The sequence below is a fragment of the Nicotiana tomentosiformis genome, chromosome 7, assembly GCF_000390325.3.
Source record: "Nicotiana tomentosiformis chromosome 7, ASM39032v3, whole genome shotgun sequence".
In the NCBI taxonomy this organism is placed as follows: Eukaryota; Viridiplantae; Streptophyta; class Magnoliopsida; order Solanales; family Solanaceae; genus Nicotiana; species Nicotiana tomentosiformis.
In genome coordinates, this window is record NC_090818.1 from 39,847,765 (window position 1) to 39,968,961 (window position 121,197).

The 121,197-nt window shown below is 37.4% G+C and overlaps 6 protein-coding genes across 8 annotated transcripts; 2 read left to right on the plus strand and 4 right to left on the minus strand.

The window, feature by feature from the left end:
• Positions 1-31,728: 31,728 nt before the first annotated feature.
• On the minus strand, positions 31,729-34,332 carry LOC104117790 (basic leucine zipper 61-like). Its single transcript, XM_009628898.4, has 4 exons — positions 33,621-34,332; positions 33,157-33,247; positions 32,916-33,042; positions 31,729-32,356 (listed from the first exon to the last, which is right to left on the minus strand). The coding sequence occupies exons 1-4, from the start codon at positions 34,154-34,156 to the stop codon at positions 32,196-32,198; spliced, it is 915 nt and encodes a 304-aa protein (XP_009627193.1). The 5' UTR covers positions 34,157-34,332; the 3' UTR covers positions 31,729-32,195.
• Positions 34,333-46,921: 12,589 nt separating this feature from the next.
• Positions 46,922-57,702, minus strand: LOC104110903 (probable E3 ubiquitin-protein ligase ZFP1). 3 transcript variants are annotated; one of them, XM_009620480.4, is made up of 8 exons: positions 57,566-57,702; positions 57,230-57,320; positions 54,994-55,231; positions 49,221-50,075; positions 48,364-48,746; positions 48,146-48,244; positions 47,839-48,006; positions 46,922-47,349 (listed from the first exon to the last, which is right to left on the minus strand). In XM_009620480.4, exons 4-8 carry the CDS (start codon positions 50,044-50,046, stop codon positions 47,203-47,205), a joined length of 1,623 nt encoding a protein of 540 aa, XP_009618775.1. In that variant the 5' UTR covers positions 50,047-50,075; positions 54,994-55,231; positions 57,230-57,320; positions 57,566-57,702; the 3' UTR covers positions 46,922-47,202. The 3 variants fall into 3 exon arrangements, with proteins under 3 accessions (XP_009618775.1, XP_009618759.1, XP_009618768.1); XM_009620464.4 differs by lacking the exon at positions 54,994-55,231; XM_009620473.4 differs by lacking the exon at positions 54,994-55,231 and having other exon boundaries at positions 49,221-50,094.
• Positions 57,703-79,985: 22,283 nt separating this feature from the next.
• LOC138895511 (uncharacterized) lies at positions 79,986-80,348 on the plus strand. The gene has a single exon (XM_070180203.1). The coding sequence runs from the start codon at positions 79,986-79,988 to the stop codon at positions 80,346-80,348; it is 363 nt and encodes a 120-aa protein (XP_070036304.1).
• Positions 80,349-94,359: 14,011 nt separating this feature from the next.
• LOC104110895 (uncharacterized) lies at positions 94,360-97,004 on the plus strand. Its single transcript, XM_009620456.4, has one exon. The coding sequence runs from the start codon at positions 94,602-94,604 to the stop codon at positions 96,819-96,821; it is 2,220 nt and encodes a 739-aa protein (XP_009618751.1). The 5' UTR covers positions 94,360-94,601; the 3' UTR covers positions 96,822-97,004.
• A 5,216-nt stretch (positions 97,005-102,220) lies between these two features.
• LOC138895512 (uncharacterized) lies at positions 102,221-102,943 on the minus strand. Its single transcript, XM_070180204.1, has one exon. The coding sequence runs from the start codon at positions 102,941-102,943 to the stop codon at positions 102,221-102,223; it is 723 nt and encodes a 240-aa protein (XP_070036305.1).
• An 883-nt stretch (positions 102,944-103,826) lies between these two features.
• LOC138895513 (secreted RxLR effector protein 161-like) lies at positions 103,827-104,144 on the minus strand. The gene has a single exon (XM_070180205.1). The coding sequence runs from the start codon at positions 104,142-104,144 to the stop codon at positions 103,827-103,829; it is 318 nt and encodes a 105-aa protein (XP_070036306.1).
• Between the last annotated feature and the right edge of the window lie 17,053 nt (positions 104,145-121,197).

Consider the following 121,197-nt stretch of genomic DNA (forward strand, 5'->3'; position numbering starts at 1 on the left):
ATTGATATATATATATATATATATACTGTGAATTGTATATATATATATATATATATATGAATATATTGTGAATTGTCAGATAAAGATATTAAAGGATGAAAATCTCATATGCTTGATTTTCTGTTTAAATTAATTAATTGTTAAAAGAAATTATTCTTCCTCCCGAATTTATCTTATAATAAATATACTCTCCTTCCGGAGGTACATAAGAAAATGTCCTCCTTTCTTGTGGAGCGGGCCGAACGCCTCGGCAGGATAGATGCATCTATGGATCGCGTCGCACGTCCCTCGACAGTGTACACGATACTTTGGATCGGGCCGTACGTCCTCAGCAAAAATCGTGCTTAATAATAATAATTACACGATACTTTAACAGTTATTTAAAGCTTGCGAAGCTAATTGATAAATTGGAGAATCCTTGAAATTTAATGAATTATTATTCCTGCTTGTTAAGGAATTAATTTGTTATTCTTGTAAATGAGATTAATTGATAAATTGGAAATTATTTGAATTTAAGGAATTTAATTAATATATTGAGAATTGTTGCATTTGAAGGAATATGATTATTTCCGATGGTTAAATAAATTATTGTAAATTCTGTGAATCATGCTGATTTAGATATTCTAGTTGTATTTCAGTTATTATTATTGACCCATAGTGAGTGTCAAGGTCGGCCAACTCGTTTCTACCACTTCGAGATTAGGCTTGATACTTACTGGGTACACGTGGTTTAGTGAGGGACCTATCGTCTTACACCCACGTTATCCAGGGGCATAGTGGTGAGCTGCCTTTCTGAGCCATTCTGCAGCTACTAGTGTCTCTCCTTGTATTTTTCATTCTGTCTATTTTAATTTCAGACAGTATTTGAGGTTTTGTATAATCTACTAGATGCTCATACACTTGTGACACCAGGTCTTGGCACACACATTGGTAGAATTTGGTATTTTTATTATTTTCTTGGTTTTAAATTTTGTCAATATATGCTTAATTTATTAAGTTGGCTTGCCTAGCTGTAGTGTTGAGCGCCATCACGACCTATAGGTGAAATTGGGTCTTGACAGTTAAGCTGTGAGAATGATAATAATCTCACAAGTATCCAACTTCTTTTTCATCCTCCTTGGCTTATGGCATAGATTTCTTGTGCTAGTTACTGTTGAGAGCATAATGCAACTTCATGTATTTTGAAACCCATATCATATTCAGGGTGCTAGAATATTCTCATTTCGAGTTAAACTGATTTTTCCTACATTCCAAGAGACGACCGGTGTCACGTAGTTGGCTATTTATCTTTGAGGCCTACTATTGCCAAACAAGGCACATATGGAATGAAACAATTATTGATGTCCTTCCTTTCATGACTCATAGTCTTCCGAGAATAACTGGCGCTAATGTCTTTATCCTCCCGACCATGCCTCCTATATGTCACATGTCTAAAATGACTCATTTCTTTTAAATATCAGAATCATGAACATGGTCCCTACATTATCAAAGCCTACTATACAACTCTATGCCTCATTTGTCGAATCAATGATGTCATCATAATAATTAACCATGTCACCATTATCGATAGTAACCTTCATGTATCTTAGGATATAACCTCCTGAAATGACCTTCTCGGCACATTGATGGATTCTTGAAACATTCCAACCTAATCTCTGACCTCGTTGTTCCTATTTATAGTAACCTGTGAGGGTTGACGGTTCAAACATGTCAAAGAAGAAGAATTATCCCGTGATCAAATATATCAGATAGGAAGTTTTATGGTCATATTCAAGCTAGCACACCTTAGAGTAATTGTTGGAGGTCCCCAAAAGTTTAGTTTGGGTGTTCGGCATATGGATTACGAGTTGAAGAAAGTGAACGGGTTATTCCCAAGATTTTCTCTATGAATATATTGGGTGAATTGTTAAGGAAGGTAAAGTATGTGTAGTCACATTAGGCCATACGAAATCTTGAACAGAATAGGCCAAATTATGAATATAATATTTCCTATTATTGTCCTCCGTGTACCCGGTGTTTCATGTGTCTATGTCTAAGGAGGTGGTTGTAAATCCTCTGTCTATCATTCCGGTGAAAGCTAGTGAAGGTCAAGTTAATGGATAATTAGATTATGAGGGGTATTTATTTACTATCCTTGTTAGATAAGTCCGAAAGTTGAGATTGCCTCTGTCGTGTATTATGGCGAAGTCTTTGAGTCGAAGCGGCCACCTCAATGTCCGAAATTGTTAAGGGAATAAAATGTTGTCACTTGAGTTCATAGCCAAATGATTGTGGATCAAAAGGTACTTTCTTTTTGTTACGATTTAAATAAGTGCAGCTCATATTCAGGTGTCACTTTTGATAATATAATGCCTACAATGTTGAGATTAGTGCTGTTGATATATATATAGATTGTGATGCTTTGTCGAGTTATGGATGGGTTGTTAGGAGTGGTTTTGGTGATTCTCTGGCAGGTGAATAAGCCCGGTTACAGGGGAAACTTTGCCGAATTTGTTTTGGAAATTTATGAAGTTAGTAAAATTGGGAACTATTGGTGTAGGGATGAGGATTTAGGTCACATTGGGTGTCTATGGCGGATTCTAACCCTCATTCGAGGACGAATGATCTTAAGCGGGGGAGAATGTAAGGCCACGTAAAAATTTTGTAATAATTTAATATTTTAAAGTGCGACAACGGTATTCGGAAATAACTTATTCGGGTATCAAAGGAGACCTATGGGGTGGAACCACACTATTTGGACATCAAAAGTGTTTCAACGACATCATTTCTGTGAGTATAAGTGGTATCACATTAGGCAAATGAGTTCCAAATTCAGTTTTTATTGAATCATTAGATCCGTATTGAAATTATGGATCCATAGCAAAAAGAATCGTCAAATTAGGACATCGTATGAGAGAGTTATGCCCATTCCCGTGTCGGAAAAATAATTTCCCGTCGCAAGCGCCCAGGGCAGCACGGGGCGCTATCCCTGGTGCTGGGATTTCTTTCAGATACTGGAACCAGAGCCACAGGCAGCGCCTCACGCCACCTGTGGCCCCCGAAACACTATATACTCATTTCGGGGTTCATTTTACCCCATTTCTCTTGGCCGTATTTTGGGGTTTTCCTCCACTCTCTCAAGACCTCCAACTTCCCCCAACTTTAAGGTGAGTAATACCTACTAATTTGGTCTTTCATTCCATCAATTCCACTCTAGAACTAACTTAATCCGAGATGAGATCCTTAGATCTTCAAGAAATTTCTTCAAGAACTCAAAAGAGGGTTTTTCAAGATTCCTTCCAAAAGGTAATTCTACACCCTTAGACTTATATGTATGGATATATTATGGGAATATGGGTATGAATTAAGTATTGAAACTTATGGTATGGTGATAGGAAGCTATAAGTTCCCAATTTAAATACATAAACATTGTAGAGATTGAAAGGTGATTATGTGATGAAATTTTATTGGTTGGGTGTGGATGGATGGTCATGTATGTGATGTTGGAAGTTATGAATTGTTTAAGAATGATTGTGGGATAAATTGTTGGTAAATGGTAGTAGTTGGATGAACTAATTCTATGGGTAAGAGATGTAGAGATTCGTGCCTACTAGGTATTTGATAAAATGTCTAAATGGCTTAAACTATGGAATTTGTTACTAATATTGGTTCCATTGGATGTTGTTATTGTAGATAGAAGTTGCTTAGTGTAGTGGATCATTGTAGTATCATTAAGGGACGAATTTGAGGTATGTTAGCTAAACTTTCTCTCTTAGAATCAAATTTCATAATGTTCTCGTAAGTTCAAATATGGTTAGCTCAAGATTTCTAATTTCTATATCCCAGGTTATCTCCTATAAACTTGGCTATTCCGAATGAGACTTATGTCGAAAGATATATGTTCAAAGTATGGTTTGCGTATTTAAATGTTATGACTTTGAGTCGTGTTTTAAATAAAAACTAGTATACCAATTGAGTGTGAAAAACTCAATGTGCTTAAGACTCTAAATTTCCCATATGTGTACCTAAAGTCTTGATTGAAAATATCTTGATGTTGATAATCTATAAAGATGCTTGAAATGAAATAAGTGAATTGGGGATATAAAGTGTGGCCAACGTGCCAAGAATTTAAGTTATGATTGTGGCTAGTAGTGCAAATGAAATGAGAGGATGCGATAAAGAATATGAAATGAGCCTCGACTCAACTCTTTAAAATTGATTTCAAAAATAGAATTGCCTAAAAGTTCTTGTACATAATTCATGCCCATAAGTGGCTATTTTAACTAATGCTTTGCTTTATAAATATATCCAGTGTGACTCGAGTTCTCACATACTCAGGCGTTGAAATTATATATTGTCATTTATGGGAAAGAGTATTGCAAGAATAAATGATGTATTGATTGTGTATGATTTTGATGTGTGTTTCTATTGCTGGTAGGTATACCCCATTCTTTGGGAAGAAACCTTTTGTGTTTAAAGTTTCCAGTACTAATGAATTTGAGGCATATGATTGTTGAATTATTCTATATGTTGATATTTGATGGTGATCCTTGGAATTGAAAGGGGTGAAAGTGTGGAATATAAAATACGGCAATCGTGCCAGGAATAAAGAATCTTGTGAATGGAAAAATGAGCCAAGGAAATATTGTCGTTATGAATGACTGGAAATACTAATGAGAAATTATACAATGTGAAAGATGTTGAGGTGAGTACAATTGTAGTTATGTTAAATCTGTGTGCAAATCAAATAAAATAAATATTTTTGAGAGCATCATTAGCAAAACCGAGGAAGGGTAGGTCATAAGGCCCACACCTGAAACTACACGTGCCGGTGTAGGGGTAGATGGTGATTATTTCCCTTATTTGGGATGAAATTATGACATTATTTCCCTTAATTGGGATAAAATTGGTAATAATTGTGGATTGGAAAAGTCAACCCACACGACATATGTGGGAAGACGGCGTAGCTGATCGGGTGGAGATAGGACTCCATGTTGTGCACATGGTGGTACTACTCTTGGTAACAACTTTCTTTCGCATCACCTGTCAAACCACATTGTCTGTGGGGAGATAGCCTAGCCGATCGGGCGTGATCGGAATCCGTGCTAACAAAGACGTTGGTATATCGGTGCTAATGATCTCCCAACCAAAAATTGTATATGAAGTTTTTATTTTGAAAATTATTATGTTTTAAATGGACATTTGGATATTGTTGATTGTGACTTGCCGTTTCTATGTGTTGTCTTTTCTTACATGGTCATGCTATTTTGAAAGAGGACTTTTAGCATTACATACTAGTACTATTCGACAGTACTAACGTCCCTTTTGCCGGGGCGCTGCATCTTTAATGCATGCAGGTGGTTCTACAGCTGGTGGCATTTATCAGTGATAGCAGTACACTCTTTTCAGCTGATTTGGTGATCCCACTTAATTTCGGGGTCATGTATCTTTTGTTTCTCATGTACTATGTTTTGAAGTATAGCCGGGGCCTTGTTGCCGACATTTTCATATTACTCTTCTATTATAATTAAAGGCTCAGTAAACAGGTTTTAGGGTGGTGTTTAATGTGGGGAATTGAACTAGAAATGTTGGTATTTGGCAAACACATTTTTATTATATCTATAAACTTATAATACTTTGGAAATTATGAATGAAATTGCTAATGGATATGAAACGGGAGTTGTTAATAAAATATTTTAAATGTTTGATTAATGGAGTACATCTCCTCCTTATTCATGGATGAGTTTGGGTAGAAGAGAATCTAACAGGCTTGCTCGGCCGGGTTCACTCGGTTGAGCATCGGTCGCGCTCCTCGTGTTTTGGGGCGTGACACCTATTTATTCCGATAGCCAGCAGCGATTCACATAGCTCGCAACCCAGTCTTACATGAACGCACCAAACATGTGGAACTGGATTGTCGCTTTGTTCGTCAATGTCGCACCCCTTGTTTTCTTGCAAAATCGGGTTTTGACATGTGACAACTCTTTTAAATGAGGTATTAAAAGAGGAGAGTCACCAACTAATTATTTTTAAGGTGCGTTAGGGCGCCTATTTGCAAATAACTCTATTTTAACTAGTCAACACCACCAAAGATCGGTTAAGAGCTCAAGTTACTTCAAAGAAAAGGTGTTAGGCACTCCTCGAGGTCCACAACTATGGATCCCGGCCGAACTTAAATTATATGGATTAGTCTATATGATCAAGTAAGCAAATGGAGTACAAAATCTAGGAATTTTATTACAAAGAGATCTTGAATATGGAGGTGCAACTATTTTTCCATTCTAATAGAAAAGAAAGAAAAAATAAATGGGGGGGGGGGGGGGGATCCTAAGATTTTTAGCCTAAAAGATCAACCCGTGCAACATAAATAATATTTCATAACTCCATTGAGATAGGGTGTTACTCATATTATCCAGCGGGCACAGACTATCATCTCCTGCAACCCGATTACTATGTTAAAGTTGTTTACCTAAGAGCGCTCTAATTCAATTCCAAGTCCTGCCCTATGCGTACACTGCCCGTCCCATACCTATGGTCCAGGAGGATTTGGACCTCTATTTAGGTAGTTCTAGACCTTATATAGGCTGCTCAAAAATGCAAAACTAGGCGACAAACAAAACACATATTGGACTTCACATATAGGCAGTTAAGGTTCAAGTTAGCCTCCACACTTAAGCAACAAATGCACGTGAAATAGGTTTTCATGTTAGGCCGTTTCAGAATTATGACCCTTAAGCACTATAGACATGATTTCTATGTGACTATGCATTAAAACATACAAGAGGTTTCAAAGTCTAGGCGCTGCTTATCTCCAAATTATACGATTGTTGCATGTTGATTAATGAAATTGTAGATTTCCGGTTATTAAGCTTGTTGTGTCTAGGTGACTCGTGCAGTAAGGAATAATGAAAGGACCATTGGGGAGATCCCAGAAGTGCATAATAAACCATATTGAGAGGTGCATTATTGACTCTTATTAACACGAAATAGTATTGTCCTATAGACAAGATCTCTAATGTTTAGCACTTGGAGCTGATTTTATCATTACACTCAACCCTATAGACATATTTTCTAGGTGAACAGTGCGATGCAGTAACGAATGAGATGATTAAACTCCTATAGGCATGGTTTCTAGTGAACAGTACGAGATAATAGCAAATGAGGTGATCAAAATCCTATAGGCATGATTTCTAATGAATATGCTGAAATGAATTGAAATCAATGACAATTATTCCTATAGGCAAGTTTTCTAGTAGCACGTAACAGTAGGCATAATTGTAGCACTTTGAATTCATGTTTGCTAGTAGACCGTGTGTGTGTGTGTGTTTTCCCTAATGGCATGATTTCTATAGTGCACATAGTGATGGAATAGCATATATATAACAAGAAAATCATTGAGTCCTATAGGCATATTATCTACCCATTTGGTATGAAAATATTAGAAATCTACCCATTCCCCACTTCACTAACATCCCAATCGTTTATACAAAGTTATTGCATGCCCATTAATGAGTAAGATACAAATGTTATACAAATAATGACAATAGGCCCACAACAGGTCCAAAATGAAATACCCAGCACTGTCTGGGCCTTCAGCAATTCTCATACAGCATACCTAGACCTCTAACAAGGAGCCGTATTCATCAACACAACCCCAGAATCCATAGAGGAGCCCAAAGTCAATTCATATAACCATATTGCCAAGCATTGCATCATTTAAACCAAACGACTTAGATGTACAACAGATAATAGGAAGAAAGGGGTTGAATGGGGGTAGTTTAAGTTTCTGGGAATGACTAAGGACCCAAATCCTAGTGTGTCAGAGTTCACAAGGGCCTCAAATGGACCCCGAGCAGTGCTCACACTAGGAGGTCAATAGTAAAACCTAGGTAGCCTTGGCTTTCAGCCGGCTAAGAATAAGAAGTTCAGAATAGCATAAATAGCAAATGAGGAGAATGGACAATGACTGAGGGACAGAACTGGGGGTACACTTATAACCTAAAGTAGACATATCAAAGTTCAGCATACAGAGAAACTCATCAAGAAGACCAGTAAGTTCAACAAGATTTCCATACATAGCAAAGTATCACATAGGCAACCACATTTTGAAAGAGTTGGGGAAGAAATAGGTTTGCATGGGTATAAAGAGATTATCATGTACAAATGCATGATACTAAACCAGTTGAGACCTAAAAGGTCCAAATTAAGCTAAGTATGCATCCTATTATCATAATATAGACATATTAACTCTCATCATGAAACAGGACTGCATTGAGACATGATAGGGAACACACATTATGATAAAACCACATGTGGGAAGGATCAGGGGAGAAACAAGTTTGCAGTCACAGATGCACAATACAAACAAGTTAAAACCTAAGAGATTATACTAGACATACATCCTAGTGTCATGCTAATTAGTATTTAGACATGATGGGGGATGCACATTGTGACAAGCCAAATAATCACTGAAAGAACAGGATATCAGATGAACCATAGACATGATGGGGAACATATTAGCACAGAAGCAAGATTATAGAGAATGGTCTTAATACAAATTGAAACAGATTGCACATGCAAGACCAATATTGCAGAGATTCAGAGCAATATGAGATAGCAAGTTCATACCAAATAGCACATGTAGGGATTCTAGGATTGACACAATAGACTAATTAACTAAAGAAGATATAAGTTATGCCATAAAACAAACGGTTCAAACATGGCAGGGAAAACAAGTTGAGGTAATTGTTAAGATCTCAGTCAATCACTAATGGGGTATGGGGATCATGCCGAGTGACACAATAGCAGGGGAACATGTCATAATTAACAAAGGAAGTTCTAGCACAAGTGTGAAGCATTCATTATAAAGATTAAAGACAAAGCAAATAAGCATGCTTTGGGGAACATTCAGGCACCAATACACTAGATAAACGAACTTAAGAGGGTCAGATTATCCAAGTTAGACTTGGGCAATCTCAGAACTAGCAGCATTAGGAGGAAATTAAATGCTAAAGATACTTAGAACAAAGTAGAATTAACAGAATCGTGCACAAAAGTAATCCAGAAAACATATTAAGCCATGGATTTCAGAGGTGAGAACACATGTAAATCAAAGACATATAGGGATGAAATTGCAAAAGTCAAATGGCTTACCAGTTAACGGACAACAATTAAGAACAAAAGATCCACAAGAACCTAGAAACCTTGATGCGTCAAAGTTCCCAAGAGCTTCGAAAGAACCCCGGGCAATGCTCGCACCAAGAGAAAGTTCAAACAGTAGACTCTCAGTGGCCTTGGCTTTCAACCGGCTAACACAAAATACAGAACAAGATAATGAAAGAATTAATAGAGCAAAGCTTCAAATTTTAGTGAGATTATATCGATTAGGTCCTCTTTCAAAGGGGAATGGGGAGGGGTTTATATAGTGACAAAAATCGAACAAGTAAACAAGGAAAACTGCAAAATCAAACATAAATAAGGAAGTATTAACATGCAGAATCAATAAAAAATGGATTAGGGAAAAAATAGGTAAACCCTTGTTGACAGAAATCAAAGATTGACCGAATATATTGGCTAATCGGACCCATATAGCCATGGTCTTGATGTATATGGATTAGATATTATCTAGATTCAAACGGTTGAAGTGAATAGGCAGAATCGGAGAGATGGTACTCGCCATGTTTAGGCAAGTACTAAGTAATATCATGGAGAAACACCCAGTCGCGGGGAAACACTAGTATGGTAAGTGAATGATGGGAGAATCCCATTATCGACGGGATTAGGGAAAGATTTGGAGAAGGCAGTGATTAGGGTTTTCTGGTGAGAGGAGGAGCATTTGAGGGTGGCTGGGTAGAGACAATGGGTCTCTAGGATTAGGGGGTCGTATTTAAGAGAATGGGTTAGTTTATTATGGGTCATTGATCATTTGAGATCAACGGCTAAGATGAAATAATGAGGTTGGGCGGGTCATTTAAACGGGTTACCAGATGGGTTATTTAAAAAAAGGTGGTTTGGTTTTGGGCTTGGGGTAATTGGGCTAATTCTGGTCCGAAAATTGGTTAAAATTGGGCTATTATTTAAATACACAAAAATTATCAAAATAATTTATAACAAATGCTTGATAAATAAATAAAAATATTATTTATGCACTAAAATGATTAAAAATAATAACTTTGTATTATAAAAATATAAAATGCTAGTTTGACACAACTAATATAAATAAAGAGCATTTCTGTACAGATATAGGCTATTACTGCAAAATTACGCAAATAGCTTAAAACTATTAATGTAATTACATAAAATGAAGTAAAATATTTGAAACATGTATTATAGGTGCAAAATAATAACTTTAAGTAGCTAAGTCATCATAAAATAATTTAAAGGAGTAATTAATAAATATTCAAGCAATTTAAATACAGAAAAATCAATTTTAAAGCTCTATAAATTATAGGAAATTATATAAAAAAGGTTGTATAGATTTGTAAACTAAATAATGATGTAAAAATGATGTTTTAAAGTATATATATATTTTTGAAAAAATATGAGGGCGAAATTGGGTATCAACAGCTGCCCCTCTTTACTCGGGAATGATGAAAGAGTTGTCGGGTAAAGAAATTGATGACCAATTTTGGCCGAATTAAATGAGGGATGATGTGATTTGGAAAAAATGGGGACCGAACCCTGGTTCCTGAGTTGCCTACATATCCCTGGTGTTACGAGAATCAGGTCGTGTGTAGTTCTGGATCCAACGGTGAACGAAACCGATGGAGTTGTTATAGGAATGGTCGTATGTTTCGGAAAGGGTTCCTTTGGGTAGGATAGTATCGTATGAATTTATTCGAAGTCATGAATGCGAATTTGAAACGTTATGGATGTATCACTGAGAAAATATCTGAACGGTCATAGAGTAAAGGCGGGTAATTGATGGTGGTCGGTTATGTTTGAAATAATTGCAGGATGTGAACATTGAACGGAAACCGTAGCGAAGATTGCTCCCGCTAGGAGAACGGTTACTTCATGGATTACCTTCAAAACTTAAAACACGATGTATGCAAGTATATATGGATTATTGCGAGAATTTAAACATGATGCAGATTTCTTTCGGACTATGAGGGTTGTCTTTGGACTGTGAGGATGGTGTACTTAGACCATGACGTCCTGGTCCATGAATCATGTGATAAGGGATTCGCAGGCCTTGAAATGATGTCCTCGGTCCATGAGAATGTTGATTCCGAACCATTGCACCTTTGAATAATAATGTGCACTTTTAAGAGATCCTTGGGCAATGGAATGGTGTCTTCCGGCTATGAGGATGATGCCTTTAGACCATGACGTCTTTGGAAAAAATGACGATATTTCATCAAATAAAATGCAAAATATGATGTTTGGCCGTATGCGAAGATGAGATAAGACAAGGCTTAGTCTTGGGTAAGATGAGGGCAATGCTTAGCCCTAGATGAGTAGAGGATAATGCTAGGTCTTAGATAAAGTAATGGAGATAGCATTTAATCACGAGGAAAAGGCAGTGCTTAGCCTTGTGGAATTAGGGAGGCAATGCTTAGCCTCATGCAGGAAGAGGAGACAATGCTTAGTCTCATGCAAGTATGGGAAGCGGTGCTTAGCTTCATGAAAGAAAGGCAGTGCTTAGCCTTATGCAATTAAGGAGTCAGGGCTTAGCCTCATGCAAATAGGGAGGCAGTGCTTAGCCTCATGCAAATAGGAGACGATGCTTAGTCTCATGCAAAGAAAGGCAGTGCTTAGCCTTATGCAATTAAGGAGGCAATGCTTAGCCTCATGCAAATAGGAGACAATGCTTAGTCTTATGCGAAAAAGGCAATGCTTAGCCTTATGAAGTTAAGGAGGCAATGCTTAGCCTCATGCAAATAGGAGACACTGCTTAGTCTCATGCAAAGAATGACAGTACTTAGCCTTATACAGTTAAGGAGGCAATGCTTAGCCTTATGCAAATAGGAGACAATGCTTAGTCTCATGCAAAAAAAGCAATGCTTAGCCTTATGCAGTTAAAGAGGCAATGCTTAGCCTCATGCAAATAGGAGACACTGCTTAGTCTCATGCAAGGAAAGGCAATGCTTAGCCTTATGTAATTAGAGAGGCAACGCTTAGCCTCATGTAAATAAGAGACAATGCTTAGTCTCATGCAGGGAAAGGCAGTGTTTAGCCTTATGCAACAAAAACGATGTGTGACAGTGAGAAAGTAAAGTATTTCTTAGCTGGAAGTGTTTGTGTTTGGTAACTTGTCGTCATGAAGGTAGTGATTCGATGTATCTGTGGGTATTGTTGTCTTATCGTGCCTTCATCCAAAGAAACATTGTGAGTTTTGTGGGAGAAGGTTGGTTTGCGTTTTTGTCTTCTGTTTTGCCTTTGCTCCTATCTTGAGGTCCTGTTTGAGTTACCCTGGGTAGCATCTGGTTGTCATAGAAATAAAGTTTTCGAAAAATATGCATGCATTTGATAAATATAGTTATTTGAAATGTAGTAGTATGCGATTTCAAATAATTTAGATGAACCGGTGATTGTGACATGTTTTAGAGACATTGCGACCTTCTTGCTTTAGAATTTTGAGGGTTCCCCTCAAAATTCTGCCCCAGTTTAAATGCAATACTTCGGATGTTCCGTGTATAACGATGTCGGCTGAACTTGCTTTAGAATTTTGAGGGTCCTCAAAATTCTGCCCCAGTTTTTTTATCATGGCAAAATGAAGATTTTATTAAGATGTGACAGAACCCATAGGGCTGCCTACGTATCCCCTCTTAAATGGGAATCAGGTCAAGCGTAGTTCAATCACATCAGATGAAGAAATGTAAACAATCCTAAACATAGTATCTCTTGACTGCATCTGAGTTGATAGGTTTTTGCCAAATTTCTCCGTCCATTTCTGCAAGTATAAGTGCCCCTTCTGTTAGTACTCAATGAACCATGTAGGACCCTTGCCAATTGGGTGAAAATTTTCCTTTGGCTTCATCTTGATGCGGGAAGATCCTCTTTAGCACCAACTGCCCCAGTGTGAATTATCTAGGCTTGACCCTTTTGTTGAAAGCTCTGGCTATTCTGTTTTGGTAGAGTTGACCGTGACATACTGTACTCATTATTTTTCCATCAATGAAGGCCAGTTGCTCATATCGGCTCTGTACCTATTCTGCATCGCTAAGCTCGGCTTCTTATATTATTCTCAGAGAAGGGATTTCTACTTCGACAGGGATAACTGCCTCAGTACTATAAACCAACAAATAAAGAGTTGCCCCAGTTGATGTGTGAACCGTGGTACGATATCCGAGCAAAGCAAACGGTAGCTTCTCGTGCCATTGTTTGTAATTATCTACCATATTCCTCAATATCTTCTTGATGTTCTTATTGGCGGCTTATACAACTCCATTCATTTGCGGCCTGTATGCTATGGAATTCTTATGCTTGATCTTGAAGGTTTCACACATGGATCTCATCAAATCACTATTAAGGTTGGCGGCGTTGTCTGTGATGATTGATTCCGACACCCCAAACCGACAAACAATACGGTCCCTAACAAAATCTCTGACGACCTTCTTAGTTACAGCCTTATAAGATGCAGCTTTAACCCATTTTGTGAAATAGTCTATGGTCACTATAATGAACATGTGCCCATTTGAAGCGGCGGGTTCGATTGGACCGATGACATCCATCCCCCAAGCGGAGAAAGGCCAAGGTGCACTTGTTGCATTGAGTTCATTGGGTGGCACTTGTATCATATCAGCATATACTTGGCATTGATGACACATTTGGGCATACCTGATGCAGTCTGTTTCCATAGTCATCCAAAAATATCCTGCTCTTAATATCTTCTTAGCTAAGACAAAGCCATTTATGTGCAGTCCGCAAGTTCTAGCATGTATCTCTTTGAGTAATTTGGATGCTTTCTTGGCATCGACACACCGTAATAATCCCAGATCTGGAGTCCTTCTATATAGAATTCCTCCGCTTTGGAAGAAGTGGTTGGATAATCTTCGAAGTGTGCGTTTCTGAGTATGATTTGCGTGCTCCGGGTACTCTCCTTTTGCCAAATATTCTTTGATGTCGTGGAACCATGGATTTCCATCCATTTTCTCTTCAACATGGGCACAATAATCTGGCTGATTATGAATATCTACTGGGATAGGATCAATGAAATTCTTGTCTGGGTGTTGTATCATGGAAGATAAAGCGACCAATGCATCTGCGAACTCATTCTTGATTCTCGGAACATGTTTGAACTCTATTTTTGTGAATCTCTTCATCAACTCTTGTACACAGTACATATATGGTAATATCTTAGCGTTCTTCGTGGCCCATTTTCCTAGAACCTGATGTACCAGAAGGTCTGAATCTCCAATTACCAGAAATTCTTGAACGTTCATGTCGATGGCTAACCTGAGTCCTAAGATACAGTCCTCGTATTCTGTCGTGTTGTTAGTACATGGAAACTAGAGTTTTGTGGATACTGGATAGTGTTGACCCATTTCTGACACTAAGACTACTCCAATACCCACTCCTTTGAAATTCGCAGCCCCATCGAAGAACATTCTCCAACCAACATAGGCTTCGGTGATATCTTCTCCTACGAAAGGTACCTCTTCGTCGGGAAAATACTTTTTCAGTGGTTCGTACTCTCCGTCTACAAGATTTTCTGCCAGATGATCCGCCAATGCTTACCCTTTGACTGCCTTCTGAGTTACATAGATGATGTCAAACTCACTCAGTAGTATCTGCCATTTTGCTAACTTTCCCGTAGGCATGGGTTTCTGGAAGATGTATTTTAGCGGATCCATCCTTGATATGAGATATATGGTGGGCACAAAAGTAGTGCCTCAACTTTTGAGCTATCCATGTCAAAGTGCATCAGGTGCACTCCAGCAAAGAGTACCGTGCTTCATAGGGTGTGAATATTTTACTCAGATAATATATGGCCTGCTCCTTTCTTCCTGTCTCATCATGTTGTCCCAAGACACAACCGAAAGCCCCATCTAGTACAGATAAATAGAGTAGCAAAGGTCTCCCAGGTTCTGGTGGGACCAGAACAGGTGGTTTGGATAAATATTCCTTGATCTTGTCAAAGGTTTTCTGGCACTCTTCGGTCCAACTTGTTGCAGCATCTTTCTTCAACATTTTGAAAATCGGTTCACAGATCACAGTTGATTGTGCTACGAAACGGCTGATGTAATTGAGACGCCCTAAGAAACTCATCACATCTTTCTTGTTCTTCGGAGGTGGCAAATCTTGGATAGCCTTGACCTTTGACGGGTCTAGCTCAATTCCTCGACGGCTGACGATCAACCCTAGTAGTTTTCTAGCAGGGACTCCCAAGGCACACTTTGCGGGGTTCAGTTTCAGGTTGTACCTTCGAAGTCGATCAAAAACTCTCCTCAAATCCGCTATGTGATCTGTACCCTTTTTAGATTTGATGATGACGTCGTCCATGTACACCTCTATCTCCTTGTGTATCATGTCATGGAAAATGGCTGTCATGGCCCTCATATAAGTGGCTCCAATATTTTTTAGGCTAAACGACATCATTTTGTAACAATATACTCCCCATGGTGTAATAAAGGCTATCTTTTCGGCATCCTCTTCATCCATCCATATCTGATGATATCCCGCGAAGCAATCCACAAAGGATTGAAGTTCATGCTTGGCACAGTTATCAATCAGTATGTGTATATTAGGCAAAGGGAAATCATCTTTGGAACTTGCTCTGTTTAAATCCCGATAGTCGACACACACTCTGACCTTCCCATCTTTCCTTGGAACCGGCACAATGTTAGCCAACCAGGTCGGATATTCAACCACTCTGAGAACCTTGGCTTTGATTTGCTTGGTGACTTCCTCTTTTATTTTCAAACTCATATTTGGCTTAAACTTTCTGAGTTTCTGCTTTACCGGTGGACACATATGGTCGGTAGGTAGTTTATGAGCCACTATGGACGTGCTCAAACCGGTCATATCATTGTAGGACCATGGAAAAATATCCTCATACTCTTTCAAAAACTGTATGTATTCTTCCTTCTCTAACGGCGATAGATGAATGCTTACACGTATTTCCTTGACTATTTCTGAGTCTCCCAAATTAACTGTTTCAGTCTCATCCAAATTGGACTTAGGCTTATTTTCAAAATTTTCCACTTCTCTGACAATTTCCTCTGGTATTACATCCTCTTCCAGATCCTCTGAATCACTATCCTTACGTTGCGTTGTTTCATTATATGTCATAGTCCCAGGTTCGTCGGGATAGGTAATAATAATGCTGTAGAGAAAAAATGTAAATAATAATAATAAATACTAAAAATAACAATGCATTAGATAAATATTGAAAATGTCAAACAAGTACGGCTCGATGACTCGAGCAATTATTTCAAACAAAATATGCTTAAAACAAAATATTGAAAATGTCTTAGATGCTCATAAAATTGCTTTCAAAAATAAATGATCCTAATTGCCAGGCTACCCAGGAACTCGACGGGCCCTTGATGGTGCAGCAGTCCAGTTCTTGAGAACAGCTCCCTTCTCCACGGTTTGAATAATAAGGTCTTCCTCCTCCTCCTCCTCCTCCTCCTCCTCAACTATCACACTACAATCCATGTCTTCATCATCCAGAAACAAATTCCTTATGCCAACTAAAACTTCATCTTCTTCGGACCCCCACATCATGTCAGCTTGATGAAATGACAGGTGCAAATGTGGTATTGGCTGTTCTAGAGGGTAATAAGGACCACGCCATAGTGGCGACCAATTCTGACACTCTTGCCAGGTGTATTCATACCCGAGCCAAAATGTTGTGCCATGACACTTTAGCTGTATCGGTTTGGTGATCCCCTGGAGATTCTTTCCAAGACCCTTGCCGGGTTCATACCCTGTCCATGACAGTATGCTTTCTATCTTACTGCTCCACCATTTGTCTTTCTCAATTGCGTTGATGCGCTCGATGCGATGGTATGTTTCTCCACCCAACTTCCTTCTATTCTCGACGACCGGAATAGTCTGATTGGTATAAATGGGATTACTTCTGTCTCCATGGATGATCATGTCATGACCCAAAATCTAACCATGGTCGTGATGGCGTCTCTCGTATTACAAGGCAAGCCTACTTTCCAAAATATTACTACTAAACCGATTATAAGAATTTAATAAAATATTTCAATATTTAAATTTTTCATAAACTAAATCAACTCTAAATATAATATAGCAAAATACGAAAACAAGCCCCAAACATCAGAGTGTCACTAAGTCATGAGCGTCTAAAACTATAAACTAAGATATATAAACTGTCTAACTGTCCAAAAGAAGAAATGACAAAAGGAGTAACAAGGTCCTGCAGACGCTAGCAGCTACCTTCCAATCTCCACATATAGCCGGCCTGAACTCAACGATCGTCGCGTGCTAACTCACCTGGATCTGCACATAAAGTGCAGGGTGTAATATGAGTACAACTGACTCAGTAGTAACAGAAATAACTAAGGAACTGAGCAATAGTGACGAGCTAAGTAAAACAGTCCAATTATTTATTTTCACAATTTAAAAATAAACAAAAATAAACAGGTAAATTCCATAACTCAGTAAAAGCCACAAAGACGTTTAACAGATAAATGCAGCAACAACACAAATAAATACAACCTTACAGCAGTGTCACTCCATCACTCATCACTCACACTCAGCACTCAACACTCTGCGCTCACTAGGGGTGTGTACAGACTCTGTAGGGGCTCCCAAAGCCCAAGTGCTAAGCACATATAACTCACGTGCCATCATATCAATACCTAGATCTGCACGGTCAACTCACGTGCTACGTGGACAACTCACGTGCTATGGTATCAATACCTGGACCCGCACGGTCAACTCACGTGCTACGCAGACAACTCATGCGCTATGGTATTAATATCCTCACAACCAGGCCCTCGGCCTCACTCAATCATGTACCTCACTAGCCTCACCATCATCAACAAATAAGGGAACACAACCCACATCAAGTATCACAGCATATTAGCAAATAATAGAGACAGAGATAAACATGTACAATAATTTCTATGACTGAGTACAAATAATATGAGCATGAATAAAGCCTAAGCACGATCTCTAACACGAAGGCACACAAGTTCAACAAGTAACTACGTAAACACAGATGATGGCCATGAGGCCTCACGGGACGGACCAAGTCTCAATCCCTCGAGGTATACACCCACACGCTCGTCACCTAGCATGGGTATCACCTCCAAACAGTCACACGATATCAAATTCTCCGGGTTTATACCCTCAAGGTCAGAGTTAAAACTGTTACTTACCTTAACAGCGTAACATCCTACTCCGGGATGCCCACGTCTCTGGACTCGGTCTCCAAAAGCTCCAAATCTAACCATAATCAGATTAATACCATCAACATAGGCTAACGAATCGAATTCCATAATAAAAACTACAAAATATGCCAAAATTCCGAAACTGGCCAAAATCCGGCCCCCGGGCCCACATCTCAAAATTAGTTAAAAATAAAAGAATAATAAACCTCGTCCTCTCCCGAGTCTAACCATATAAAACTCATCAAAATTGGACTCCGTTTAGTCCCTCAAATCCTCACTTAAACTCTCCAAAATTCAAACCATAACTCCCCCAATTTCACTTTGAAATCATCAATCAAATCCCAAAAACGAAGATGGATTCATGAAATATAACCAAAACTGAGTAGAGAACACTTACCCCAATCCTTATGGTGAAAATCGCCCCCAAAATCGCCCAAATCCGAGCTCCCCAACTCAAAATATGACCGAATGAACAAACCCTCGTTTTATATATTTTTTGCCACCTATTCTGCCTCGTTTCTCGTGCCAAATGATCCAGAAACTCGCTTTTTATGCCTCCAATGGATTTCTTGTGAAATTTTAGTCAAGTTAGGCTTTTGAATCACTCAACCTTATAATGAAAGAGATATGTAGGTTTTAATATTTGCAAATCGTGCAAATTTTTAAATACACCATCAGTGGCAATTTCATAATTAATCTGAAACATCTGGCAACCTAATTCTTAGTAAAATGACCATAAAATCCTCATACGGTGTCCAAATTCAACGATTCTTTTTGCTACGTGTCCGTAATTACGATACGGATCTAATGCTTCAATGAAAAAACGTCGAAACATAAGAAAAACGAGCGCAACGCAACCCAAACCTATCCGAAACTCACCCGAGGCCCTCGGTACCTCAACCAATAATTACAACAAGTCATATATCACTACCCAAACTTAGTCGAACCTTCGGAACACCCAAAACAACACCAAAACACGAAATCAACCTCGGATTCAAGCCTAAGAACTTCTAAACTTCCAACTTTCGCCAATTCAAGCCTAATTCTACCACGGACCTCCAAATTATATTCCGGACACACTCCTAATTCTAAAATAACCCAACGAAGCTAATCGAATCATAAAAATCCACATCCGAATTCGTTTACTCAAAAGTCAACTTTCGGTTGACTTTTCTAACTTAACTTTCTAACTAAGAGACTAAGTGTTCATTTCACTCCAAAACTACTCCGGACCCAAATCTACCAACTCGATACAACTCAACACCGCTAAACAACACATAAAGAAACAGGAATGGGGAAACAAGGCTATAACTCTCGGAATGACGGCCGGGTCGTTACAGATCACTTCCTGATGGTTCCACTCAAACTTCACGGCGTGATATAAAGTAGAAGCTATGGCCCTATCGGCATTTATCCAAGGTCGTCCCAACAATAGGTTGTAGGTAGCAGATATGTCCAACACTTGAAACTCAACATCAAACCAAGTTGGTCTCCCCAATTGTGGCCCTTTGAGACCCATCAAATGCTTTCACATTCATACTTCCTGCTCATATCTCGGGCAGGCCTTTACTGAATCTTTTTAGAGTAGTTAGTGGACATATGTTGAGACTCGAACCCCCATCTATCAGGACTCTAGCAATGAATTTGTCCTCAAACTCTACTATGATATGCAGTGCCCTGTTGTGACTTAGTCCTTTTGGTGGCAGCTCGTCTTCATAAAAAGTGATCTTGTAGCATTCCAACACTTGCCCTACCATGTTGTCCATTTCTCCATTGGTGACGTTATTGGGTACATAGGCTTCATTCAACACCTTCATCAGAGCATTCCTATGTGCCTCGGAGTTTTGCAACAGTGATAAAATGGATATTTGAGCTGGGGTTTAGTTCAGATGATCAACCACATAATATTCTCTTGCTTGCACCTTTCTCCAAAGGTCATCCAGGCCAGTCTCAATGATAGGCGGCTTAGATGCAGCTTCTTTGCTCGTTCCTCCCAAATGCTTGAGTGTATAGACTCTACCGGTTCTGGTCATGCCTTGCGCTGCACCTGTTTCTTCCATTTTTGCTTTTCCTTTCCTTCTTTATTCTGCAACATAATCCCATGGTATAGCATTAGACTTATAAGATGGTGTAGGTGCTACCATCACGGTGAAGGGTGTTGTTACTTCACCCTCAAACGGAGTTGGTTCGGCTACCTCAACTTCAATTGGTGCATGAGTTTGTACCACGATAGGTGTGAGAGTGACTGGAGATGTTTTAGGATTATCCCCTTCTCGAATAAGTCCAATTGACCCTTCCGAGTTCCATTCTTCATCGGTTTCTATCACGTTTACCCCTTCACCTCTGTGATCCGGTAGAGGATTGTTACGGATATTGGGTGCAGCCTTTTTTGCCTGTATGACTTTGGTGTCAATTAATGTCTGAATGTTATCCTTCAAAGTATGACACTCATCATTAGTATGACCTTTCATGCCTGAGTGATAGGCATATGTCTTATTCGGGTTAATCCACTGGGAAGAGTTTTCCATAGCAACAACGGGAATGGGAGTGACATAACCAGCAGCCTTTAGCCTCTCGTATAGTTGGTCTATGGGTTCAGCTATTGGAGTGTATTGTCTAAGTGGTCTGTGGTAGAAATTTGGTCTTGGTTTTTGGTAATTTTGGTGGGCTGGTGGTGAGTGGTAGTATGTTGGTTGGGTGTTATGGGTATGGTAAGTGGAGGCAGGTTGTTAGTATCTGAGAGGTGAAGGCTGATATATGGGTGGAGGTATTTGATATGTGAGAGGAGACTTCGAACCTTGGGCTACCATTACTGCACCAACTTCTTTCTTCTTAGAGATACCTCCCGAATGCAAAGCTTTATTTGTGGCCTGGAGTGCTTCGAAATTCGTCACCATTACATTTTTGATCCCTTCTTCTATTCTCTCTCCCAGCTTGATGATGTCAGAAAACTTATGGTTTTCAATAACCATCAACCTTTCATAGTATTGCGGGTCTTGAGCTCTAACGAAGAACTTATTCATCTGTTCTTCTTCAAGTGTCGGCCTTACTTTTGCGGCTTCAGACTTCCACCGAGTAGCATACTCGCAGAAGGTTTTCATTGATTTCTTCTTGAGATTTTGAATGTAGAAAATGTTTGGTGCATTTTCTGTGTTGAAATTGAATCGATCCATGAAATCCGACGCCATGCTAACCCAATTAACCCACTTCTTTGGGTTCTTACTAATGTACCAAGACAAGGCGTCTCCGGTGAAGCTCCTCATGAACAGCTTCATACGGATTCGTTCATCCTTGCCAACCCCTACAAGTTTGTCACAATATGTTCTCAAATGCACCTTTGGATCACCAGTTCCGTCGAACATTTTGAAATTAGGAGGTTTGTAACCCTCTGGCAGTTCTACATCTGGTTGAATACACAAATCCTCATAATTCAAACCCTCAATGCCTTTGCCACCTTCGACACTTTGAACTCTGCCAGTAAGCTTCTTGAGTTCTTCTGCCATGTTCTTAATGAGCAGGTCCTTCTCGGTGGATTCGGTTATATATAGGGTTTGTTGTGGGGTATGGGGTAAAGTTTCCACATATATGGGATTGCTTTGATAGACTCCGGGAATCTGGGCGTAATGGTGGTCATTGTTTGAGTTTTGTAGGTTAGGAATATGTTGTGGTACATTCTGAGGGGTGTGGTATGTGGTTGTTTGTGGGTATTGAGTTGGATGGTGATAGTGTTGTTGAGGAGTAGGTACCGGTGGAGGGTTGTGGTTCTGAGGAGGTGTGGTTTATTGATATGGTGCGGGAGGATTCGGTGGTGGGTTTTGATTCTGCTTGTTTTGGGGAGGTGTCGGGTTTTGGACGTTTGTGTTTTGTTGGTTGATATCGGGGACGTTTAAGTTCCCCTTGTAGCTCTAATATTTTTTGTTCCAGACGTAGGACCAATTCATTTTGTGCTGGAGTACTCTGACCGTCCGAAGTTTCAACGTTCTCTGCATTGTCCTTTCTGATACCGCTTAAATCGTCCATTTTTCCTTTCCCTTTTGTTTGATCACTTGGTGGAGGACCTCTGGATCTAGTATGATATGTGGATAATGCCAGTATGCATGAACCAACCTTGGAGAATGGGAATAATCAAAAAGAAAGAAAAACAAAAGGTAACCAAGTCAGTAAGGGATATTGAAAGAATGCTTGCAATATTGAACATGCTCTGCAAAATCATGTAACAGAATCGCGTCCTAATTTGGGGGACTTCATTGTGCCTGAGGTAGGCCTAAGCGACATATAGACTTGGAGAAAATTCATGCCAATAATTATGTCATTTCATTAATGCGAAAATGAATCAAATCCTTACTAAAACGACAATAATAAGAAAGTTACTAATGGCATTTGCCTTATTACATTCGAAATCTAAAACTAAGCTAAAAAGTAGTAAAGAACATCATTTCCTAATCTACTTGGTCCGAGAAGGACCTTCCCCGTGCTTGTCTCTCTTGACTCCATCAATCAGATTTCCCAGGTCGTGCACATCCAACAACATGTAAGCCTTTGCTAGATGCCCCCCTTCATTGCCATCCGTGTTCTGACAATCTGAAATCCTCTTTCTAATCTTTCCCTCAAGCTCCATCAACCCTTGTTCCAAATATTCTAATCTTTCTGTTGATTTAGTGGCGGTTTCCCTTCATTCATTGATTGCTTCCATATCCACTTTGTGTTGTTCTAAATGTCTAGATTCATACTCGAAAACCCTTTTGTGCAGCATCCTATACTTGACTTGTGCGTCAGCAGCATCTATAACCCTATTTTCAGATTAATTCCTGGCTTGACATCCCCCGCTATATCATTTACCAACCATGATGGGTAGAAGTACACATGGCTGACATGATACATGTCTGGCTCGATGGTATCTTTCTCCACAATGACCTTTTGATTCCACATATGTTGTGCCTCGAACTTGAACGGAATGATGTTCCCTTTAAAATTTGCTTTGTATTGGACCATGTTGGAAACTCGAGGTATAACTTGTTTTCTTCCCGCTTGCCTCATTACCCTTATAGGAATATAAGGATAGATCCCTCTTAACCCGATCAATACTAGATGAGTAGTTTCTCTTGATCTGATGATGAACTCACTGCTAGGGAACCATTCAAGCATCCAATGCATCTTTTCGTCAGTCGAATTTCTGAAGAAACGCACCCAGCTCACAGCACTTCCACGTTATGCAAACCTATCTAGGATAAATGTCATTCTCTTTGGATGATGGTAGGTTATGTAGTCATTCAATGGTCATCGCAGAAGCTCTTAGCGATATTCACCTCTCTGGAAATGCTCTAATAACCAAACCTGCAACAACAAATTACAGCCCTCGAAGTGTCCATACCCCTGCTTGCATCGATCTAAAGCGCGATACATTTCAGCCAAGATAATGGGGATGATAGTGTAAGTTTGTCCCCCGATTCCTTACATTAGAGTCTTAGAGACCATGGCTAAGCGAGTGTGGATCTTCCCCCTTTCATCGAAAATATCAGCGAGCCCAAGAAACAGACAATGAACACAAAAACTCGGCGGTGCGTCCAACCTAAGGAAGTGATGGAAAGTTCATCATGATGAAGGCGATATGACTTGCTATGCCCATAAATTTCGTAAAGGAATTCAAATGGGATATATGACTTCTTCAAACAAAGCAACTCATCATTTTTCTTGAAACCCAGCATTTTCAGAAAACCGCGAGGCGTGAGATTCTCTGGCACTAATAACCCTGGGCTATCCCACAGTAGCTTAACGAAACCTCCTATTTCCTCTAAGAGAGGAGTCGTTTCTATGTTACTGAAGCGGAAGACAACTCTTTTCTCATCCCAAAACATAGTGGCGGACTCAATCAATGCCCTATTTGGCTGAATGTCCAATAACGAGGGTAAATTACAAAGGACCTTTTTCACATGATTCTTGTCACTAGGTGAAAGGTTCTTCCACCAATCAAGCAGCAAAGGTGGGATGTTTTGAACCATGCCGAACCTGGGGACTTCGTGCTTCATTTTCTGCAAACAAATAGAGTTAGCCCTTTCCCCCTCCAGATTTGACTATTTACACACTAATGATCAATATACTGACCTATTTTCTCCAAGTAATGCACATAATGTGACGGTGTCCATTGGGATTGTGGAAATCCCGTCGGACTTTGGACAAAGCATATCTTAGCGGGCTATCACGTAAGCAATGTTCTAACCCGTACTAGGTTTAACATGATGCATGTACATTTAATGTTGGAGTGAGGTTTCTAGAATGGCCTAGACTGGTACTCCCAAGTGGACAACTTGAGAGGGAAAGGCACGGGACCATTGACTGTACCAATGATCGACTAGTCTACCTCAAATAAGCCTTTTCGATTTAAAAGGGTAATTTTGGAAGAGCGCGGACACTCATCAAGCGCCGCTATGTTGATAATTGGCACGAGTGGAGTATGATGTGGAGCATGCTTTATGCAGAGATAATAACACATTTCCAAGTATTTGCATGATAAATATGTAAAAAAACGGTAAATACAGTATTAAGGTAAAACATGAAAAACATAAAAGAAAGACAAAGGAAGGAGTTAGTTCGTGGAATATATGCGAGAATGTAATAAAGCAAACAAGGGAGTAGGGACGGGAGAGACATGATGTAGCAATCTTTAAACAAATGAAGAGCAGTTTAGAGCAAATAAAGGTGAATAGGAAAGGGATATGCATGTTATAACCAATTTAAACAAAGGAAGGTGGAGCAGGGAAGGGATGTGCATATTACAACGAATTAAAATAAATAAAAGAAAAACGGGAGAGGTATGTGCATGTAGTAGCAAATAAAAACGAAAAAGGGAAGCGCGTTTATATCAAAGAAGACTAATCCATATAAGCCAAATTCGCTATGGTAAGAGCCTAAGTGTAAGTCCCCAGCAGAGTCGCCATGCTGTCACGCCCCTTTTTTTCTCGCGAAATCGGGTTTCGACATGTGACAACTCTTTTAAAGGAGGTATTAAAATAGGAGAGTCGTCACCTAACGTTTTTAAGGTGCGTTAGGGCACCTATTTGTAAATAACTCTGTTTTAACTAGTCAACGCCACCAAAGATCGGGTAAGGGCTCAAGTTACCTCAAAGAGAAGGTGTTAGGCACTCCTCGAGGTCCACAACTGTGGGTCCCGGCCGAACTTAAATTATATGGATTAGTCTATGTGATCAAGTAAGCAAAGAGAGTACAAAATCTAGGAATTTTATTACAAAGAGATCTTGAATAGGGAGGTGCAGCTATTTTTCCATTCTAATAGAAAAGAAAGAAAAAAAGGGGGAGGGGTCCTAAGTTTTTTAGCCTAAAGAATCACCCCGTGCAACATAAATAATATTTCGTAACTCCCTTGAGATAGGGTGTTACTCATATTATCCAGCGGGCATAGACTATCATCTCCTGCTACCCGATTACTATGTTAAAGTTGTTTATCTAAGAGCGCTCTAATTCAATTCCAAGTCCTGCCCTATGCGTACACTGCCCGTCCCATACCTATGGTCCAGGAGGATTTTGACCTCTATTTAGGTAGTTCTAGACCTTATATAGGCTGCTCAAAAATGCAAAACTAGGCAACAAACAAAACACATATTGGACTTCACATATAGGCAGTTAAGGTTCAAGTTAGCCTCCACACTTAAGCAACAAATGCACGTGAAATAGGTTTTCATGTTAGGCCGTTTCAGAATTAAGACCCTTAAGCCCTATAGACATGATTTCTATGTGACTATGCATTAAAACATACAAGAGGTTTCAAAGTCTAGGCATTGCTTATCTCCAAATTATACGATTGTTGCATGCTGATTAATGAAATTGTAGATTTTCGGTTATTAAGCATGTTGTGTCTAGGTGACTCGTGCAGTAAGAAATAATGAAAGGACCATTGGGGAGATCCCAGAAGTGCATAATAAACCATATTGAGAGGTGCATCATTGACTCTTATTAACATGAAACAGTGTTGTCCTATAGACAAGATCTCTAATGTTTAGCACTTGGGGCTGATTTTATCATTACACTCAACCCTATAGACATGTTTTCTAGGTGAACAGTGCGATGCAGTAACGAATAAGATGATTAAACTCCTATAGGCATGGTTTCTAGTGAACAGTACGAGATAATAGCAAATGAGGTGATCAAAATCCTATAGGCATGATTTCTAATGAATATGATGAAATGAATTGAAATCAATGACATTTATTCCTATAGGCAGGTTTTCTAGTAGCACGTAACAGTAGGCATAATTGTAGCACTTTAAATTCATGTTTTCTAGCAGACTGTGTGTGTGTTTCCCCTAATAGCATGATTTCTATAGTGCACATAGTGATGGAATAGCATATATATAACAAGTAAATCATTGAGTCCTATAGGCATATTATCTACCCATTTGGTATGCAAATATTAGAAATCTACCCATTCCCCACTTCACTAACATACCAATCATTTATACAAAGTTATTACATGCCCATTAATGAGTAAGATACAAATGTTATACAAATAATGACAATAGGCCCACAATAGGTCCAAAATGAAATACCCAGCACTGTCTGGGCCTTCAGCAATTCTCACACAGCATACCCAGACCTCTAACAAGGAGCTGTATTCATCAACACAACCCCAGAATCCATAGAGGAACCCAAAGTCAATTCATTTAACCATATTGCCAAGCATTGCATCATTTAAACCAAATGACTTAGATGTACAGCAGATAATAGGAAAAAAGGGGTTGAATGGGGGTAGTTTAAGTTTCAGGGAATGACTAAGGACCCAAATCCTAGTGTGTCAGAGTTCACAAGGGCCTCAAATAGACCTCGAGCAGTACTCACACTAGGAGGTCAGCAGTAAAATCTAGGTAGCCTTGGCTTTCAACCGGTTAAGAATAAGAAGTTCAGAATAGCATAAGTAGCAAATGAGGAGAATGAACAATGGTTGAGGGATAGAACTGGGGGTACACTTATAACCTAAAGTATACATAGCCAAGTTGAGCATACAGAGCAACTCATCAAGAAGGCCAGTAGGTTCATCAGGATTTCCAATATAGCAAAGTATCACATAGACAACCACATTTTGAAAGAGTTGGGGAAGAAACAGGTTTGCATGGGTATACAGAGATTATCATGTATTGATGCATGATACTAAACCAGTTGAGACCTAAAAGGTCCAAATTAAGCTAAGTATGCATCCTAGTATCATAAGATAGACAACAACATGTGGGAAGGATCAGGGGAGAAACAAGTTTGCAGTCATAGATGCACAATACAAACAAGTTAAAACCTAAGAGATTATGCTAGACATACATCCTAGTGTCATGATAATTAGTATTTAGACATGATGGGGGATGCACATTGTGACAAGCCAAATAATCACTGAAAGAACAGGATATCAGATGAACCATAGACATGCTGGGGAACATATTAGCACATAAGCAAGATCATAGAGAATGGTCTTAATACAAATTGAAATACATTGCACATGCAAGACAAATATTGCAGAGATTCAGAGCAGTGTGAGATAGAAAATTTATACCAAATAGCACATATAGGGATTCTGGGATTGATACAATAGACTAATTAACTAAAGAAGATCTAAGTTATGTCATAAAACAAAACTGTTCAAACAGGGCAGGGAAAACAAGTTGAGGTAACAGTTAAGATCTCAATCAATCACTAATGGGGTATGGGGATCATGCTGAGTGACACAATAGCAGGGGAACATGTCATAATTAACACAGAAAGTTCTAGCACAAGTGTAAAGTTTTCATTATAGAGATTAAGGACAAAGCAAATAAGCATGTTTTAGGAAACATTCAGGCACCAATACACTAGCTAAACAAACTTAAGAGGGTAAGATTATCCAAGATAGACTTAGACAATCTCACAACTAGCAGCATTAGGAGGAAGTTAAATGCTAAAGAGACTTGGAACAAAGTAGAATTAACGGAATCGTGCACAAAAGTAATCCAGAAAACATATTAAGCCACAGATTTCAGAGGTGAGAACACATGTAAATCAAAGACACATAGGGATAAAATTGCAAAAGTCAAGTGGCTTACTAGTTAACGTATAACAATAAAGAACAAAAGATTCACAAGAACCCAGAAACCTCGACGCGTCAAAGTTTCCAAGAGCTTCGAAAGAACCCCGGGCAATGCTCGCACCAAGAGAAAGTTCGAACAGTAGGCTCTCAGTGGCCTTGGCTTTCAGCTGGCCAACAAAAAACACAGAACAAGATAATGAAGGAATTAACAGAGCAAAGCTTCAAATTTTAGTGAGATTATATCGATTAAGTCCTTTTTCAAATAGGAATAGGGAGGGGTTTATATAGTGACAAAAATCGAACAAGTAAACAAGAAAAACTGCAAAATCAAACATAAATAAGGAAGTATTAACATGTAGAATCAATAAAAATCGGATTAGGAAAAAAATAGGTAAACCCTAGTTGACAGAAATCAAAGATTGGTCGGAAATCTTGGCTAATCGGACCCATATAGCCATGGTCTTGATGTATATGGACTAGATATTGTCCATATTCAAACGTTTGAAGTGAATGAGCAGTGACAAAGTTCGAACAGTAGACTCTCAGTGGCCTTGGCTTTCAGCCGGCCAACACAAAATATAGAACAAGATAATGAAGGAATTATCAGAGCAAAGCTTCAAATTTTAGTGAGATTATATCGATTAAGTCCTTTTTCAAATGGGAATAGGGAGGGGTTTATATAGTGACAAAAATCGAACAAGTAAACAAGGAAAACTGCAAAATCAAACATAAATAAGGAAGTATTAACATGCAGAATCAATAAAAATCGGATTAGGAAAAAAATAGGTAAACCCTAGTTGACAGAAATCAAAGATTGGCCGGAAATCTTGGCTAATTGAACCCATATAGCCATGGTCTTGATGTATATGGACTAGATATTGTCCAGATTCAAACGTTTGAAGTGAATGAGCAGTGACAAAGTTCGAACAGTAGACTCTCAGTGGCCTTGGCTTTTAGCCGGCCAACACAAAACACAGAACAAGATAATGAAGGAATTAACAGAGCAAAGCTTCAAATTTTAGTGAGATTATATCGATTAAGTCCTTTTTCAAATGGGAATAGGGAGGGGTTTATATAATGACAAAAATCGAACAAGTAAACAAGAAAAACTGCAAAATCAAACATAAATAAGGAAGTATTAACATGCAGAATCAATAAAAATTGGATTAGGAAAAAAAATAGGTAAACCCTAGTTGATAGAAATCAAAGATTGGCCGGAAATCTTGGCTAATCGGACCCATATAGCCATGGTCTTGATGTATATGGACTAGATATTGTCCAGATTCAAACGTTTGAAGTGAATGGGCAGAATCGGAGAGATGGTACTTGCCATGTTTAGGCAAGTACTAAGTAATACCATGGAGAAACACCCAGTAGCGGGGAAATACTCGTATGGTAAGTGAATGATTGGAGAATCCCATTATCGACGGGATTAGGGAAAGATTTGGAGAAGGCGGTGATTAGGGTTTTCCTGTGGGAGGAGGAGCGTTTGATGGCTGCTGGGTAGAGACAATGGGTCTCTAGGATTAAGGGATCGGATTTAAGAGAAGGGGTTAGTTTATTAGGGGTCCTTGATCATTTGAGATCAACGGCCAGGATGAAAGAATGGGGTTGGGCGGGTCATTTAAACAGGTTACCGTCCGGATTATTTTTAAAAAGGTGGTTTGGTTTTAGGCTTGGGGTAATTGGGCTAATTCTGGTCCGAAAATTGGTTAAAATTGGGCTATTATTTAAATACCCAAAATTTATCAAAACAAATTATAAAAAATGCTTGATAAATAAATAAAAATATTATTTATGCACTAAAATAATTAAAAATAATAACTTTATATTATAAAAATATAAAATGCTATTTTGACACAACTAATATAAATAAAGAGTATTTTTGTACAGATATAGGCTATTACTGTAAAATTACGCAAATAGCTTTAAAATATTAATGTAATTACATAAAATGAAGTAAAATATTTGAAACATGTATTATAGGTACAAATATAATAACTTTAAGTAGTTAAGTCATCATAAAATAATTTCAAGGAATAATTAATAAATATTCAAGCAATTTAAATACAAAAAAATTAATTTTAAAGCTCTAAATAGGAAATTATAGAAAAATAGTCGTATAGATTTGTAAACTAAATAATGATGTAAAAATGATGTTTTTAAAGTATATATATATTTTTTAAAAATATGAGGGCAAAATTGGGTATCAATAGTCAACAATTTCTCTCTGGTTTGATCTCTCTTTCTTTAGTTTACAATTTCTTTAGTCAACAATTTCTCTCTGGTTTGGCAACCATCGGATTGCCAACTCGCTGATTTGTTTACCAAACCCTTATCTGGGAGTTCTCATTGCCGTATTTTATGCAACCATCGGATTGCCAACTCGCTGATTTGTTTACCAAACCCTTATCTGGGAGATGCAAGCTGGGGGTTCATTCTCTCTCCTCCGCCTTGAGGGAGATGTTGAACCCCCATATTAATTCAAAGGATGATGAAGAAGGTAAGCATACAAGAGAGAAGAAGAAGAAGTGTAGGGTTTCAGAGTTTTCCAAAGAGAGGTTCGAGTTTATGTCTGAAGCAATCTTGTTGAGATACTAATTTTAATTTATGTAAGTGCTACGTGTCAAGATCATGAGCACTGATGCAAATTTCTTAAGATCAGATCCGGCACGTTGATTTGAGGAGAGAAGGCTAAATCCTAGCCATTCATTTAGCAGCTCTTATTTCAGATGAGGAAAGAGAACTAGAAGCTTCCACACGTGAATAACACATGCACACACATTGTAAAGAATAATTTCTTATAGTAGTTACACAATTAGCCAATAGAAAAGAGTACAAGTGTATAGGAATATTTATTTACATTCTTTTGTATCTACATCATAGACTTGTATAAAAGGAGGAGAGTATTGTGAATAAAATTACAAGGAGAAAATTTCCACAATTTCAGTCTTTTCTTTCATAAGCTTATAACGTTTCTTAAATTTATCTTTTTATATAGTTAATAAAAGCGATTAACTTGATTTTTTTTTCATTGAGCTTGATACGTTTAAAAAGAAAAATTAAGTCTACCGAAATATATTAGTCGCTTTTCAATTATATACTCCATTATACTTTATACCTCTTGCCTTAACTTATCATTTCACTGGTTACGCTCTCTGTTTATAGGTCCAATTATTTGTCGTAGTAGTGGTCTCAGTGTCTCTGATATATAAAAAATAAATCAACATAAAGGAATATTTAATCCACAAAAGTGCATAAACATCTGCAACAATTCTTCATTCAATTTTTCCTTTTATTCTCTTTCCTCATTTGTCCTTACATTCCTTAAGAACAAATAAGAAGGTATACAAGTTATCATACCAGAACTCAGGAATTTAACAATGTTAAAATTCATCAAACAATTGAATTACTACCCCTTACAAATTACAATGTTAAAAATCCAAACCATATGGCACCATCCATAGGCAGGTCCTAATTAACAAATCTTTTTCTTGTACATCCAAATAAAATACAAGATTCACAATCAGACACCAAATCGACTCAATCTCAACCCTAACACCAAAGTAATGCTACAATAAATCAAATAAGAAAATAGTCACAATAAAATACAAACCAAGCAAACTTTTGGGTTTGCTTCTTTCATTTTTTTGTTTTTTTTTTTTTTGTTTTTCAAATTTCAAATGAATTCTTTACTACCGCTATTTTAAATCAAGTAGGAATATTCTAAAATCATGTTAATTATCACAGGCGGGGTCCACAAGAGAATTGGAAAAAAAATTTGGGGAACACATCACGTGAAAGCGCAGTTGTCAGCTGAGGGTAACACTGGAATTGAGAAGCTTACGCTTCTTCCGTGCAACTCATCTTGTTAAATGTGGATAGTGGCTCCGCCGCTGACGGTGGTGCATCGGCGGTTCCGTTTATGCCCATTTTCTTCATATTCTGTTCATGATAAATCTGTCTTAATCTCTCAATTTCCTTCTTCAGTGCTTCTTGATGTGCTTCCAAATTCACATGAAAAAAAAAAACATGAGCCGAATAAATAACAGATTAAATTTATAAACACTGAAAGTATATAGAATTTTATGTTGTACTGGATTATTTGTAATTATCTTTTAGATAAGGTTAGAAATTTTCCGATAGTTAAATACTATGATTACGTATATGACAAGATTGAAACTAAATAGACGATACATTATTTTGGCGGAACAAGTTATGTCGCTACAATATTGTCATGATATGACCTGTTTTTTCGTCAAAAGTATGCGTAATTAGTGCATTAATCACGCAATTACTTTTCCATGACAATAGTAAGTTAAAATGAAATCATAATACTACTACAGGGACGATTCTGTTCACGGCACGTGAAATTTAGGTGAATAATTGATTGCATTGTGGTTGACATGTGTAAAACATAATTAGTACAAAAAAAATCATGAATTGCATGCATGTCGTTCGTTCATTATGTTAAGTCATCAAATAACATTGATTAATTAGGCAGAGCAAATTAAAATCATTTTACCTAATTAAGAATGATTAAATTAAAGAATATGCTCTTACCATCTTTAAAAATCTTATCTTGAGCCAAAGCTGCAATTCGTTGCCTGAGTGCACTATTATCAACGTTCAGAAGCAGCCTTTGATGGTCTAAAAAAGCAACTCTTGGTGACAATGCTGATACTTCAGTCTGAGAAGAATTAAAAAAGCAATAGAAGTTTAGCATTTTTCAAGTTATTATAAGAACATGATTAGTATAAATTAATGAAGATGTCAGTAAATTATATTAAAAGTATACACTTACTTGAAGACTGGTTACACTTCTTTCCAGTTCTGAAATGTACTGTAGCTTTCTAACTCTTGATCTCTGAGCTGATTGCCTGTTAGCTAAAATTCTGGAATACAAACAAAACCCAATCATTATTAAATAACACATTAACAACAATTTGTTGAACATAACTTTTATTCTGCTAGTAATATATTTGGAAGTGCCCAATATTGGTTTCAATTGCTTTTTTATTTGAAATTACTGTTGAAGATATAACTAAGTATATAAAAGTAAATTCACCTTAATTGTATAGATAAATTTGTCACACAATTAAATAAGGTATAAACAGCAAGAAGAGTTTCCGTGTACTTGTCACATGAAAAATAATCGGGCAAACAATTTAAACTTTTAGATGATGATCTGATCACACAATTAAATATTTACGTCTTCAAATGCCTAAAGATTAATACTTTAGCGACTGGATTAGCCATATTGCTTACCTCTTAATCCTCTTTGGATCCACGATAGGATTGTTATCTGAAGAATCATTAGCAGGAGCTGGTAGTGGTTGAGTATCACAAAAACTATCAACTTCTCCAGGTTCATTCTTCGGCTGAATTACTTGGTTAACGTCGAGCGGTGGGACCAACTTCTGATCTTCATTTTCGCTGATTTGATCAGACGGTGTAGAAGGATTCGTACTAGACGGATTAGAAGACGGCGCTGTAGGAACAGCAAATGCAGCAGTACCGCCGCTATCATCTGAAAACATAGTTGTAAGTTGTTCATCATCCAACTTATCAAACCCAATATTAGAATTAGCGCCGCCGTGGCATTGCTGCAGAAACGGAGCGGCCTCCACAAACGCAATCGGATCGCTCACTGATCTCCGGTGAGAATTTCTCCTGGCTGATGAGAAATCAAGAAAATCATCAACCCAAGAATTATTATTATTATTATTATTATGCAATGGGGGCATAGTTTGAAAAGGCCAATTGTGTGCCATTGTAGGAACTTTTGGTGGTAGTTGAGCCATGCACAAACTAAAATGGCAAGGTTTTATTGTGGTTCAAGAATTGAGCTTTGGGTAGTATAAAAAGGGAAGAATGGAGAAGTGAGAATAGGTGTATTTTGGGTAATAATTGAATGGCAAAAATGGAGTGATGTGAGTATCTCTATTTTAGGAGGTTAAGTTGGTTAAGAGTTAATACTAGCAATTTTAAGGGGACCAAAGTTAAAGGGTTTGTTTTCTATTTATTTTTTGGAGGGAGAGGGAATAGTGGGTCACATGGGGGGGATTAGGACAGCTAGCAACAGCTGTGAAGAGAGGGAAATAAGTCTTTCTTTCAACGGTTTATTAACTGGCGGAATCAGTCACCACGTGCCCTTCGATGTGACGCTTTTCGCCTTTGCTCTTTTCCTCTCTAATAATTTTATACGTAGTAAAGTAAATTATCACCTATTGTCATTTTGACAGTTAAAAACTTTTTCTTGTTACTGGCAGGTGGCAGTTCAATTGTTCGAGCACAATGCAGTAATGTTAGGTTCCAATTGGACAAAGATAGAATGTCTGATCGAAGGTCCAATATCATTGGTAGGAGATGTGTTCGTTTTCGCTCCCTAGCCAGAACGAAAATAGGCTATGCATAATGTTTTCTACTATGTATTTTTTTTTAAACTTGATAGATATATTCAATTGAACCCACAGTAGAGGAGGATGTACTCGGGCTAAATTATGAATTTGGAATTGCTAAAATAATTTGCCGAGGGTCTATCGAAAACAGTATTTTTATTACTCGGGGTAGGGGTAAGGCCGTCGTACACTCTACCCTCCTCAGACCTCACTTATGAAATTTTACTGGATTAGTTGTTGTTGTTGTGTTGAATTGCTAAGTAATATATATATAAGGTATTTGCTTAAAATTTTGAAGAAAAACCTTTGCAAATGTCTTTTCAATGTTTTCTTAAACCTTTTTTTTTTCAACTAAACAACCAAGAATGAAAAGTTTTACGTTCTTTTCTGGTAATTTGGTTGAAAAACTGAAAATTTTAGCAAATATTCTTCTTCAATTTGAAGCAAACTCTTGTTATTCCCGCCAATATTGCTGTATTTGTAAATAATAATTCTGCAAAATATAAGTTAACGTAATGAAACAATAATAAATTCGAGCCCACTGAATTCACAGTGTTTCCTTAAGGAATTTAATCCCCTCCTAGTACCCAAGGTAATGGATTATTTCCTCCCAGGATAGAACGAATAACACACTGGTGTAGCGGTACTTCAAACCCCAGTGTTTCAGCGAACACAAAGTTCGGTAGCAAATCACACTTACAGTTGCTTTGTTTGAAGTTAAAAACAATGCAGAACGAAGGAGTATAAACTCAGAAAATCGTATGGAAATGCTGAGAGGAAGGAGTGCAATGTATAGCCAATTTGTTGAGCGAATAGTGTGTTGTGTGTTGAGTGTCTTTCTTCAACATCTGCTGCACATATATATAGCAGCCAGTGTTGAAGAAGACCAAACGTCCACCCTCCATGGTGGAGCAAGCATTAGCTTGTTTGTGGAGCAAGCACTTCATGTTTGTGGAGCAAGCACATTCATGGTGGAAAGAGCATTAGGCGGCTGCCAAATGGTCAATACACGGATTGAAAAATATCCGTTATAATTGCAGATAATCTTATGTTAATATTTACTATTAACAAATAAATTTGGTCCAAAAAATTAATCAATCAATCGATCATTTGACCAAATTCAAATCCAAATCCGAAACCGAAGCCGTAGCCGTAGCCGAGCGAGCGAGTGACGACAACGGCGCGAGGCTTGCTTTCTTCTTAACTCTTTAAGAGCTACAAGAAGAGCAATTATATATATACCCACCAAAAATGTCTTCCACTTCCAATATGGGACAATGTCTCATTGTTAAGAGGGGGAAACTTAAAATTTTACTCAAAATTTCATTTTCCCTCCATTTCCCATTCACCCTCATTTTAAGAATATTACATCTTAAATTAAAACCTCAACAATCCCCCACATGAATGGGGAATGGCTATATCACGGAAGTATGCATGGAAAAACTGTGTGATTTGCAAGCAAGGATTAATCGCATCTGGATAAGTAGGTTTCCCTTTGAACTTTCCGTAGTAAACTTATGTCGGATATACTCGGTCAATCGGTAGATTTGATATCTTTGAACCGTCGATCTTTGGTGTATACCTAGACAACCATAAGTCACACAATTAACCCTTAACTGTCTTTGGTTCTCATTGTTGTGTTCGTTTCAGCCATGAACACCGCCTGGTTTCATAAGTGCGTAGAGAACTGGCCTTACAAAGTTCTCCTTGAAGCGGCTAACACTTTACACTTACATAGGTGATTCCTAAACGTGTCATCCTGTAGATACACTATTTGATATACCCCGTATCAAATTTAGAAATCATTAAAAAGCCTTAATGTTTTATCCTTGGTACTGAACATTGTCTCATCACGAGAACGGACTAAAATTTTATTTGACAATGTTGAACCGTCATTAATGACTTTGTTTGATCTCCTTGAACCTAGATCTTGGGATCTCCAGTCTTCTAGGTAGAGTTACCGCCACAATGACTTGTTCTCGGCCATAGCCCCATTCCCTTTGATGATTTCTCAACTACCTCTCTAGTTAGGCCTTTTGTAAGTGGATCTGACACATTATCACTTGACTTTACATAGTCAATCGTGATAATTCCTCTAGAGAGTAATTGCCTAACGGTTTTATGTCTTCGTCGTATATGACGAGATTTACCGTTATACATAACGATCCCAGCCTTTCCAATTGCCGCTTGACTATCACAATGTATGCATATTGGTGCCAACGATTTGGGCCAAAACGGAATGTCTTCCGAGAAATTCCGGAGTCATTCAGCTTCTTCACCGGCTTTATCTAAGGCTATGAATTCAGCCTCCATTGTAGAGCGGGCAATACATGTTTGTTTGGATGACTTCCAAGATACCGCTCCTCCACCAATAGTGAATACATATCCACTTGTGGACTTAGAATCAGTTGAACCGGTGATCCAATTTGCATCATAGTATCCCTCAATCACCGCAGGAAAATTATTGTAGTGCAATTCAAAGTTCTGGGTATGTTCTAAATATCCCAAAACTCGTTTCATTGCCATCCAATGAGATTGGCCTGGATTGCTCGTATATCGACTCAGTTTACTTATAGCACAAGATATATCTGGTCGTGTACAATTCATGATATACATTAAACATCCCAACACACGAGCATAATCCAATTGTGATATGCTTTGGCCTTTATTCTTTGCTAATGCAAGATTCACGTCAATTGGAGTCTTTGCAACTTTAAAGCCCAAGTGCTTGAATTTTGCAAGTACTGTCTTAATATAATGAGATTGTGACAATGCCAGACCTTGAGGAGTCTTATGGATCTTAATTCCCAGAATTAAATCAGCAACTCCAAGTCTTTCATATCAAACTTGCTATTGAGCATACGCTTAGTAGCATTTATGTTGGCAATGTCATTACTCATTATCAGTATATCATCCACATATAGGCAAACAATGATTATGTGATTTGGAACATTTTTAATGTACACACAGTTATCACATTCATTTATCTTAAAACCATTTGACAACATTGTTTGGTCAAATTTCGCATGCCATTGTTTGGGTGCTTGTTTTAGTCCGTAAAGAGACTTAACAAGTCTACATACCTTCTTTTCTTTACCTGGAACCACAAACCCTTCAGGTTGTTCCATGTAAATTTCTTCCTCCAACTCTCCATTTAAGAAGGCCGTCTTAACATCCATTTGATGAATTTCAAGACCATACACTGCAGCTAATGCTACTAACATCCGTATGGACGTAATTCTTGTAACTGGAGAGTATGTATCAAAGTAGTCTAGACCTTCTCGTTGTCTATACCCTTTGACTACGAGCCTTGCCTTGAATTTATCAATAGTGCCATCATCTTTGATTTTTCTCTTAAAAATCCATTTAGAACCCAAAGGTTTATTTCCAGGAGGAAGATCAACCAATTCCCATGTATGGTTGTTCAATATGGATTCTATTTCACTATTGACTGCCTCTTTCCAAAACAATGATTCCGAAGAAGTCATAGCTTCTTTAAATGTTTGAGGCTCATTCTCCAATAAGAAAGTCACAAAATCTGGTCCAAATGAAGTAGACGTTCTTTGACGTTTACTACGTCTTGGATTCTCCGATTACATGTACTTTCTTTTGTTTCTTCCCGAGGTCGTTTAGATCCTTCACCAAACGACTCACATTCCTTTTTATACGGATATATATTTTTAAAGAACTCAGCATTATCTGATTCTATAACCGTATTATTATGAATGTCGGGATTTTCTGATTTATGAACCAGAAATCGATATGCTTTACTATTTGTCGCATATCCTATGAAAACACAATCAACGGTTTTCGGTCCTATCTTTATCTTTTTGGGTTTAGAAACTTGCACTTTTGTCAAACACCCCCACACTTTAAAGTAATTCAAGTTGGGCTTCCTTCCTTTCCATTTTTCATATGGAATGGATTGTGTTTTGCTATGGGGCACTCGATTTAATATTCGATTAGCCGTAAGAATGGATTCCCCCCACAAGTTCTATGGCAAACCAGAACTTATCAACAACGCATTCATCATCTCCTTTAATGTGCGATTCTTTCTTTCCGCAATCCCATTAGATTGGGGCGTGTAAGGGGCTGTTGTTTGATGAATAATTTCATATTCTAAACATATTTCTTCAAAAGGAGATTCATATTCACCACCCCTATCACTTCTTATCATTTTTACTTTCTTGTTAAGTTGCGTTTCAACTTCATTTTTGTATTGCCTGAATGCGTCTATTACTTCATCTTTACTATTCAGTAAGTAAACATAGCAATATCGAGTACCATCGTCAATAAAAGTTATGAAATACTTCTTTCTACCGCGAGATGGTATTGACTTCATGTCACAAATATCTGTGTGAATTAAGTCTAAAGGATTTGAATTCCTTTCAACTGACTTATAAGGATGTTTAACATACTTAGATTCCACACATGTTTGACATTTTGATTTTTCGCATTCAAACTTGGGCAGTACTTCCAAGTTAATCATTTTCCGTAAGGTTTTATAATTGACATGACCCAAACGTACATGCCATAAATTATTTGACTCAAGTAAGTAAGAAGAAGCTGAAATATTATTATTATTTTCCACAACCATTACATTTAGATTGAAAAGGCCCTCGGTGAGGTAACCTTTTCCTACAAATATTTTATTCTTACTAATGACAACCTTGTTGGATACAAAAACGCACTTAAAACCGTGCTTAACAAGAAGTCCAGTAGAGACTAAATTCTTTCTCATTTCGGGAACATGAAGGACATTGTTCAAAGTCATGACCTTGCCAGAAGTCATTTTCAGAAATATCTTCCCATATCCTTCAACTTTTGTTGTTGAAGCATTTCCTATATAAACTGTCTCTCCGGGTTCAGCAAGAGCATAAGTAGCAAAAGCCTCTCTAACTGCACAAACATGGCGAGTGGCTCCTGAATCAAACCACCACAGTTTAGGATTTCCCACCAAGTTACATTCAGAAAGCATGGCACACAAGTTATCAACATCATCATGGTTTACTACCATGTTTGCTTGACCTCTTTTCTTGTCTTTCTTCGGAGCACGACACTCCGTAGACTTGTGTCCAGTTTTTCCACAGTTGTAGCAGTTTCCACTGAACCGCTTCTTGCTTGGGTTGTATTTCGGACCAGAAGCCTTCTTCCTCTTTTTGTTAGCTTCAACAATATTTGCTCCCATTATTGTTGAATTTCCACGGCCTCTCCTTTCAGCAGCTTTATTGTCCTCTTCGATTCTCAACCGAACAATGAGATCTTCAAGGGACATTTCCTTTCGTTTGTGTTTCAAATAATTTTTGAAGTCCTTCCACAACGGAGGCAACTTCTTAATCATTGCTGCTACTTGGAATGCTTCGTTGATGACAAGACCTTCAGCAAGTAGATCATGAATAATCACTTGCAATTCCTGGACTTGGGTAATAACAGACTTGCTATCTACCATTTTGTAGTCCAAAAATTTTGCGGCAACGAATTTCTTCATCCCGGCATCTTCAGTTTTATATTTCTTTTCAAGCGCATTCCACAATTCTTTTGAGGTCTCCACGCTACTGTATACATTATACAGATTATCATCCAGTCCGCTAAGAATATAATTCTTGCATAAAAAATCAGAATGCTTCCACGCTTCAATCACGAGAAAGCGTTCATTCTCTGGAGTTTTATCTGGCAGATCAGGAACATCTTCCTTGATGAACTTCTGTAGACATAACGTAGTTAGATAGAAGAACATCTTCTGCTGCCAGCGCTTGAAATCAATCCCGAAAAATTTTTCGGGTTTTTCTGCCGGTGCCAACGCCGGTGTTCGGCTTGTCGATGCGTTGGCAGTTACCATCGGCACAGCTTGGTTTTCGCTTTCAGTCATCATTTTTTCTGTAAAAGAATGACACAAACAAACGTTTAATACACGTTTTCAAACTGGAGTAAAAATCACGTAGATTTTAATATCCAACAAAACGCCACGAAGGCTTAACTCTCCAAAACGGGAGTACACAAACCACAAAGGTTTTAGTTTGCAGAATAATAAGAATAACACAAATACAGAAATAAATATTAAATTTCTTAAGATTGTTATTCCCGCCAATATTGCTGTATTTGTAAATAACAATTCTGCAAAATATAAGTTAACGTAATGAAACAATAATAAATTCGATCCCACTGAATTCACAGTGTTTCCTTAAGGAATTTAATCCCCTCCTAGTACCCAAGGTAATAGATTATTTCCTCCCAGGATAGAACGAATAACACACTGGTGTAGCGGTACTTCAAACCCCAGTGTTTCAGTGAACACAAAGTTCGGTAGCAAATCACACTTACAGTTGCTTTGTTTGAAGTTAAAAATAATGCAGAACGAAGGAGTATAAACTCAGAAAATCGTATGGAAATGCTGAGAGGAAGGAGTGCAATGTATAGCCAATTTGTTGAGCGAATAGTGTATTGTGTGTTGAGTGTCTTTCTTCAACATCTGCTGCACATATATATAGCAGCCAGTGTTGAAGAAGATCAAACGTCCACCCTCCATGGTGGAGCAAGCATTAGCTTGTTTGTGGAGCAAGCACTTGTTTGTGGAGCAAGCACATTCATGGTGGGAAGAGCATTAGGCGGCTGCCAAATGGTCAATACACGGATTGGAAAATATCCGTTACAATTGCGGATAATCTTACGTTAATATTTACTATTAACAAATAAATTTGGTCCAAAAAATGCCGTAGCCGTAGCCGTAGCCGAGCGAGCGACGACGACGACGGCGCGAGGCTTGCTTTCTTCTTAACTCTTTAAGAGCTACAAGAAGAGCAATTATATATATACCCACCAAAAATGTCTTCCTCTTCCAATATGGGACAATGTCTCATTGTCAAGAGGGAAAAACTTAAAATTTTACTCAAAATTTTATTTTCCCTCCATTTCCCATTCACCCTCATTTTAAGAATATTTCATCTTAAAAACAAAACCTCAACAACTCTACCTATTAATAAGTCTCTAAGGGACAACACAAGATCAAATGTTATTTGAACCTAATGTGACGAATACTAATCGTGTTACTATGTTGGATCTTCTCTAATTAATTTTGTGAGATCAATGGAAAAATGACTAGATAACAAGAGAAGTTTACTTCTCATTTTTCTATTTTACAATCTCGGTAAAAGCTTGAATGACTCGACTCATTCATTGTCGTTCAATGATTTAGGGAAATTTATAACTTGTTCAAAGAAAAATAATTTTATTGAGTTGGTTGATCTGGTTAAATCGTTGGGGACCCTTGCCTTAACAATTTGCAGAATTTACCACCAAAGTTAGTGGTGCAGTGATAATACTCCATCCTTAACTAGAGATATAAGGTCTAAGCCTTGAGAATATAATCGTCTTTGGTATAGAGTATTTTAACCCAAAGTAAGATATCTCTGAGCGAATTCGAATTAGTAAGCTCCAAAGCGGATACCAAATATTGGGTGAAATTTGTTTTTAAAAAAATTATATTTGCATAGTTTAAATACATCAAAATGAAAGGCATAGAAAGGAGAAATCCCTACAAATTGGATAAAAGATCATATGTAGTATTATATTGGTTGAATTAAAGGATAAAGGTATAGTAGGGAAGATGAGTTGTGAAGAAAAAGTAGGAGATGTTAGAATCATGTCTTCCTCTTCCCCCATGTGAACTGTTTTGTAATAGCAACCCCTCTCTCCTCTTTCCTTTGTCCTCAAATCACAGTCACATGGAGACTATGTGAATGTAACTTTTACACAAAAATAAAATAAAATAAAGAATCCCCACCTCTTACATTAATTCAAGACTTCAACCAAATCCCAAACTATATACTTAGTAGTTTAATTTCTTCAATGTAGCTTCCTTGCACCATCGCATTAATTATTATGATTCTTTTCTTTTTCTTATTTTTTTAATAGATTAAAACTATAGGGAGACACTAATAATGATTAGTGATAAGTTCAAAAGCATGTTAAGTACCTCTGTCACGCAGAAACCTTGTCTACTGCATGTGCCTGCTATATATCAATACACTAGTATTATCTTCTGTTTTTAAAAAGTTTGAGATTGTTGATTTATTTATTTTAAAATTTTGATTCCCTCCTTGCCATGCATTATTAAACAAAAAATAGCCAACCCCTTGTTCAAGTTAACTTGAATATGACGTCTTTGCTCTCTTTTCCATCTTCTTTTTTCTTCCTGCTTCAGATAATAAAATAAATAAATAGTCTTTGGATTAGCATATTCTTGGTTTCAAGTTCACGACTTTTGATATTCGAACGCGGTTCAGAATCTTATGGGATTATCTCCTTTTCACCAAATTCATATTATCCCATTGTGGTATGAAAACAATGATGTTTCAAAACAAAAATTAAATTTTTATTCTTAATTAGAAGTCTCGAGTTACGGAACAAAATTCTTTCGTGGTAGGGAGCACTACAATCCTCCATAGTATATTTTTCACGGCGCGAATTTGAGTTAGTTGAGGTAGTTAAAAAAAGTTTCCGAATGAAAAAAAAAATTGGCATGTTTAATAAAGAGGTACAGAAGACCGAAGAATGTGCAGTTGTAAACCTCCTTCACTTGAAATTACAAAAACAAAATTTAATTTGAATTATGATGGAATTATTATATAACAAAGAATCAAGTTTATAAAAAAAGAGATAGTTGGGTCATGGCAATCCAAGAGGATTAATTAGCATGTGCAATCCAGAAGAAAATTGAGAAAGAAGATACCAAATGCTATATGCAACAAAGATTCTTTTGGCTAATATATTAGTCGATGTCGCTCTCCATAATTGTCTAAAAATCCTAATTTTTGGAGAGTTGGGAATCCCAAAAAATTCTCAAAGGGTCCGTACAGAAAAGGGGAGTAGGACACAAAGTAGCATTATTGCACGTGGGAGGAGCCAGCAGGACCCTACTTGTTCATTTCAATCAGAAATTATAACCAAACGGAGCAGCCCAAAGAGTTGAAGGACCATTCCAACAATTAACTTTTTACTGCAATTATATTTTTCTTTTAAACAAAAAGAGAGAGAATAGTTGAGGGAACTCAAAAAACATGGGGTGCAAATGTGTAAATACTAAAAGAGCGGGTCCTGCTTTAGCACATCTTCGTCAACTTATGGTAGACAATGTGATATACCACGGCCTACCACTCATAACTCCTGTTTTCTGAATTAAAGAAACTGAATTGTTTTTCTGAAGAAGATATGGATAGAGCAGATAACTGTTTTCTGGCAGCCCGGGGATTATTTATTGAAAAATGGAGGTCGAAAATGGACCTCGGTCGCTTCTTTTTACATCCTCAATTTTGATTTAATGACAGGAGTGTAACGCATGAAGTGTGGGTTAAATAGATGTTGCTTGCTCGAGAAGCAAAAAGTATTGCATAAATTGAAGCGTGTCAAATAACTTTTAGGTGTTAGCTCTAAAATATGTTCATCTTTTTTATAATTAGGTAGCCGAGCTCTGTTTTCAACATATTTTAGCCGTGTAATAAACTAGTCCGGATTCATGACGGAACGTTCGACTATAAAAGCCATTCAGCTTGTAAGTAGATTGATAGAGCAATATAGGGAGAAGAAGAGACACTTACATATGGCGCTCATTGATCTAGAGAAAGCATATGTGAAAGTCTCAAGGGAAGTTTTACGGAGATGTTTGGAGGCTAGAGGTATTCTTGTAGCTTATACTATGGTGATTAAGGACATGTATGATAGAGCTAACACGGGGTTAGGATAGTGGAAGGAGACTCGAACAACTTTCCAGTTGTGATATTATACCAAGAATTAGCTCTTAGCCCGTTTTTATATGCCTTGGCGATGGATGCACCGATACGCCACATTCAAAAGGAGATGAAATGGTGCGTATTATTTACAGATGACATAGTACTGAATGATGAGACGCGAGGTGGTGTTAACGCGAGAGTCTAAAGGTTTCAAGTTGAGCAGGACCAAGAAAGAATACTTGGAGTGCAAGTTCAGTAACGTGACTTATGAAGCGGGCATAGATGTGAGGGCGTGATACACAAGTCATCCCCAAGAAAGAAAGTTTCAAGTACCTTAGGTCGATAATCCAAGAAAATGAAAAAATTGACGAGGTTGTTACACTTTGTACTGGAGCAGGGTGGGTGAAATAGATGCTTCTATCCGGTATTTTGTGTGATAAGAATGTGCCACCACAACTTAAGGGTAAGTTCTACAGAGTGTTAGTTAGACCGACTATGTTGTATGGTTCAGAATGTTGGGCCAGTCAAGAACTCCCATGTCCAAAAGATGAAGTAGCACAAATGAGGATGTTGAGATGGATGTGAGAGCATATTAGGATTGATAAGATTAGGAAAGAAGATATTCGAAAAATGGAGAGAGAGTGGGCCCGGTAGAGGACAAGAAGCGGAAAACGAGGCTTACATGGTTAGGGCATATGAAGAGGAGAAGCACAGTTGCTCCAGTAAGGAGATATGAAAGGTTGTCCTTGGTGGGTCTGAGGAGAGGTAGAGGTAGTCCAAGGAAATATGGCTGGGTATATATCGAGTATAACTGATAGCCCGAATCGATAAAATATTATTGGGTTATTGATATCGGGTTATTAGATAAACGGTTTAGTAATAGTTTAATATTATTTGACTATTGAGTTATTGGTTTGGGTCTCAGTTTGTCTAATTGTATTAACGGTTTAACCGATAACCCAATAAACTTTATCAAAATTATAATTTTACCCATTAAGTATATAAACCACCTTATGGATTCATTCTCTCATTCTCTTAATTCTCTTAACAATTACTTTCATCTTCAGACCTTAATCCTTAGCGTAAGTTTTAAACTTTTCTGAATTTCACATCTTCATTCTTCGGCTAAGATTTTTAGATTTAAACTTTAAAAACTTAATTGTTTAGATTTTTTTTTCTATTTGTTTCTTTTGTTATAATGATTCTTTAGCATTTATAAGATTAGGATTTTATTACTCTTCTGTAAATTATGCCCACATGTATTGAATAATTAGTAAATTAAATTGTTGAATATCTTATTAGTTACTCCTACTAAATTATATCTTTGAAAATTGAGATAATTCGTTGGGATTTTCACATGCAAAGAAAGTTTTCTTTTCTAAAGTTGAAATTTAATCATTTTTTTTTGTTAAGAACAAAAATTTAGTCCCTTTCTCTTAACGGTATAATCACGATTTCTATAATAAAAACATAAAATTTTGGATATTTTTATTCTTATCGGGTAAACCGATAACTGAACCGATAAGGATGGTAACCGATACCCGATAACCAATATCTTATAATTTCGGTTATTGGTTTGGCATATTTATAAACCGATAACCGATATGCGGAACTGGTAATATTTACAACCGAACTGAATCGACCGATACTCCCCCCTACAAGGAAGTATTGGGGAGATGTGATTAGGCAGGATATGACATTGCTTTACCTTACCAAAGATATGACACTTGATAGGAGAGTGTGGAAGTCGAGAATTAGGGTAGAGGCCTAGAGGATTAATAGGTAGTCAGACTTTTTCTTTTTCATACCAGCAGTATTAGTGTTAGTCTTGTATTCTATTACAACATGTTATTTCTTTCGTTTCATTTTTTTATTATCTTGTTGTTGGTCTATCAGAAATAACCTCTCTGCGTTCTCAAGGTAGGGGTAAGGTCTGCGTACATACTACCCTCCCCAGACCCCACTTGTAAGATTATACTGAATTTATTATTGTTTTCGAGAAAATTGTTAACCTTGTGTATAAGTAGATTTCCATTAGCATTATGCAATTAAAATATCTAGCACAAAACATTTCTAATTTTCTACTGCTAATAATATGGTTATCAAAGACAATTCATTTGTTGGAACGTTCAATCAATAGATTTACCTGAGTGCTAAAGGTTAGTCAAACGGGAGGCAGCTCTAAAACTGAGGTCACCAAACACTAATACTCGATTATGAATATGGTTTGACTAAATCAGGCGACAAAATTGCTGCCTCCCAAAACTATTAAGTAACCAAACACTGATATTAGTTATGAATATGGTTTGATCAAATCAGGCAACACAATCGCCTGTATATTTTTGGTACTAGAAAAAACTGTTCCTGTAATGAGGTTTTAAGACGACGATTCTTGGTAAGTATTTATTTTATGCTGGTCAATTTGAAGATGAAAAACGAGAAATTAGCATCCCACTATGTGGATATTCCTTGATACATAAGATATTAACAGAAGGTCCATACAGAAATCATGCAAGATTGAACAAAAATTACAAAGTCTGTACAACTTCAGCTCTACAAAGATAAGGCCAACAAATAAATGTATTTGGAGAGGTGGATTGCTGTACAAATTTATAATACAGCTTCAAGAACATTTTCCTCTTCTTGGAGAATAAATATTTAGCAAGAGAACAAAGTGTCCGCTCTTTTTAACTTATAGAACCACCATCAACCGACTCCCTGTATTCACAATCCCAGTTTCTCTGTAGACAATGCTTTGGATTTGCAGATAGGACAAGTATTCTTCACAACCAACCATTTCTTTACGCACTCTTCATGACACTCGTGCCTGCACTCAAGAATGCCAATCTTTTCTTGGTCGCCATAATCAGTCTGCAATAACGTGTTTAAACATATGCAGGCCGTTAGAGCTATCTCAAAGAAACGGGATACAGCTCCACTGGAAAGTAAAGCTTGGCAAATTAAATATCATATAATTGTATAATAATCATGCAGAAGCAAATAAGATGCAATCTTCAAAGAATGTACAAGGATATCATATGACCACAACTTAGAAGCCGAGGCAGCACTGTACCAGGCGGACAACCTAAAGTTTATCTCATTCCCGTGATAAGGAACCCTTATAAAGATTCACAACAATGTTTGGATGAATTTAAGATTTCCGAAGAGAATGGCAACATAAACATTAAGCAGAGTTCTGTAAGAATAAGTCAAATAAGGAAATTTTTAAAAATATATAAATATAACAAGTACATAGCTTCAATTCGAATTTTATAGAAACTATAGGTCACAAATTGACTAGACCCCTAACAAAAATCTTAATAATCTTATATCGAATATAAGCCCGCAAAGGGGTAATACCTGGCATATGACACAGAAATCAGTTTCGTGATCTAAACATGTAGCACTTTCCAGAGCGCAAGGAGTCTCGGAAGACAAAAATATTCTCGTTTTCAAATTGCTAACAATGGCTTCCTCTGATAAACCAGTTGTCACGTCGCCAATTTGCTCCCCCAGTGCAAGAAGTTCCTGGATAGGATTTTACATTGAAGGATAAGTTAGCCGAAGTTATGGCAGATAATTGACCGAGGATTACCACAGCTTTTACTCATCAACCATCATGGAAAATATGTGATGGTGCATGCACTTAACCTACAATCTTTCTCACCTCATAAGACATGTGATCTATGTCCAAACGCATATCTCTGTGCTGATCAACAGCATCACCAACTTCATGGTACCCTGGAACATCCAGCATTGCCACTTCCTAGTAAAATCACCAACGAAAGAGATACCCATCAACATCCAATCCCATTACTTTAACTGAACGAAACAACAATACAACAAAGAGAATGAGAAGAGCCGGTCAAATGGAACAAATTTTACATTTTCTGGCAAAACTCTCATGTTAGGGAGGTTGCGCTGTTGAGCATTTGTTTCAAGTATGAATTCCCTTCGACGAGGTCTGTAAAACCTAAAGCCAGTCGGTGGAAAGGGTCTGATATATCTAGACCCTCCCTCTACAACACCTTGGAATGGATTATTAGTGCTATTGGACGAACTATTTCGTAGGTTTCTGCGTGAAGATGATGTCACCTGCGGAGAGAAACTCATACTGCAGCCTCCCACACATTGCGGATTAGGTGGCAGATGATGATGGTTGGGTGGTCCGTGAGGAATGGGTGGATGCAGAAAACTAGTCAAACCTCCGTTGCTGGCAGTTACTTGATAACCTTGCACACCCATGTTTCCAGCATCTATACAGCCACCTAAAGTAATAGATAAAAAGCAGAAGAAAGATGCAATCAGTTAATGAAGTTGACTTCTAGTACTTGGAATAAAGATCATGAATTGCTGCTGATAATTTGAGAAAAGGGAAAAACAAAGGCTTTCCTGGATTATTAAAAAGAGAAGCGAGACAAACAATCGGTTATAAAAGCTAACTTTTAGAACTTGGAATAAGAGAGACAAATAATGCTATGAAAATGGATAAAGGAAAGAACAAGACGTGTTTCCAGTGGATTGTCCCTTTTAAACATGTAAGAAGAAAGAAAACAACTGAAGATGCATTGCTAAACTTGGCAGCATGCTAATAGCTCATAAGAAAACAAGTCTTGGAAGAACAAGGACTTTGTCGAAAACTTTAATGAAGGGGAGAAGATAACCTATCAAACAACAAAGTAGGCTGAAGTAGGTACTCAAAACTCATAAAAGTGTGTTAAAAAAAGGGAAGGAGTAATTACCGGGTGGATATGGTAAAGAAGCAGCCTGATTCCAGGCCCAAGTTTCAGCCTCACCATCACCACTATTGAAAGGCAGATCCAACCAAGGATTGCCAGGACACTGATAGGCTTGGCCAACATAGTCTCCTTGAAGCAGGTGATTGTTGTTGTTTTGCGATACAGTATCTCGACCACTAGCAGATCTGTTCCTACCACTTCTCTGTACTCCATCTTCAATGAACGATGGTGACTCATTCCCTCCATACGCGCATGGAGTAAATGATACAGTATCCGTCAAAGAAACATCAGATTCACGTGCTCTTGTGATCACTGGGACGACGGAAGTACTAGGCCCCACCAAAGCAGAATGATTCTTTTGCTTAAATGAGCCTCTGACACTGTCTATATAAGGATCATTCCTACCAAAACTGTCTGCACTAATTCCAAGGATGCTATGAGTGCTTGAGAATGGACGCCGATCATGTAACCCATGATTTACTGGAACTGGAAAGTCTGTCGATGCAGATGGAATAGCCACGTAAGGGTTATAGTGATTTGATGATGTTGCAATCGCTGCGTCAATGTTGGTGGCAGGATGGCGTGGTTGAACCCCATTGGACGATGACATCCCATAAAGTAAACCGCCTTCTCGAGGGTCTGGTAGATGGCGCAAATAGAAATTACCACTGTTTCCTAGAGCTGGTACTATAGTGTGGACATTTGGATGTGGAAAAGCTGTAAAGCTCCCGTACAACACACAAGGCTCCGGACGGATATACTCTTGACTCCGCTGATCTGCTCCCAAATCAATTATGTGATTACTGTATGACATACTCCTTTGCCCCATGACGTCGAGTACAATGTCGTGGATAATGCCTGGTCAGAGAAGAATAACCTGTCATACATCCCAATACATACATCGACTAAGAGACCTCATTAATTCAGAGTTTGCTTCTGTAACACAATCCATAATAGACATTAAACCAAGTAACACAGAGCCAGACACTATCAATTTTTTCTTAATATGCAGCTATTACATTTGGTAAAGAACAACCAGACCATGGAGAAAGGGCAGTGGGAATTAACTGAAGCGAATATGGCACGTGGATAGACATCAAGCTACTATTCCAGTTTTAAGAACCGCGATTTCACTTGCCATGAAAGGAGTATCTTCAAGATGGAAAACTATCTTTCCCTCTTTTCTTTTACTTTAGGAAGGGGGGAGGGGGAAGAGAAAAAGAAGATCCACTCCCGTCATTGAAAGACAGTAATCCAACCATCCATATTCAGGTCAAGCAAACTGGCTCTGGGAGAGAGATCAATTGATGCAGTAAAACACAAAAATGAGAGGATCTACTACCCCAACTTAACCTCTCTCCGCAAAATCAAGTACAACACCGCTTCTATGGATGCTTAAGAGAAGCTGAGGTAAAAGAGCCACATTTTCAGCTTGTTGAAAACAGAATCCAAATTCCGGTGGTAGATACACAGGGCAGCTACTCAGGTACCCACTGCCACAAAGATCAATACTTACAACCTGATACAAATGGAGAAAAAGAATGATGGCGAGGAAAAGAAAGTGGTGAGGAGAGAGAGGGTTAAACGTGGTTATGGAAATTTCATGGGTGAAGGTGGTGAGTGAGCACCGATAAAGTGATATGCATCGCGAATCTGATTAAATCTTAAAGTAGCTAAATTACGCAACTTCCCTAGTATAAAATGGGTGGAAGGCAGAAAGCAAAGGCACAAGAAGATGTGCAAAATGCACCTAATGAGCAGAAGCAATCGTTTGTCAGAGAAGGAATTTAGTTCATTAGAGCAATTAGGTTGTTTCTGTTGCAATAGTAAACCATTAGACTCTAATACTAGAGATAGAATAAATTATGAACGTCTGAAAGCTTTGGCCGAGGGGAGAAGTATACCTAGTCCTAGTCAGGGTGACCCTAGTACCGGTTCAAATCAATTTCAACCAGGAATTAACAGTTACTGGTGGTATTTTATATTATGATCCAAAATAAGATCGGGAAGAATTAACAAAAATGGTAACTGTTATGTGCTTACCCTATAGTTTTCCTTCTGACCCTTCGTTTGTGCATTATATTAGAAAAGTTTTTAATCTTACTTATAAAGGTTTTCCTCGCACAACCGTAAAGAGCGATATTTATAAATATAAGCATGAATATGAACAATATTTGCGCTATTTATTTACTCATATAAATTGTCGTGTTGCTATTACAATTGATATTGGTAGAAGTGGCAATGACTGTGATTACCTTACTGTTACCAGTCATTGGATTGATGAGGAATGGATAATGCAAAAGCGCATAATTGCTTATAGAATAATTAATTCACGTCACACATGACAGTTTATTGCTAGCACAATTACAGATATTTGCAGATATTTTTGCATTAGTGATAAAATAATATCGGTTTCAATGGATAATGCTACTAATAACACAAATGATATAGACTTGCTTACCACTACGCTAAATCCTGCATTTAGTAACATTTTTCATGTTAGATGTATTTGTCATATTTACCATTTAATTGTGGGTGATGGTATGAGAATTTTAAATATTGAAATTGAAAAGATTAAAATGACTCTTAACTGGCTTTTTTATTCAAACCGTAGAAGTAGACTTAGAGAATATTTTAAAAGATGCGATGAATTTGGCCTAAGACAAAGAAAGGTTCCTAAACCTTGTCCAACTAGATGGAATTACATGTATGAAAGTTTTGGTTGTTGCATATGAATATAGAAACCCCATAAACTCAACGTTTAATGCACATGTAAGTGATGATATTGAGCATCTTACGAATGGGGATTGGGCTAATGTTAAAATGCTTGTTGATTTTTTAGAAAAATTTCATATTGCTACAAATGAATTTTTCTGGGCAATATTATCCTACTATTTCTAACTGTTTAGTTTATATTGCATAACTTGCAAATTTGTTTACTCATTTTCAGAGGGTGGAAAAATTTATAAACTTGCTATTGAGTCTATGAGAAAAAAGTTTAAAAAATATTTTTTCCCTATTCCCCCTATTTATGGTGTTGCTGCTTTGTTAAATCCTTGTATGAAATTAGGAGATCCTCAATTTTGGTATGAAACTGTATATAATGGTTTAGTACTTGAAGATGCTGAGTTGGCTGGACTTCCGTAAGCAATAGCCTCAATTAGAATAAATGCTCAAACTACTTATAATGCTTATCAAGTTGCATTAAATCATGCTAGACCAAATGTTCCAACTCCTCCTTCTAATTCTCAATCATCTAAAAGAACTGCGGGAGTAAGAGCACTTAGTGCTTGGGCGGGGTTTAGGGGTTCTCAAGGTTCTAGTAGTAATGATTTTTCACAACTAAATGAGCTTGAAGTTTATTTGTCGCACCAAATTGAGGAAGTGAATCCCGACGGCTCCTTTAATCTTTTGCAATGGTGGAAGGACAAAGAAAAACACTTTCCGGTTCTTTTAAGGATGGCCCGAGACATTTTAACTATTCAAGCTTCAATAGTGGAATCGGAGAACGCTTTCAATCACGCAAGACTTCAACTCGGTGATTATAGAGCGTCTATGAGGGAGAGCTTGGAAAAATCAGTACTTTTCAGAGATTGGATCCGTTCGGAAAGAAGAAATTTTGGACTTGCTGAATCACAACCAGAGGAAGACGAAGCTTACGAAGAACTGCTAGCTGAACTTGCGGAGGATGCTGCTTCGCCCGACAATGGAAGCGGCGATGACCAAGCTACTTTTCCGCCACCACCAACGGAAATTCCTCCGAACCTTGAAGGATTTATGAAGTTTGTAAGAGATACCATGTAACTTGTATGAACAAAAATTAGTATGTATTATGTAACTTGTATTTTGGCACATCTTGATTAGTTTCTTTTTCTTCTCAGTGGTGGTATTAGCACCTTGTTGTGCTCATTCCATAGAAGGGAGGAAGACTAAGAAAGATATTGCCATATTTTTTTAATGCTATAATAAAATTACAAGGCATTGCTTTGAATATCTCTTTACAATATTTTTGTCTTTAAATTTTGAATTAAAAAGTTTAGGTCATAATTCTATAATAAAATTTACAAGGCATTGCCTTAGATATTTTTTTTACATCTTTTTGTTTCTAATTTCAATTCTAATTTTTTTTTTTTAAAAATTAATATTTTAGCCGTTGGGCTCATTTAGCCCGCGGGCCCGGCCCGTTTAGCCCGAGACCATGAGTTTGTGGGCCCGGTCTCGGGCCAGTTCCTAGAAAAAGACCGTTTGGCCCGTTTAGTTAGGGACCGGGACCAGTACCATTTGGACCGGCCCACTTTGCCCGTTTAGGGCCCGGACCGGCCCACATGCCACCCCTACATTAGAGGCGAAATATTTCAATTTTATTGAAACTGGAAAGGTAGCTGCATGATACTAATGGCATCACAGTAAGCATAATTTCTCAAGCAACAGCCGTAAGGCTTCAACTAAATGTAGCCTTGTGGCTACAAAAAAGTATCCTTGTAAAGTTTAAACGGCTGGCTAGCCCATTTGCAGCTATGCAATTAAAGGATTTCCACTAATCATACCGTTTTACCAAAAATAAGAGTGCAGATAAAAAAAGAAAAGTGTAGATTCTGCATTTATTAGTAACGTCATATAGAAGAATAGAATGACATTTCTAAAGCATTCAAATTCCTCAGAAACCAAATGTCTGACCTGGAAACGTATCATTGACATTATTACATCGCAATAACTACATATCATGAAGGGGAGCATTGGAGCAACGGTAAAATTATCTCTGTGTGACTTATTAGTCACGGGTTCGAGCCGTGGAAGCAGCCACTAATGCTTGGCATTAGAATAGGCTGTCTACATCACACCCCTTGGGGTGGCGTCCTTCCCCGGACCCTGCGTGAATGCGGGATACTTTGTGCACCGGCCTGCCCCCAATAACTACAGATAGCTTTTTCTCCGGACAAAATAATGTGCACGTAATCTCCAATAAATTCCCAGCTAAGCCTAGATGATACTAATCATTGCGATCCTTTGTTTTTTAAAGTACTAATTATTACTTGTATCATCCTTAAACAGACTACAGAGACGATAATTAGCAGCCATTCATGCATCTAGTATGGCCAACAATTACTAACATAAATACCTAACTTACAGCCAACTGCAATATACTTTAATAAAATAGTACAATCGGATCTAGGAAACATAATCAAATAGGGGAAATAAGTCAATAACTACACATTTCATATAGGTCTCCGCTCAAAACATGTTGCCATCTATCTGAAAGAAGAGACAGAGAAATGGAAACTACATTAGTGTCTATTGCCTAATCACACTTCGAAATATTATGCAAAAGTTTCATAGCAAATAGGCTCTTTTTGACAGATATTTTTCCCTAAGTACAAGTTAACATGCCAAGACCTCCTTCCTTAAGACATCCTGCTGGACTAGATAAAGGTAAACATGAAAGAGTAACCTTCTTTCATTGGTTACATATGTCTTTTAGAGTAGAAGTTGTGAAAAAATTGACAACCCAGATAAAACTTCACACATTCACCGTTGCGATTTGCGAAAAGGCCACCTTTACTCCCTTAGCCAGTCAAAAACCTAATAGAGCCTTGAGGTCTACAAAATTCCACATGGAAGTGATGAGAGCGACCCCAGCAAGGGAAAAGGAGACTTCTACCTTTGCATTCACACAGCAAAATCTTTTGCACTTAAAAAAAATACTCAAAGAGAAGATAAGAAACTTTAGCATAATCAATCAGATGTGATAAGAAAGCATTGGGTAGGATAGGAGTACCTATCAGCTACCAAAAATATCTCATCTCCTCTACAAGTTAAGCTGAATTTGCGAAGCTATTAATAAACACTACAAATAGTAGCAAAAGATCCAACAAGTAGCATCCACGTAAGGAGTGCTCCATCATTCATGGGATAAAAACTCGTCAGCTAAAGGTGAGTATCCTCCCATTGAGGGCTTTCTTTGGAACCCCAAAGTTATCTTCCTTCCATCAACCTCTCATAGAAAGGCTTAAGAGCTGCCATGGTAGCATACAGACCGTCTTTTAGTTCAAACCTTTTATCATGAAGTTGAGCTAGCTCTATGAAGATTTGTCTTTCTTTCCCAGTTGAGCTCATTGAACAAAAAGCTTTAGAAAAGTCAACCAGATAGGAATTGTTTTTATAGTTAAAGAAAGACAATATTGACAAAAAACGGCAATAAGAAGGTGCTAGAAGATATTACAGATAGTGTAGATCTTTTAGTATATCTAGTATGTCATTTACATCATTTACAAAAGTCAACCTGCACTAAAAAACCAGTTACGAAAACTCACAGAAAAGTAATAGAAAGCAGAAAAGACTTAACTTCCCCACTCCTAATCGGCACAGCAGGCTTCTCCCGCATAGTCGTAAGCAAGATTAGAACCACGATCCCGAGAAATAAGGAAAAACATTGAACATTTTTTTTTGATGACCGGAAATCTGTCTAAGGCCAACCCTTAGGACCACCGCAGCCTATGAAACTCGGGGATAATGGGCCCGCCCCTCTACACTTCTCCACTTAAATACTAATTCGCATAGCGCAGGGCTCGAACCTATGACCTAAGTCACAAGCCCCTCAACCTTTGCCACTTGAACTAAGACCTGGGGGCAAAATATTGAACTTTTAATATTTGTCTCTTCTAAGTATATTCAATCTATTCCCCTGCCCCCAAACGACCCTGAATACTTCAATCCTCATACAGTATCTTAAGTGATCTATCCTTGGACTTTGTCAAAAAGAGAAGAATCTTAATTGACTTAAATGTAAAGATCATAAATTAAGCCGAATCCTATATCTACATAATGTTGCTCTTGGCAACAAACATGGATGAACCATTTTATAAAGTATGTGTCCTCACAGTCCAAAGTCAAGATAGTTAGCTTTTGAGAACAGATGTGGAACATTAGATTTTCCTTTGGATCCAAAATAATCTGTCCAAACATCTGTCTCCTCATTGCCACAACAAACATGGTTCAGAATATGATTGAATCATTCCAGTGGAGCTCAGATACTGCTTGAAAAGATAATTGATATCACTCAACGCAATGAGGAAAAGACCTCTCGATCGTGGCCAGTGAGAGAACATATTTAGAATGGGAACGCAGCAATGAGGAAAAGACCTCTCGATCGTGGCCAGTGAGAGAACATGTTTAGAATGGGAACGCGCAAAGATTTATATGGATTTACTTAAGAAAAAGAAGACTGAGAAGGTAAGGTACATATGCAGATAACAGGGACAATCATCCAACAATCCCCACTTTTAATCTGGAGTGGAATTAAGTATCTCCGAGCAAAAGCAGTTGAACAAAGACTCTTCTCAGCTGAGAATCTATCTTGCAATTGTTGTAATGGCTAAAAATATAGCATCAAACAACTTAAAATTACGAAATAAAAAGGACAAAAAGCTTAAAGCAAAATTTGACTATGTTGTTTAAGCGACCACAGAGTTTTAAGCAACAAATTAAAAAGAGCTGAAACATTAATGTGAGACCAACTGGTTACCATACTGGTCACCATTGAGAAGTACGTTCCTTTATAATCACTCAAACAGCTAGAAACATCGATAATATGAACAGCTAAATTGGAACTTTGGTATTGACAAAAAGGAAACTAAATTTGTGCATAAACCCAGAAATAGACATATAAAAAAACTAATCTTTAAGAATTATTGAGGGAAAATTAGCATGCAACTGATACACAAACACATGCAACTCACTAATTGAAGAACTCCGTTCCAATTTACGTGAAATTGTTTGAGTGAGCACATAGTTTAAGAAAAAATAAGACTTTTGGAATTTATGGTCCTAAACAAATAAAAAAAGGCCCAGATTATTTTTGTGGTTATAAAAGTTTCTCAAATCAAGTTAGAATTGTAAGTTTAAGCTAAATTATTACCAAATTTAGTAAGGTACATTATTTTTGGAACGGACCAAAAAAAATAGTTTCACGTAAACTGGAACAAATGGAGTATATGATAAATCCAAAAGCTTACCTTTTTACCATCAGGAAAATCGATTCTTTCGCCGTGTCGCCGATAATTATAGCACAAATTTTTGTTATATAATTTCACCAACTGGAGATCCCTACATAAATATCCAAAATAAACCCTAAATTAGAGCCAGATATTAAAAAATGGTGATCAATGATTATATAAATAAAATCCAGCAAAACCCACAAAAAAGGCATTCCTTCTGGGAACTAAATGCATGCACTTTCACGAGATTAATTAAAAAGAGAAAGCTCTAAACAATCAAATTTACAATATTCTTTTATAAGTATAAAAACTGAAACTTTAGATTTAATTATTCGATAACCCAAAAAAACTAACCAAATAGTGGTTGATCAAGAGATTCCAAATGGAAAGTAGAGAGAGAAAACTTAGATAACTTGAAGAGAGAAGCATTAACACATGTTGTTCTTGAGAGAGAAACTGTGAACTTCTGTAATTATTTAACTGCTACGTGGCTGTTTCTTTTTAGTTAATAATTAATAATGACCCCATTGTTTGTTTAATTTCCTACCCATAAAAAGAAGATCTTTACATAAATAACCCAATAATTTACTTATACTTTTTCTAACTCATATACAAAATTATATATTATAATTATATTAAAAGTACTAAAACTCTTACAGCTTGTTTGGATTGTTGTTACATGTCGTTTCATAATATATCGTATTGTATTTTACTGCCTTGTATTGTATTGTTTGATAAATACAACATTTGGATAGACTGTATCATTTGCCGTCGTTTCATGATGTCATGCACTAATTATTTGAAGAATAAACTTGCAACATTACTAAGAAAAAATAAGATATAGAGTAGAATTATTATATTAAAAAGTAGGGTAAAGGATAAAATATAATTATTTAATAATAAAGAAGGGCAAAATGAGAGGAAAAAGCAAGAAAACGACGCCACCACACCAAATTCGTTGTTCCATAAAGTGACACTTTTCGTCATTACGTAACGATGTATTTAACCATATGATATAATAAAATTTAAGTTACAATCAAAACAAACATTGTATTTAAAATAACAATATGATATAATACAACATGTAACAACCATCCAAACAAGTTGTTAGTGAAATATCGTTCGTATTTTTTACCCCTTTAAATTAGAATTCATACAGAATAAAATAGTCATATAATTATTATTATAATATTTAAACATAGTAATTTTACTTATCTCCTACTATCTAGGAATAGTACAACAATAAGTCAACAATAACAACAAACCTAGTGTATGCCCACAAGTGGGGTCTAGGAAAGGTAGTGTGTACGCAGACCTTACCCCTACCTTTAAAAGATAGAGAGGTTATTTCCGATAGACCATCGGCTCCGGAAAGATAATAGGGGAGGGGAAATGACAAGCAAACCAATTTGAAAACCAAGTCAAAATACAAAACTAACACTAGGTAGTGCAATTAGAAAATCAAAACGAAGGCAACAACAAGTAATAGCAGAAGTCTAGGAAAACGAAAACACACGCGACACTAAGTGGTGTACTAAAACTGTTGTAACAAAACAAAGACAAAGATCGACTACCTAACTGTCTACCCTGATTCTCAACCTCCGCACTTTCCTATTCATGGTCATGTCCTTTGTTAGTTGGAACAACGCCATATCTTGCCTAATCACCTCCCCCAATACTTTTACGGCCTGCCCCTACCTCTGCGTTGGCCCTCCAAGTTCAGCCTCTCGCACCTCCTTACTGGTGTATTTGTGCCTCTCCTCTTCACATACCCAAACCATCTTAGCCTCGCCTCTCGCATCTTGCCCTCCATCGAGTGTAACAACCCGACCGGTCGTTTTGCTTTCAAGAACCTCGTTCCCTTAAATAATACTCTCTGTATGGATTTTACTGTTTTATGACTTGCGGGGATGGTTAGTTCGGGTTTGAAAGGGCTCGAGTTGAAATCGGAACATTTAGTTCCTTAATATTGGCTTAAAAGGGGTAAGTTTGACTTTGTTTAACATTTGTTGTAAACGACCTCAGAATCGGGATTTGACTGTCCCAATAGGTTCGTATGATGATTTTCGACTTGGGCGTATGTTCAGATCGGGTTTTGGATGACCCGGGAGTGTTTCGACGCTTAATATTGAAGGTTGGCACATTAAAGGTTTTTTTAATTTCTTTAAATTTGGTTTGGAGTAGGTTTTGGTGTTATCGAGGTCCGTTTGGAATTTCGAGCCCAGAAGATGATTCCGGGTGGTGATTTGTGACTTGCCCGCAAAATTTGGCGTCATTCCGAATTAATTTGATAGGAATCGGACGCGCGAAAGTATTTCTAGAAGTTTTTAGAGTTTAATAATTTGATTCATGCGTTTTGGCGTCCGATTCATACTTTTAGATGTTATTTTTCTGTTTCGAGCGAGCGAGCGGGTCCGTATTATGTTGTTGTATGTGTGAGTGTTATTGGATGGGGCCCCAGGTATGGATCAAATTGGAAATTGAATTTGGAATTGGCTTGGGGGACTGCTGGTGCACCAGCTCTGGTGCGTCCGCACCTGCGAGATTTTGGCCACATGTGCGAGCATTTGATCGCATAAGCAGCTCCGCAGAAGTGGAAGACCGTCCGCAGAAGCACAGGCAGGTGGCCTGGGCTAGGACCGCACCTGCGATGGATTTTCCGCAGGTGCAGCGCCGCAGATGCGCCCCAGGATTCGCAGAAGCGAAAATCGTTGGGGCAGTGAGGTTCATTTAATGTCGGGACTTAGGCAATTTTAACTCATTTCTTTCATCTCTTGGGCGATTTTGGAGCTCTTTGAAGAGGAGTTTTCCCCTAGCTATTTGAGGTAAGTAATTTCTATGTGAGATGAGTTTAATACATGTATTTTTAGGTAGATTCTTAGCATATAAAGTGTAAAAGTTGTGGGTTTAGTTTAAAAACTTAAGTTTTGATAAAAATGGGATTTAACCACGAAAATAATTATGGAATTGGGTAAAAATTATATATTTGAGTTTATGAGGTTATTGGTAACAATTATCTTCGAAAATTTTGGAATACGGGCACGTGGACTCGGGGTGAATATTAGGAATATTCCAATTTGGGTTAGGTAACTACTCTAATAGCTAAATTATTAACTTTTGAGTATACATTGACTAATTTATATAATATTTGGCTAGCTTCAGATTGTTCGACACCAAGTTGAGGCCTTAGAGTGAATATGTGGGTTGGAAAGTGAGCTTTGAGACGAGGTAAGTCTCTTGTCTAACCTTGTAAGAGGGAATTTACCCTACGGGTGTTTAAAATTATTATTTGCTTCTAATTGTGGGGGCTATGCACGCACGAGGTGACGAGAGTCCGTGCGTAGCTACTAATTTTGCTTATGTCCGGGTAGTTTTAGGACCCAAACCATGAAATACTTATATTGTTTGCACTCCACTTGTTAATTTAAGTGCCTAAATAATATTGAAACTTGATAAAGGATTCGTAAAGGCCGAATTTCACTTAATTTGAGTTTTGGCGGGTTACTTCACTGTTAATAGAAATTGTGTTTCCTTGTGTATTACGCTTTTAATATCTTTTAAATCGGATATTCATAGAGTATCCTCTCTTCTTGTGGAGCGGGCCGAACGTCTCGGCAGTATAATAGATGCATCTATGGTTCATGCCGCTTGACCCTCGGTAGTATATACATTATTCTGGATCAGTACGTACGATCTCAACATAAATCGTGCATGTTAATGCTTGGAGCCTGAACACACTTGATATTATTTTCATGAATTTAGAGGTTATAATTATTTAATTGCCTGAGATTTACTTAGAATTAGTATGTGTTAGTGGAAGACTATTGGAAGGTGATGAGAGTTTGTACGTAACTAAAGCATATTATGTCCGGGTAGACTTAGGACCTCACCATGTAATATTTGAAATATTTGAACTCATTCTGCCAGCTTAATTAATTAAATTTTTAATTAAACTTGATTTAGAAATATATACATATATATTAGGCCGAGCTTTATTACCTTGAGTCGTTGGCAAGTTATTTGAGAAACAATAAAGGTTATACTCACATTGTGTTCATATACTGTATCGTAATCTCATTTCTCGTAATTTGATAATTCCTTTCCTTTCTTGTGGAGCGGGCCGAACGACTCGGCAGGATTATGTACCACACTCTCATGGGAACGGGCAGTTCGCCTCGGCATTATAATAGATGCATCTATAGTTTGTGTCGCTCGACCCTCGACAATGTACACGTTATGATGGGATCGTGTGAATCGCCTCGACAATATCATTCTCTTTCTGAGATCTGGCTGTACTACCTCGGCATAATCGTGCGTCATATTGCTAGCAATCCGGATGCCTTGCGTTTTATATGGTATTTCTTATCCGTTTGTTATTGGCACTTGATATTTTTAAGTTGTTGAGATAGAATACAAGATTGAGAAATTGATATCGTTAAAAGAAATTTTGGAAGATTGTGTTAGTTACAATTTTACCTCACTACTATTGGTGTGCCTCTTATCTGTTTATGATTTACCACGTTGATTTATTGGACCACTAGTAAGAGTAAGTGTCGATGTCGATCCCTCGTCACTACTTCTCCGGGGTTAGACTAGATACTTACTAGATACACGTTGATTTACGTACTCATGTTGCACTTCTATACTAAATGTGCAGGATCTGACAGGTTCATTGGTGATCATCTTGGCGCGTAGGCGCAGCTGTTGAGGAGACTTTATGTGAGCTGCATTCAAGGCTACGCATCGCAGTCCACAGAGTCTCAATCGTATTATTTAATTTATCCTGTCTCATTTACATTCTAGACAGATGTTGTATTATTATTGCACTCCTTAGTAAATGCTCATGTACTTGTAATACCGGGTTTTGGGGTATATTAGTTGATGCTTGTGGTTCTGTATATTATCATCGCCTTTTATTTCTCTTATAAACTACAATTTTGTACATTTCCGTGGATTTAAAAGTGTAAATTTCCTTTCTTATTAAAATTTGTGATTTCGAAGGTAGTAAAATGAGTAATTAAATTGATCGATCACCGTTGGCTTGCCTAACGGCGGCGTTAAGTGCCATCACGACCTATAGTGGATTTTGGGTCATGACATACTACCCATTTGAATATGCCGAAAATGGCAGTATCTATAGTCAACATATTCAAATATCAAATATTAGGTTTATCAAGGTCGAAAAACCGATAGTGAAAAAGGGTAAGAGGATAAAGGGGTATCTAAGCTTACAACAACAACAACAAATCTAGTATACTTTCATAAGTAGGGTCTGAGGAGGGTAGTGAGTACATAGAACTTACACTTACCGTAAATATAAAGAGGTTGTTTCAATAAACCCTCGGCATAAGGAAAGAAGATAAAAATAAAGCAATAGCAACAAACAGTAACGAGAAAAAGATAATAAGAAAACAAGGTGATAGGAACAACATATAGTTATAGAAATCTAACAATAATAGAATATAAGATTGACTCTAATAATAATGGATTGTCAAAAAATACACTCAACTACCTACTAACATTCTACATTAATCATCGTCCTCCACACTTTCCTATCAAGGATCATGTCTTCGATCAGCTGAATAAATGACATATCTTGTCTAATCACCTCTCCACATTACTTCTTTCGCCTACCTTTACCTCTCCTCAGACCTACTAAGATCAACCTCTCACCTCCTTACTGGGGCATGCATGTTTCTCCTCTTTATATGCCCAAACCATCTAAGTCTAGCTTCCTCCATCTCGTCCTCCACGGGGGCCACTCCTACCCGAACCCGAATATCTTAATTTCTAATCTTATCAATCCTGGTATGTTCGTACATCCATCTCAGCTTCCTCATTTCTGTTACTTTCATCTCCTGGACATGGAAGTTCTTAACTACCCAACACTCTGCCACATACAACATAGTCGGTCTAACTACTACTCTGTAGAACTTACCTTTAAGTTTTGGTGGCACATTCTTATCATATAAAACACTGAATGCGAGCCTCCATTTGACTCACCCCGCTCTAATACGATTTGTAACATCCTCTCCAATCTCTCCATTTACTTGGATAATAGACCCAAGTACTTGACACTATCTCTCTTGGGGATGAGTTGTGTATCAAGCCTTACGTCTACGTCTACGTCCGCTTCATTGGTCCCGTCATTGAACTTGCACTTTAAGTATACTGTCTTGGTCCTACTTAACTTGAAAACGTTAAACTCTAGGGTCTGTCTACAAACCTCCAGTATCGTGTTAACGTCGTGTAGCATCTCGTCAATCAGTATAATATCATTCGTAAATAACATACACTCCCTTGAATGTGACGCGTCAGTGTATCCTATGCCAAGGCAAATAAAAACGAGCTACGAACTTACCCCTGGTGCAACCCCATCACACTGAAAAGTGGTCTGAGTCCCCTCCCTGTGTCCTCACCCGGGTTTTACTCTTTTATTAGATAATGTGTAAAAAATTTCTTCCTTAATTGGTCCAAGTTAATTTTGCTTTTTCCTAATCTCTTCGTGGGAGTTTGGACATAAAAGTTGTAAAATTCCAAAAAAAAATGATTTTTTTTTCAAGTGAAAATGGTATTTGAAAATTAGAGTTGTGTTTGGACATGAATATAATTTTGGGTTGTTTTTGAAGTTTTATGAGTGAAAATTTTGAAAAATAACTTTTTGGAGTTTTTCAAATTTTCGAAAAATTCCAAAATTTATCTTCAAGTGAAAATTGGAAATTTTATGGCCAAACATTGATTTCGAAAAAAAGTGAAAATTTTTCGAAAAAAATTAAAAAAATTCTTATGTCCAAATGGGCTCTTCATATTTCAGAAACCCCTACATTTTTCTGTCTTTCTCTTTGATATTCTTATTCACCTTCTTTCTCCGATCTAAGATTTCATTACTCACCTTCTTTCTCCAAGAGTTCATTAGTAAGTGTTCAACAGTCTTCTAAAATTTTAGGCATCACATTAAACTTTTGCTTTAGGCCGCACATGTGCTTGAGCCGCCTCCGGTGTACATGAACATGAAAAAAGAAATTGTAACGTTAATATATAGTGGCAACCAGTAACATCCATATCCTCTCTTTAGTTTCCTTAGGATTACTTCTTCAAGCATTACATTAACTGCCTTCACTAATGGTTTTTCTTTCCTGAACTCACTCTTTCTGGTATGTTCTGCTGCTTTTGATGCTTTGCCTGCCATAATTATAAAATGTAAGAATCAAAATTACGTGTTTTTGAACATGGCTCATTTAAATTTTCTAAAATAACTGGTACTAGGACTATGTTCAAATTTGAGGATAGCACTATGGAAAGATCGTTGAAATTTTTGTTTAAAGGCAAGCTAGATACACAAGGTAATAACATTCTTCCTTTTACCCTCAATATTTTTTCCCTTTCCTCCAAGAGGTGTCATTTCCTCTCCTCCGAGCGTTCTGCCTCTGTCTCCAAGCATTCTTGCTTTAACATTTCCACAATTTTTCGACTTCGCTGCTCAAATACACAGTAGTGGCAAATTTATTAATGAGAAAGAGTACTGTAAAAACAATGAGAGCTTTGGTAGCTTTGCATATATGCAGCTTTCTCCTCAGTATCAAGAGGGGTATCACCAAAGTGGACACTCTAAAATGCAGAAAACGAGACTTCAAGAGTTAGTATTAGGTAGAGCCGTCAATATGGGTTTGGCCCGTTGGCCAACCCACCCCACCCCACTCCACCCCACCCCGTGATTTAATAGGGTTGGGCTAGAATTTTTGGAGCCCATTTAAAAATGAGGCTTTTAAGCCCGGCCCGAGTAAGCTCGTGGCCCATGTGGCTTGACTAAGGCTAGGTTGGGCCGCAGGGCCGGCTATAGGGTAAAGTTTGTGAAGCATTTGCTTGAGGCCCCCAAATTTGGGGGGCCCCATTTTTTTAATACCAAAATAGGTTTATATGGTGTTTTAGGAAAATAATGAGTAATTTTTACCTTGAAAATTAGATATTTTTTTATAAAAGGAAAGAATAGATGTGTAACTAATTGAAGTGAGCGTAATACTTTTTATAAATGTGAATTTCTTTCAAACCTTTTTTGTATGATTAAAAAATCTAACAAATGAAATTATTATATTCCACTTTTTACCTATTTTTTCATCAGAAAATATGTAGTACTAAATCATATTTTTACACTATTCATTTTCTTTCTTGGTTTGTCCAAGAATTAATCGCTCGCATAACTTTATACTCTTATATATTCTCTTTCTTGCTTTTTTCGGGTTTAAGTCTGATAATTTAGTAGTAGTATTATTCGAAAACCCACATAGCTTAAAAGTACTATTGATATCATATATCGTGCATTCTTTTTTGTTTTTTTCCAGAAGTTTCAAGCATTTTGTGTTATCGAAGGAGCAAAAAGATATCTTGAAATCAAGTCATCATTTTTCTTGAATTAAATTCTATTATTATAACTTTCAAGTGTTATTATCATCTCATTTAATTCTTACCTCATAGTTATATATTGTCTTTTATTCATTTATTAGAATTTAAATATGCCACGAAAAATATGAATCAAGTTGTTCAAAACTAAAATAAAAGAGTTAAAAACTATTTTAATATTGTCCAAAATATTTTTAGGAGAGATCGATTACAAAAAGTTATTAATAATTTTGTATCTCAAAATATTAGAAAAATAGAATTCAAATATTATATATATATATATATATATATATATATATATATATATATATATATATATATATATATATATATATATGTGTGTGTGTGTGTGTGTGTGTGTGTGTGTGTGTGTATGTGTGTGTGTGTGTGTGTGTGTGATTTTTTTTAAAAAAAATAAAGTTTAGGGCCTCTTATCAACATTGGCTTTAGGCCACAAATACTGTTAAGCCGCCCCTGTTGGGCCGGTCCATGGGCCTAATAAAAATACGTATTTAAAATATATAAAATATAAAAAGTATATGACACAAAAAATAAGAAGAAGTGTATCCGAAACTTAAAGTTTATTAAGCTCATCATATTAAAAGATCAAAGTCTTAAAACGTTAATTAATTTTAAAAATTTAATTATTCTTAATATTTAACTAATTAATATTGCATACGTATTGTAGATATAGATGAAAGTGAAGATATTAAGACAACCTTCTCACAAGCGGATTCAAATGTGTTTGATGAAAATGATATGTTAGATATCCCATAAGCGTCATGGACGTTCTCTTGAATAATTTGTTTTGAGTTTTGACTTTTAATGAATGAAATAAAGTCTTGTCTTTTACTTTTTTTAGTATTTATTGTGATATATTGGAACAGTATAAAAAGTTATTAAGTTTTGTAAAATTTTTCCAATAAGATTTTTTTAACTTTTAAATATTTATCTTTTTTAGGTTAGAACTTAAATAAAAAATAAAAAATTATATTTTTTTAAAATAATGGGCCGACCCGTGGGAGCCCGCAACCCACATAGGGCTGGGATGGGCTGACCATTATAAAACCTATCAAAATAATGGGCTAGTCCAGCCCAACCCGTCAATTGCTAAAGCCTATGTGAGTTGGGCTGAGCTAACCCGGCCCCGCCCATATTGACAGCTCTGGTATTTGGCCTTGCCAGATGGTAGTAGCTTTGCGAATTGGAAATTATTCAAACTAGAGTTTGTTATTCTCACGATTGTTTTCCCGTGTTTAACCTAAGTAAAGCACAATTATATATTTACCTGACCCATTTTGACAATGAACTGCCCAAATTTGGGTTGCACGGTAGCATTCGCCCACATCCGACTCGATTTATCCGTTTGTCACCCCTAGTCATAACCTGCCCGAAAACAAGTTTCTCAAAACGTGAGGGATTAAATTATCCATGTATAAAACCGCTTTTCATTAAATGAAGAAACGTGTGAAACAACACTTTTATCATCCATTTTAATGGACTAGAATAATTGCATTCTTTGTTATATTAAAATAAAATAGAAACTCTATTCTTACACACAATGCTTTTAACTTGCCTAGTATATGATAATTATAATTCGCTATTACTAAGTTTAGTTAGTATTTTTCTCGTTGTACACGCCCTAAAACATTGTAAAATTTTGGCATGTCGGCTTACATTGTCTCTATGTTTGAACAAATAATACTTATAGTATGCTTGGTCAAGCTGCAAAAATTAAATTTTTTTTAAATGTGTTTTTCTCAAAAGTACTGTTGGTAGAAGCAGTTTGTGTTTGGCTAATTAATTCGAAAAGTACTTCTGAGCACCAAATAGTGTTTGGTCAAGTTTTTAAAAACTGCTTCTAAGTATATTTTTCTCAAAAGTACTTTTCAAAAAAGTACTTTTTGAGAGAAACTATTTTTTTCTGTTTTTCCAAAACTGTTTCTGCTTCTCCTCAAAAACACTTTTTTTTCTTCCAAAAGCTTGGCCAAACACTTCAACTTTAAAAAAAAATACTTTAAAAAAAAAAGTGCTTCTAAGATTGGAGAAGCTTGGCCAAACAAGCTATTAGTTTATTTAGTATTATGATTCCTTTATTATCTGTAGCTGGATGATTATTAGTATATATGTTTGAACAAATAATTATAAGGTACTTCGTGCTTCTTGCTTTGGTAATTATCTCAAGACTACTCATTTGAACTTCTTTTAACTATTTCAATTCTTTGTTAACGCTTTATTTATTTCTAAAATTGTCGACTAATTATTGGTTGTTTGTGTTAGAACTAAGTTTGAAGATGAGCTTGAAGCTCGATCTGGAGCTCCAATGGAGTCCTTCTAGAGAGTTCTGTAAGAGGGAAATCGTAAGAGAGAAAATAGGAATTGGAAAAGTGAAAAGCTCACATTCTTTCTCATTTCAGTACTAAGTATATACACGTGCAATACTAGAAAATACAACTAATGCTTAGCTGGCCAAGCTGGCCCACTAACTCCACTAACTATACAACTAACTATCATTACATATAAAAATATAATTATACAACTCTCAACACCCCCCCTCAAGTTGAAAGTGTTGTAAACACTGCCAACTTGCCAGATATCGTTGAATGCTTTACTCCTGTTAGAGCCTTGGTGAGAACATCAGCTAACTGATTGTCTGTTGCTACATGATGGAGTGAGATCAGCCCTTCTTGCAGCTTACTTCTGACAAAATAATAGTCCACTTCTATGTGTTTGGTCCGCTTATGAAATACAGGATTTTTTGCTATGTGTAGAGCTGATTGGCTATCACAAAAGACTTCTACAGGTTTAGCAAAGGGCACAATGAGCTCTTCAAGTAATCTGTACAGCCACACCAACTCCCCTACTACTTTTCTGAGTGCCCTGTATTCTGCCTCTGCTGATGATAGTGAAATAGTCTCTTGCTTCTTGGATTTCCAGCATACGGGACTGTTTCCTAATAGAATTAAGTATCCACTCACTCACTTCCTTGAGTCTGGGCAGGCAGCTCAGTCAGAGTCACAATAAGCTCTAATATTACAGTTTGGATCATGTGGCATGAAGATCCCATGGTGGGATCACCCTTCAAGTATCTGAGCAAGTGAAAAGCTGCTTTCAAGTGGGGTTCTCTTGGATCTTGCATGAATTGGCTAAGATGTTGTACACTATATGCTATGTCCATTTTTGTGTTGGTGAGAAAGTTCAACTTTCCAACTAGTTTTCTGTAATAGGTAGGATTAGTTAATGCAGTGCCCTCTTTAGCTTTCAACTTCACTGTTGGATCAAATGGTGAGGGAAGGCTACTATAATCCATACAGTTGTACTCCTTTAGCAGATCAAGCACAAACTTTCTTTGTGAGATTATAACTCCATTAGTTTTATAGAGTATCTCCAGCCCCAGAAAATAATGCAGTTTACCCAAGTCTTTAATCTTGAAGTTGTCATGTAGGAATACCTTCAGCTCCTCTATCTCCTTTTTGTTTGTTCCTGTCAGTATCACATCATCTACATATACTTCCACATATACAGTTGACTTAGATGTCTTCTTATAGAAAAGTGAGTAATCATGCATAGACTGGGTGTATCCTTTACAACACAGTGCTTCACTCAATTTAGCATACCACTGTCTACTTGCTTGCTTAAGGCCATACAAGGACTTCTTGAGCTTACATACCATATTTCCACTATCTACTACTAAGCCTTGTGGCACTTCCATATATACCTCTTCATGGAGGTCCCCATGAAGGAAGGCATTATTCACATCTAACTAGAATATGTCCCAGCCTTTCTTGACTGCACCAACTATAAGAGCTCTTACTATTGTGATTTTCACTATAGGACTGAATGTTTCTGTGTAATCAATTCCAGCTTGCTAGGTATAGCCCTTTACCACCAACCTAGCTTTGAACCTCTCTATGCTACCATCTTCCTTATGTTTCACTTTATACACCCACTTACACTATATGGCTTGTTTCTCAATTGGTAGTGGTACTAGCTCCCAAGTGTTATTGGCATGCAATGCTTCAAACTCTTGTGTCATGGCTGCTTGCCATGTAAGATTCACAGCTGCTTCCTCATATGAATTAGGTGCTTTATCACTGCAAATACTTCTCAGAAGGCACTAACTATCCTGGTTCATATCCGCAACAGATATGTGATTGTGGGGAGAAGATAAGGCATTAAGAGAAAAGGGTGCATTGGTTTGGTTGTTGGTATTGTGGTTACTGATATTTGGTTTCAACTGGGGTAATTTATGGACATAATCCTTCAAGTATGTGGGAACTTTGTGTGTTCTATGATATTGTCTTGGTTCCAAAACATGCTCAGGTGAGGTATTCCTTATAGATCTTATTGATGAATTATTTTGTGAGTCTTCTGGAACAGGTAAATCTACATCATTGGGAGAATGTGGTGAAGGAGATGGATCAGATGACAAATCTGGATGTGTGACATCTGAAACCCCTTGTTCATTTGGCTCACTAGTTTGAGTTTGCTTATTGTCACTAGACACATGATCAATAAAAGGAATGAATTTGAGAACAGATGGAAAGGAAACTGTATCCTTAGATATACTGAAAGGAAAGATATTTTCATTGAACACTACATCTCTAGATACATGTGTTTTCTTAGTGGCCAGGCTGAGCACTTTGTACCCCTTTACCCCAAAGGGATATCCAACAAAGACATGTGGTGTGGTTCTAGGTTCAAGTTTATATCTGTGGACCTTGGGTACTGTAGGATAACACAAACAACCAAAAGTCCAAAACTCCTCATATGAGAGTAAGTAGACTTTCTATTGTATAGTAGTTCATACGGTGACTTGCCCTTGAAATGAGAAGAGGGCGATCTATTTATTATATAGGTTGCACATATGATGCATTCACCCCAATATCGTAGAGGCAATTTTGACTGGAATAAGAGGGCTCTAGAAGTTTCTAACAAATACATATGCTTTCTTTTTACTATGCCATTTTGTTGTGGTGTATAAGGACATATCTTTTGGTAGAGGATCCCTTTGGAAAGGAAAAACTGATTTGCTTTTATGTTGTTAAACTCTAGATCATTGTATGACCTTATAGATTGGATAGTGGTGTTGAATTGGTTTTCAATCATTGATACAAAGTTTTTGATGACATGTAGGGCATTACATTTACTGGTTAATAGGTGGGTCCAGGTGGACCTACTATAATCATCCACCATGGTAATGAAATATCTGAAGTTGTCATGAGTTAGCATGTGGTAAGGACCCCAGAGATCAACATAAAGTAGTTGAAAGATTTTGGTGGAATTGGTGGAATTTTCTGGAAATGGCAATCTCCCATGTCTTGCCATTGGGAAGACATGGCACTAAAGGGTTATTTTTGTGAGAAAGATGCTGGAACACTGGACATTTCCTTCATCTTGGCAAAGGGTACATGACACGGTCTGTTATGCCACAACACATTTATATCATCACTTGAAGAGATAGAAGGATTGATGTTATTCACAATGGGGAATTACACTTTATTATTTGGAGAACATGTATTTACAACTGAATGAGATGTGCAATTATCCCTAGACAATGAGCTATTTACAGTGGAATGATGAAAACAATGTGAGTTGTGTGTGCAGCAAGTGGAAGAAATAGAACTGACAATTGAACTATTTACTGTTGATTCTGAATGGTTATTCCTGAGACACCTTGGGCAGAGAAGATATAGGCCATCACCGGCTCTACCAATTCCAGAGGCCTCTTCATTGAAGGGGACTGCAGAAGACAAATGCTATCAGTAAAGACAATAATGCTATGAGGGGTTGAACTGGTTAATGAATGAATTGATATGAGGTTATATTTGAAGGAATGTATATACATGACTTTGTGCAAAATGATCTTAGGAAACAATGTCACACTTCCAATTTGTGTTACTTTTACCTTAAATCCGTTTGGAATAACTACCAATAAGGGATATGGTAGGGTTACAATGTTGGTTAGTAAAGATATATTGAAGGTCATATGATTAGAGGCTCCTGAATCTAATATCCAAGAGTCAGCCTTGTTTTTGAAGCATTCACAGGACAATTTGCCAAAATCAATAGAAGAAGTGCAGACTATTATACCTGCAAAGTTCACAGCACCATTGACATAGTTTGTGCAGCTGGAACTCTCTCCTCCTGTTCCAATCTAAAAATATTGCAGCAAATTCAGGATCTGTCCATATTGTTCCTTAGAAAGGTTGACCTGCCCGACCTCATCTCCATCTTCTGATCCATCATTTCTAGCTGGCATTGCTTCATAAGAGGTCCCTTGCACACTGGTTACTATTCTCCTTTCTTTGTTGAACCTTGCAGCTTGATTTATGTTCTGTCCTGTATTTGAACTTTGAGTGTGTGAATTTCCAAAACCCTGAGGGTACCCGTGTAGTTTGTAGCACTTGTACTTGGTATGCCCCAGTCTCTTACAATAGTCACAAAATGGCCGAGGCCCATTGCCTCCAGTGGATTTGTTATTGGCAGAGTAATTTGTTTTGTAGAAACCAGATTTTGATGTGTTGACATTTAGGGAAGCAGACTCAAAAAGTATTTGGTTATTTGGTTTGATCTCTCTCTGCTTCTCATCCCCAGTGAGAAAGCTTGTGCAAGAGTTGGTAGTGAATTCATCATGAGAATGCTTCCTCATACAATAGTGTAAACCTCATTAAGTCCCATAAGGAACCGTATCAATTTCCTGTCCTGCTCGGCCTTGTGCATGTTCTCCTTGGCACCACAGGTATAGGTACAATTGTAGTGAGTCTTTTTGATCAAAGTATTCAGCTCTTCCCAAAACCTTTTCAGCTTAGTGTAATAACCTGTAATGTCCAGCACACCTTGAGACAAGTCGTTTATCTCTTTTTGGATCTGGTACAGCCTAGCACCATTAATTTGCTCATAGCGATCCTCCAATTCTCTCCACAACTCAACAATATTATTAGTTGTCACGACCCAAAATCCCACCACAGGCGTCGTGATGGCACCTAGTCTCTAAGACTAGGTAAGCCGATTTCTATTATATTTCAAAGTAATTTTTTTTTTTTTTGAATATGAATTAATTAGGTAATCAAAACTAACAGCGGAACAAATATGAATACACAATCTCCCAAGACTGGTAGTACTGAGTCACGAACTCTAACTGAATATATGAAATGATCACGAGGACCGAATATACAATATTGTTTGATTAACAATTAACAGTACAATGAAATGAAAACACTCCAAGGGACTGCGACGACTAAGCAACTCTACCTTGAATCTTTACGATCCCGTTTTACTCTGCTCAAGTCCGCTATCTCTAATACCTGGCTCTGCACAAAAATATACAGAAGTGTAGTATGAGTACACCACGGTCGGTACCCAGTAAGTATCAAGACTAACCTCAATAGAGTAGAGACGAGGTACAGTCAAGATACTCACTAGTCAAATAATCTGTGCAATATAGCATACAAAAATAATAGAAAACAAATAACAATAAGGGCAACACCAATCAACTAGTGATTTAAACAATATGGCAATAGGAACATCATAAATATTACTCAAACGAATAATAAACACAGGTACAACCAATTAATCAAGTCTTTCAAAATATACATCTTTTATCTATAAGTTTTTCAATGAAAGTCTCTAGAATATAATCCTTTTCAATAAATATATTTCAAATATACTTCCTTCAAATAAATATCTTTTAATTATAATTCTTTCAAATAAATATCTTCTGAATAGAATTCTTTCAAATAAATATCTTTCGAATATAATTCTTTCCAATAAATATCTTTCGAATATAATTCCTTCAAGTAAATATCTTTCAAATATAATTCTTTCAAGTAAATATCTTTCAAATATAATTCTTTCGAATAAAAGTTATCATGTGACGTCTCATTTAACTTTCCTGGCATGAGAAATATATTCAACACATTACATCTGGCACGGCAATACCTTCGTGCACTTATCTCATTCTCACCCAATATATATATATATATATATATATATATATATATATATATAGATCAAATCAATTGGCACGGCAACACCCTTCGTGCGTTTATATCTTTCTCACCGTACATACATATAACAGTACCAACTAAGTGGTAGAAGTGTCAATAACAATAAAAAGAATAAAGTAGAGGCACACAGGAAGCAACAACGACTACAAGTCACATAGAAAACATAGGTGCACAATAACATCTCAAAATAAAGGCATGAATGTATACACTTAAAAAATAATATCACTATATAATGTATGTCTCTCGTCTTCTCCTGCACGGAAATACCCTTCGTGCCATGAGTATATGATAATATAAAAATAATTGCACGGCATCACCCTTCGTGCTTTTACTCTCATACTCACCTGATAATATAAATGAAACGGCACGGCATCACCCTTAGTGCTTTTACTCTCAACCTCACCTGATAATATAAATAAAACGGCACGACATCACCCTTCATGCTTTAAACTCTTAATGGCACGTCATCACCCTCGTGCTTTACACTCTCCCTCACATGATATATAATTCAAATGGCACGTCATCACCCTTCGTGCTTTACACTATTCCTCACCAAGCACATGTATATCATTAACAAGCAAGGCAGGAAGCATAAATAATGTCAAAGAGAGTGTTTAATCCACAACACAATATAACAATTCATATCACAATTTACCACTCACCACAATCAAGTTCCAAATATGTAGCAGAATCAATAAATTTCTCAACAAATAGCTCAAGGCTCCACACAACGTATATAAAACCTCAAAACAGTCAACAATGGTAAACAAAATACTCAGTATAGGGCAACGCCTTCATTAATCCAAATTCTTGATAATTATATTAACTCCTCAATTTAAACTTATTTAATAAATATTTGCAGATATGGATTCCATCATGAATTTAATTCCAAGAAACATATCAAATCAACAAACACACGGAATTCACATAAAATCCAAATAACAATAACACCAAATTATTATATAAAATACAAACTTGACAAATGAGGAATGCAACATGATAATTCAAGAATTTACTAATGCCAACAATTATCCAATTTAATACATAAAGATGCCTAAAACTTTAAACCAATAAAATTTGCACATATAAGCCCGAGTACGTACTCGTCACCTCGCGTACACGGCTTCCAACCACACAATTTCCACATAGGACTCAATGCAATTCCCCCACTCGAGGTTAGGCAAGATACTTACTTTTTTTTTGAAGTTATGCCGATATTCCAAATCCGCCTTCTTGCTTGAATTGACCTCCGGACCGCTCAAATCTATCCAAATTAATTGCATAATTTCATTAAAATTCATCGAAAACAATTCCGGATAATAATACATCGACTTAAAATTTTATTCCAAAAAGTCAACAAAAGTCAACGCGGGGCTCGCCTCTCGGAACCCGATATAATTTTTAAGAAATCTGATCACCCGTTCCGATACGAGTTCAACCATACTAAAATTATCAAATTTCGATGTCAAATGGACCTTCAAATCTTGAATTTGTGGTTTATGAAGTTTTTACAATTTTTTCCCAAATTTTCATCTCAAAGTACTAATTAAATGATAAAATTAGTGATATATTCATGTATATTAACCAAATCCGAGTTATAATCATTTACCCCGATGAATTTCTTGAAAAACCCACGAAACATAGTCTCCAACCGAGCTTCCAAAGTCCAAAAATGAAATAATAACCTAAACCTTGGATATATAGTGCACCTCTTGGATTCTCAATACACTGACCGTGCATTTCCACCACCCCCCACGCGAACGCCTTACCGCGGCCGCGAAAGTTTGGTGGCTACACTGTCAGGATTTAGTATTTTGGCCATAACTTTCTCTACAGATGTCCAAATGATGACTTCTTTATCTTTCTGGAAACTAGATATGAAGGGCTACAACTTTCGTTTTTGAATCATCTCAAATTCCTTGTAGATCAAAATATTTAGGCTTCTGAAGTCGGACCAACGGACTACAGAACTTCCTCGAGCGCGGCTGCGGACAGAATTGCGCGGTCCGCAAAAATTTGAGCGCGACCGCAAAATTCTGCAGCTGACCGCATTCCTCCTTCGCCTCAGCGTCCAAAATGTGTGGTCCGCGGCCCTCCTTCGCCTCAGCGTCCAAAAATGCGCGGTCCGCATCCCCGAAAGTGCTAGAACAATATTAGAGTGGCGAAATGCCCGGTCTCGCTCAAAACTCATCCCGAAACTCATCCGGAATCTCCCGGACACAAACCATATATGAATTTCAATCATAAAATATGTTACGGACCTGATCGCGTACTCAAAACACTGAAAAGAGGTCGTCTTGACCTGATATTGACCATGGCCAAACTCCCAAGTTTTCTTAACTTACAAATCTCTCAACTTCTATGTTTTGCGCCGAAATATATCAAATCAATCCGGAATGACTTCAAATTTTGCATATAAGTTATAAATGATTTAATGGAGATATTCCCATTTTTAGAATCGAAATCTGGCCTCGTTATCAAAAATTTACCCTTCGGTCGGACTTTTCCAAAATCTTATATTTTCCAACTTTCGCCAAAATGTGTCGAATTATCCTACGGACTTCCAAATCCAAATCCAAATCCGAACATACGCCTAAGTCCGAAATCATCATACAAAACTATTGCCATCTTTGAAATTCTATTTCGGGGTCGTTTACTCAAAAGTAATCTCTCCGGTCAACTCTTTCTATTTAAGCTTCTAAATAAGAATTGCTCTTTTAACTAAATTTCGAATCTTCAGTAAAATCAAACTCGACCACACCCGCGGGTCATAATACATATTGTGAAGCTGTTTGAGACCTTAAGCCACTGAACGGGACGTTAATTATTAAAACGACAAGTCAGGTCGTTACATTAGCATACTCCACATTGTCCGCAATATCTTTGGAGAGTGAATTTAGAATCCAAGACGTTACCATATCGCCGTATCGCTCCCACTGTCGGAACCTTTGAGATTAAGGATCTAGTGATTTACACTCTCCACTTATAAACCCTAACTTGTTTTTGACGGATAGACCTCGTATAACACTACGTCTCTGAGATCTATGTCCAATTCCATTGAAAGGAACTGAAACGAGCATCGCTCCAGGATTGTCTGATGGATATAGGTAGAGTGGATCGCTTGGATCTATTCCGGTGCTCGTCGCAGCGGCAACACTGGTATCACCAACATGTGTATATTCCTGATCTAATACAACCATGCGTAGGTAAATTTGTTCTGTTACACACTAATTTTTGAAGAATCGGTTATCAATTTTGCGATTCGAACATTTTTGGGAAAATGCCGATCGAACTAGAGAGACAGGTTCAGAAGAAAGAAAAGAGTGGGCGAAACTGAGAGAGACGGTGACGGATAGTCGAGCATGAGCTTCCTTGCTCTGATACCATGTTAGAATTGAGTTTGAAGATGAGCTTGAAGCTCGATCTGGAGCTCCAATGGAGTCCTTCTAGAGAGTTCTGTGAGAGGGAAATCGTAAGAGAGAGAATAGGAATTGGGAAAGTGAAAAGCTCAACTTCTATCTCATTTCAGTACTAAGTATATACACGTGAAATACTAGAAAATATAACTAATGCTTGGCTGGCTAAGCTGGCCCACTAACTCCACTAACTATACAACTAACTATCATTACATATAAAAATATAATTATACAAGTCTCAAAAGTTTGGGAAACAATAATGATTGAAAAGAGGAGGAAATCACGTGATCTATTTTGATTTATGTAACCCGACAAACTAAAGCTCCAGCACCCTGACTAATACGATAAGTGATTCTGGGTTCTGATTAGCCATGACGTCAAATATAAAATTTATCCAAAAATTCTACATAGGAATGTCTTATTTTTACTGGTTACCCATGCTTTGCTTGTTGCTATTGCTTAGAAAACAGATACGATAATTAATTTAATCCAATTAATTGTGCATGCATTGATGATGATGCAAATAGATAAGCGGACAATGCATATACAGAGAAATAGTGAGTACATAAGAGTGCAAACTACAAATAACTTGTAATTCTTTCTTTAAGTGAAATAAGATGGATCAATTAAATAAGCCTGAGATATATACTTTTAACCATGCGGTTTAGCTATAGTATAATATTTTATTTTCTATAGAACAATTATTTATTTAATTTATCCAATTCAATAAAGTATTATTTTAAATAGATCATTTGTTATATGTGTGTCCTTCAATTATGTAGTAGACGATTTAGTGTATGAAGTCTTAGCTCATATACAAAAGATTAAATTATCGGTTCTCATAATTAATAAATTATGTTCACAATCGAAGATATTGTTGGGCAAAATATCTTATGATTGTAGCACAAGATTTTAAAGTATGATTTATCTTGATTGTGGGGGTAGTTTTACTCTAACTTCTTGTGCTAGTATACTTAGTGTATATTGAACGGACCAAGTAGAGAAAATATATTTTTTTGCTGAATATATAAAATATTTTCTCCGATTTATTAAATGAGCTTATACTCTTAATCTTGATATAATTATTATGATCAATGTGATTTGTTTATTGTTTTGATTTATCAAAAGGTACAACTCTATTTTGAGTAAGTGTATGCCTAATAGATTGGACAATAATGAATGGCATTTGTGAAATGATAATTAGTTGATAGAATCCATGACTCGACCTTGAGTTTGATAATACCCCATTATGTAAGCTTATAAGTTTTCATATGAAAACCCGGCCGGTGAATTTTGTATCCATCACATAAAATAGTTTAAGAGGAATTATAAAAGATTTAATTAGTTAATTAAATTAAATTGTTAGTGATTTAGTTTGATTTAACTAGTATTTGTAATCTTAACATGGAGAGTTAAAATAAGTGTTGGTGAATTTTGAAATTCATATTGAGGAGTTCAATTGCAGTTTTTAGTGGAATAAACTGTGATTAATTATAGTAAGATTTAATTCATCCAAATTTTGAATTAATACTATAATTGGTAGCCTCTTATTATTTCTACGGTCCCTGCTATACCTAATAAAACCTTGACAGACTTGGGAAGAAAGTTACTTGGGAGAAAAGTTCTATAGTTGAGTTGGACTAGAATCCTACACGTTTTTGGGGCTGTTTTTTGGCCTAATTTCGTGTGCCACAAATAGAAGACTAGGTTCAACTAATAACTTACTCTTTAGAGTAGTAATATTTGCCCACACAAGTATTTTCGTCTAAGGCTTATTAGGAGCATAGCAGAAAAATGCAGTCCTGGATTCTTGCCATGTGAACGAGTTGTGCAATAGTTTCGAGAGGTTAGTGCTTCTAATCTCTGTAATTAAATTATTATTTAGATTACATGATTGTGATACCTATGTTTATAGTTGCTTCCGCTGCGCATGTTCTAACAATTCGTATCAGACACCATCTTACATCTAACTAGATAATGTAATACAGCATGAAAGAGTAATCTTAAAACGTGGTGTTCAATTATACATGTTTATTGTAGTTATTCTATGAAAACAATGTTGTTTTCTCAAAAAACCGGGAATGTTCTAAGTAATATTTTGAGTTCTGAAATCATAGATTAACATAAATCAGTTTGATATGTGATATGAACGAGTCAAAATATTTAGAACCTTAAAACGCTAAAAATCGATTTTTGCCAATTGGTCATGATTTTGAAATTCTAATTTTTTGTCGAATTCCGATTGACCTCAAATTTGGTAGGTTCATCGATGAGTTTTTGGCTATTTTATATTTTCTGGAAATTTTTCTTTAATAATTTTTTTCGAAAACAGTGATGGTAGGGTTCAATTCCTATGCTTTCTATTCTTGTTTTACAGCAATATAATGAGTTTATATGTTGACATAGGTCTTCTTTCACATCGGATAGATTCATTATGGATAATTACTATGTTTTGTCTCTAGTTATTTGATAACTTGTATTAACTATCCAACTGAGTTGCATGTTGATTCAATGAAACTAGGGATTATAAAAGTGATATTTATCTTTCTTAAATTGACGGGTTACTCTCCGTATATGTTGTTCATGTTTTAATTTATGGGGTGAATATCTGACATTATTCATATATTTTGCATGAATAGTTAAGTTTTCCTATCGAATCTAGTTTTTCAATGAGCATGGTTATATGTGTGATGTGTTATTTTGAATTTTATTATTCTTATTGCATAACTAATAATCTATTTAATGTGAATATCTCTCAGATTAACCATGTCTTCATTCAACCTATTTTCTTCAATTTTGAACCAAAAACAAGTTAGAAGGACCGAATTATGTTGACTGAAAAAGGAACCTTGATATTGACCTAACTGCTGAAGGGTACAAATTCGTAATAACTGAGTGCCCAGAAAAATTTGATGAAGATAATATTGATGATCAGGTTTAGGCCTATGACAAATGGGTAAGGCTGATGCGATGGCGCGATGTTACATTCTTGTCTCTATGGCGAATGTTTTGCAACATCAGCATCAGTCTATGGGGTCTGCTTATGACATGCTTGAAAGTCTCAAAGAGATGTTCAGAGAGCAATACTATGCGGCTAAGAAGACAGCCATAAAAGCCCTTGTGAATGCCAAGATGGCTGAAGGATCATCGATTAGGGACCATGTTCTGAAAATGATGGGTCTTCTGAATGAACCGGAGGTCTTTGGAGCTGTGATTAATAAGGAATCTCATGTTGAGATGGTCCTGCAGACTCTGCCTGATAGTTTTCAACAATTTCGCTTGAACTATAATAAGAACAAATGGATTTATCACTAATAAAATTTTTTAATGAGGTACAAGTGGTAGAATCTATTATCAAATAGCAAGCTCCGTTTGTGGCACTGAATGTTAAGAAAGCTTCGGTTTTTAAGCCTAGAGGCGATAAGAAAAAGAAGAAGGCTCACAAGGTTTTTGGCATCTTGAGGTGTGACTGCTGGTATGAAACAGCCTAAAGGAAAGTTCTATCACTGCAAGCAACCTGGGAATCACAAAAAGCAATGTTCTGCCTATCTGGCCAAGTTGAATAAGCAAGGTAATTCTAATTTAAATGTAGTTGAAATTTGTTTAGCGGATGTCTGTAACGACCCAACCGGTTATTTTGAACATTTGCACTTCGCTCGGTAGCTTACGGGCATGAGTAGATCCGTATGATATATTTTGACTTGTGTGAATCGTCGATTTTGGTTTCAGGTATTTCGAAATCGAATTGGAAGAATGGATTTCATTGTTGAAGTTTTAAATTGGGAGAGTTGACCAAGTTTGATTTTTTAGCATTTGACATCGGATTGGAATTTTTATGGTTCCGTTAGCTCCGTTGGGTGATTTTGGACTTAGGAGTGCATCCGGATTGTGATTTAGAGGTCCGTGGTTGAATTTGGCTTGAAATGGTGAAAGTTAAAATTTTAGAAAGTTTGACCGGGAGTGAACTTTTTGATATCGGGGTCGAATTCTGATTTCGGAAGTTGGAGCAGGTCGGTAATGTTGAATGTGACTTGTGTGAAAAATTTGAGGTCAATCGGAGATGATTTGATAGGTTTCGGCATCAATTATGGAAGTTGAAGTTTCAAAGTTCATTGAATCCGAATTGAGGTGTGATTCATCGTTCCGATATTGTTTTGTGTATTTTGAGGCCTCGAGTAGGTCCGTGTTATGTTGTGGGATTTTTTGGTATGTTTGGATGGGGTCTCGAGGAGCTCGGGCGTGGTTCGAATTGATTTCGGATCATTTTTCTTCATTTTGGTATTGATGTGTTCTGCTGTTTTCTGGTATCTAAGTTCTTCATCGCGTTGGCATGGCAAGTGTCGCGAACGCGTAGTGCATTTGGATGGCAGCAACAAATTGTTCTTCGCGATCGCGAAGTATGTCTCGCGTTCGCGTAGAGTTGGGGCAAGTCCTCTTCGCGTTCGTGTAGTGTTGAGGTTAGAAGCTGGGAATTTGAGCGTTCTTCAATGCGATCGCGTAAGGTTAGTCGCATTCGCGAAGCTTTGGAAGCAGTGTTCATCGTGTTCGCGTGGGTTGCATCGCGAACACGTAGAGTCTTTTGTGGCAGTGTGCATTTTGTTCATCGCGAACGCGATGGTTTTCTCGCGTTCGCGAAAGAGGAGGCATGTGCAGATTATAAAGTATTCTATTTTGAAGGTTTCAAACATTTTTGGATTTTGGGATCTATGGAGCTCGGAGTGAGATGATTCTTGAAGAAATTTTCAGCATATGAATTTTGATAAGTGTTCTCTGCTTGGTTTTGGTTATATTTCATGAATCTACCTTCGTTTTTGGTGATTGGATTGTGAATTTTAAAGAGGAAATTAGGGGTTTTGGCCTAAAGTTTCATAATATGAATTTTTGAGTTTTGAACATCGAATTGGAGTAGGATTTGAGTGAAACTAGTATGGTTGGACTCGTAATTGAATGGGTTGTTGGATTTTGTAAATTTTGTTGGGTTCCGAGGTGCAGGCCCTGGTTGGGATTTTGGCCGATTGTGGGCTTTTGATTCAAGATTTGATCTTTTTCGATTGCGATTGGTTCCTTTAGCATTGTTTGATGTATTTGAGTTGTTTTTGGTTAGTTTCGAGCCGTTCGGAGGTCGGAACGCGCGGGATGGAATTTTGGAGCATCGCTTGGCTTGCTCGGTGTTGGAATTAGATTATTTGAGATAAGTAACTCTTCTAATTTAGTGCTGAGGGTATGAAACCCCGAACTATGTGTTATGTGATTGGTATTGAGGTGACACACATGCTAGGTGACGGGCGTGTGGGGTGCACCATGTGAATTGGGACTCTGTTGTTTCCATGGCACTGTATAGTGGTCCTACTTTGTTGATATCCGTATTTTCACTATGTGATAAAGTAGTTAAGCTGTCAATCATGCTAGATATCATGTTTATCATTATGCCGATACTGTTTGGACCCATAGTGGTCGTTTCTTTCTGTCACCTCACTGATTTCATATGCGTCATGGCAGTTGAAAGTTCACGAGAAGAATTATCCTGTTTATGACTTAGAATTGGTAGCCATTGTTCATGCGCTGAAGATTTGGAGGCATTACCTCTACGGTATCTCGTGTGAGGTATTTACTGATCATCGTAGCCTTCAGTATCTGTTCAAATAAAAAGATCTTAATTTGAGACAGAGAAGATGGTTGGAGTTATTGAAAGACTATGATATCACCATTTTGTATCACCCGAGAAAGGACAATGTGGTGGCCGATACTTTGAGTAGAAAGGCTATGAGTATGATCAGTCTTGCGTATATTCCGGTTGGTGAGAGGCCATTAGCTGCAGATGTTCAGACTTTGGCTAATCAGTTTGTGAGGTTAGACGTTTTAGAACCCAGTCTGGTTCTAGATTGCACAGTCGCTCGGTCTTCTTTATATGAGCGCATCAGAGAGAGGGAGTATGATGATCCTCATTTACTTATCCTTAAGGAGATGGTGCGGCACGGTGATGCCAAACAGGTTGCTGTGGGGGAAGATGGGGTTCTGCGAATGCAGGGTTGTATTTGTGTGCCAATATTTCATACTCAGTTATATCCACGCATTCATGCCATATCTAAGTCTCAGTTATTATTTATTGATACATCATATCATTGTTGTCGGGCTAGTTTCATGACATTGTGAGCCCGTGAGTGAGACTGGAGAGATTGATGACTGAGTGAGGCCGAGTGCCTGAGTGAGAGTGATAATTTGGGATCGGGTTGCACGCCGCAATATGATATATTGATTACATTATGGGATAGGGTTGCACTCCGCAACGAGCCTTAGGGCTGTATATATATATGGATCGGGTTGCACGCCGCAACGAGCCTTAGGGCTATTTATATATCATGGGATCGGGCTGTACGCCGTAGCGATATAGCGCTTGGGCTGAAAGGAGCCCCTCCAGGAGTCTACACACCCCCAGTGAGCGCAGTCGACTATAAATAGGGATCGAGTTGCATGCCGCAGCGGGTATTGTACAACGCTGAGTGATTGAGTGTATTGAGCATAGCGAGAGAGAATACGAGACAATGAGATTGAGTACTCTGAGAGTGTAATTACATGACCTCATCATCGAGATGCATTGCATTTGACATGCGTACTTGAGATACATACATAAAGGTGCATTTCCTTCTGCTACCCAGTTTTGGGGACATTTATGATTTTACTTGTATCTTGACATGTAGGCATAGAGAAGTACTTTCCTCATGCAATTTGAAAATAAAACATCTTACTATTTGTTGAAAGGAGTTTTGGGAAAAATAACAGTTTTTAAAACTTACTCGTATATTGGCTTTTCGGTAAAAGATTTGGATTTTCACTAAGATACCTGAAAAGAAATGCCAATTTTTCTGGAACTGTGAACGAACCGAGCCTTTTATTTCTGAAATTCTTCTTTTGTTATGGTACTGTGGTGTTATGAACTGTTGTTGAATATTGGTGTTGGACCCGACCTTTCTGTTAGCTCGTCACTACTTTCAACCTAAGGTTAGGTTTGTTACTTATTGAGTACATGGGGTCGGTTATACTCATACTACACTTCTGCACCTTGCGTGCAGATATTGGCTGTTGATGTTGCTGTGTTCGATGAGAGCTGGATTGAAGATGTACATGTGTCCCGGCTGTAGCTGTCTCTTGTTCGTAGTAGCTTTAGATCTATAAAAACTCTGTTTATGTACTATTCAAACAGACTATGTATTTATTTCATTTTCTCTTTGTAAACTCTATTCTTAGAAGCTCATGATTTGTACTACCAGTTCTTGGGGAATGTATTAGATTCAGATATTTTTTTACTTAATTACTTTATTAATTATTATTGGAATTGATTAGTGGTTAATTGGCTTACCTAGCGGATTGGGTTAGGTACCATCACGACTAGTCGGATTTTAGGTCGTGACAATGTCTCTACCATGTTTTGGTGTGTAGATTCAGAAGCCACTAATCATATCTGCATTACTTTGCAGGGGTTTCAAGAAACACAACGGCTAAATGAGAATGAAGTTTGCGTTTTTCAAGCCAATGACGAGCCAACACCAGCTTTAGCATTAGGAAATATTAGAGTTTCGTTTAGTATTGATAGAATTTTAGTTTTGAAAGTTGTTCTCTATGTACCTTCCATTAGAAGGAATTTGATTTCGGTTTTGAAACTAATGGATGCTGCTTATAATATTTATTTTACTAATTACTCTATTGTTATTAAGCTTAATAAATATTTTATCTACATTGCTGCTAGAGTACATGATCTTTATACTTGATATATCTCCTCGTGTGCTATAACCAAAAGAATTAAATAACAATAATCTGCCACATAAAAGAAACATATTTCTCAATTGAGTCAAACTTATTTGTGGCACTTACGTCTAGGCCATATAAATCTAAATAGGATTTCGAGGTTGGTTTCAGATGGACCTTTAAGTTCATTAAAAGTGGAGGCACTACTAACATGCGAATCCTATTTAGAAGGAAAATTGACCAAGAAACATTTCTCCTCAAAAGGAAATAGAGCCAATGATAAGTTGGAATTAATTCATTGAGATTTGTGTCCTATGAATATACAAGGAAGAGGTGATTTTGAGTACTTTGTGACTTTCACATATGATTACTCGAAATATGGATACATTATCTGTTGCGCTGTAAGTCTGAATGCTTTGAGAAATTTAAAGAATTTAAGACAGAAACGGAGAAACGACATGATAAACGTATCAAATCATTGCGATCTGATCGTGGTGCTGAATACCTTTCTGCAGAATTCATTAAATACTTATCAGATTGTGGAATTACATCTCAATTATCTGCCCCGAAAATACCATAACAAAATGGTGTGGCAGAAAGAAGAAATAGGACACTTATGAAAATGGTTAGATCAATGTTAAGTTATTCTGATTTGCCTTCTTCCTTTTGGGGATATGCTTTAGAAACAACAAATTATATTCTGAATTTGGTTCCTTTAAAGTCAGTACATTCAACTCCAGCAGAATTGTGGACTTGGCGCAATCCCAGTTCGCAACACATTCGGGTTTGGGGTTGTCCAACACATGTGCTGAATGGAAAATCGGATAAATTAGAATCGAGGACATAAGTGTGCATTTTTACTGGATACCCAAAGTGAACTAAATGTGATTTATTTTATTGTTCCAAAGAAAAGAAAGTAATTATTTCGACAAATGCCAAATTTTAGAAGAGAACTATTTAATGAGCCATATTCCTAGAAGTATTCTAGTTTTACAGGAATTAAACAATGGAGTAACTAATAACTCATCTCTGGAACGTATCACGGAAACCAATATTGACATACCACTGCATTATCATAGTGGGAAAATGTCAATAGGCAGCAGAACGCATAAGAGCAATTGCTTGACATCTCACTACCCCAAAGTAGTGGGAGTAATGTTGAGCAACCTAAAATTGTTGAGCAACCTAAAATTATTGTGCAACTTGCACTTGAGGAAGAAGTTAATGATATCCTAGCACCTCAAGGTGTGGAGGATAACATTGAGGCTTCAGTTTCAGAAAATGATGTTGCGGTTCAACAACAAGATCAAACTGCACATATAGTGACTAGTCGTAGTGGGAGGATTATTAAAAAACATCTACGGTCTGCGCTCTTTGGAGAATCTTATAATAGAATCCCTTAGGAGCCTAACACAGAACCTTTTAATTACAACGAAGCACTAGAGGATACCGAACGCAGAAAAATAGATTATTTTTATGAAATCTGAAATGGAGTCCATGTACTCCAATCAAGTTTGGGACCTTGTAGAATCACCTACTGGAGTCAACCACATTGGTTGTAGATGGATCTATAAGAAAAAGAGAGGAGTGGATGGAAAAGTTCAAACTTTTAAAGCTAGGCTTGTTGCAAAAGGGTTTACTCAAAATGAAGGGATCAATTATGAGGAAGATTTTTTTCCTGTGATCATGATTAAATCCATTAGGATTCTCTTATCCATAGTTGCTCATTACGATTATGATATTTGACAAATGGATATCAAGACGACTTTTCTTAATGGAAGTCTTGATGAGTGCATCTACATGGCACAAATAAATCGTTTCATAAAAAGTGGCAATGAGCACATGTTGTGTAAACTAAAGAAATCCATTTATGGATTAAAACAGGCTTCTAGAGCATGGAATACTTGTTTTGACACATCGATTAAAACTTTTGGCTTTGATCAATGTGAAAACGAGTCTTGTATCTATAAGAAGTGGGATGGAGATAAAGTTGCATTCTTGGTTTTGTACGTAGATGATATCTTGCTCATAGGAAATAATGTGAGCATGTTGGATTTAGTAAAGGAGTGGTTGTCCTCGCTTTTTTATATGAAGGACTTAGGACAAGCGGCACATATCCTTGGGATCAAGATTATGCGAAATTGCAAGCAAATGATATTAGACTTATTCCAAGCATTTTATATTGATACTATTCTCATCAGGTTTAGCATGCATGATTCCAATAAGGGTTTTCATCCTTTTAGACATGAAATCTCTCTATCAAAGAATCAGTCCCCAAAAATGACTAATGATATAGAAAATATGAAGGCAGTCCGTTATACTTCTGCTGCAGGGAATCTCATATATGCTATGCTATGCACTAGACCTGATATCTGCTTGTTGTTGGCATGGTTAATAGATTTCAGTCTAATTCTTGATGAGAATATTGGACTGCCGTTAGACATATAATCAAGTACTTAAAAAGGACTAGGAATTATATACTGGTTTATCACTCAGGCGATCTTGCACCCATTGGCTATACTGATTTAGATTTCCAGTCAGATATGGATTCTAGAATATCTACCTCAGGATATGTTTTTACTTTAAGAAGTGGAGCCATAAGGTGGAGGAGTATCAAGCAATCATGTGTTGCTGATTCCACCATGGAAGCCGAATATATGGCTGCCTCTGAGACAGCTAAGAGGCTATTTGGCTCGGAAACTTTCTGAAAGAGCTTAACGTAGTTCTTTCGGTTCAAGCACCAATTTTGCTTTATTGTGATAATAGTGATGCAGTTGCAAACTCGAAGGAACCACGAAGCCATAAAGGGGTAAGCATATTGAGCCTAAACATCATTGAATTCGGGGCATAACTTAGAGAGGTGATGTAAATGTGTTGAAGATTGCGTCAGAAAATAATTTGGCAGACCCGTTTACAAAGAGCTTGCCACAGAAGACTTTTGACAAGCATGTAGAAGGAATGGGTATTAGAGTTGAAGACGCATGGTTATGAGTCTAAGTGGGAGATCGTTGGGATATACTATTATCCATGCGGTTTAGCTATAGTATGATGTTTTATTTTTTATGGAATAATTGTTTATTTGATTTATACAATTCAATAAAGTATTATTTTAAATAGATCATTTGTTACATGTGTGTCCTTTAATTATGTAGTAGACGATTTAGTGTATGGAGTCTTAGCTCATACACAAAAGATTAGATTGTCGGTTCTCATAATTAATAAATTATGTTCACAAACGAAGATATTGTAGGGCAAAATATCTTGATGACTGTAGCACAAGATTAAAGTATAATTTATCTTGATTATGAGAGTAGTTTTACTCCATTTTCTTGTGCTACTATACTTAGTGTATATTGAACATACCAAGTAGAGAAAAGATATTTTTGTGCTGAATATATAAAATATTTCTCTGATTCATTAAATGAACTTATACTCCTAATCTTGATATAGTTATTATGATCAATGTGATTTGTTTATTGATTTGATTTATTAAAAGGTAGAACTCTATTTTGAGTTAGTGTATGCCTAATAGATTGGACAATAACGAATGGCATTTGTGAAGTGATAATTAGTTGATAGAATCCATGACTCGATCTTGAGTTTGATAATACCCCTTAATGTAAGCTTATAAATTTTCATATGAAAGCCCGACCGATGAATTTTGTATCTGTCACGTGAAATAGTTTAAGCGAAATTATAAAAGATTTAATTAGTTGATTAAATTAATTATGAGTAATTTAGTTTAATTAACTGGTATGTCTAATCTTAACATGGGGAGTTAAAATAAGTGTTGGTGAATTTCAAAATTCACATTGAGGAGTTCAATTGTAGTTTTATAATGAAATAAACTGTGATTAATTATAGTAAGATTAATTCATCCAAATTTTGAATTAATACTATAATTGGTAGCCTCTTATTATTTTTGTGGTCTCCGCTATACCTAGTAAAATCTTGACAGACTTGGGAAGAAAGTTACTTGGGAGAAAAATTCTTTATTTGAGTTGGACTAGGATTCTACTACCTTCGTAGAATCCTACACCTTTTTTGGGCAGTTTTTTGGCCTAATTTCGTGTGCTACAAATAGAAGACTAGGTTCAACTAATAACTTACTCTTCAGAGTAGTAATATTTTTCCACACAAGTATTTTCGTCTAAGGCTTATTGGGAGCATAGCAGAAGACTGCAATCCTTTTTGCCTTGTGAACGAGTTGTGCAACAATTTCGATAAGTTAGTGATTCTAATCTCTATAATTAAATCATTGTCTAGATTACATGTTTATGATACATATGTTTATGCTTGCTTCCGCTGCACATGTTCTAACATTGAGTTCAAACATTGGCTATTTAGAAATGAAAAGGTCTTTTCATATGGTCTTGGACAATTCTTACTTCATGAGTTAACTTTTGATGTTGAATTAAGCTCAATGCCCATTTTCTTATCATGCTATTAGTACTAGACTCATCAATTCAGTATAACCAATATTGTAACCACATATTATATTGTCCACGCACAAATTGACAGATTTGGTCCTGCCGGGAGGAGAGGGGAAAGTGTTGAGTTTGCACATCAACTGTTCAGAGATGAGAAGATGGTCTTGTTATATCCATTTTCTGAAAAGGGTGATGTAAGGTTGCCAATGTTTGCATGGCACAATTTAACTTCGACCAATTACACGTGAATTATGGCCCCTCCCATTGCATAGAAGTTTATTAATAACCAATTTACCTTCAAGGAAGAGGCAAAATTAAATGTGATGAAACTAATAATAAGCTGTTAAAAGTTCATTTTTTACTCAATTTTTATTTAAATATATTCTCTTAAGGATTTTGTTTACAGGTTTCTTTTTGTTGATGATGAACTGATTAAGGGGTTTAAGGTTGGACCTTAGACTTTGAAAATTAAACTTCATAGGAAATCCCAAAGACAAAACAGTCACTATCACTTCACTAAATCGGAGGTTCACTTCACTGGACCACTTTATCTGGTAGGCATGTGCAAGTGCAACGATAATGCAAATTGATAACCCAACTATAATCCTTCTACTTTTCACTTATAATTATAATCACTATATATATAAGCTTTCTTTATTACTCCTTCAATGGTTCTTTTGTCCCTTTCTGATATAAATGTTGGTCAAAGCCCTTCTTTTCAAGTAACCTTGACTGACTTTAACTAAACACACTATCATCAGCCCTTATTCTCCACCCCTCTACATAAAACCCTAACATCAAGTAAAGCATTTGCATAATCATTTTTTTACAAGTACATAATTTACAAGTTGTGTATCTATATATTACTCTTCTACAGTAACATGATAAGTTCATTTACACTATCAGATCTTTTGTAAAATGATTATTTGTAACTATTCAATACGATAAATAGGATCAGTATGCTGAAAAACAAAGCAGGTTCTCCATTATAACAAGTTAAGAGTAGAATTCTTTTGCATTATTCATGTATATAACTGTTTATTTTACTGATTTCGAATGGTCCATAGAACCACATCAGCAAACTCAGCAAACAGAGGTATGCCACATAAGCAAATAATTTAAGGCTTTTTAGGGTTATGATAATAGTGGATTTTAGTACATTAGTAGTACGTCTTTTAACAAACTTTTTTAAAGTTCACGCGCTACTACTGCGCAGTTTTCTATGATGTGCGTGGAAGCATCTAGCTTAAGATTAGAAATGCGGCTAAACAAAAAAAATTTCCCACCTTCGCCTTGAGAGTATCCGTACTTCCAACGAATCAGTGTTTTAAAAGATATTTTCGGGGCGATCCCCAGGCGAGACACACCAAAAACGTTTGAGTCGATGGTGTGGAACGATAATCTCAAGAATCGTACGCCTGGCAATTCGGAACGTGTGTCCGGGCATTCGGGGGCATACGCTCGGGCGTTTGAGGCACTTTTTTTAGTCAGGCGTAAGCCCTAGAGATTTTTTCAAATTAAAATAAAATTTGTTGAATAAGTCCTTCATATAATACCCAAATTTTCAAAAGTCAACTTGGTAATTATTCAAAAGTTTTAAAAAAGAACTGAAATGTATTAAATTTAAAAGTCAAGACCTTTTTATTGATTGAAGTCCTAATTCATGATCTTTCCCAATTCTTGATCTTGTCCGCTAGTCTGCTAATATCTCCCAAAAGCAACAAATATTCAATTTTTTTTTTACAAATACAAAGAGAACTCCATTCTCTATAGCAACATATTCAAAGTTCAAATTGCAGGTTAGTCATCTTTTTTGTTTCTCCATGTAGAAAATTTTATTCTTTTAGACTCAAGTTACTTATGCTTGTAAGTAGAGTATAATAGATTCTTTTGACTAGTGTTTTATGGGGATGACGCGCGCGCGCGCGCGCGCACACACACACACACACACACATATATATATATATATATATATATATATATATATATATATAGTTTTTTTTAATTTTTATACAATTTTACCTGTTTATAAATATTTACTATAATTATATTATTTTATAAAATATTAAAAATTAAATACTTATGGGGCTTACGCCCGTGACTCGGGACTTAAGCCTAGATGAGTCGTATGTAAAATGGCTTGCCTTGCCTCAACGCCTTTTAAAACACTACAATAAGTTGACGATGGGGGCGATTAGTATACACGAATATAAAGGACGCGTGGGTCGGACATTTGATTACGGACTCTTTATAGGTACATGTTTTAAGGACTCCACTAGTCACGTGCACTCTTGGAGTTTTCTGTTTCACCTCGTCCCTGTCGACTTTTACTCCCCATGTGCTCTGTCCTCCAATTTGATATCACAATGCCATTTAATAACGAAAATGTCCATTTTCCTCTAAGCACAAAAGGCCAGGTGAAAAATGTAGTAGGTCCCATCCGTGGTAATTTACAATAGATTTACTGACAGAAGACAACATTTCCCTATTTAGTCAAACTATTGAGGAAAGTAAAAGATTGATTTTACACAATTGGAATCCAAGTTAAAGATATGGTAATTTTGGCCCTTTGGCAGCTGGATCAGTCATTCATGAATCCATGAACTGGCCACGTTCAAGGAGGATTTATTAGAGATAACATAATAATACATTTACACCACCTCAACCTTATCATTTTTCCAAATCACTGTGCCTTAATTGGTCAAGTAGGCAATTTGTTCTTGAAAATGATAAGAACCAAAAATGAAAGAACCATGTGCTATGCAAGCTACAGATGATGTTCAATGGGTCCAAAGGTCGAAAATTATAGGGTGGTCCAAACTCCAAAGTCATGAACTTAGGTAAGATAACGAGACTACTTGACAAATTCACTTGAAATTCTTTGCAAAGTCAAGTTCTGTCCTGCAATGTTTCTTCGTTAAACTAGAGATAATAGCAAATTGTACTATATGAGTTTATGTTTCCATAACGACACAATTACCTAAGGGGGGAAATAAGGGAGAAAATAGTAGTCTCTAAATTAAGTCCCCAAACCTAAATTCTTACACAAATTCAACGGCAAATTGGGGTTTTATTCGTTAGTCACCTGGATTATTGTAGTGATGATTGCAATTGATGGTTGAGATATCTCATCCTGTAAATTTAATCTCGTATCCATCATTGGTTTTTAGAGTTTATCACGGTGTAAATTTTTTCACTCCGCTCAACTTTTATAATCATTCCTATGTGTTATCATTGTGTCTTCAAATTATCAACTCATTGTATTTGTCATTTTAGAACATTAACATTTGTACCAAAAATATGTAAAGTCTTGGAAAAAAGAAGAACAACATCTCCAGTGTTATCCCACACCGTGAGGTTTGGGGAGGGTAGTATGTACGCAAACCTTACCCCTACCTTGTGAGGATAGAGAGGTTGTTTCCAATAGCCCCTCGGCTCAGGAAAGCAGAAGCACCACACTAATGAAAATATAGACAAGAAGGGACAATACCAAAAAGTCATATAAAAGTAAAATAAAAACAACAAGACAGTAAGGTGATCAACAATGAAAGAAAATAACGATTAGGCAAAAAAAAACTACTACCAACAGAAAACGAGACTGCGTGCCAATACTACTGTTATTAACACTCTATACTACCAACTCTACTACCCTAATCCTCGACCTTCATACATTCCTATCAAGGGTCATGTCCTCGGTCAGCTGAAGTTGTGCCATGTCTTGCCTAATCACCTCTCCCCACCTCTTATTTGGGCTACCTCTACCTCTCCGTAGGCCCTCCAATGTCAACCTCTCACACCTCCTCACCGGGGCGTCTGTGCTCCTCCTCCTCACATGACCAAACCACATATGTCGCGCTTCCCGCATCTTGTCCTCAATAGGGGCCACACCCACCTTGTCGCGAATAACCTCAGTTCTAATCCTAACTAACCTGGTATGCCCGCACATCCATCTCAACATCCTCATCTCCGCTACCTTCATCTTCTAGACTTGAGCGATCTTGACTGGCCAACACTCAGCCCCATACAACATTGTTGGCCTGACCACCACTCTGTAGAACTTACCCTTAAGTTTCGGTGACACATTCTTATCATACAAAATACCTGAAGTGAGTCTCCATTTTATCCATTCCGCTCCAATACGATGTGTGACATCTTCATCAATCTCCCCATCCCCTGAATAATAGACTCAAGGTACTTAAAACTCCCTCTCCTAGGGATGACCTGCGAGTCCAGCCTCGCCTCCCCTTCCCCTCCTTGAGTCTCGCCACTGAACTTACATTCCAAGTACTCTGTCTTGGTCCTGTTCAACTTGAAACCTTTAGATTCTAGGGTCTGCCTCCATACTTCTAATTGCGCATTCACACCGTCTGCGTCTCGTCAATCAATACAATATCATCTGCAAATAGCATGCACCACGACACCTCCCTTGGATGTGGCGCGTCAGTACGTCCATCATCAGAGCAAACAAAAAAAGGCTGAGTGCCGACCCCTGATGCAATCCCATCATAACCGAAAAATGGTCCGAGTCCCCACCCACCGTCCTCACTCGGGTCTTTACTCCATCATACATGTCCTTAATCAACTCAACGTAGGTAACAGGTACACCTCTAGCCTCCAAACATCTCCACAAAACTTCTCTCGAAACTTTATTGTACGCCTTTTCTAAGTCTATGAACACCATATGCTCTTGGAAAAAAGAAGACTCTTATAATTATAGTTATTAAATATTTTTCTTAATAATGATGCAATTTTATAAAGTATTACTACTTCGATATAAACAGGAGATTGTATGCAATTAAGCTAGCGTTTGGATATAGATTTGATTGAAACTTGAAAAAAGAATATAAGATAAAAAATAGTTTTTGAAAGTTGAAATTGTGTTTGGACATGCATTTTACTTGAAAAGATATTGAAATTTTGTGAGTAGAAAACTTGAAAAACTAGTGTAAATCACTTTTTTATACTTGAAAAATTCATCTTCAAAAACTGCCCAAAAACTTGTCACTTTTTATAATATTTTCAAATTATTTTGGAAAAAAAATAATTTATGACGAAATAGGAGCTAAATGATGGAATAGCATAACTACTTTTTGCTCTTTTATTAATGGATATAAATCGAAAAATTGATTAGAGGTATCATAAAAAGCCAAGACTAAAGAGAGCGGAACCCATAAGCTCCTTACCAATTACTACCATATTCCCAGATTCATTTTATCATCTCTCATTCTGCAGTCCATAATCCGCACACACGCACACTGCCCTCTTCTGCTAAGGACCCACTCTTTCTTTCTTCTCTTCAATTTCTGCGCCTCAGTGTCCACTACGGTCCATGGCCATTACAATGTACTGATGAAAGCAAAATATCATACATACCACTGTCATTTTTTAGAGCTTAATGGACTTAGACCGACCCCATCACCGCACAGCCGCTACAACAACAAGTAGCAGTAGTACAACAAGTGAGCTCTTTATCTGCTTCACTTCTCGCCTTTCTTCTTCATCTTCTTCCATGAAACTCTCCAAATCCATTCTCAGTCCTGGTCGTGCACGTGACGCGCCTCTCTCTCTTCCCACTTCACTCAGCCGCAGACTTAAAACAAACGGTAGCATTAAAGGTGGCCAAGCTTCTCCTATGTTTCCAACCACCGGCAAGAAACGCGGGTCGGGTTTCGAAAACCCGGAGCCATCTTCACCAAAAGTCACTTGTATTGGTCAGGTTCGAGTGAAGACCAAGAAGAAGGTGAAACAATCACGTAGCTTGTCCAAAAGACGAAGCGCAAGCGGCGAGGTGAGTTTTAGAAAACTAGAGCAAGCCTCTGAGGCATTTAGTCAAACAGATGATAGACTAGCGCTCAAGAATCAGAGGTACTCGCAAGGGAACTCAAGCGTGCATTACCAGCAACAAGAATGCGTTAATCATAGAAATCAAAGGTGGGTTCATTTGCCTTTAACAATTTGTGAAGCTTTGCGGGCTTTTGGGGCGGAGTTCAGCTGTTTGTTCCCATGTCGTTCGTCGTGTTTTTCGACTAATGAAAGAGAAAAGGAAGAAAAAGGTGAAGCTTACAGGGAAGGTGATAATGAGCACAGATCATGCGGTGCTGTTTTTGCTAGATGGTTAGTAGCATTGCAAGATGGGGAAGGAGGAAAAAGGAGGGATATTGAGTTGGTAGTGGCAAGTGGTGAAGAGGAAAGAACAACAGAGGGAAGGCATAGTAGTACAATGAGGAGTTCAAGAAGGCATGTGTTTGAAAATATTGAGTTCAAGGATGAGAATATTGTTGAAATGGATAGGGGAACAAGTGAAGAGAAAGGTAGAGTGAGTATTTGTATTCCACCCAAGAATGCTTTGCTTCTTATGAGATGCAGATCTGATCCTATGAAAATGGCAGCTCTTACCAATCGCTTCAGGGAGTCGTCACCTGTTCTAAGAGATGAATATTATGATGAGGAACAAGAAGAAAAAGTGGGAGAACTAGAAAAGGTAGAAGATTTGAGAGAAAATAAGCATATGGAAGTAGTAGATAGTCAGAAATGTGAACCTAGTAATGAGGTTGTACCAGCTGAACATAGTGTTTCAGTAGATCTTGATGAAATAAAAGAGAATCCAGAAGAAACAGATGTTATTATGGAAACTGAAGTAGGAAGCAGGGAGCAGGAAAAGCTTGAAATAAAGTTAGAAACTTGTGAATTAACAACAGAAATTGAGGTTAAAGAAGGAAAAGAAGAGACCAAGATTGAGTCTTTTGTAGCTGAAGATGATTCCCAGTTTGAACAATTAGCCCAACTGGTAGATCAAACAACTGAAGTCAATCAAGAAGATATAGAAGATATCCAAATTCAGCAGTTCCTTGAGGAAGGAGTAACAGAAATGACCTCTGATACTAGTGAAATAGAGGATAAAACAGAAATTGAACAAGCTACATTGGAAGAAGAAGAAGAAGAAGAAGAAGAAAAATTTAAGTCAGCCATCTCAAAAGAAATTCAAGAGATACTGTTACTGAGAGACATAGAGGAGAAACCAACAGTGACTCAACAAGAATCTGAATATGAAGAACAAGAACAAGTAGAAGCTACACCAATTGTTGAGCCAGAGAACCAAGTTGAAGTTGAATATCCAAAAGAGGCTCAAAAGGAAGAAAAAGAATCAGTTTTGCCAGAGTGTTTGCTACTAATGATGTGTGAACCCAAGCTATCAATGGAGGTATCAAAAGAAACATGGGTCTGTCGAAGAGACTTTCTCAGATGGTTACCAGAGAAGAAACAACAAGTCAAAGCACCAAAGAAAGAGGTTATTGTTCCTGAAGAACAACCCAAAAGGCGGCGGAGCACTGACACTAAACCTAGTACGGAACATAGGAACAAACACATGTTACAACCACCTAGGTCGTCGTGTTCTTTACCGGCGGCGACGGGGATGTCTATGGCAACCATGATTGAGCAGAAGCTTGTGAATGCAGTTGCTTACGAGCCGTTTGTGTTGACAAGGTGCAAATCTGAGCCGATGAGGACGGCGGCGGCTAAGCTGGCGCCGGATACTTGTTTTTGGAAGAATAGAAAGATTGAGCCTCATCGACCTGCTACGTTCGGAGTCGGGGCGGCTGGGGTCGGGTTTTGAGCTGACCCGAAAGAATATGCTGTGGTTTGTCCTATTGGTTACCATAGTCTAGCACCGTTTCTAGTCTAGCTTTGTACATTTTCTTTAAAATTTCATCAGTAAATTTTTAAGTAGTTGAAATTACTGTATCATTTTTGGTCTTGCACGAGCAGTTTAGTTACTAATGGAAGTATTAGTTGGATATTTCCTCTTTTCATTTTTGGGTATTTTATGATACTATAATCCATAACTAGTTGGCAATTCTTTAATTCCAGTATGGAAAAATGAATAATTGATAAGTAATGGAATAGTATACATTTATGAGAAGACAACCGATATGCTTTTAAATGGTTTTAATTCAACTGGCCCAAGTGTTAATGGCGTCTGTACTCAGAATTAACATCGATTTGTTGGGGAGGTAGACAATGAGAACTGAGGACAGGTTTTATATGAATGTTTTTTTTCTATTATCTGGTAAGATGTGAACCCCCTTCGTTATTGTTTTTTCCCTCTGTTCTTTTTTGGTGAAATGTTTAATTATGTTTCCATCTAATCTTTTCACAATATGCATGGTTTACTTGCAGTTTTAGGAACGAATTGCTTCCTTAGATCCCTTAATCTTGCATTATAATGTCCTTCTGGTCAGCAAAATAAAAAATAGGCAAAAAAACAAACAGCAGGTCCAAACAAGTACTTACTAATCACAATCTTTAGCATATGGAGAGATCGTGCATCCTTGCTTTTCATTAAGTAGTTCCACGTAATGGTCATGAACAAATTAAAGTCTCATAATTGAATGACCAAAAAACATTTGACTGAATCTAGATGGACAACCTAAACCAAAATTTCAAGCAGTAATAATTGTACTATAATTTGTGGCTTTGAACTACTAATCTTGGTGGTGGCAATCTGGACAGCCACGTGACTACTATGATTTATCAGTACTATATGTAGGAAGATAATCCAATTGCACTCCTAAATACAAGCACTCAAAGTACAATAAAGCAAAAATAAAAAATTAAAAAAAATTATAAGTTTCACAAGAAGAAAGCATTGGAATACCAGACAGGGAGATAAGTATATGGCCGAAAAGATATTTAAAATGGACAGCCTGGTTTTTTGTATTCTTATTTGAGACCAGAGCCTCTCTCTTTGGGAAGATGAAAGTTGATAGTCAGCTTAAGCTACGGACCCAGGATTTGAAGGTCGTGGGTGTACTTTTGCATTCAACTTGTCATTGCTAATATATCACTATTTTCTAAAATATATATACATAAAAATTTTACCGAAATTTACGGATACCGGTAATCCCTCTTAGTATAGCATAGTTCCGCCTCCGGTCAGCTCCCCTATTTATTTCCTCAAGTATATACCACTTGTATAGTTGTATTAAACCATTGCTATATATCTTATTATTATTATTATTATTATTATTATTATTATTATTATTATGTTATTTCATTCTGTCAAATGAGTGTTTATTAGAAAATTTTGAGAAGGCTATAACTTGTATTTTCAACAGCCAGTTGCAAAAGCTCACGCATCCTCCTTTCCATTATTAAGATTAAAATTAAGGAAAATTAGGAATAGAAAGAAATTAATATTAAGAATCATCTAAAGAGACGCTTAAATGATCCCAAAGAAGGAGATTGGCATGTTCATTAGAGGAAGAAAATGAATAGAGATTACATTTTTACTCTATTATTTTCCATTTTAGAAACTTTGAACAGGGAAGTAATATTCATTGGACATTGGCCTTTTCGCTATTCTTTCATCACAATTTTTTTGTTGCTTCTTGCTTATTAAGATCCATTATGTGATTTCGGAGCTAAATCAAATACAGATTGATTCATGTATTAGATATAAAGTTTAAATATTTAAATTTGCACGAAAAGTATGATAAGTGATTAGTTTTATTCCTATTAATATAATAAAAGACTTCTATTAAAAGTTTTATTTCAATAATATTGCATTTAGCTCTCAAATACAGATGGAGTATTTTAATTTTATACTATTAAAGAAATGGTGACAAGTAATTTAAAACTTTTCCAAAAAAGGAAAAGGATTATTATGTCTATAAAATTTGATCGAACGATAAGGAATCGTGGGCTGACCAAAAACGATCTTTTGCAACTTTGCCTAGTGGGCAGAGATTCCTATCTTTCTTTCTTTGGAACCTTATATTGTCTTGCTTTATCGAGTACTCACTTTTATGCACTTTTTCTCTTAAAGAAACTGAATCCAATCGAAGCCATGCAAGATATGTTAAAGGAAACAAGTAAAACAAAAACAAAAAGATAGAAAAGATCAGAAATAAATGAAATCAGCAAAAGTGAATTGTGAAAAGGAGATTTTATAATTTCAATTGATCTTTTCCTGTTACAGACAATAGATGGGACCTAAACTCTCTCCTTAATGATGGGGTCATGCCCCATTTCACATGCATAAGTCTCCTTATCGATGAAAGTATTTAACTTTTACAATGATGTTATAAATATTTTTTTGGTTAGAATTTAAGGATTCACCAAACTATATAGAGAACTAGGTTCTCTATTAGTTCCCACAGAACACACGCACACTGCAGCAGGTAAATAACACAAAGAAGTTTTACGTGGAAAACTCTCAACTCACGGGATTAAAAACCACGACCTACCCCTTGTAAGATTTCAACTTCGCTAACCGAGCAAACTTTAGATTACAACCTATTGTAATCTAGGAATTAACCTCTTAATCCCTCACTAACTTGTAACAACTCTATTACAAACCACTTTGTAATAACTCTATTACAAAGACTTCCAACTTGACAAAACTAGCCAAGACACAAACACAAGGATTTATAATTTACAAAGGTTTCCTAACACAACGCTTCTAACTAAGCTAAGTAGGAATTACAAGTGAAGAACTTTAATAAAGGTGCAACACAACTAAGGACATGTAATAACTCAATACAGGAAACTGGTCCGTTGTTATGTTGTTCTTTGTTCTTGATACTCTTGAGAATCGCTTGCCAGATTGAATGGTCACTTGAGAGAGTACTTGATGGATTCTTCAAAAGTTCAAGTAAAGTTTTTGTCTTTGGTTTAATGTTAATATAAAATTGGTGACATCACTTGAATGATGCAAGCATGGATGGTACATGATCATTCCCAATGAAGTTGATTGTTGTAATATTTCGCACTGTTGCATGTGCAGGCAGCAACTTTACAGCTGTTGGAGAGTTGACTAGTACGATCACCTTGTTGATTCAGTTCCCCTTGTTGATTCTTTGATTCCTAAAGCGTTGATTTACAATTCCAGCTTAAGTCTTGTTTCCACATACTTGAGAATGTATATCAAGTTCCTTATCTAGTTCTTGTCATTAAGTTTGTTAGATCATCAAAACATAACAAGGTACATATAGCCTATCAATTTCTCACTTTTTGATGATGACAAACTTATAATTGAAGTTCCCCCTAAGAACCAGAATGACATACACACATATCCTGTATTCCCCCTGAATCTGTTCCCCCTCAATTATTTTTCCCCCTTTTGGCATCATAAAAAGATCAGTAGCAAGCAATAAACAGAAAGAAGTCTAGCGTGATTAACTCATGCCACATGTGTGCACACAATCATGCCTAAAAACAAAGCACATGAGCAAGGCATACATAGCAAAAGGAGAAAGCGTTCATTAATATTTGGATATTAAGCAGGGAGCAGTTTCATTGTTGCCAACACATCCATATAAGAAAAACAGAAAAAACAAAAGTACCAGTCATAAACATCATCACAACTGAAGACAAAAAATGGGCACTAGGAACTTGACACTGGAAAGGGATCACTTTCTAGGGAGCACTGAAAGAGGAAGGCTTGGATGAAGAGGCAAGGGTTTTAAAAAGGATGTCTATTTGAGCATTAGCTGACATCTGCTCATTGAGCAGTTTCTTCTTCAGGTCCTCAACCTGTTTCCAGAGGTCAGCATTTTCTTTAGTCAGACGGGCAACCTCTGTGTTGTGAGAGCTGCTAGAATCAGGTGCCTCCTGAAGCTGACTTAGCTGACTCTTAAGAATGACATTTCTTGCCTTCAGCTTCCCTATCTCATCAATGGAACTGTTTTGGGCGTTGATCAGCTGAGAAATAGTCGAAGTGCTGCCATCCCCTCCACTCTTATCAATGCACTCACACTCCTCTAGAGTGGTCTTGGAGAAGGATTGCTTACGAGTACCCACCTTAGTTTTTCCCAACGGGACTTTGAAGAACTCAAACACCTTGGTGAGAAGGAACCCATAAGGCAGCCCATGATTACCATCCTTAAACTCCACCACCTTCTGCATGTGGTCTATCATAATTCCAGGCAGGTTTATGATGGTGTAGCCATCTAGTGCTTCCATGAGAGCCATGTCTGCTCGAGATGTAATTGACCTTCTCTCAGTACGAGGGAGCAAAACCTTGTTCACCATCTCAAACAACAATCGGTACACTGGAAGGAGGACCTTCTTGTGTACCCGTTTCCCCTGTTGAATTGCCTTATCCTTCACGATAGCGTTTCTAAACTTTGAAGAGAAGGAGCCTTGAATCGAAGACAATCCCTCAGCAGGCACACCCAGAATAGATCACAGCACATCAGAGTCCATCACAAAATCCACCCCATTCACCATCATACAAATATGATCATCCTCAACTATGAAGAAGTCAGCATAGAAACTGCGTACTTCTTCCTCATACACTTTGGGGATGTCACTTGTGAACAAGTGTGTCCACTGTTGAAATTCACATATCTCCACCAGTTGTCGCATGCCAACCATATCCAGAATATCAGGGGCAAATGTACGACCCTACAACACCTTTTGATTTTTTAATTTTTCCTTCCCAGCATCCTGGGTATCATCAACCTTTGCCTTCTTGGAAGAACCAGGTTCCTCACGGGCATCACCCTTCATTTTCACTGATTTGCGAGCACTCTTTTCTTTCTCAGCTGATTTCTCAGACATTGTCTTGTCAGGAACCTTTCCAATTGATTCTTCCATCACTTTTTCGACAGATTCTTCCACTAACTTTTCACCAGAGTTATCACTTGCACTCTTTTTTCCGATTCTCAGCACTCTTAGAGGATCCCCTTTTTGACTCGGAGATATAATGCTTCTGTGAGAACTTGTAAGTCAAGGAACCAGGTTCCTCGTCCACTTCATCAACATTGACAACATGCACTATTTTCTCATTCACAATCTTCTCATCCTTTACCAATCTTCTCCTCTTTCGGTGTTCTTGGATTTTCCTAATAATAAACTCAAGAGCCTCCTTCTTTTGTAACCTAGTGGTAGGTCTATTAGGAGTTGGTGCTTGAGTAGTGGCCTGTCCACTTTTAGCCCTGATAAAACTAGCAATAGCCACATTATCATAATCATCTTCACTGTCCTCATTCTCCTCTTCAGATAAAGATCTCATTTCAGGAACAACCATAGATAAAGGCTCAGCGTAGAAGTGAGGAGAGGGAGCAAGATCAGTACTGACCTCGGTTTTAGAGAGAATCCAAGAGTTGTCTCCTCTGTAGAGGGAACATGTCCCTCAGTAGGTGTCCCAGTAGTATTGTCCGGTGATGATGGTTCAACAGGCACAAGTTCCCTATTGTCCACTAGAGTCCTATTTTCTTCCCCCTGAGACTCAGAGACATCATCACCATCCTCAATAACAACACACTCAGCAGCTATCGACAACATATTTTCTATGGCCTCTTTTTCTTGTAACCTCATAGAAAACCCAATAGAAGAAGGAATGTTTCCTGTAGACTCAAGACTAGGGGGTATCATTGTTGATTCAGCATGGACAGGACCAACAACTTGGTCTTTATCAGTGTATTCTTCTATTGGTAGACTGGAGATTTCTTGTTTGTCTTTTTCTTCGACTGAATCCGTTTCAATCATTTTTTCCGGCGAGGCAGAAGGAGAAGTCGTAGCCACAAACTTCTTAGGAGTCGAAGTTTTGCGACTCCGATGAGAACCGGTACTCGATTGGGTAGGAGAGGAAGCAGAGGGTGGTGGTGATTTTGCCTTAGGGTTTGGACTAGTTGGTGTAGAGAGTGTGGGTTCTATGAGCGGCATTTTAACAGGTGAAGGCTCAGTGGGGGTGACACTTGGAACATTTTGAGTTTCCTGGTGTTCAGACATGGTGGGAAGCAGTGAGTTGGTGAAGAGATAGTTTTGGGTTAAAGAGAGAAACAAAAGGGAAATTTTGGATTTTTAATGTAAATAGTGGTGGAAGTGTTGGTGAAAGGATGTATTTAAGAGGGATGAGGGACCGGTTAAGAAAATGTGGCAGTTTGGGTAGTCAGGTCGCTTCCTAACGGGTGAGACTCTAGGTGTTCAAAAATTGGGAAAGAAAAGAAACTGACAATGTGATGACGTGGCACCGTTTGAACCGTTTAAAAATTATGAATGAAAGTACAGAGAAACTACTGACCTGTGTCAAAGGAACCAGATTCCCTAACGGATTTTGCAAATGTAAGCTTCATCCTTTGACCAACGTACAATGCATTAGCTGCTTGTTAGCTTTGTAATTATCATGCGTGTTTACGTGTAACGATATAGAAATGAGTTAGACTTTGCCAGAAAATACTTTTTAGCTGAACTACCTCTACATTTCTTTCATAGCCAAGCATCGAGGGACCAGGTTCTCAGCTTGGTTTTATCAGCCCTAGTGCCAAGCGATTTCTTTCAAAGTGGTCTCTGCTTAGTGCTTTGGTGAATATGTCTGCAATTTGATCTTCTGTGCTGCAAAATTTCATACATATGATCCCTTTTTATACATTGTCTCTGAGAAAGTGGTGACGCACATCAATGTGCTTTGTTCTCTTATGTTGGATTGGATTCTTGGCCATGTTGAGTGCACTGGTATTGTCACATAGCAAGGGCACACAATCAGAGAACACTCCAAAATCTTCCAACTGATGCTTAATCCATAGTAGTTGAGCACAACAACATGCAACTACAACATATTCTGCTTCTACAGTGGAGAGGGCCACTGAGTTTTGTTTTCTTGTACCCCATGAAATTAGACATGAACCCGAAAATGTTCCATTCCAGGCGTGCTTTTCCTATCCACCATATACCCTGCATAATCAACATCAACATACCCAACTAAGTCGAAGTTATCTCCAGAGGGGTAGTAGAGAACCAGGTCCTGTGTTCGTTTGAGATATCTCAGGATTCTCTTGGCAGCCTTCAGATGAGATTCCTTTGGATTAGATTGAAACCTGGCACAAAGTCCCACACTGAAGACAATATCTAGTTTGCTTGTTGTGAGATACAGGAGTGACCCTATGATACCTCTATACATGGTCTGATTCACAGGGGAACCAGGTTCATCCATGTCTAGACGAGTGGTGGTGGCAATGAGAGTGTCAATGATTTTTTATGCTTCCATGTCAAATCTCTTCAGCAGCTCCTTGATGTACTTCTGCTGACTTATCAAAGTCCCCTTTTGAGATTGCTTCACTTGTAAACCCAAGAAGAAATTCAATTCTCCCATCATGCTCATTTCAAACTCACTTCCAATGAGTTTTGCAAATTCCCCACACAAAGAGTCGACTGTTGCTCCGAAAATAATGTCATCAACATAAACTTGCACAATGAGCAGGTTTCTCTCGCGTTTCTTCAGAAAAAGGGTGTTGTCAATTTTTCCTCTTGTAAAGTCATTTTCTAGAAGAAATTTTGACAACCTTTCATACCAAGCAGGATGAGCCTGCTTTAATCCATATAAAGCCTTGTAAAGTTTAAAGACATACTCAGGATGCTCATGATTCTCAAATCCAAGAGGTTGCTTGACGAAGACTTCTTCTTTTAGAAGGCCATTTAGAAATACACTTTTGACATCCATTTGGAACAATGTGAATTCCATATGTGATGCAAAGGCAATAGGAATTCTAATAGCCTCCATTCGAACGACTAGAGTGAAAGTTTCATCATAATCAATCCCTTCTTCCTGATTATAGCCTTGAACTACTAGCCTTGCCTTATTTCTTGTGGTGTTTACAAACTCATCAAGTTTGTTCCTGAATACCCACCTGGTTTCAATAACAATACGATCCACAGGCCGTGGAACCAGGTGCGATACCTTATTTCTCTCAAATTGATGGAGATTTTCTTGCATGTCAGTAATCCGGTCTGCATCTTTTAATGCTTCTTTGATATTTTTGGGCTCTATTTGAGAAAGAAAGGCTGAGAAGGCAAGTGTGTTTCTAGCCTTTGATTTGGTTTGAATTCCTGAATCAAGAAGGGTGATTATGTTTTCAAGAGGGTGTGAACCTTTGTGCTTCCAATTTGGTACCTGAATCTCATTGATAGAAGATCCAGGTCTATCTGACTGTAGTTCTTGGCCGCTTCTCATCTCAACATGTGGGGTGCCTTGGACAACATCGACAACTCTGTTCTCAGCTTCCGTTGTCGTGATTGTGGAACCAGGTTCCTCTCCATAAGTTGGAGACATAGTCGCACCATCTTCATTGGATTCCTTGACGTGACTCATCATGTCAGCCTTTCCATTTTCCATGTCAATGACTTCACCAGGGATATTTGATAGCTTTCCATCTTGATCAGCCTTATCAAGAGGGTGCTGTGCTTCGTCAAAGATCACATGTATGCTTTTATCAACACACTGAGTTCTTTTGTTGTATACCTTTTAAGCTTTGCTTTGTGATGAATATCCAAGAAATATTCCTTCATCACTCTTAGCATCAAACTTTCCCAGCGCTTCCTTACCATTGTTGAGAAAAAAAGCATTTACAACCAAATGTTCTCAAGTGTGTTAGCTTAGGTTTTCTCCCATTCAACAGTTCATACGAGGTTTTATTCAGGAGGGATCTGATCATGCACCTGTTCGCCAAGTAGCATGCAGTGTTGACTGCCTCTGCCCAGAAACCTTTTGCAACACCACTATCAATCAACATTGTTCTTGCCACGTCTTCAAGAGTCCTATTCTTCATCTCCACAACACCATTTTGTTGTGGTGTTCTTGGAGCTGAGAAATTGTGAGTGATGCCATTTTCAACACAGAATTCGTCAAATTTGGCATTATCAAATTTTGTCCCATGGTCAGACCTGATACATACTACATTATTACCCATCTTCACTTGGATCTTCTTGACAAATGCAACAAATACTTAGAAGGTTTCATCTTTGGTTCTGAGAAACAAAGTCCAGTTGAATCTGGAGTAGTCGTCTACAATGACGAAGATGTACATTTTCCTCCTATGTTTGGCACTCTCATAGGTCCACATAGAGCCATATGGAGAAGATCAAGTGACCTTGAGGTACTAACTTCCTTTTTGGGCTTGAAAGAGGATATGCCATGCTTTCCTTTAGCACACGCATCACACACTTTGTGATCCTTGAAGCTTGACTTGGGCAGACCACGAACCAGGTCCTTTTTGACCAGTTGGTTCAATAGTGAGAAACTTGCATGACCTAGCCTTTTGTGCCATAACTCAACATCATCATCAAAAACACTTAGACAACTTAGATCACCCCTCTACAGGGACTCAAAATCAGTAACATAGATGTTTTTGTATCTTTTCGCCACTAGCACCACTTCACCAGTCACAAGATTTGTGACTGTGCATATCTTTGATACAAATTCCACTTTGTTTCCTTTATCACAGATTTGAGAAACACTCAGCAAACTGTACTTCAATCTGTTCACATAGTACACATTTTCAATAGAGTGAGACAGAGACTTTATAATCCTTCCAACTCCCAGAATGTATCCATTCTTGCCATTTCTAAAGATATACTCCCTCCTTGCAGGGCCTTCAATGAAAGGAAATTGTTTGTACTTCCAGTCCTATGCTTTGAGCAACCATTATCCATGTACCATTATTGGCTGCTCCCCTTCACTGTTCCATGTACAAGGAAATTAAGGGGTCAGACTTAGGAACCCAAACAAATTTGGGTCCCTTGTAATGAGGAAAGGGATGAATAAGAGTTCTTTTGGTCCAAGCAGGCATCATGCATCTTTTATATGAGGGACCGGGTTCTCTACCAATAATTACCTTTTTAGCAAAAACTTTATTTTTCTGTTGAGACTGAAACTTGTCCTTACAGGTTTTCTTAAAGTGTCCAGTGTTACCACAGTGAGTGCAGAGCCAGTTGTTAGGTACAGTAATGTACTTGCTATGAGGGTTGTAGGAAATTTTTCCCTTTGGAACCCGATTCCCTGCTTGTTTTCCCCATTATTCATGTACATGGAAGTGATAGCTTCAGAGGACCAGGTCCACTTGAGTGATTTTTCAAGATCACTCTTGACTCTACTTAGTTCTTCCTGAAGTTGTTTGTTTTTCTCGAGTTCAATACACAAACTAGATTTCACTGATTTTATCTCATCTTCAAGCCTAAGATGTGTTTCATTCGCAACTTCCTTTCCCTTTTTAAGAATCTCATGCCTACCTTCTCCATTTAGTTCCTCAATTGTATCCTTCAGATATACGACTACTACTAATAGATCATATCTCTCATGCTCTATACTATCAGCCTTTTCAGTCAAGGCTTCTTTCTCTTTCTTAATACACCCAACGGTCTCCTTTAGATCGACCACAACAACAATTAGGTCATCTCTCGACTGTTCTGCTTCTCATAGTTCAAGAATCAGTACATTTTTATCATTTATAAGACTGTGATAAGCGTCAATTAAAACATTTGCCAGAGACATAAGTCTTTTTACGAGAATAGGACTTCAGATTTCTTTGAACATCTCGTCGTCATCTTCATCATCATCGGACTGTGCCATCAAGGCAAAGATAGAGTCATACTCAACTGATTCACTTTCCACTGCCTTCATGGAGCTGTCACCTTGATCATCATCTTCTTCAGATTCGCTGGAAGAGTCTCCCCATGCAGCAAGAGCTTATTTCACAACATTGTCAGCATCATTTTTCCTCTTGAAGCGTTTGTCAGGAACCGGGTTCCTCTTACCTGCTTTGTCTGTGTTTTGTTTGTATTGATCTTGCTTGAGGAGAGGACAATCCTTGATAAAATATCCTGGATTACCACACTTATGACAAAGGTCATAATTGTTTGGCTTGCTAGAACTGCCCCTTTTTGGAATGCCTCCATTTCTGCGAACCAGTTTTTGGAATCTTTTTGTTAGGTAAGCCATATCAGCATCCTCACCACCTGAATCATTGTTGTCCGTCTTGAAGACCAGGTTCTTCTCCCTTTTGGACTCTCTTCTCTCATTGTCTTTGTTCTTCTTTATTTCATAGGTCTTCAGATTGCCAACAAGTTCATCGATGGTTAGCTTCTGCAGGTCCTTTGCCTCTGTGATAGCATTCACTTTGCTTTCCCAGGAACTAGGCAAGACACTGAGTATTTTCCTGACGAGTTTGTTTCTTGGAATAATTTCTCCCAGAGAGTAAAGCTCATTGATGATAGAAGTGAACCGAGTATGCATGTCCTGGATGGAGTCATCATCTTTCATTCTGAAAAGCTCATATTCTGTGGTAAGCATGTTAATCTTTGATTGCTTAACTTGTGTTATTCCCTCATGGGCTGTTTGGAGAGCTTCCGAGATCTCCTTAGCAGATTGGCATACTGAGATCCTATTGTATTCATCAGGACTGATGCCACATATAAGAATTGTCTTTGCCCGAAAGTTCTTATCTATGGCCTTGCGGTCAGCATCATTGAACTCCTTTCTTGTTTTGGGGATTGTTACAACTGGTTCGCCACTGGTTTTTGTGGGGACGAAGGGTCCATCGCAGATGACGTTCTAGAGCTCTGAGTCTTCAGCCATAATGAAGTCGTGCATCCTAATCTTCCACCATCCATAGTATTGGCCATTGAATCGTGGTGGCCTGTAGGTAGATTGACCTTCTTCAAAGTTTGGTGGAGCAACCATGAGGATCCTTTCTAGGTGTTAACCTGATAGAAAGAACCTGCTCTGATACCAATTGTTAGAATTTAAGAGTCCATCAAACTATATAGAGAACCGGATTTTCTATTAGTTCCCACAGAACACACGCACACTGCAGTAGGTAAATGACACAACGAAGTTTTACGTGGAAAACTCTCAGCTCACGGGATTAAAAACCACGACCTACCCCTTGTATGATTTAAACTTCACTAACTGATCAAACTTTAGATTACAACCTATTGTAATCTAGGAATTAACCTCTTAATTCCTCACTAACTTATAACAACTCTATTACAAGCCACTTTGTAATAACTCTATTACAAAAACTTTCAACTTGACTAAACTAGCCAAGACACAAACACAATGGTTTATGATTTACAAAGATTTCCTACACAATGCTTCTAACTAAGCTAAGTAGGAATTACAAGTGAAGAACTTTAACAAAGGTGCAACATAACTAAGGATATGTAATAACACAATACAGGGAACTAGTCCGTTGTTATGTTGTTCTTTGTTCTTGATGCTCTTGAGAATTTCTTGCCAAATTGATTGGTCACTTGAGAGAGTGCTTGATGGATTCTTCAAAAGTTCAAGTAAAGTTTTTGTCTTTGGTTTAATGTTAATATAACATATGTGATATCACTTGAATGATGCAAGCATGGACGGTACAAGATCATTCCCAATGAAGTTGACTGCTGCACTGTTTCTCACTGTTGCGTGTGCAGGCAGCAACTTTATAGCTGTTGGAGAGTTGACTAGTACGATCACCAGAGGAACTGATGCCCATCTGTTCCCCTTGTTGATTCTCTGATTCCTGAATGATGCAAGCATGGACGGTACAAGATTATTCCCAATGAAGTTGACTGTTGTACTGTTTCTCACTGTTGCGTGTGCATGCAACAACTTTATAGCTGTTGGAGAGTTGACTAGTACGATCACCAGGGGAACTGATGCCCATCTGTTCCCCTTGTTGATTCTCTGATTCCTAAAGTGTTGATTTACAATTCTAGCTCAAGTCTTGTTTTCACATACTTGAGAATGTGTCTGACTCTTGTCATTAAGTTTGTTAGATCATCAAAACATAACAAGGTACATATAACCTATCATTTTTACTCCTACTAATATAAGATTGCCCTGATCTATTTTTCAACTCAAGCTAAAATATAGTTCAATTTTTTAAAATAACATTAGGTTATCTATATTTGAAGGGAGCCATTGCAATGGTGTTGTCATATGATCAAGAGCCACAAAAATACAAAGAGACTGCATGCATAAGATCAGGAACCGATATACAAATTAAACTTGGGTGTTCGAGCACCCATTAACCTCAACCTAGAGTATATATAGTTGTATAGAAAATTTGAGGAAATGAGTATATTATACCCCGCAAACACCTAGCTAGGAGGCAAAAAAAATCTGATGGATGTTTTAGTTAAAGGAAGGGCGTTGGAGGTTTATGAAAGTAGAGGGGTGGGAGTTCGAATCTCACTCCTATCAAGCCTTTCTTCATACACAAATTATTTCTTCTTTTTTTCTTATATTATCAAGCTACTTTCTTCTTTTTGCTCTTTCCAGTTTTCACTAGCCACTTCTTTTTTTACCCAATACTACTTTTTAATATTATTTTTTGATGACTTTGTTTTATATTTTTTTTAAAAAAATCTAATTCGATAAAGCCAAAAAAAAAAAGACTCCAAAATTTGACCCTCTTGAAGACGAGCAATTCATGCCGAAGGGACAAACCCATCAATCCTTTTTCTCGTCACTTGCATTATCCATCACACTTTTATGGCATCCATAATATTAGTATTACAAGTTTTCTTATTAACTTTTATCATCATCATGTTCAAATAATTATGCACTTCAGAGGCGCATCCAGACTTTAAAGTTTATGAGTTCCTATAACGATCTCAAGTTAGCAAGTGAGTTAACAATTAAATATTTATAGATATTTAATAAATTTTTTAATGCATATACAAGGATTGTGAAAAAGCTACCGGGTTCCCGAGAACCCGCACGTTGCCCTCTATATCCGCCACTGATGCACTTATACGATATGATTGGTAATAACTTTACGTCAAAAAAACTAAGCATCCATGAACCTAAAATTCTGCATCTGCCACTGCATAAGATCCAATATAGTACGACCCTTTTGGAAATCTCATTCATATATAGGCAAATCTTAGTGCATGTAAATAAAGTCAGGTTATCAATTAAATGACTCTATATAGGATGGGATCAGTATTTTGAAAGGCGTTTTCGGGGCGAGCCCTGGGGCGAGGCGCACCAAAAACGCTCAGGGGCAATGGGTGTGGGGGGAGGGGGGAGGGGGGAAGTCTCAAGAGGCGTACGCCCGGGCGTTTGAGGCGAGTTTTTTTAGTGAGGCGTAAACCGTAGAGATTTTTTTAAATTAAAACAATTGAATAAGTCTTTCATATTATACCCAAATTTTCAAAATTCAACTTGATAATCACTCAAAAGTTTAAAGAGGAACTGAAATGTATTAAATTTAAAAGTTAATACCTTTTTTATTGATTGAAGCCCCAATTCATGGTCTTTCCTAATTTTTTTATCTTGTCCATTAATCTGCTAATATCTTCCAAAAACAACGAATATTCAATTTATTTTTTATAAATACAAAAAGAACTCAATTCTCCTTCATAACAGCAAGTTCAAAGTTCAAATTGAAGGTTAGTCATCATTTTTGTTCCTCCATGTAGAAAACTTTATTCTTTTCGACTCAAGTTACTTGAGCTTCAAAGTAGCGTGTAATAGATTGTTTTGACTAGTTTTTTGTGGGGATGAAGCACATCTATATATATATTTCACATATTTATAGTTTTTTCTTCATTTTTATGCAATTCTACCTATTTATAAATATTTATTATAATTATATTATTTTATAAAATATTAAAAATTAAATACCTATGGAACTTGCACCCCATATCTCAAGACTTACGCTTCGCTGAGATTTATGTATAACGACTCGCTTTATACCGTCCTTTTAAAACACTAGATGGGAGGACATTGAGCCAACGTAACCTTTGCTGCTAGAAATAGACTAATTGAATAACCCTAGTATGATGGAAGGGCTGATGGGCATATTCGTTCTTGAAATAAAGTGAAAAGAAAGCCAACGTACAGTAGGGAGTACCAATATAACACTGGGAATATAACTGGTTCCAATTCCAATACGTTGAGAGCAGTGATGGCATAGTTTGTTGGAGTCCGGAACACATTTGTCGGAATTTTGGCCGTTAAAGTATAACGCTCTTTAAAAGAGCACTATATATATATATATATATATATATATATATATATATATATATATATATATATATATATATAACGCTCTTTTAAACAGCGCTATACAGGACTGATAAGATAACTATGCATAACGCAATATATAACCGCGCTATATATGTATAGCACAGTTATATACCGCGCTATACATACATAAATAAACAGTCCCCCTCCTTCCCCCACATTCGAACGAGACGACCCCCCCCCCCTCCCCAAACTCCCCATTTCAAAATTCTTAACCTCCCCCAAATTTCCTTCTAAAATAATTATAGTGGACCCCACCCGTCACACAAAAAGATAAGATTGTAGGTCCCACATCCTAGCCAAGCCTTCTATTATTGTGGTTTCCTCGTTTCGGGCTCAAATTTTCAATTCATCGACTTTTCGAAAAACATAAATTGAGATATTCCGATTTAGTTTATGTCGAAACTCATATAATAATGCATATTAGTTGTTTTGAATGTATTTCCATGTTGTTTTGTATTTCTTTTTGCGATTAAACTAGTATGTTATTTTTATCCGGACTAAGATATTAATGTTTTGTGTTTGTTTTGTGATTAAAATGTATTTATTATTTTTATCTAGTTTAGATTATTTATTTGCTTAAAGACTAGTGCCCTTTTAGAGTAGTAAAATATAGAGCCTTTTAGCGTAGAATCCCTGTAGTTTAAGTATCTTTTATATTGATAGGTACAAAACAAACATACAAAATTATGAAAATATTAAAATTGACACACACAAGAATTCAGGATAGCTTGGTGCTACTGGGCCTCAAATATCGTGCCTGGAACCCATATGTATATACTCTGTCCAATTAAATATGATAAAAATTAATTATTTAATTTACAAAACAAACATACAAAATTATAAAAATATTAAAATTGACACACGCAAGAACTGAGGATAGCTTGTTGCTACTTGGCCTCAAATATCGAGCCTGGAACCCATAGGTATATACTCTGTCCAATTAAATATGATAAAAATTAATTATTTAATTTACAAAACAAACATACAAAATTATAAAAATATTAAAATTGACACACACAAGAATTCAGCATAGCTTGGTGCTACTGGGCCTCAAATATCGAGCTTGGAACCCATAGGTATATACTCTGTCCAATTAAATATGAGAAAAAATAATTATTTAATTTACAAAACAAACATACAAAATTATGAAAATATTAAAATTAACACACACAAGAATTCAGGATAGCTTGGTGCTACTGGGCCTCAAATATCGAGCCTGAAACCCATATGTATATACTCTGTCCAATTAAATATGATAAAAATTAATTATTTAATTTACAAAATAAACATACAAAATTATGAAAATATTAAAATTGACACACACAAGAACTCAGGATAGCTTGGTGCTACTGGGCCTCAAATATCGAGCATGCAACCCATAGGTATATACTCTGTCCAATTAAATATGATAAAAATTAATTATTTAATTTACAAAACAAACATACAAAATTATGAAAATATTAAAATTGACACACACAAGAATTCAGCATAGCTTGGTGCTACTGGGCCTCAAATATCGAGCCTGGAATCCATAGGTATATACTCTGTCCAATTAAATATGATAAAACTTAATTATTTAATTTACAAAACAAACATACAAAATTATGAAAATATTAAAATTGAGACATACAAGAACTTAGGATAGCTTAGTCCTATTGGGCATCAAATATCGAGCATGGAACCCATAGATATATATTCTGTCCAATTAAATATGATAAAAATTAATTATTTAATTTACAAAACAAACATACAAAATTACGAAAATAATAAAATTGACATACACAAGAACTCAGGATAGCTTGGTCTTACTGGGCATCAAATATCGAGCCTGAAACCCATAGATGTATACTCTATCCAATTAAATATTTATACTTATAAAAAATAATTATTTAATTTACAGATCAAACATACAATTAATGTTGTTTAATTTATAGTAGAAGACATGGACATGACGCCTATGCATCCCGGACTTGTCTCTGATGAGCTATTAGTGTTACAGGGCGATTATAGGTCCGCCTACGTATGGGAGGGAGAGTTACTGGCCCAGACTCTCCGCGCCAGGAGAGTGGACGACATGTGGGATTTTATGAAGGATAGAGATCTCCATCCTCGTGTAGTCCAGCGCCTGCGGGATACGGGCTTCTACAGGATTTTGGAGATCTGGCGGCTACAACTCGACTGGTCTTTGATCACGACCCTGATAGAGCGGTGGCGACCGGAGACGCACACTTTCCACTGCCCATTGGCGAGGCCACCATCACGTTGTAGGACGTGGAGGTTTTATATGGGATAGCTGTTGATGGACTTCCCGTTGCACTGCCTCAGGCCATGAGAGAGATGACGTGTGGGCAGTATTTGGACATGCTGCAGCAGCTCACTGGTTTCAGGCCACAGGATGAGACTGCACACTCAGGGGCCAGTCCCATGAGTTTGACAACTATTCGACAACATTTGGAGATATTGCACCCCTACATCACCGGGAATACAGATGATGTGCATATTCATCGGTATACGAGGTTGTTGTTGCTCCTTCTGTTTGGGAAGGTCTTGTTCCCGAACACTTCGGGGAACCTAGTCAGCTTGCGATTTCTTCATCATCTTCAGCTGCTAGATGATTTACTCCGGTACAGCTGGGGTGCTGACGTTCTCGCCTACTTGTACAGGCATTTGTGTCGGGCGAGCATGGGCACTCAGCATGACGTATGTGGATTTTTGCCGCTTCTACAGGTGACAACATATTCGAATAATCTGTTCACTCCTTCCAATTCTATCTAGTCAAAATTTTTCTTAAACTTTACGTCAACTTTGTATATTAGGTTTGGGCCCGGGAGCGGTTCCTGCAGTTGCAACCACCTCTACCACCATTACCTCCAGATGTACCACCTCCGTTTCTCCCTCTAGCTAGGAGGTGGGTTCTCCGGCGTGGATATGTACTAGATTACGAGGCTCGGCATAATCTCCCCCTTTGCAGGGATGTGTTGGATATGCTGGAGGGCGCACAAGTAAATGTGTACCTAAACTTACTTGGTATAGCTTCACATGTGTTGTGCATACTCACGTTTTCTGTTGTTATTTGATAGTTCATCTGGACGCCATACAGCGACGACTTGATAGGTGGCCCGCCCGATTATTGCTCAGCCGACCGACTGATTTGGAGCACTTCCATCCCGCTCATGTGCCTTGATATTGTGGAGCATCATGCCATGGAGTGGGTACTTCGCCAGTTTGGCCATCCGCAGTGTATACCGAGGGGGCCTACATGAGAGGCCACACATTATCAGCGGGATGATCGTTCCAGGGCAAACGACACATATGTAGCATGGCTGGAGGCGTAGGTCCATACTTGGGACGACCGAGCTGACCTAATTCCGCCCCCCTTCACAGATCCAGACGGAGACTATTTAGCTCTATATGCCCTGGTACCGCCACGTTACCCGACTTTGTGTCGAGAATCCTATTCATCAAGCTGGCGGTCGGTACGTTCCATACGCCGGGCGGCACGAGGCCCTGGTATATTTTCTGTTATTATTAATTATATAACTGTGACTTAGTGTTATGTAGTTTATATTTTATACATTGTGCAGGCTATTGGCTAACATATAGTCTACCAGATGGGACTGCAGATGCAGCAGTATGCCGGCGAGGGAGCGGCCACTTTGCACGATTATGACCGACAGGTTGCAGAGGTGGCTGCCCGGACACTGCAGCGAGCTCGAGAGGATCAGCGCTTGGGACACGACCCTGCTTATGTGGCGCCAGAGCAGTACCAGCGAGGTAGGGGTGTCGCACGAGGGAGGGGTTCCCCATGAGGCAGGGGTGCCCCTCGAGGTAGGGGTGCCCCTTCTACCGATCCTGCCAGCACCACTGATGATCATGCTGAAGCGCATCCTGCTATAAAAAAGAACACCCACCACGAGCTTGATTATCACCGCCACCCAAACCAGCCGAAGGACATTTTCGACGGTCGTGTCCTGTTTGCGAGCATATACCACATTTGCGCGCATAAAAGGTATCGCTAACATCCATTTGGTTCCGTATACGCGTTCTCTTCTGCACCTGTATTCGACGCAAATAGTCCTTGTTACACACCATTTTAAATGGTTCTGGCGGCCAATAATGCTCAGCACCCACTGGCTGCAACTGCCCACTATAGGTGTTTAAGTAAGCATCAACGCTATATTGTTTATCAACGTAGTTGGTTAGCCTAAACCTGTATATTGAAAGCACCCGATGGCATGTGAGCACGGCATGTGGTAGATGGACCATTTCCCACAAGGGCATAATCTTCTAGATTTATTTATGCTATGTACATTATTCCCCCGATTTTGATGGATAGCGGTGCGAACTTCAAAAATATTTCTGTCGTGATCATACTGCAAAAATGAATGCCAATGTGCTCGCCGCTTGCATTTCTCAAATCTCTTCATCGGCAGTGGCATAAATTCAGCACCCCTTTCCATCAATGACGTTGCAGCTGTAGCCCTTTCAACAAACCTCTCCGCCATCTGCTTGAATGACATCCGCACCATGGCAGTGACATGCAATCCTCTTGCCGACTTCAATAACCTGTTGAAAGATCCTGACATGTTTGTAGTCAGAATTCTCCATCTTCTTCCACCATCTGCATGCAAAGTCCACTTGTGAAGCTCATGTCGCATCAACGAATGATAGGCTCTCTCGTCTTCCTGCCTGATAGATTCCATGTGCCTCCGAAATTTATGCTCTTGGTGGTCTGTTGCTACCATCCATATCAAATCATGCAGATCCTTGTTGGGATATGCCTTCTGAAAATTGGCCTTAAAGTGCCTCACACAGTAACGAGGGTAGGCATAAGGTTCTTGCCATGCAGGAAAGTTCTCTACAAAACTTAAGATACCATCATGCCGATCAGATATTAGACAAATGCCGGAACACTGTTTGACAACGTGCTCTTTCAAATGGTTCAAAAACAGTGTCCACGTCTCTTGGCTTTCATTGGCACAAATTGCAAAAGCTAGAGGAAATATTTGTCCATTAGCATTTACTGCAACGGCTATCAACAACTTGATATCATACTTTCCATAGACATGAGTGTCGTCTATGGATATTACCGGCCGGCAATGCGAAAAACCTTCAATTGCTGGTTTAAATGCCCAAAACACGCAATTAAATATATATTATGGTTTTTCTGGACTACGCTCAAGCTTCCATTCAACAACTGTCTCGGGGTTAAAGTGTTGCAGTGTGGCCATGTACTTGGGTAGAGTTGCAAATGACTTATCTCAGTTACCATAAACAATTTCAAATGCACATTTGCGCCCGAGAAATGCCTTTCTTTTGGTAATGGTATGACCATATTCCTGGTGGACTGATGTAATGCATTATTTGATTTTATACCTTATGGACGCTTCAAGGTGTGGAATAAGGACAAGAGAAATCAAGTCAATATCCAAGTTGTAGTGATTCCCATTGAATGTGTCCATTTCACATATGTGGGTGGGAATATATTTACCCATTTTTCGCAGACCTGTGTTCTTCTTGCTCGCATGTAGGATCCAATGACAACCCGTAAACCATCCGCGACAAACAACCTTGTATACATCCGGATTTGACTCCCATACCGTCATCTCACGACACTCTTTTACGCTGTACATTTTTGCCGCCCTGCTTAGACGCACTTTATTAGGAAAAAGCATGCCCTTTGCCAGCACCGTTGGTCTAGAATCATCCCACATTGCTGTCCGAATTTCAACAAAATCTTTTGTGAGAGCATCCACATCCGGCATACTTGGCAAGTTATCAAGGTAGGGAATCTTCCTTGAATGAAACGGCACTTGGGACTCGTACACTCTTGGTCTAACGGGGGGTGGAGCATACTCCCTCGTCAAATCAGGTCCTTCATTCTCTTCCTCCTCGTCACTATCCTCACGAGGGAAGGGTGTGTCGTCTCTGGAATCATCGGCATTATTGTCATAATCACTGTTCTCTTCCTCACTCTGTGCATCTGCCAGATCCCAATTTAATATGTCGTCTTCTGGCAATTGAGTGAGGACAGGTGGTTCACCTTGCTCGTTTTCACTGCACAAACAACAAAATAATTAGCTACTGAAATTAATAAATACTTCCCATATAGCTGTATCACTTCACTTACAACTCGTAATGTGTTGACATTCCTTGATGGACATTATCCTGTTGGTGATGACTCCCGGATGGACCACCATGATCTAACACACCAGAACTACGCATATTCCAACTGGCGTGGGTTCATAACTTGTAAAAGTCATATCTGGCCTACCCCCTGTGGAATATATGAGTGTTAATACAAATTCAATACAACAAAAATATACATCGTAACACTAAGGAAAATTGAAGTTTACCACTCGTCTTGTAGATTATGTAAAGCAGGAGAGAAATTATTTCCTCGCTCCTAATTCACTCGTGGTGATAAGTTTAAATCAGGGTAAACACTTTTATTCGGAACTTGTCCGGCAAAAACTGCTCCAGAATAACCACCCGATGATTGAGGGTTATCCCTACTATGAGCAACCTCATTATTGCGAACGTCTTCGACCTTGACGTACATTTCCAATATTTTTATCATAAGAAATTCTTGGTATTCATCCGGAGTCCTCAAAAAATCCCTCAAAGTTTCATCACCGTCGATGTTAAACTCAGCGTAACAAGCAACCCCTTGCGGAGTGACGGAATACGGATATCTTCCGGTTACTTTAAGGTTCACCGAACGTTTCCTCACACTCATTTTATTACATAACAACGATATCAATCTATCGTACTCCATTGTAAGTGAAAACTTAACATGACACTGTGGAGATAAACTCTAGCTCACAGAGTTATTCGCCACTGCAACCTCACCCCCCAATATAATGAAACTCTTACTTTTCGCTCTTCATACATTATGAAAAAATGCTTGAGAATTTAACAAGAAGAAAATTTTGAACGAGAGTTAGGAATATTTTTGAATGAATTTTTGTAAAATTCTAACACCTTTAAATAAGGCAATGCCTAGCTCTGTGGGCTGAATTTTTTTAGGTATAGCACTCTTTTAAAGAGCGCTATACCCATTTAAATTATTGTTATGTCAATTAAACGCAGGAGACTTATTGGTGGGTTCACAAAATAGGTATAGCGCGGTTATATACCGCGCTATATATATAACGTTGTTTAAAAGAGCGTTATATATATATATATATATATATATAGCGCTCTTTTAAAGAGCGCTATATATAAAAGTGTCATTCTTTTTTTTAAACACACATTTTTGTCAGACTTGTCCAAAATAACCACAAATGGGTTCTGGTTGTTGTATTTACCCATAGATTTCTTTGCTTTTGCTATACGCCCAAAGGCTGCAAAGGACACTCTCGTGGTTTCATTCAATAATGGCCTTTGATCTTTTATTAGCTAGCGACACGGTTTCCTTTACTACTGTAGTATTTTGTTGTTCTGATCTTGGAACATGTCTTCACCTTAATCTGACAAAAACAGCTCCCAGGCTATGGTTTAATGTTGTATAATCGAGATTAAAAAATACTAGTACTAATATACTGGACGAAGAAGAAAGAGATATCTTTAGTTTTTTCTAACAGAAACAACACCCAGGCTGTCTGAATGTCAGGCACTCGAGATTTAAGAGTATCTTATACTGAAATAAAACGAGAGTTTTTCTAACTAAGTTAGACACACTTGTTGAGTTGTTGTACATCTAAAATTAGGAGGACCCTAATGTACTAGTTACGGTTCAGCAACATGGTTAACAACCTTAATTAAAAACTACATAAGATTTAAGAGTATCTTGTACCAAATGTTACAAGCTGTCGATCAAATTTTAATTCGTTAAATGTGACACAAACATGCATCGGAATTTCATGACACATCCATATAATAGGAATCTAAAGGTCACTCGCGATTAATTCTTTGCTCCTTTATTTTTTCTTCCCTTTGGCTACAAATAATTAACATGATCTAACCATTAATTTCAGCCATTCTTAACTTAGTGAATCCACTAACTGAATTATATATATAGTCATGATATTTTAGTCAAACCATGCTCAGAACCCACCACATTAATTCATCTTCTACTAGAGGAAGTAGAAAAATAAACGATTAATTAACTCCTTTTGGAGGAAGAACATCTAAGGATGCACTTGACATGGAGGAAGGGAGAACTGGATCTTGTTTTAGTTCCAGCTGGTTTGCTGATAATGTTTGGATGCCACATTTTTCTTCTGAGTTAATACCCTGAAATCCCCTTAAACTATCACGTTTTTGTCCGTTACCCATTTTAATTATCAGGTGTCCCCAAAATTCCCCTTAACTATATATCCCTATATATTAAAAATTCCTCGTCGATTTTTTAGTGGTGCGTGTGATACACCCTTCTATTTACTCAGTCTAATTTAAATATTAATTTAATTAAGAATTTAAACTAATAATAAAAATAATTTAATGGGTAAATGTTTGGGTGGCTAAAAAAATCAAAGAAAGAGGGTGAAGAGACAAATACATAGTTATTTGAAAAAAAAAAAAAAAAAAAATTCCATCTCCTCCATAATGGCTACATCTTGTCTCAATCATAATTTTTTCCATTAAGCTTCGATTAAACATTGGATTTTCCATTCACTTTCATTTTCACTGGGAATTTTAGTTTAATACAAGAATTGAGATAAAAAAAATTAGAATTTGGTAAAATTTTAGTTAGGGTTTGGTAAAAATTATGGGCTTTTGGTGGACTAAATAGTATTGAAAGAAGAAGACGTAAATGAAGAAAAAACAAGACAAGAATTTTTTTTCAAATGAAACCCATAAGAAGAAAGGTAGAAGAAAGATTTTTAAAAATAAAGAAGAAGAAGGCTAGAATATAAAGAAAATAGAAGGAAAATAAAAAGAATAAATTTTTTAAAGAGGGTAACAGTAATTAATCATTAGACACGACCAATTGGGGCCATTTTTATGTATAATTTCATCTCTTACACGTTTTTTTGCGAGTTAACTTACATATTTCATTAAAAAATCGATGATTTTTTTTTTAATATATAAGGGATATAGTTAAAGAGAGTTTTGGAAACACCGAATAATTTAACTATATAACTGATAAAAACGTGATAGTTTAGGGGGTTTTAAGGTATTCGCTCTTTCCTTCTATAATGGTACCTAAAATGTCCAGAGAAAACGGTCATTGGTTATGAAA

Bases quoted from the DNA above. Each gene is read 5' to 3' on its own strand.
- LOC104117790 (XM_009628898.4), bottom strand. From the start codon at position 34,156: ATGGCTCAACTACCACCAAAAGTTCCTACAATGGCACACAATTGGCCT. The intron at 33,043-33,156 runs GTAAGTGTATAC...AATTCTTCTCAG, and splicing joins GAAGTGTAACCAGTCTTCAA to ACTGAAGTATCAGCATTGTC. The intron at 32,357-32,915 runs GTAAGAGCATAT...TGAATTTGGAAG, and splicing joins AGATAAGATTTTTAAAGATG to CACATCAAGAAGCACTGAAG.
- LOC104110903 (XM_009620464.4), bottom strand. From the start codon at position 50,046: ATGGGGCAAAGGAGTATGTCATACAGTAATCACATAATTGATTTGGGA. The intron at 48,007-48,145 runs GTGAGAAAGATT...AATCCTATCCAG, and splicing joins TAGATCACATGTCTTATGAG to GAACTTCTTGCACTGGGGGA. The intron at 47,350-47,838 runs GTATTACCCCTT...ACGTTATTGCAG, and splicing joins ATTTCTGTGTCATATGCCAG to ACTGATTATGGCGACCAAGA.
- LOC138895511 (XM_070180203.1), top strand. From the start codon at position 79,986: ATGGGTAAGGCTGATGCGATGGCGCGATGTTACATTCTTGTCTCTATG.
- LOC104110895 (XM_009620456.4), top strand. From the start codon at position 94,602: ATGGACTTAGACCGACCCCATCACCGCACAGCCGCTACAACAACAAGT.
- LOC138895512 (XM_070180204.1), bottom strand. From the start codon at position 102,943: ATGTCTGAACACCAGGAAACTCAAAATGTTCCAAGTGTCACCCCCACT.
- LOC138895513 (XM_070180205.1), bottom strand. From the start codon at position 104,144: ATGGATGAACCTGGTTCCCCTGTGAATCAGACCATGTATAGAGGTATC.